General features: G+C 41.8%; 12 protein-coding genes across 18 annotated transcripts in view; 3 read left to right on the top strand and 9 right to left on the bottom strand.

The window, feature by feature from the left end:
* Positions 1-1,245, bottom strand: part of ap4b1 (adaptor related protein complex 4 subunit beta 1) — an 11,438-nt gene extending 10,193 nt beyond the window's left edge. The window contains exons 1-2 of one of the 3 annotated variants that reach the window (XM_084068826.1): positions 1,154-1,245; positions 1-93 (exon numbers count right to left, since the gene is read on the bottom strand). The exon at positions 1-93 is cut by the window's left edge and continues 35 nt beyond it. In XM_084068826.1, the coding sequence (XP_083924952.1) occupies positions 1-78 (78 nt within the window). In that variant the 5' untranslated portion in view covers positions 79-93; positions 1,154-1,245. Of the gene's footprint in view, positions 94-1,138 lie in introns of all 3 variants that reach the window. The other 2 variants (XM_084068827.1, XM_084068828.1) reach the window with 2 other exon arrangements.
* Positions 1,246-1,820: 575 nt separating this feature from the next.
* On the bottom strand, positions 1,821-9,019 carry sephs3 (selenophosphate synthetase 3). The gene is made up of 8 exons (XM_084068871.1): positions 8,606-9,019; positions 6,893-6,996; positions 5,655-5,762; positions 4,947-5,101; positions 4,293-4,383; positions 4,021-4,120; positions 3,331-3,543; positions 1,821-3,177 (listed from the first exon to the last, which is right to left on the bottom strand). Exons 1-8 carry the CDS (start codon positions 8,874-8,876, stop codon positions 2,927-2,929), a joined length of 1,293 nt encoding a protein of 430 aa, XP_083924997.1. The 5' UTR covers positions 8,877-9,019; the 3' UTR covers positions 1,821-2,926.
* A 1,244-nt stretch (positions 9,020-10,263) lies between these two features.
* On the bottom strand, positions 10,264-28,712 carry ikbkg (inhibitor of nuclear factor kappa B kinase regulatory subunit gamma). 3 transcript variants are annotated; one of them, XM_084068838.1, is made up of 17 exons: positions 28,385-28,712; positions 27,674-27,814; positions 27,274-27,524; positions 27,093-27,167; positions 26,872-26,973; positions 26,560-26,652; positions 25,650-25,742; positions 24,784-24,969; positions 24,201-24,262; positions 20,995-21,097; positions 19,454-19,569; positions 17,086-17,238; positions 16,792-16,864; positions 15,398-15,532; positions 14,114-14,250; positions 12,809-12,888; positions 10,264-11,576 (listed from the first exon to the last, which is right to left on the bottom strand). In XM_084068838.1, exons 2-17 carry the CDS (start codon positions 27,810-27,812, stop codon positions 11,416-11,418), a joined length of 1,959 nt encoding a protein of 652 aa, XP_083924964.1. In that variant the 5' UTR covers positions 27,813-27,814; positions 28,385-28,712; the 3' UTR covers positions 10,264-11,415. The 3 variants fall into 3 exon arrangements, with proteins under 3 accessions (XP_083924964.1, XP_083924965.1, XP_083924966.1); XM_084068839.1 differs by lacking the exons at positions 25,650-25,742; positions 26,560-26,652; XM_084068840.1 differs by lacking the exons at positions 25,650-25,742; positions 26,560-26,652; positions 26,872-26,973.
* A 576-nt stretch (positions 28,713-29,288) lies between these two features.
* On the top strand, positions 29,289-32,834 carry tmed4 (transmembrane p24 trafficking protein 4). The gene is made up of 5 exons (XM_084068903.1): positions 29,289-29,500; positions 30,279-30,379; positions 30,477-30,602; positions 30,806-30,952; positions 31,469-32,834. The coding sequence occupies exons 1-5, from the start codon at positions 29,362-29,364 to the stop codon at positions 31,616-31,618; spliced, it is 663 nt and encodes a 220-aa protein (XP_083925029.1). The 5' UTR covers positions 29,289-29,361; the 3' UTR covers positions 31,619-32,834.
* plpbp (pyridoxal phosphate binding protein) lies at positions 31,866-37,624 on the bottom strand. Its single transcript, XM_084068891.1, has 8 exons — positions 37,499-37,624; positions 35,996-36,103; positions 35,818-35,853; positions 35,655-35,730; positions 35,321-35,461; positions 35,025-35,167; positions 34,792-34,890; positions 31,866-34,658 (listed from the first exon to the last, which is right to left on the bottom strand). The coding sequence occupies exons 1-8, from the start codon at positions 37,586-37,588 to the stop codon at positions 34,491-34,493; spliced, it is 861 nt and encodes a 286-aa protein (XP_083925017.1). The 5' UTR covers positions 37,589-37,624; the 3' UTR covers positions 31,866-34,490.
* Positions 37,625-37,993: 369 nt separating this feature from the next.
* snrpg (small nuclear ribonucleoprotein polypeptide G) lies at positions 37,994-40,894 on the bottom strand. The gene is made up of 4 exons (XM_084068927.1): positions 40,758-40,894; positions 40,556-40,578; positions 39,783-39,907; positions 37,994-38,255 (listed from the first exon to the last, which is right to left on the bottom strand). Exons 1-4 carry the CDS (start codon positions 40,787-40,789, stop codon positions 38,205-38,207), a joined length of 231 nt encoding a protein of 76 aa, XP_083925053.1. The 5' UTR covers positions 40,790-40,894; the 3' UTR covers positions 37,994-38,204.
* A 261-nt stretch (positions 40,895-41,155) lies between these two features.
* Positions 41,156-45,448, bottom strand: LOC311053358 (uncharacterized protein). Its single transcript, XM_084068846.1, has 2 exons — positions 45,318-45,448; positions 41,156-44,877 (listed from the first exon to the last, which is right to left on the bottom strand). Exon 2 carries the CDS (start codon positions 44,852-44,854, stop codon positions 43,160-43,162), a length of 1,695 nt encoding a protein of 564 aa, XP_083924972.1. The 5' UTR covers positions 44,855-44,877; positions 45,318-45,448; the 3' UTR covers positions 41,156-43,159.
* A 2,471-nt stretch (positions 45,449-47,919) lies between these two features.
* On the bottom strand, positions 47,920-53,889 carry hsd17b10 (hydroxysteroid (17-beta) dehydrogenase 10). Its single transcript, XM_084068897.1, has 6 exons — positions 53,763-53,889; positions 53,083-53,247; positions 52,155-52,319; positions 51,909-52,037; positions 50,445-50,553; positions 47,920-48,471 (listed from the first exon to the last, which is right to left on the bottom strand). Exons 1-6 carry the CDS (start codon positions 53,790-53,792, stop codon positions 48,281-48,283), a joined length of 789 nt encoding a protein of 262 aa, XP_083925023.1. The 5' UTR covers positions 53,793-53,889; the 3' UTR covers positions 47,920-48,280.
* A 7,410-nt stretch (positions 53,890-61,299) lies between these two features.
* On the bottom strand, positions 61,300-83,900 carry fam120c (family with sequence similarity 120 member C). Its single transcript, XM_084068823.1, has 17 exons — positions 82,338-83,900; positions 78,877-79,123; positions 78,596-78,678; positions 77,149-77,277; positions 76,456-76,558; positions 75,061-75,134; positions 74,009-74,283; positions 72,176-72,338; positions 71,956-72,039; positions 70,191-70,362; positions 69,292-69,541; positions 68,535-68,649; positions 68,054-68,263; positions 65,791-66,025; positions 64,649-64,784; positions 63,635-63,698; positions 61,300-63,490 (listed from the first exon to the last, which is right to left on the bottom strand). Exons 1-17 carry the CDS (start codon positions 82,854-82,856, stop codon positions 63,233-63,235), a joined length of 3,117 nt encoding a protein of 1,038 aa, XP_083924949.1. The 5' UTR covers positions 82,857-83,900; the 3' UTR covers positions 61,300-63,232.
* A 3,315-nt stretch (positions 83,901-87,215) lies between these two features.
* LOC311053388 (isocitrate dehydrogenase [NAD] subunit gamma, mitochondrial-like) lies at positions 87,216-93,423 on the top strand. The gene is made up of 9 exons (XM_084068890.1): positions 87,216-87,316; positions 87,437-87,552; positions 88,257-88,317; positions 89,058-89,190; positions 89,473-89,606; positions 90,972-91,074; positions 91,464-91,610; positions 92,282-92,437; positions 92,869-93,423. Exons 2-9 carry the CDS (start codon positions 87,519-87,521, stop codon positions 92,968-92,970), a joined length of 870 nt encoding a protein of 289 aa, XP_083925016.1. The 5' UTR covers positions 87,216-87,316; positions 87,437-87,518; the 3' UTR covers positions 92,971-93,423.
* A 3,643-nt stretch (positions 93,424-97,066) lies between these two features.
* On the top strand, positions 97,067-112,814 carry LOC311053373 (vasopressin V2 receptor-like). Of its 3 annotated transcripts, none has more exons than XM_084068868.1 (7): positions 97,067-97,391; positions 101,351-101,640; positions 101,943-102,188; positions 102,411-102,557; positions 105,917-106,163; positions 107,599-107,823; positions 108,136-112,814. In XM_084068868.1, the coding sequence occupies exons 2-7, from the start codon at positions 101,356-101,358 to the stop codon at positions 108,318-108,320; spliced, it is 1,335 nt and encodes a 444-aa protein (XP_083924994.1). In that variant the 5' UTR covers positions 97,067-97,391; positions 101,351-101,355; the 3' UTR covers positions 108,321-112,814. The 3 variants fall into 3 exon arrangements, with proteins under 3 accessions (XP_083924994.1, XP_083924993.1, XP_083924995.1); XM_084068867.1 differs by having other exon boundaries at positions 97,067-97,409; XM_084068869.1 differs by lacking the exon at positions 97,067-97,391 and adding an exon at positions 97,978-98,066.
* Positions 108,938-139,161, bottom strand: LOC311053363 (monocarboxylate transporter 1-like). The gene is made up of 5 exons (XM_084068854.1): positions 139,028-139,161; positions 122,230-122,528; positions 114,650-114,793; positions 113,719-114,513; positions 108,938-113,111 (listed from the first exon to the last, which is right to left on the bottom strand). The coding sequence occupies exons 2-5, from the start codon at positions 122,444-122,446 to the stop codon at positions 112,834-112,836; spliced, it is 1,434 nt and encodes a 477-aa protein (XP_083924980.1). The 5' UTR covers positions 122,447-122,528; positions 139,028-139,161; the 3' UTR covers positions 108,938-112,833.
* Between the last annotated feature and the right edge of the window lie 2,638 nt (positions 139,162-141,799).

Genomic DNA, 141,799 nt, shown 5'->3' with positions numbered 1-141,799 from the left:
AGGGTCAGACTGGACATTGGGGTTGGACAGGGCTCTCTTAAGCTCCTTGACCGTCTCCTCGCTTCCCAGGTAAGGCATGTTGGCTTTAGTGCTCTGACAGACAGACAGCAGGCGCGCGCGCGCGCACACACACACACACACACACACACACACACACACACACACACACACACACACACACACACACACACACACACACACACACACACACACACACACACACACAATTACAAATATCACAATTTGTGATATGAATACTCAGTGTGAATATAACTACAGACTGACTATAGTCAGACTATAGACTATATAGTCCTTTTTGGTACAAAACCAAATGGATGAAATTGATAATTTAAAGGCAGGGTAAGTGATTTGCTTTGGTTAAGATAAGTGTTAAATAGCTCTATATTCTTATAGTACTCATTGCTATAGAGTGTTTGTTCAGTAACAGGAGTCTCCATGTCTCTCCAGCTCTTCATTAAACAGAAAATGCATTTTAGTTTCAGTTTCATTTCCAATTTTATCCAATCAGGACAGAGAAATCAGTCAGGATACAGATTAAACAAGTGAAATTGGAAGTGATGACACTAAGAAATGAGCTGACAAAATTGGAACTGGAACACTATAAAAATGAAGCTGATAAATGGGTACTTTCTCCTGATTGGCTGAGATTTTGTCACCTACCAGAAAATGTATTTTCTGTTTATTAAAGAGCTGGAGAGACAGGGAGAATCCTGTTACTGAACAACCACTCTATAGCAATGATTACTATCAAAATATAGTGCTTTAACCTTTTAACAAAAAACGTTTTTGTTTTAACCATAAAATATCACTTACCCTACCTTTATACTGGGGATTGTACTGTATTGTCTTACTGGTATGAACACAGCAACAGCATAACATTCATAATCATCCTACATTTGACTTATAAATCATGTTTTACAAAATGAGCCTCTGCTCGACAAAAGGGTAGACATTATTTACAGATATATTAGTTTTTTCAATAAGATTAGCAAACAAATAATTAGAGGAAACTTTCACTCTTCCTTTAAAGACAGTATGTGGCAGCAGGTCAAGATAACAATGCAATGTTGTCTAAATAAACACATTCATTTCTAATATATTTTGTATATATACATACTTTTTTTTTTTTTACCGTTAAATCCACTGGGATGATTCTATTTAAGGCATTTTGGAGATATTCGTTTGTTTACTATCCAGTCGCCGCACACACTTCCGTAATTCTTCTTCTGCAACTGATGAATTCATCTGGATCAACAGATAGAGCCATCTACTGGCCAGAAAGAGTATAAACACTTAGACTGCAAACATTTGAAAATTGTGGGAGGCAGCAGTCTGGCAGAGAGACTACTTAAACCCATAAACTGTATAATCGGAGTCCCTCAGGGCTCAATACTAGTATCTTCTGTTTTCTGTTATTGTGGGGAAGGCTTTCGGCTATTTTCTACAAAAGCTTTCCCCACAATACAGATGCTGGGGTTTAAGTGGTTAAATACATATTACTATTATTTACCTTTATTTATCCAAGGCAGACCTGAGACCATTGAGAGCAAGCTCTTTTTCAAGGACGCCCTGCATGTGATTCATAGTGGTGTAGGTTACATCAAGCCTGATGTTGATATCTAACTTGCCCAAGCTGGCCCTCTCATTGACTGCGTATAAGCCATAAAAAAAAAATATATATATTTCATTAATTTTGTTGTAATTATATTTTGGTAAGTATTTCCCTATAGGAGTTGACAAACCTGTACTTGAGTAACCCAATGATCTCTTCCCATCCTCTAAAATAAACAGCAGAGAGAGACAGTTGATGATGGATTTATTGATTGCAAAAGCAGGAATCTACAACACGTACAGCTTCTGACTGTCAGCGCACAAGGCCGACCACCACATTTTAACGCAAACATCCACTCCACCTACCCCCATTGGATGGGGTTTAAAAGGTAAAGCATCATAAACGGTGGAGGACGGGACTTGGTCCTGGACAGCCAGATAGCTGAAAGAGACAGCATTTTGGCACCACCTGTTGACCCAGAGAAAGCTGCTCAACTCTTTCTCTGTGGCTATTGGGTGGAACCAGGTGCCATTATTAATGGATTTTCTTTTCTCCAACAAATACATTCACCAATATCACAATATCATCAACCCCTTAAAAAATGTCCCTTATCACCCCCACAGCCATAACCCCCTGTATCACAACAACAAACACACATTCTTACACGGTAAAATCCTCAATGAATGAATCCAATTAGATTTTACTGTGTACAGTCACACATTTGTCTTTCACTGAATTTGGTCAAGTACCTTTAGGGATGTATCTTCTTTACAAATTAAATACTAGCTTTTTTAAAAATGTATTTCCAGGGAATACATTTAATCTATCTATAAATTCAAGGAATCTCTGTATGTACTTGGCAGGTGTACTGCTGAGGACCCAAAGGAGTGCAGTGTCAAGTGTGAAGTCGATCAGCAGAGCGGTTCTCATAAAACGCTGCCATACAGAGAGCCAAGCAATCAGACCATTCTAAACGAGCATGCGCTCCGGATGGGCACTGCACTAGTGTGAGAGAACAATCAAAGTTGTCTGTGTGTAGAGAGATTAAAAACAGTACAACTGTGAGAACAGAGAAAATTCTTCCATTCTAGTCACAGAAAACAGTGAGGGGTGGGCACAGATGGGATCTAGGGTCTGGTTCTTGTACGCCAAACCAAAGATGGAGGAGCATGTAGATGGGTCTGCTCCATTCCCCCTAACACCAGGAGAAGATCATTGTGGTTTTGGTCTATTCGATCTCAACCCTTGGGGTGAACAGGTGGGTGAGATGGACATCAAGAGCAACATGCACGCACGATTTGCGCACACATACACACAAACGCACACACCAGTGTGTCAGAGGGGTGGCAGTATCTATGACAGGTTGGGAATGGGGGCGGGGCTAGTGGTGCTGTTGTCCTGACTGGCTGCTTGGCTTCCTCGTGGAGGGACCTCGATGATGCGGGGCTTGTCTATGATGCGAGCACGGCGGTCGCCTTTCTCCACGATCCCGATGATCCACGCTCCACCCACTGAGCCCTGACCGCCAAACCCTGAGCCCTGGCTTTTCATCTCAGAACAAAACTTGGCTGCCTGCTCTCTGGGCAGACACACCAAAAGACCACCTGCAGAGGAGGAAATAGAGGAGATCAAAACACTCACACACAGACACCATGAAAACAGATTAATCGTTCAATAAGTCCATTTGGTTTGAGGGCGTAAGGAAAAAAAACGGTAACACTAGTCCACCAATCTATTGTTTGTCTCTTTCTTCATACCAGATGTCTCAGCCGATGTCCCCTGAACCAGGTTGAACAGGTTTCCGCAGGCTCTGCTGATAGCAGCCATCTTGGCGATGATGGGTAGGTTGTGGATAACAAAGGCCACCTCATTCTGCTGCTGCGCTGCCAAGTTGTTGGCATGGCCTAACAACCCAAAGCCTGTCACATCTGTCGCCGCATGAGCCTGGAATCTGTGCATAAGGCCCGCCGCTGCAAACACAAAAATGCATTAGAAAATTGTGGGTTCAAACTTTTTTGGTTGTGGCTCCTGAACCGTTACTGGTACCCAATTTCTACAAGTTCATTGGCTAACTGCCCACCCAGATCCTTACAGTGAACTGAACCCCACCAAACCCAACCTAATGCCAAAACAAAACAAAACAAATGTTCAACCTTATAGCTAAACTTAATCATCTATAACATGCTGTAAACCATTTTTTTATTTGGCTCTGGCTGATCAAGCAATGCAATGTAGGATGGTAATATTGCAGTTTCAGGAGCTGCAACATTTGAATGCGGTAGGTAGAGCTTTGAGATAAAAAAGGACAAAAACAACAAAATCTTCCAACATCTTTGCACCAAAATCCATGACTGGGAATCTCAGCATTTTCAAATTATTCTCATCTCTGGGAAGTGGTATAAGACACCACTGTCTTCATAAACACTTTTCATCCATGATGAATTTACCTGTGCGATTTAGTGTTGCCATGGAGAACATGGCCTCCTGGTAGGCTTCTTTAACGTCGTCCTTGGTGACTACCAGCTTTATCTTGTTCCACCTTTCCGTCTGGGAATGACAGCAATGAAAGACAATGAAAATACAGTTTATTAGAGATACAGAGAAAGGTTATAGTGTGTGAGGAGCAGATGGCGCAATCTTTAATGTAGCAATTAAATGCTAAAACTCATAAAACTCTAGTTGAGATGTTTGTGTGAGCAAATTGTGATTATTGACTGACCTGATCCAGCCACTGATGAGCATTGACAGCCACCTGTGTCCCCAGAGGTTTGGTCAGAACCAAGACGTCACCTGGTACTGCTCCGGTTGGCCTACAAACACAAATACACATTTTATAGGAGCTTCCATGGAAACTTTTTTATTTTAAATGCTTCAGTTGATGTTGCACTACCGTTTTATACTCTTTACAGTACTATTTGCATTATTTTACTAACTTGTGGCTGCACTTTAACACTTATTAATGGAATTGTTATTAATTCCTAGATTACTTTAATTACACGTTGATATCGGGTCGTTACACTGTAACAACCGATACGCAAGTTGTGAGTATCGGAATCAGGTATCAGACCATCTCTAGTAACGACACAACCCAAATCTCTACCAAAGTGTCCTTGCGCTTGAATTAATAAAAAGCCTTTTGCACACCTACAAAAGGCGACAGGTGCCTAGGAGAAGACCAGGCGAGGGCCTTGGCGTAATGAAAGAAACACTGCTGTACACTGTCATCAAATGCAAGAAAAACTAGATTAAATAGTTTTTCTTGCATTTGATGACAGTGTGTGGGAGTTTTTTCTTTCATTACTTTTCTAATTTAAAAAAATATTCAAAGATGAAATGAAAGATTTGTCCTGTCCTACACACTGTCTAAACTTACATAATGAACTCGTTCGGCTGGCAGACAACTGAGGCCACGCCTCCAACAATGATCCATGGATTGACCACTGTCTGGCCGCCTGTCACTGAAGTCCCACCCTCCTCCGCAGCATCACGGAACCCTCGCATCATCAACGGCATCACATGCTCGCGCTCCTGGTTCACACATGCAGCAGAAATGGGTTAAAACAAGGAATGATTGATCCACCAATGGAAATGAAATCTACATGTTAGATGTTACCAATTGTAAAAAAAAGAAATCTGTGAATGAACTACTTTAGAAATCCCCACAGTCTTAACAGACACCTCTATTTGCATTATTAGTTCAAAAGTGTCAGGATAACTATACTGTATATGGTCACCACCCAACCACTAACACATCGTCGCTCTCATGCAGAAACATTATATATTTTTTAATGTTTTTTAATAAATGAATGCCCTCTTTTATACTTGGTCCTATGACAGTATCGAAAATGTATGTCACAATCTGCTATTTTTGAAACAATTTCAAACATTTAGAAAATCTTTCAAAATATTTGCTTTAAAGTCGTTACGTCCGTCACTGGGTTCTTAAAATATTTAACCAATCAAAAGTATTAACAAGAGCTTGTGACTAAATGCTAACTACAGACCATTGGAACACAGGTTCGGATTTGGACATAGAAGATTTCAACCAGACGGCGACGACATACATGACGAATCCAAATACCTTTTCATTCATCTTCTGACTGACACTGAGCAGCATCAGCATGTTGTCACAATCTGTGATGCCCATGGCGTAGAGATCACTGAGGACGTTCGCACACGCAATCCTACCCTGAGAGACAAAGACAGAGGTACAAAATAGAGAAAAGCAAGGAAACGACCGGGAGGGGAAGGGGAGAAAGAGAAATGAATGTATGAATCCACATGGTTTTAATTGCTCCCTTGTGTACAGGTACAAGTTACGACATGTAACTGCTTGATTAATGTGTCACACTAAATTGCAGGAGTGCCTCCTTTTATGCTGCTTTTGTACTATTTTGTGCTATTTGCAAACCAAGCGTAATTGGACAGGTGCAGCAACTAGCCTCCATCTTTTGCGCCCTGCGTTCAGCAAAGTTGTTGAAGTTGTATTGAATGGCTAATAAATGTTCTAGTTACAACGTCTACTCTACAACATGCTCAGCATACACAAATTCCTGAGTATTACAATTTAGAAATTACCCGTACAATGGATCCGTAAGGGTTAGTTTTTACACTGGACAATTATGGGACCATTAGGTATATTATTGATCCCTTATGGATCAATTTTTACACTCTGGGTTCAATTAACACATCCGTCTTTACTGTCGGTTGAACTAATCCAAAAATAAATTCAGTTACAGTATTAGCCCATCTGCCTTGATAAGTGTTCAAATAATAATCTGATCAGTTTGATTGAAACTGATATATTGGGAATAGTAAGACTGACTGGTAGAAAAATCCAGATGCCAGATCTGAAATAGAAGCCATCTCCTCCTGATACAACTCTTGAGGAGTCTTGCATTACTTAGACATCTATAAAAGCTTATAGAGAAAGTTATAATGTCAAAATTACGCAAATTAATTGCGTCATTGTGTAAACAAGTGTGGACATCGAGAATCATGGCTTAGTTATTTCCCAAGACCGGTTGGTGGCTTAACTTCCTGGATTTTATTGCCTTGTGATAATGATCACTGAGGACAAATGAGGTGAAACTTTGCACAACAACCCACTGAGAAACATTAAGGAAGTGAAATGAACATACTGTCTATCTTTCACATTAGCACACTTAAAAACAGAACAGAATATATTACAATGAAACAAACAGATGCAATTACATAATTTGATAATTTGGAGATTAAATGAAGCATTCAATTGATGTCTCAGTTTAATGTGGGGCTAAAGCATTGTATGTAAGTAAGCCTGAACACCATAGTACTTACCATCATGTAGGGATCCTCCACTAGAGGGTAGAAGAAGTCTGTGGTTTGGACCAGTGAGAGCCCACCATGCCTTAGGGGTATCACACAGGAGTCCATTCCTATACCTGATGACAACATTTACAAGTATACCAAACATTTACAGTTTGACAATGATCGGTCCATATCCGATATACACCAACTCTTTGTTCATTACCCATGTTAATAATATAGGCCTACTTTCCACAATTCAACTGCCTGCATTGCACCAAAACACTAAATGCATTGACATAAAGCAAACAGAAATAACTCTTCATTCATTATATACATGTATATACTGTATGTTTTCTATAAGTTTCACTATATGAAAAGGGGATTAATACGGGGCCACGGTGCATGGTTCCCTTCTTTTTTTAAATGAAAGATTCAGGGTAAGTAGAGACACAGGTTTTACAGTACACATTTGGCTAAAGGATCAAAAGACACAGATCCTGCTTAGTCATCCGTCCCATGACTTTTGACACTTCAGTAAACTTTGTTACTCATTAACCGGACAAGTATGGCTCACATGATGAAACTTGCCGTATTGTACAGCTGTAAACAAACGGGAGTAACAATCAATTTCAGACAATCAATGTCTTTTGAGATTTTATTCACCCACAACAACACTTTGCTTGAGTATTTCCAACTGTCAATACTTTTACTCCACTACATCCCAGAGGCAAATATTGTAGTTTTTACTCCACTACAATTATTTAGTTACTAGTTACTTTGTAGATTTTGATTATCATTACAAAACATACATTAACCACTTCAGCCCTATACATGAAAATGAAATGAAAACTTGAAATGGGACGTTCTGCATAATGAGTACTTTCTATTGTTGGTACTTTAAATACATTTTCATACAAATACTTTTACCCAAGTAAATTTTGATCCAGCATTTGAATTGTAACAGAGTATTTCTATATTGCATTATTGATACTTTTACTTAAGTAAAACATGTGAGTACTTTTTCCACCATTGCTGGGAACAACTTAGTGACCACCAGATGATGTAAACCTTCATCATGGTGCTCCAGTGATGTAAGGAGTAAGGATAGCATGTGTGGCTACAGCAGCTGGCTAACAGGCAGGCAGTCTCATGAAAACATGACATAATTATGTTTCAAACAGTGATAGAGGAAGTACTCTCATGTGTTACTTAAGAAAAAGTATCAATACTGCAATGTAGATATACTCTGTTACAAGTAGAAGTCCCGTATTCATAATGTACTTCAGTAAAAGTACAAACATATTGGTATCAAAATGTTTCCATTTCACGTTCAAGTTCAAAATGTATACAAATCTTTTGAAAACAGCATAACTACAAGCTCACAATTCAAATAACCAAAATATATATAGACCTTAAGTGGTTAATGTATGTTTATTGTTTAGTAATACAAATCTACATAAAAAGTAACCAGTAACTTAAGTTTTAAAATAATTGCAGTGGAGTAAAAGTACAATATTTTCCTCAGAGATGTAGTGGAGTAGAAGTAACGGTATTGAAAATTGGAAATACTCCACTAAAGTAAAAAAATAAATAAAAAAAACTCAAAATTGTACTTCAGTAGCGTACTTGAGTAAATGTACCTAGTTACTTTCCACCACTGGTTTCAAAGCTAGCGATGCTAATCTCAGATAGCCTTCCATCTGACAACATGCGGCTCGTTCCAATATTCGCTCCCCCTTTTACCTAGTCGAGGACCGGCGGGCAGCTGTTGACCGAACTCTGAGGCTTGGTCTCCGGCCTTCCCTCCTCCATCGGGCTCCAGTCCCTCCAGGAGCTTGAGCAGAGCCTCCTGAGGGACCTTGCAGCCTCATCCTTTCAGGTCGGAGAAGCCTGTGAGCCGGAATCCGCGCTCCAGGCCGTGGTCCTCCGGCTTGAACGGCTTGTATCCAGGGGGAAGGAGGTTGTCGGTCCCCGCAGCCTCGGCCGGTGGGGTTGGGGGCGTTGAGCCCGACATGTTAGAGAGAATAGAAGTCCCTGAAGGAAGGTGGCCAACGCGACCGGTCAGGATGAGGAGGAGGATGCGAGATGAAAAGCGGAGCCTCGGATGAATGGAGTGGCAGTTGGTTTGACGCGCTTACACTCACTGCTGGCAGGAAGACAGACACACGGTGTTGCCAGATTTCGTGAGAGAAATAAGCAACCAGGTCTAGGGAAACAAGTCCAAAAGAAGCCATAGGCCAGTGATTCTCAACCATTTTAATCTCAAGGACCCCCAGTTTGACATGCATTAGGCTACGGACCCCCATTTATTGGCATTTATATCTCTGGGACCCCAATTCACATTGTAAAATCAATGTTAATTTAACTATTTCTCAGAGTTACAGACCCATAAGGGTCCATTTGGTTCCTGTCCATCATTTAGCTGGGGACCCCCTGGAACCCCCTCAAGTACCCCTGGGGGTCCCCGGACCCCACTTTGAGAACCAATGCCATAGGCTATTTGAAAATAGCCGATCTATAAGCTCACAGCGACGTGTTGTGAGCTAGTTGTAGATCTACTATTTTTTTTATTTATTATTATCTTGAAATAAGATGTGGAATATTTTGGATATTTTTTAAACATTCTAACAACAGAAATCTGGTACGGGGCTCCCTGGCACACAACATTTTCAGATGGTGGTTACACTGGTTAGCCAGGAACAAATACATATTATTTTGGGGGTCCATGACATGAAAATATTTGAGAACCACTGGTTTAAATAATAATTTAAAAACAATTGTGAACCAATCCCTTACAAAAAACGACACTTTAGAAACAAAGAAGCATCAAAAAACGCAACCCGCCACTACCAATATTTACAAGCAACTTCACAGAAAAAGCTTATAAGCGGACATGGCAACACTGAAGACGAACATTGACCACTTGTAAAGCCTGGATTATATACTTTGTAGTACGAAGTTGCCGCGCACCACACAGCAGATCTACAAGCTCAAAGTACTCGGCGGGTGTGGCGGGTTGTGAGCTTGCAGATTTGCCATTTGTGGTGCGCGGCACCGTCACACGACGGAGCATCTGACGACATCTGTCCGTCCCAAAGCGGGCAGGTGGAGTGGTCTACTGTCGTTGTCACACTCGTCCCTTTAAATCAGCTCAAATACAGTTACTTGCAAACATATCACACATTGTCCTCGCTACATTTTATTTTGATTACATTTTGATGGTACGATGAGGCATTACATTAAGTAATGGGGGAACTATGCCTACGATAACTACAGGCTCCCCTACGTCGTCCCGAATGGTCTCTTCCCTGTGATAGTAGGCTACTCGCTTCCTTTAGAGCGCCCCCTAGCGCCTTGATCCATGCCATTGAAGACATTAAAGCACAACGATGCATCATCTGTTGGCTTCATATTGATATTTATTTAATAAATCTCGAATAATACAACAATTTTAAACAATATTCTCTGCACGAAATAATCTATAATTACAGACAATATTCACACAAACAGATGGAAACTGAATGTGCTATTAAACATTCTGGAAAACAGGTGTCAAAGATAGACAGAATATGGGTTTGTGTGGGAAAAGGTCTTTCAGGAATCAGGGATTAAAGCAGTGGTGTTGCCAGGGTGTACACAGGCACAGAACACATAACTCCTACTTTTTCTCTACTTCTATAGAGTATACCCATCTCTAAAGGCCATTGAAATAACACACACTACTGAGGTAATGTAAATGGCAATGATTACAACCAGCAGTATTTTTTCCATATACTTTTTTTCACGAAGCCTCCTAAGATTATTCACATTTTCTTTTGCATTTATCAATCCCTAACCCTGTTGCAGGCAATAGTGCACCCCTGAATGGACTAGAAAATAATCATGTAATCAACTTCAGCATAATATTGTCATATTATGAATAGTGGGGTCACAGTATACCCACCTACTCTCCAGTATATTACCCCCCCCCCCCCCACACACACACACACACACACACACACACACACACACACACACACATCAACTGCCACTACATAACTGGAGAGGAGAGAGCCAAGAGAAGGTGATCAGGCAAGTGGTTGACCGATGTACGTACACCAATAGTGAAGACACATTCACAGCAGCTTATAGTCTGCCATCTCAGAGGCAAGGACAGGGAGGGGCATGGAAACAAATAAATGTGGGCAAAGAGAAGAGAGGGTGATGGGTGTGGGGAAGGCAAGAAAAGAGGAGCGATGATAGGAAGGCTACCGACCGAAAGGGAAGGAGAACACAAGGAAAAAGTAGCAGAGGATGAAGAATATACTGTATGGAGCAGTTCTATGATAACATTGCCATATGGATTGACTATTGATTAATTGATTGACTTTATTTTGCGTGTTGTAGGCGCCTCAGTTTTCTATCCGATTGCCATTGTATTGATTCCATCCTTTTGGGAGCTGTTATGTAAGGAAGAGATAACGTCTGTTTGTGCCATGAGCTTTGTGGTCACACATTGGACAATGAACGTGTATTTATATGTGTGTAAACATGGGTTGCACCATGCTTGTGTGCTACTGTATGCAGTCCATGACATGTATCTGAAGTGTGTCCATATCTGGAGCCTGGTATTGGCACTTGGGACAGCGATAGTCGGGCAGCTCCTCAGCCCCAGCCCCGCCTGGGGGAAGACCCTGACTGCGAAACGAAGAGGGAGGGGGCGCTGTGTTGAAAGCTGCTCCAGAGAACACATAGGTTGAAGGTAAAGTGGGGAGAGACAGAAAAATACAGAGAGATCTGATTAAGACATAAAACTTAAGTATGCCCATAAAACGTTGGTTTAAGAAGATCAGAAAAGGACAAGGGTCCATCGATTATAGAAAATAATCATTGATTGATAATTTCTTGTAATCGAGGGACCCTTTTCATAGTTCTTTGTGTGTCGTAGCAGGGTAATGACAGCTGCTGATAATTAAATTAATAATAAGCATTTAGGTCACTGTCCTAGTGAGAGCACAGACAATCACGTGTCTCCTCCGATACACGTGACGTCAAAGCAGTTTCTTTTCACCTTTCAACCGTGAGAAATTTTACCGGGAGGATGTAACGCATGTGGATGTGTGTGCTATTTCTCCTAGTTCTACACCCCACTTAACAGGTGCCCTCCCCTGATGAACCAACATAAGATGACTTGCTGATCACAAGTCATCTGAATCCAAACAAACATATTGCTAATTATTTGTTCCCAGTAGTCAAAAATATAACATATAATAATAATGCAATAATTCATAATATAGAACAGACAAGCATTTGCATTTTGGCAAAGTTGTAAGTAGCACATATTATTATAAAAGGATACAAACGGATGATTTGATTAAAACAATTGCGTCAGCTTTTTAACTCATTGAGTGCCACAATCCGTCAAATCCGTCACGTGGCCTGACGCCCAGAGCGCCACGATCCGTCAAATCCGTCATAAAAAAAAATTCAAAATAAAAAAAAAATTTCAAAATAAAAGTTTTTTTTTTTTTTTTTTTTTTTTTGGGAAAAACATGTTCAGAACCCAAGATATGATGATTTGAAGATTTGCTGCTCCATCCACTCCTTGTTTAACCTATAACTTAAAAAGGCTGTATCTCGCTTCCTAAGCACTTTTTTTTTACAATGAATTTTGGCTGTGGCACTCAGAACCAAAATTCCATTAACATGAATAAATAAGTTTGGCACTGAATGAGTTAAATACATTTGATTTTATGTCAACTGATTATCCATTTAATGGTTTAACCCCTAATCATGGGAACCAGTCAAATATTAAATATTCAACAAACATGAATTTCGGTTAAAAAGCCAGGCATTTCCATTTGTGTACAACGAATGAAGGGGTCTGTGCTAGTTGTTTTCTGTGTGCATGTAATATACAACATACTGTGGGTATTTCTTTGTGTATATTTGCGTTTAGTGGTGTACCTTGTGGTGGAGCAATGTGCGGCGGCCGTGGGGCTCTGAAGTCCTCCAGGTGTCTCTGCTGCATCTCCTCCATACGCGCACTGACACACACACACACACACACACACACACACACACACACACACACAAAATCAACTTTGTGGAAGAAACATTAATGTTGGCAGGCAATGATGTTCCATCTAACCCATTAAGACCGGGAAAGTATCTGTGTCATTTTAGATTTCTTTGGCTATTAAAAAATAGCAGATATACAAGCTTGTAGATCTGCTATTTTTGAAAAATCGTGAACATATTTGCAAATCTTTGAATATATATACATTTTAAGCGAACACTTGTAACTCAAATCTTTGCTTCTGGGGGTTCCTTGAACAAACTATTTTGAGATGGGGGTCTGTGGCCAATACATATAATTTTGGGATCCTTGACATGAAAAAGTTTGAGAACCACTTATATAGAAACATACGTTTTTCAGAAAAAGTATACCGCATCTTACAACAGTGATGAATGCCCCCCCAAAATTGCCTATTTTCAACACGCAACACCGGCAAGCAATGAAGTAGCAATGAAGTATAAATCAGGCTAAAGTGTGTACATGAGAGAAAGGGGTTTGCAAAAAAATAATGTTTACAGGACAATAAAGATTCTGGATTTGATGTGCCATTCCTGACAATGTGAACACAGCCCTGCTCATGATGATGGTGAAACAAAAACAATAAATTTGCCCTGGATGCTGGCCTACAATCTGACTTGCAACTGATACATACAGGCAGAGATTTGGCCCTCGAGGTCAACAGCAGCAGGAAAAGGTAAACAATGGAGTGAGATGTAGAATTCTAATACTTTCTATTCGTGTCATGACATCAGTAGTCATGATGATTTTAGACATCATTATCTAATCTTCATTGTAGTGTAATACTCCATAGCATGTGAAAGATGCTTTTTTATAACACCAGTTTGGTATCTTACACTTTTTTTTCGCTAGGAGACTGCAGAGACAGGAAACTGAGGGCAGAGCGAGGGGACACATGACGGAATACAAATTCAAATTAGGGTCCTCGCGACAGTAAAGAGCATACGGTCAGTGCACTAATTGGCCGAGCCACCAGGCACCCTGTGAAAAACTGCCAAGATTTGTTTACATGCCATGTAATAATCCACGTGACAAGTAAACAGATTCTGATTTCTACAATCAGCAAAGTAGTCCTTTTAACATACTGACTGACACATGTGCATCCTTCTACACTTAAAATCACAAGTTGAGCTGAATTATCTTTAGCGTGAATGATGCATGTAGGCGGCACTTACCGAGACGTTCCTTCTTGTTTGAGCCTTTCATTCTCAGCCAGGGCCTGGCTCAGCTGATCCTGCAGCTCCTCCTTCCGCTGGTGAAGCTTCTCCCTTGCTTCACGCTCCGCTAAGAAATCTGCCTTGTAGATCTCAGCCTGAGTACGTACACACACACACACACACACACACACACACACACACACACACACACACACACACACACACACACACACACACACACACACACACACACACACACACACACACACACACACACACACACACACACACACACACACAGTATTACTATACTTGTGAGGACATTAACATGTTAAGGCCATTTTTACATTTTCTTTTGTAATTAATTTAACTCTAACCCTAAAGCCGAAAATAGCCAATCTACAAGCTAGTAAGATGGCTATTTGCATGACACCAGCACGCAACTAAGTATACATCAGGCATAACTCTAACCCTAAACCAAACCTCAAAATGCCTAATCTTAATCCTAACCCCAACTAGCTCCAATCGGAACCTCTCCCTCCGCTGTATAGCGCCGAGATGAGGTTCCACTGCGTAGGGTGCCGGCAGAGTGCGACACCGGTGAACAGTGGCCAATATTGTTGATTCTTACCTTTTTCCGCACATCGTATCCAAAAAGTAAGGGTAATCCCCCCTGCTCTCAGATGTTTAAAACTTTAGAGGTCAAGAACATTTTACCGACGGGTTGAAACAAGCGTTTAAATCGCTTTTTAGTCAGCCTGTGGCCAGTCAACCCCCGTCCGCATGCGCATTACTGGTCCCGTTAAGGTTGCATTGGGGAAATATGGCACAGGCTGACTAAAAAAGCCACTTAAACTCTTGTTTCAACGAGTCACTTAAAATTTCTTTATCACTTATTTTCAAACATCTGAGCAGGGGGGGGACTAAGTTTACTTTTTGGATACGATGTGCGGAAAAAGGTAAAAACAATATTGACCACCGTTCGCCGGTGTCGCACTCTGCCGGCAGCCTACGAAGCCGGACCTCATCTCGGAGCCATGATAGCGAAGGGAGAGGTTCCAAACAGGGCTAAACCCCAACCTGAATCTATTCCCAATTGTAAACCTAACTCTAAAAATCTTTAACTATAAATGTATATATAAATAATATAATATCCATTTCACTTGTAAAGACCAGGAAAACGGTCCTCACAATGTCCATTTCTCAAATTCTACTACACTTGCTGGAACATTTGACCCTCACCTTACTTCTGGTTCCTACACAACCTGAAAATGTCCAAAATGTGTGCATGTAGCTGTGTACCTGTGCAGTGAGTACAGGCACGGTCTCCAGGGAGCCTCTCTGCTGCTCCACTTCCTCCTTCAGTTTATCAATCAGATCCTGTTTCAGAGCCAGCGCTCTCTCTGCCTCCTCTAGTCTGCTGCACAGGTCTCCCCCCTGAATCACACACAAATAGGGGTGAAACAGTTAATCAAACTATTAAATGTAACCGATTATAAAAAAAAGTAATCGGCGCTCGAGTGGCGCAGTGGTAAAAGTCACTGCCCACCACCACGGAGGTTGTGGGTTCGAATCCACCGTGGTGCATCCGGCTTTGTCGAGCGTCTACACGAACACAATTGGCCGGTGTTTGGGGGAGGGAAGCCGGGCGGGGAGGGTGATATTGGTCATTGCACGTACTCCTATGGACTGGGGCGGCACCTGTCAGCGGGGAGTGTTGGGCGGGAGGAGTAGGACGAAGGCTCTACGACGTCCTGGTGGGGGCTCCTCACTGGCAGGTGAGTCAGTAGGATACGACAGCAGTGACTACACAGAAATGTGTGTGGGGAGGAATCAATTGGCATAACGACTAAATTGGGGAGAAAAAGGAGTAAAAATAATTGGCTACTCTAAAAAGTAATCGATAAACAATTTCGATATATCGACAGAATCGATTTGGGGGGAAGAAAATTCAATGTCACCTTTTCCCTTTCAACATTTTGTAAATATTACAAAAATAGCAGATCAACAAGCTCACGACGCGTCTCATTGGGATGCTTATAGATCGGCAATTTCTGCAATTTTTTAGATATTTAATCAGATTAATCAATTTAGTCAATTATAAATCAATGTATTTAAAAAATGTCATGTCGATTCATTGATATATACAACATTTTAATTTACATTTTTTAAATGTGCTTCTTGATTATTCAATTAATTGAATAATTCAATTAATTGAATAATCAACCGTATCTGCAGTGGTTGGAGGTCGTCTCCCTGGTAGGACACGTACTGGTTGACGAGGTCAATAAAGTTATTTGCACCGGATTTGACACTTGATGTGCTGCCATTTTTATTGTACTTTGGACATCACTGCGATTACTGTACCCATCTCATTCAGATGAGTGAGACAACGGACATAAAACGTTCAGACTGTAGCTTTAGAAAATGAATTCTAACAAAATAGGAGGCTAATTTGCAAATGGGTCATGCACTTGCCCCCAGAAAAACAATTATAGGAGTCAAATGTCTGCAATGCATGTATATATGCAGCAATGTGCATGTCATGCATGTCTGTGTAAATTGTGAATGCACAGATGAGAACACATACACACGCAAACGAAAGGAAAAAAGGCAGAACAATATCAAATCAGTAGTCCAATTAGGACAGGAATCTTTTTTAGAAAAATGGTAGAAAGGTAGAATTTTTGTTTTACCTCATTCTTTAGTTTAGAGTCATAGTCCCTAAACAAACACGTGTAGGCATGCTGCAACTGTGTCAGCTTTTTCCTGGAAGAGAGAAAAGAAATAGGCACAAGACTTAGCAAAATAGTATACATACTTAATGGGACATGTTTCTATGCAGGTAGGTACAATGCAGAGTTTGGGCATTGGAAATTGGAGAAGGTTATAGAGATGCCAAATTATATTTCTTCTGGAATTTGGATATGTGTTCTACAGCTATTCTGTGAAATAGGACACTGTGTGTTTGTGTGTCTCAGTGAGCTCACCGCTCCTCTGTGACGACATGCCGTTCTGTTTTGAGTGCAGTCTCTAAGCTCTGAGTCTGCAGAAGCAGTTTGTCCACAGCCACGTTATGCTGCTTTCGCTGCTGTTCCAGCTCCCGTTCTGCTATCTGCAGGGCCTCCATCTTACTACACAGCCTGCATACAAAAATATATATATATTTATATTAGGGATGTCCGATATTATCGGCCTCCCGATATTATCGGCCGATATTAGCATAAAAATTGATATCGGGAAAATATCGGTATCGGTTTTTGAAAAAAAAAAAAAATTTTTTTTTTTTTTTTTTTTTTTTTGCTTTATAAATAAGTTACAGGAGTTCTTACTGTATATGGTGTGTGTGATATGAAATTTGAGCTTACCCTAATCACAATAATCCCCGCATATATCGGTATCGGTTGATATCGGTATCGGTAATTAAGAGTTGGACAATATCGGTATATCGGTTATCGGTAAAAAAGCCAATATCGGACAACCCTAATTTATATATCAAATAGATATGTAGTGACATATGCACAGGCAAATATAGGGTGTGTTCGGAAATACACTCTGAGAGCACTGGAGTGCTCTCTGGCCGTTGGGTAATTCAGAGCGGTAGGTGCGTTGCCATTGGAAGATTCAGAATCCTGTGCTCTCAGAGCACTTAGTACGCTAACTGACTACTCTGACTTAAAAAAGCTGGGTTATCCCGAGCATCTGACCAATGGAGGAGAAAGTTTGGTGCTCTAGAGTCTAGACAGTATTCAACATGCATCTACAGGCAATAAAACAGGTAATAATTGAATTAATTTTAAAAGATTGTAACAATCGGCCTTTACCTTGAAAGGATAACTATTAATTAAAAAGGAAAAGCAACAGGATCGGCAGGTTTTGAACTGAAATTACTTTATATAAATAAGCCACAAATTAAACAATTGACAACTCTTTCAGGGGTGGCCATAGCCGAGTGGTTAGTGAGCCCGCCTAGGGAGCCAGAGGCCCTGTTGCCCCAGGTACGATTCCAGGCCAGGCCAGCAAATGTGTCGATGAAATGAAATTTGTCCCTGAGCAAGACTCCTAACCCCTAATTGCTCACAGGCCATCATTGGAAACGAGACCGCAAGGACTTTCATTAAAGGACCTGTTAAAGGAATTATCCTTATCCTTCCCTAATAAACGAAAAAACAAACAAACAGATCAACGAAACAATATTCCTTTCACAAACTCCTTCCCACCCAAATCACAGCTCCCCCCTAAACAATAAACAAAGGCAAAACAAAAGTTACTTAGTCAGAGCGCTGCACGGACGGTCGGTTACCCGCTTTACAAACAATAACAAACCCATGTTATAGTCCGCACGGTTTCTTCACCCCGCGGTCTCGAGAATGTCTATTATCCAAAAACGAAAATGTAAACGGCCTTCCGCATGGGCGATCCAAATAATAACTTAAGTTTGGGGTACCCCGTAAATTGTAATCCAACAGAACAGAAAGCTTGATTTTATCTCACCGCGGCGGCTCCGTCAGAATCCTTCCGCTCCTCTGCGTTTCATTCATACAACCAGCACTCGATTCCCCACGGCGTCGCAACGACTCTGTCCGTTGTCCGCAGGGCTAGTCCGTTCTTAATTCTTGGCTGCAGCTTACACCCGAGTCTAAACTTTTTATAACTTAAACACAGTAACGCTGGCGCCTAGGAGATCTCCTCTCTCTTCCTCCTGTCGCTTCTGATGCACAGGTTGTTTGCTTGATTCCCTCCCCCCTGAACCGCACCCTCTATTAGTAACGTCGGGTGGCACAAATCATTCTATCACCCCCTAACCAGACCCATTACCCCTCACGTGAATAGGAAATGTTCATATTGCTCATTGTGTCCAACATGTTACATATCACACATATGTAATAACATGCATAAGTAGTTCAGATGTTACATATCACTCGGGTATACCCATTGATTAAGCAGATAAACATAATAAATATAATGTGCATTTGTCACAAGATGAAGATGGCAATATTAGTTAATGAGTATCTCCTCGGAACGTTCATAAGTGAACTGATATCAGAGCATTCTATGATGCCAAAACCAGAGCGCTCTGAAATAGGAGCAGATTCTCAGAGCGTATTTCCAAATGCACCCATAGACATCCACAGACAGCAAAACACTTCATACACAACATCCAAAAGTGATTAAAATACCCATAGAGCTGTATGGCGTAGACCTGCACACTGTCAAATACAGAGTGTTCATTCAAATCCGAGAGTGTACGGTTACATTTGTACACTTTCAGCGTTACAAATGGATAAATTAACAATGAGAAATTTACTGTACCCAGAGCCGTCCTTCAATAGACCTGCAGAGTTACTTGATACTCACTTTTCCTCCATTATTTTGCGTTCATGCTCACTCTTCTCCAGGCAACTCTGTCTCTCTTTCAGCTCTCCTAATAAAGATGTTGCTTGGGCTTTCAGAGCCTCACAGTCCTTGGCCAGCTGCAGTACATAAAGGGTGAAGAGTTAAATCACACACAGCTAACCACGACTGTATCCCGGATTCCCTTCTATTTGCATGTTTCTTTTATGCCATGGATGTTTTTCAAAGGATTTTCAAAAGGTGATTCAAATTGCCTCGTGTTGCTGATTAGGAACTAGTATCCTGCCCAACAGAATGTCATGCATTCTAAAAAGTCTAAATATACATTTTAAAGCTTAGGTTAGCAGAGGCACATTTCACAGCCATAAAATATGATTGTAGTGATTTGAAAAAAAGAAGAAAAAATATAGCATTGCAGTTGCTGTTTACATCTGTATCTAAACAGACTCATATACAGTATGTAGTGAATGAAGACTTTGAAAGTTTTGTGAGGTACCAGTGACCACTTACTTCTAATCAGTTCATCCTTCAGTCCAAGTGGACGTTTGTGCTAAATTAAATGAAATTCTCTCAAGGTATCGCGTTCACAAGGTTGGAACAGACATGAGGTAACAGTGAACTTGACCTTTGACCACCTACTACCTAACCCTAACCTACTAATCAGTTCATCCCTGAGTCCAAGTGGACGTTTGTGCCAAGTATTCCTGAAGATATCGCGTTCACAATGTTGGGACTGATGGACGGATGGACAACTCAGAAACATAATGCCATGGCTGTTGCCAGCAGAGGCATGGAAATAACTCCAATATTGCCTAACAACTGCAAAAAATATATAATTATATAAAAACAGCTTTGATATGTACATTACAAATCATATCACAAGAAACACCATTTAGCACAACCATGCAGTAGGTTCATTGTTTTTATACCCAATACCCTGGAAAATCAGTTTTGGGCTGTGAGGAAAAACGAAGAAAGAATTGCAATGTTGTCCAAATTACAATATAGATGGTGGAGCATCTGTGATAGAGTTGTTTATGTTTTGATGATATTTTCTTTAGTTCCTTTTTATTAAACTATTAATGTAAGTCAGGTTCACCTCTCAAACGCATGTCATTCAGGGACATTAAAAATGTGTTTACACTAGACTGTGACATATTGACCATGTATTTAAATCATGGAGACATTATAATCTAGCTATTTTGTCACTGTCTGACCCTGCCTTAATACACTGACTGAACGCCCTGTCCTTCTTATTTGTATTATTGAGAACTTTCAGATTAGTAAACTTATTTTGATCAAGGCACTCTGACCTAGCGGATTGCCTGTGGAACCATAGGTCCCAGGCACATGAACATGTCAACGTGTGTTTTCCTCTGAACGGACCACCTACACTGTGGGAGGACAGAAGCGACGACACTAGTTTCATCTCTTCATTTGGGTTCCGTATATTTTATATTTATATTAACATACAGATTTAAAATAACGTTTCATACCGAATATTAAAATAAGTCCTGGACTGTAGCTTTAAGTCATATACATGCCTGGGCACAGTCTTTGTCCTTCTGTTTAAGTAGAGCCTCAGTTCGGTCCCGCTGAGCTGAGCTTTTCTGGAGGTAATCCAGCTTCTCCTCCAGCTCCCGATACCTACATACACACACACGTCAGCAACGTAAACTGCATTTCAAACAATACAAATGAAACCAAGATCTGATCAGTGTTAAGTTACTATGTGTGTACTTAGTGAACACATTGTTGGGTTGTGTGTGTTCTCTGCTGCCGCGCATTTAGCGGCGTTATAAAACAGGGACGCAATGAGCTGTTTAGAATCAGTGCCGTTTAGTGGTGTGCATGTACTGTATGTTCTATACCAGACAGTGCAGGCACTGTTAAGTTTCTGTTTAATGATGATTGGTCTCCTTTTGTGGGGAGATACAGAAATACCTAACAGAGAAACCCTGTTCAGATTGGCTTGACCTAGAGTTAAGATGACAGAGTATTCCAAATTTCAATTACCCTCAACTGTAGAATTCTAGGGCAAAATAACATGGATAATAGTCAGTGAACTTTTATCAATTAATTCACCTTCATATTCAACTCAGGCAAAGCGTAAATAGTTAGAAAATGTCAAACCATGCACAGGGGGGAAACTAGTCACAGTAGGCAAGCTTTCAGCCGGACCCTGGGGATGTATTGTCCTTTAAGATGCATGTATTGGGGTACTTTGTTGGAGAAATTGTGGATGATCTCCTGCACGGTCAGCTGATGAGTGTAATTTAAGGACTTTAGTAGGTCTGAAATGTGAAACTAATTCGCTTTACATATGTTACAAACCACAAATATATTGCCTTCCCATTTCTTAACTGTAGAACAAAGAAAAATGCCATAACCTAGAGCACGGGTGTCAAATCGCAGCCCGCAGGCAAGATTTTCAAAAAAGGAAATACAGCCCCTAATGTCTACACTTCTCCCCCAACACCACACTGACTGTCCTGGGCCATCAATGGCTGCAGAGAGGCTCTGTCTTTATCCCAGCTGTGAGATCAAAATATGCTGCTTGAGGGTTGTTAACACCTTGTTAAGGACGCAACTTGCGCCTTGCAGTCTATTCAACAACTCTTTGCAGGCACGTGTTGCTCACACAGGAATAACACGGACATGGACAGGCAAGGATTTTTACTGCTCAAACATTAGATTAAATTCCTTTACTGAGCTACGCTGCTGTTTTTTTTTTACAAATAAGAGCATGGTAAAAAGTTGTGTAATCCACTCATTTGTTCAGATCATTTCTAGGGTTACAAAACTTAATTCACAATGTAATCGCTCTCCTCTCCCCGTCTCTCACACCCACACACACACACAGAGAGCATCTGTGTGTGTGTGTGTAGACTGTAGAGCATCCGAGTCAGTAAATGACATAATCGCTGTAATAACGGACCCCAAACGCAGTTCTGTCATGTTCACCTCTAGACTGTGGAACCATTGGCGCACATGTCTGTATGTCAGAAACTGAACAATGTGGGCTATTTGCAGTATTTTTATTTATTTTATTTTCTGTTTTTATTGTGTGGAGTTGTATTATTGTGATATGGATCTTCCTAGGTCTCAAATAATAAAGATTGAATTGAACACAGCATTGCTTGGAATGGGGGGGCTGGCTATGAAAATGACACATACCTGCAGTATACAAAATGCACTCACAGGTGACACATTAGACATATAAATGATATTATCTTAACTTCTAAAAAAACAGTCCCTAATATTCAGGTGTCTGGAAACGGCAAACAAAAACAAGACCGAGATGAAATTTATTTTCCCATGTAAATATTCCATTCTGGCTATTTTTGAAAAATAATTAAAAAGGTTTAATTTTAACAACCACCTTTGTTTTTATTTAAGCATTAGTCGTATTATTGCGATTCACTGATATTTTCTGAATATTCCATTATTGTTCATCACTAATTATTGGAAGCAGGTCTGCATACAAAAAAAGGTTGTTTAGCCAAACAAAACCAAGTGACAGCTGTCTACATAAACGTGAGCGAGCCAGCGCGCATGCCGTCCGCAACTGGTTGCGGTCCACATCAAGTCACCTTTCGTCCAATGCGGTCATTAACCCGAAATGAGTTTGACACCCCTGACCTAGAGTTATCGCTTAGGTCTCGATGAATTGAATTGAATACACAGGACCCTTATGGGAACAAGCCCTGGGCTTATTTGGGTTATCCTTTTAGCATTCTTTTGTATAAATCTGTGCCACCGTGCCTTTGTTTTGCAAACTGTATTCAATTAAAAAAAATGACTGTACTATATTGGCACCAAATCTAATGGTCTCAAAATGTCTTGTTCCAGGTGAGCGGATGGCTTCAAAAATAAATAGCAAAACATAATTGTGGATTTATGGAGAAGGAATGGTGGACTAATTAAATATTACACAGACATCACTGGGGAAACATCACTAAATTGGTCCAAATAAACATGTCTCTGTTTTGTAAGTTATAAAACCATGGCAGCATTTCGTCCCGTTAGACTAATTGATAGGCCATTTGATTAGAATGAACTTTCCCAGTGAAATATGAAATGCCTGCACATCACTGTGGGATAATGGAGAAGCATATGTGTACACATTTTGTGTTTAATTACAGCCATCGAAAAGCATTTTGCAGCAGGGAAAAGTGATGTCGCACATACTCTAGGTGTTTCACCTATGGGGAGTTAGTCCCCATTAAATATTATAGTCTGACCCCCCAGGGTCCGGAAAAACTTTTAACAAACACAAAACATATTTTAAAAGAAAAGTAAAAATTAGACACAGCCAAGAAGCAACAGAGCTAGAAGCACAAAATGGCACAACATTAGAGAGAAAGCAGGCAGATACACTTAAGACAGAGAGAGACAGGCAGCAACAGAGAGCCACGGGCTCACCTGCCCTGCGTGGCCTGGAGCTGTTCTGTGAGTTTAGCCAGGTTAGAGCTGGGAGGAGGAAAGAGGAAGACAGAAGGAGGGAGAAACATCTCAAATTTACTACGTGAAAAGAAACACATAAACAACAAGAAAAAAAGCATGCTGTTGTACTTAGTTGACAGAGAGGAAAAAGTCTGTAGATATCCACATAATTGAGATTTAAAAAGCAGTACTGTTTGCCGTGGCTGCTGAAGTAGTGAAAGAGGAGAAAGGAGATTAGTGCAGTTAGTATGACACAAACAGTTGGCAGCATTCAGCATTTGGAGTACGGTAAATCATGTCATACCTGTCGGAAGAGTGCTGCGCCTCTGAACGATGTTGTACTGCCTCTTCTTTAACACTGCATGCCTAATAAACAGATTTATATAAAAGAAACCCTATGATCACAGACTGTCAGCTGGTCTTGCAGCATTAAAATAATGTTATAATTCTGTTTAATCCCTTAACTAGTCTAGAGCCAGACGGATATATCGGTCTAGCCGATATATCAGCCATTATTTGACTTTTTGATTACATCAGTTATGCAGCTGATGTGTCCTGATTTATATATTATAAGTATAATTATTAGTCTACCGGTAGTTGAAAATGTTGTTAATATAAACGTTTTTCAAATTGAAAATTCTTTGGCCAAAACATCGGTTATCAGGGGGCTAGGAGTCTCCAAAATTGGGATTGGCATCGGACTCAGAAATCTGGCACCAGTCGGGATCTACACTTCATTAACAGAAAAACAAATCTGAATAATCTTTTTACATACAAGCTCACTAGACAATTACAGATAGTTCTTTGAACACTGCAGGGTGGATAGAAACAGTGACGCTTGTATGATGGCCACATCTGTTAGGACATGTTTAAAATGAGAGGGCTACCTGCGCCTGGGCCAGTTTGGCTCTGAGCTGGTCAATGTTACGACGCATTAAGTCTTTGTCTCGCTCTCCTTCCTCCCTTTCTTTCTCCAGTTCCTCATTCTTCCTCTTCAGCTCCCTCATCCCCTCTTCCATTTTTTCTTTGTGGCTCTTCAGCAACTGCAGGAATTCGTTTCCTCCCTCCGTGGGCTATGGGGAAGGGAGCATAAAATAAATATTCAATGCACTGAGGCAGCCATATGGCATTACATCTTTGTCACAATTCTCAAGTGTTGAAAGCCTAAAACGTTGTTTTTAATTGCCATGAGCATTAATTTCTCCCATTAGCGCGTAATGGCATACAGCCAAAGGTGTTGATATGAAGGGTTGGACTCCCTGTGAAGTTACCCCTGTAACTTCAAAGGGATGTGAGGAATCACTCAGCTTAATCATTACATTTTGCCGGAGAAAGGCTCCGGCCAAAATGTATCTGTCCCAAACAATAAAAGAACCTAAAAAGGACTCAAGTGAGTGCTGATGATCTTTTCGTATTGACACCCGACCTGGAGGACAAACAACAAAAAACAGTGAAGAGGGTGCCAGTAGTATTTTAGAGAGAGTGGTGAGGACACAAACCAAAGTGAAGAAAAGTGAAAGCTGGGACATCAACTGAAATTAACAGGTATGCTGTGTGGACAACAGCATCTAAAATGCGAGGAAAATCACCAGGGGGCAAGGCTCTGACTATTAACCCTTTAAGACCGGGAACGCATCCGGGTCGTTTTTAAGATTTCTTTTGCTATAAAAAAATAGTGCTTTTTAGCTCAAATCTAAAGATGACACAGTTCCAGGTCTTAATGGGTTAATTGGTATTGAGGAGGAGGCCTCACCTGGCTGGTTTTCCTGTCCCACCCCTCTCCCCAGAGCTCTGTGAGTGAGGTGGGGGGAGTGGGGAGGGGACTACTCAAGTAGCTATCATCATCCTAGACACACAAACATGCAAGTTACATAACACACAAACAAACTCAAAGTAGCTGGGACATCAACTGAAATTAACAGGTATGCTGTGTGGACAACAGTGTCTAAAATGCGAGGAAAATCATCAGGGGGCAAGGCTCTGACTATTGACCCTTTAAGACCGGGAACGCATCCGGGTCGTTTTTAAGATTTCTTTTGCTATTCAAAAATAGCAGATATACAAGCTCATAGCGCGGCAACAAGTGCCGCGCTATGAACTTGTAGATCTGCTATTTTCGAAAAAAAATGAAAAATTGTGAAAATCTTTGAATACATATATTTTTTTAAGCGTTAGGATTTAGAAGGAAAAAAAGTTAATCGACCTCAGGTCTTAATGGGTTAAGAGGTAGGATGGTGATTGGTGTTAACCCATTAAGACCTGAAGCCGATTCTACATGTCTCCTAAATCCCAACAATTTTCTGAAAAACATATGTTTCTACGTATATCAGTGGTTCTCAATCTTTTTCATGTCAAGGACCCCCAAAATTATATGTATTTGGCCACGGATCCCCATCAAAATATGTTGTTCCAGGGACCCCCCAGAAGCAAAGATTTGAGTTAAAAATGTTCGCTTCAAAATATATATATATATTCAACGATTTGCACACATTTTCACGATTTTTCAAAAATAAACAAGCTCGTAGCGAGTGCCGCGCTATGACTTTGTATATCTGCTATTTTTGAATAGCCCAAAGTGTAAAATAATGCTTTTTAGCTCAAATCTAAAGATGACACAGTCCCAGGTCTTAATGGGTTAATTGGTATTGAGGAGGAGGCCTCACCTGGCTGGTTTTCCTGTCCCACCCCTCTCCCCAGAGCTCTGTGAGTGAGGTGGGGGGAGTGGGGAGGGGACTACTCAAGTAGCTATCATCATCCTAGACACACAAACATGCAAGTTACATAACACACAAACATGCAGGTTACATAACACACAAACAAACTCAAAGTAGCTGGGACATCAACTGAAATTAACAGGTATGCTGTGTGGACAACAGTGTCTAAAATGCGAGGAAAAATCATCAGGGGGCAAGGCTCTGACTACTAAGAGGTAGGATGGTGATTGGTGTTAATTGGTATTGAGGAGGAGGCCTCACCTGGCTGGTTTTCCAGTCCCTCCCCTCTCCCCAGGCCTCTGTGAGTGAGGTGGGGGGAGTGGGGAGGGTACTACTCAAGGAGCTATGCATGCTCGCATCATCCTAGACACACAAACATGCCAGTTACATAACACACAAATAAACTCAAAGTACTCAAATATGCTTGAGTGCGGCATGATGGGAGCAAAGACCTTAAAAGATGGACAGGACACTTGTCTTACCAGGCTTCGTGGTGGCAGGGTCTGAGTGTGTTGATCCATCTCCTCTGCTCGCTTCTTCTCCCGCGGATCTAGAGTCTGCAAGAAACAATAACAAAACTCAAAATCACAGTGTATCAGGTGAAGGAAGTGGGATGAGAAGAGAAGTGGTAATGATTGTGAACTGATATGAGGTCAGTGTAACCTGTGGTGCAGGGCCATTCCTTGCCAGGCGCGCCTGTTGCTCTTCAGTCTGACTGGAGCTGTGGCTTGAGGAGCTGGGCCCATTCACCAGCCCCTGGAGGGAGTGGTTCTCCTGGGCAAGCCTCTCCACCAGCGCCCTGGCCTCCTGGAAGCGACAGCTGAGAAACTCCCTTTCTTCTCTTGTCCTACGCTGCCATCCCTCCATCTCTTCACAACGCTGACGCAGTGCAAGGTTGCTGCACCGCAGAGCCTCTGGGGTGGAGCAGGAGGTAGGTAATGAGAAAGTCAGTAAAAATCATTAGATAAGACAGGTAGATGAGAAAGAGACATCATTTCAGAGTTTACACACAAATAATTCATATTAATAGCTACTTCTGACCAACGTGAATATTATGCGTTACCTCTAAGTTGCTGGTTATCGTCCAGTAATCTAGTTACCACTTCATTGGCAGCCAGCTCTGGTGGTACCCTAAGGGCCCCTCCACCCTCCTCTCCAGCCATGTCAAATTGCATGGGGCCATCTGGTTGGGGCTGCACCATTCCTATAAAACACACACAGATCACCATTATTGGTCTCTGACATCAGTGTTATTACTAGTGCCCATTTATAGGCCCAACACCAACAATCCACGTTACTTTCACTTTCAGTTTAGATACACAATGCATGCCATCTTTAACTTTCTCTTTGAGGAAAGGTACTGGACTTCTTGCAAACCGGTCTTATTAAAGAGGTTATTTGAGCTGCCTGCTGACAACAGCATGAATCCAAAGGAGCTGCTTATCAGTGGAAGGAAAAAAAAACATGACGTCATCCTCTCCAGATACCATGAGGCTCAGCACTCAGCTCAGCCCAGGAACAGTCTTCTTCACACAAAGGCCTGTTCTCAGTCTCCACTACACAGCACAAACCGTGCTCCCACATCTTAAAAAACGTCCGTTTAATCCTGATGGTAGGACGGATGATGTCGTAATGTCAGCAGCTGTCATAATAAAATCTGACGTCGCTGGAACTGTTAACGTTAATCATATCGACGTAATACATTATAAATAAATAATCAACTGTCAACCAAAAAACCCTAGGCTATACAGGCTATGTACAAACAGCCCCTTACCCCTTTCTGCTTCTTTCAAACAACCAGGTAGAGTAGCAGTCAGTCCCCCACAGTCCACTTTAGCTTAGCTACGTAGCCAGCTAACGTCACCTAGCTGCTTAGCTAGCCAGTTAGCACCCGATATGCTGCTATTTGAGACGCACGGCGAGTGTCACGAACAGCGGTCCAAGTGAACGAAATGTAGGTTATCTCCGGCGGGTATTTCACTCATCATGTCAAAGAGACATTCCTCCGTGTGTGTGTGCTAGCCTTTGGAAACAAACAACCCTGTTTCAGTTTGTTGTGAGCTCAGGAATTCCCCTTCCTTCCTTCTTCCGCACAGTGGGGAGATGACGTCACTAACGCAGCCCTTCCTCCGCTGATGTGAGTTGTGAGCAGTGTTGCCATGTCGGCTTATTATAAGTGACTTTGGGCTTCTTTTTCTGTAAAGTTGATAGTAAAAATTGGTAGGTGCAGTTTTTTGGGCTTGTTTCTAAAGTGCAGTTGCTTATTTAGGCTTGCTTCCAATTTGTTTTTTATTATTCAAACCAGTGGTTCTCAAATATTTTCATGAAAATGTTTTGTGCCAGGGAGCATTTGTGTTGTTAGAATATCTAAAACATTCTTCCAAATATGCCACATTTTATTGCAAGAGTTTTTGAAAATAGCGCGTCGCATAGGTTTAAAAGTGCTCATGTGGCTTCTTTAGGGCTTGTTTTCCTAGACCTGGTTGCTTATTTCTTTCACGAAACCTGGCAACACTAGTTGTGAGTTGACGATTGGGATCAGTTCCCGTTGCAGTTTACAGTTCCGGTTTAGAGAGCATACGGAAACGGGCCTGTGTGCATACATGAATTTGTATGCTGAAATGAGCGGATATAGTAGGTGCGCTGTAGACCGGATATGAGCACTGAGCAGTAAATAGAACCCAGGCTTTCCACCGGGTCTGGTGGTGACGCGAGGTTAGAGCGGACCAGAGAAGAACACCAGGCTACAAGATGATGATGATGTTCTCTGCGGGGTTGATCTCCTTAATGTTCGCTTGGATATGTCCAAGTCACGCGCTCTATTTCCACATAGGAGAGACGGAGAAGAAATGCTTCATTGAGGAGATTCCAGATGAGACCATGGTCATTGGTAAGCTACGTGTTGTTTTACAATGGGGAAGCCAAGCTAGCTTCCCGAGGCTAAAGCCCTGATTTATAGTTCGTTGCGTGCCCGGTGTTGGTGTGTCGAAAGTAGTCGATCTCCAAGAGCATAACGGATTGCCGGTGCGACGCGTTTTGAGCTTGGAGATCTGCTATTTTTTTGGTGTCTTTTAAGAATGAGTAAGCCTAGCTAGCTACCAGAGGATAACAGCCAAGCAGAAAGTCAGACAGGGCCTACGTAGTGGAACCGGTGTGTGAACCGCCCACACATCCTGCTCAGTAATAAGGGGACAGGTGCAACGACTTTTGTTCCATAATGCTTAGTTCAACGGTTTTCAATGTTTTACTTAGAGAGAGAGATGAAGCAGGGACCCCCACTATAGAATTGTGTTGCAGAATTTTTTTTAAATCGTAAGATGTCATAGATGTGGTTAATGTTTAAAAAAAAGTTCTTATCACATAAAGATTTGGCGGCCCCCCCTGTAGTAACTCCATAGGGGTCCCGGACCCCCCGTTGAAGACCCCTGGCTTAGTTGAAGAGGCTTAACAAATTGTTGCTCAAGCCGGGTAATATTTTTGTAATTCCACAAGACTTTGCGTAGTTTCTATGTTAAATTTGCTATTGAGCTCTTCCTGACATAAAAAAAAGAAATATTTTCCCATATGATCTCCTTATTGTTTCCTTATGGCCTTGCTTTGGATCATTATTAGCTCATATAATGTCATGCATTTGTGTGGCTCCATGAACTTCCATCTGTGTCTGATAGGGAAGTACAGAACCCAGCTGTGGGACAAGCAGACAGGTTCCTTCCTCCCAGCCACCCCTGGTCTTGGGATGCATGTCGAGATTAAGGATCCAGATGCCAAGGTGAGAAGAATAAGATTAACAACAATAACGACAATAACACACACACATTTTAGATTTAAAAAAATAATAATGGCTCCCTCTCTTTTTCCCTTTACAGATCATTCTTTCTCGTCAGTACGGATCAGATGGGCGGTTCACCTTTACCTCCCACACCCCTGGAGAACATCAGATTTGTCTGCACTCAAACTCCACCAAGATGGCTCTGTTTGCAGGAGGAAAGTTGGTATGAGTGACATTTCTACCCCAAACTTGACAGGAATATGTAACTGCAATGTTATTGGCTTGGAGACTTGTTGCATGTCATTTCCCCTCTATCTGAACTCACTATCTTATCACTCTGTCCTATCAGAAATTATGCACTAATGCAAGAAATGTTTTTGTTTGTATGACAAATAAGCTACATAAAAGGTACATGTTTTGTTGCAGAGAGTGCATCTAGATATTCAGGTTGGAGAACATACCAACAACTACCCTGAGATTGCGGCAAAAGACAAACTGACTGAGCTACAGCTGAGAGTGCGGCAGCTGCTGGACCAAGTTGAACAGATCCAGAAGGAGCAAAACTATCAGCGGGTGAGTGGCTGAAAGACATAGAAGTATGTGTGGTAGTTCATTTTCAATGTCTTGTATACAGTATATGTTGCTCTGCAGCTATCTAAATTATTCGTAAACTTCAAACCTATGTGTGTGTATGTATGTATGTGTATGTATATATATATATATATATATATATATATATATATATATATATATATTTTTTTTTTTTTTTTTAATTATTATTTTTTTTTTCATTTAACCTTTATCTAACGAGTACAAATCACATGGAGACTAATGTATCTCAATGTGAGGCAGTATTGGAGGAGCTGCTGTTACTGTGTTGCCAATTTCTAGAGCCAGACTTATATATTGGTATCAACAATTATGAAGCCAAGATCCTGTTACATAACCACTTTCAACCTGGCCTATATGTATGTATATTGTATATGTGGGGGGATCGGCATTGGACCCAAAACTCTGGCATCAGTTGGCCTCTAGCAGTTTCACCACTTTATTGTGAACATGATGTGTTTGTGTCCTCCTGACCTGTAGTATCGAGAGGAGCGTTTCCGTATGACGAGCGAGAGCACCAACCAGCGTGTGCTGTGGTGGTCCATCGCCCAGACGCTCATCCTCATTGTCACCGGAATCTGGCAGATGAAACACCTTAAGAGCTTCTTTGAGGCCAAGAAGTTGGTGTAATTTCCTTTTTCGAGTGACAACGGCATCAGGGTTAGTAGCAGTAACAGGGACACACATGGAAAGACTTTGTCAAATGAAATGGAGACACCCACCACGGAACAGAGAACACAGGATGAGAGCTGTGGTGGTGTGGCCAGCCATAATGGGAACGCAGCTAAAACCCCCAACAGGAGTAAATTGAATGAGACATTTATCAATTGTGTGTGAATTTCTTCTTCTTTTTTTTTCAAGATGCAACTTTTTTAGATGATATTTCGTCAATAGAAACAACACAGCAACACATTCCAATTTGCCGTTGTTGTTTTCTTTCTTTTTTGGGTGACTCAGAAACAGAAATGTTCCAATTCCATAATGTGAGAAAAAGCAGTATGTTACTTTTGAATTGTGATTTCCATTCCGTGGTCATGCAGGGATACATATGACTTATTTGAATTATTGTATTAATGGTGAACACTGTTCAGGCTACTGTGGATACTAAATTATTTGGAGGGTGGGGTGGTTTCTGGGAATGGGCCAAACACGTAAACTGCTTTTTATGTAGTTCATATGGTGGTTGTGTTGGGATTTTCAGTTGAAAATAAGTAATTTTCTGTAAGTTGTCACATGTGATTCCCATACTGGCCTTATTCCTTAGATATCAGTTATCTTGCCTGCTGTACTATATACTTCATAGCCAGAATCTCAATTGCTGTGTGCATTACCTGTAGATACATTATGTTTGTGTTATTAGTCTAATGACAGGGCTATTTGTTGTAAATAATGAGTAAAGATTGGCATACCTGTTCATTTTATAACAGCTTTTACAACCACAATAAATGGTACACAAGTCTTTAGCCATTAGCTTTTAAGGATATAAGTTTGGTGTTTCAGCAGTGTCCGAGAACTATTATTTATTGAAGAGGCATGGTTTGTTTCATTGCAGAGCTCATGCCAAATGTACTGTTCTGTTGCCATTAGATCATACAGTATTTTACCCAAGCTGGAGTATCTTGATCATATTGTGATCAGACTAGAGGTAATAGATTACTTTCTCGAAATGTCAACACATAATTTGAAGGCAATGCAAAGGTCAAACTGGTTTCTTACCTTAGGTCATTGTTTTACGCGAGACTACAGTATATGAATCTAAAGCGTTATAACTGACGTTTTACTTTCTACAATGGTTTGGAATGGATGTATTATCTACATGAGCTTAAATAAAACATTGGTCAATCTGGGTTTCGCTTGATCTCAACATATTACAAATTTCTCCTGAATATGAAAACAAGACAGTGAATGGCAGCTATTTTCAATTAGTTTATTGCTTGGCATCAATCATTGGCAGAATTCCAGTTAATGCTAATATGCCTTGTAAAAACAGCGACTATGGAACTGCAAGTGTGACGCTTCCCATTGAAATGCATTTTTATTTTAGTGAAAGCACATTTCAATGAAACGGAAAACCACACCAATTTGTGACATCTGTAACGTCCACATTTTCTGAATTGCCCAGAACTGCAGTGTAAAAATGTACTGTAAAGTATTATGAAACAATGTCTCTGCATAGGTGTACTCTAAATTCCCCTCAGCTTCTTCATCAGTGTTCCAACACATTGCTCAGACCATAAACATTAACTAAAAACACTGATTTCTTCTGAATGCCTTTCGTTAATATCAAGAATAGAAATGTGACCACACACACACACACACACCATACAAAACCATTTCATTGACTCACAATACAATGTGTCATCATAAAGGGAGAAATACATTTTATTCAATCAAGTTTTTTTGTCCCCTCAGAATATTTCCCTGTGTGAAATCTCCGGGACCACGGCACACAATCGAGCACATTTCAGCAGTCACATCTTGGCTTGTAAATGAAGAGTTAGGTACAAAATATCACATCAGTAAACAATCAAATTAATTCACTTCCTTACAGTTATTAGTTCAAGACACTAGGGTTTCAGAAGTTCCAGTTCTGGCATGAAATTAATACGTGAACTGTATTGACTGATGTTTTTATACTGTACATGAGAATAGTGTTGTAGTCAAGATCCCTGCTGTTGACACGTTTAGTATATAAAGATAGGTCCTCTGATGATGATAGAACACTGCAGGTTTAATCATATTGTATCTACACACAGCAAAGTCCTGAGTTTTAATTCAACTCCTGAGTCTAAAAATCGACTCTTACAGACCCATTTTTATTCTGTTAAATTAATACCCAGATTTTGCTGTGCTGATACTTTTAAAAAGATTTTAAAAAACAGAACAAGTACAGTGCACAAAAAAACAATCATCCACCAAATATATTTCGAGGATTATTTTAACCCATTAAAACCGGGAAGGAATTTGACTTTTTTATATATATATATATATATATATATATATATAAATTATATATATAAATTATATATATAAATTATATCAAAAATCAAGTCAAAAGTAGCAGATATACAAGCTCATAGCGCGTCACTTTGTGCAATGCTATGAGCTTGTAGATCTGCTATGTTTGAAAAATCGTTAAAGTTTGGGCAAATCTTTGAATATTATATATTTTTTAAGCGAACATTTTCAACTCAAATCTTTTTTGTTTCTGGGGGTCCCTGGAACAAAATGTTTTAGAGATGGGGGTCCGCAGCCAAATACATATAATTTTGGGGGTACTTGACCTGAAAAAAGTTTGAGCAGCACTGATATAGCAACACGTTTTTCAGAAAACTGTTAGGATTTAGAAGACATTTTTAGAGTTGGCCTCAGGTCTAAATGGTTTAAAATGGAATGTGCAACTTTGTCATCCTAACCCCACTTTACTTTGCGTAAACTCTCCTTCTCCAATTTCTCTGTGCAGTGTGTGCATGTGGAGTTTTTTCTTATAAGAAAATGTTTTTCAGTGATCAGACACAGTGAGGAGCTCCATTTTCTTAGCCGTCTCCTCTGAAACGACCTTTGACTTTTTCTCTGGGCTTGGGGTGGGTGTGTTCGCTGCACTATTGGGATAATCTCTGTTGCCAAAAATAACACTCCCCACTCGTACGCTGGTAGCACCCACCTCGATCTATAAGAGAAAGGCCAGAGCACAATTTAAGTAAAGAAAAGCATGCAAGCGTGTAAACAAATAAGGTGTGTGTTTTACAACTTTGACCTTAGTCAATCTCACTAATAGAGAGGGCAGAATAACTGGTACTTACCGCATGCTCAAAATCATTAGACATCCCCATACTGAGTTCTACCTCCTCTACAGGAAGCTTTAGAGTGTCGCAAACCTCCTGTCTCCTACTCAGAAGCATCTATACAGGATGAATATTTACACATTCATTAGAGATAAATACAATTATTATTACGCTGCATAATACAACAATACATCTGCAGTTATAATATTTTGTTTTCATTGGGAGTCCTTTCAGAAAAAAAAGCCCAATACCTGAAAGTCTGGATTAGGGCCTTCGCTTATGTCATAGCCATAGCGGCCGATGGTCATTAGCCCAGCCAAGTGTAGGCCAGTACACTTCGACAGTATGTGTTTGACTGTGTTCGTCGTTTCATTCGGCGGAAGGCCATGCTTACCTGGAACACACATAAATTCACGTATAATTACTGTATGTGTGTGCCGAGTCCCCCCCCCCCACCCACCCACCCCAAAAAGCATTATTTACATCTACTTTATATCTGAGACAGAGATAGACACTTGTGTGACTATGATAAAATGAAAAGACTAACTCTGTTCTCCACTGGTGTTGATCTGCACCATGATATTTAAACTCTGTGTGTTTGCCGCTCTGATTCTCTGCCAGGAGCTGTTGACCTTGTCAGCTAGCTTCGCTGAGTCCACCGTCTCCACCATGAAAAGGTTTGGCACACCTGATGCAGGAGACCATAAAGGATTACTTTTTTTTTTTTTTTCACATGCCGTTTACATTTCTGACAAATAAAGTATTCAATCAATCAAAAACTGTACATCTAGAAACATTCATGTTTGCAAACACACATCTTAAGAGAACAGGTCTGATTACCCTGGAATCAGATGGAGATGAGCAAACGTGTCGACACTCACCGAGTAGTTTGTTGACATTATTCTTCTGTAAATGTCCGATAAAATGCCACTTAATATCTGGGCAAGATTGTAGAATCTGTATTGGGAAGAAATTCATTATCTTAAAGGCTGTCTATAATACATGTATTTTTTAAGCCTTTCTGGGTTTAACACTTCAACCAACCTCAGGGTTTGATGCTTTGTCCACAAGTTCATTTACCTAGTGTGAGGAAACAGGGAACTAGTCAGTCTCTATAGTAGTACCCTTGTTTTATTAGGCAAATCAAACATTATGTCAGGCTTGTTTCTGTATTGCATATCACACAGTAGGAAAGGCTAAATGGTTTTTTTCTCCCACTGACATAGTTTTCACCAAAGTTACGCTGTCCTTGTCTGTAGGCCTCTATAACCATCTCTGGGGGTTTAGTCTTGCTGACTGCTACCAGGCGGGGCGGCAAGGCTGGTAACGCCTGGCAAGAGGGAGGGAGAACAAATGATTTAATGTTAAAACATATTCAGTGAAGGATAAGGTCAGTAGTTGTGTCAAAAGGTCATGCAAAGCCATATCACTGAATGGTTATGTGTCTAGCACAATTCTCAAAGTTCCCTGAGTGGGTTTCTAATCAAGCCTTACAGGTCTGTAACTCTTGAGTGTACAGTTCCATTTGTACACTCTTTTTTTTTGGACGGGGCCCCTTGAAATTAAAATGTTTGAGAACCACTATAGAAGAATATTATGCAGATTGCTTTATTAATGGTCAACACCGTCAGCTGTAAGCCACGTTGCCGTAAACGAGGGCATTAAAGAAAGATACTCTGCATTTCATTGACAGTGACAGATAGAGCAACCATGTTTATTTCTATAACTTTCATAACTGCTCGTTGGTTAGCTCCAACGGAACCTCTCCCTCCGCTGTATAGCTCCGAGATGAGGTTCCTCGTTTCTCGGTGCCGTTTTAGCAGGACATTGTCGCACATTTTCCACTTTACATGTTTCTTACCCCTTTCTGCACATCGTATCCAAAAAGTAAAGGTTTTCTGCCATGCTCTCAGATGTTTTAAGTTCTAGCGCACAATAAAAGCTATCCAACGAGTTGAAAAAAGTATTTAATTCGCCTCTGTCCTCATCCGGTGACATGTTTTTCAGACATTGCGCAAGAGTTGCGCCCGGTGAGATAACATTACTGATTCCCCTACTGGTCAAATGTTAAATTGCATCTAATGCAAAATATTATGGAACCAGCTGAGGACAGAGGCGAATTAAATACTTTTTTCAACTCGTTGGATAGCTTTTATTGTGCGCTAGAACTTAAAACATCTGAGAGCATGGCAGAAAACCTTTACTTTTTGGATACGATGTGCAGAAAGGGGTAAGAAACATGTAACGTGGAAAATGTGCGACAATGTCCTGCTAAAACGGCACCGAGAAACGAGGAACCTCATCTCGGAGCTATACAGCGGAGGGAGAGGTTCCGTAGGGGCTACTCGTTGGTGTGCATTATGTACATCGTGCACTGCAAACTGACATTTTTCTTTAAGAGCAGTGTTGAGTCAGAGGTGGGAGGTTGTGAAAAAAAGCGTGACCAAGACAAACAAGCGTGCAGAATAGTGGCGGTTGATGATGGGCCTGAAATGTCAGTGCTGTGCATGCATTTTTTGAGCTTTCATAACTAATTCACTGCACACGCATGTTCTACTGGCCAAGCATGCTAGCACCAGCCTTGTAGTCCATCCAAAGGTTGAGATGTTTGGAAACCTTACATAACGAGACGTGCTTCTCTTGACACGACTCCACAAAACCTCCCATTCTCATGTTTGTAAACAGCAACACGGCCTCTTAAAGAAGTCCAGCGGGCAACTTTTACCTTGGGTCGACGTGCCGCCGCCTGGTTCACCCTGTCCACCACGGACTGCAACGCTTTTCCAACCTCATCCGACATTGTTACTTTCCACATACCGTCAAACGAGCACGACTCTGCGTAAGCAATGGACGTAACGCCAATGACGTCAGTGCTATGTCAGAATAAAAGCTCCCTCTAGTCTAGTCCAGAGCCTTCTGCACTGGTCTAGTCGTGTTAAAAGTCAGATGGCGCCCTCTAAAGGGCTTGCGCTTCTTTTACACCGGCGCACTCTCAATATTCAGTTTAAACATTTCAATGCCTACACATCTACAAATAAGTTATGAACTCAAATTATGCACGAATGCACTTAAATAATCTTTTTAAAACTAGCTTAATTGTTTGTGTTAACCCTGCCATTATGTTTTAAAGCTGATTATTGCCTTTCCATTCATCTTAAACATGCCAGTGTCAGACAGCCCCCTGAATGCAATATAAGAGGTCAAAATATGGACAACATGATACAGAAAAACAAGTCAGTTTATTCACAAGATTTCACAAAATGTGTCAACATTTCCAAACAAAACATGTCCGCCTCATTAAAATCACATACAGGCCCATGACTCAAAGAAAAGACTTCATCCATCACGTTCAAACAAAATAAGCAACAAAAATGAAAATAGCTGATGGTAAAAAGTTGTCAAATTGTGGTGTTCTCCGGTAGCATCATCTCTCATACTCTCTCCAAGGCCTCCAACATGATGATACTATTTCCTCTGATGACCTGCAGAAAACCAGATCAGATGATCAATTACAGCCAACAATATATTTAAAACACACTCACACTACTAAACTAAATACAATTCTACCACTACATTCAAATGTATGCTACTCAATTGTAAATGGGGGTGGGGGAACACTCAGATTACCTGCAGAAAACTAGATCAGATGATCAATTACAGCCAACAATATATTTAAAACACTCTCACACTACTAAACTAAATACAATTCTACCACTACATTCAAATTGCATTCAAATGTGTGCTACTCAATTGTAAATGGGGGTGGGGGAAAACTCATGACAAATGCTTATCCTACTCAAAACAAATGTAAAATACAAATACTAAACCAGCTTGTAAAACATGCATTAACCATTGGTTATTTATTAAAGGTTATGTCTGTTGTGTTTTAAGTATGTTTATATGGCATTCTTGTAGGATAATGTATAGTGGGGATATAGTAATTACATAAGTGTCTTTACTATCTACTAAGGAATCAGTGGCAATAGACCATGGAGTCATGTCTCATGCATGTACTTTAAATCGACACATCTCACTCTGTATATGCAACAGTACCACTTTGTGTTCACTGTTCATTACTTCCATGTTGGATTTCCAGGCAGCTAAGCTATGAGTAGCCCTAGAATGGCTGCGATAGGACTACTTTTCATGCATTACATATATAAATCCCACCCATGCCCTCCTGTGTCGGGGAGTCATTGTGGCAGCATTAAAAGTTGTAGCGCTGCGTGTGTACTCACTCAATAATTAATTGCTGTGACTTGGAGTCAGCTATTGTCATCCATTTTAATATCCATTTGAAATTATGGCAGAAAACATTTACTAAAATATCTCCATTTTCTCACAAGCTTCACACAGACCACACTCTCCACTTCCTCAAAACTGATGGCTTGGGTCATCCTCTTTGTCAAGTCTTTGTTTCTTAAAAATCCACGGCTGTCATGTTATGAGAAAAGTTCTGTCAATAAACTCTGTGCTGTCGTGATTCTTCTGTGTTCGAGTTTGGAAGCACTCATTGTAAATCACTCAATGACCCGTTTCGAAATTGCACATTGTGCAGGATGTGGAGTGAATTACGAGTGCTTCCAAACTCAAACACATAGAAATCATTACTGCACAGTTTGACAGAAAGTTTCAAACAAAGTATCAACAGAGACAAAAGGGAAAATCCAAGCCGTCCGTACAGGTGCAATATTAGTGAGTTTATCGTCCTTTAATCAGATAGGACTTTTCTGTTTCATGAATGGGCTGTCCATGGAGGGTATTGCAGAGGCAGATAGCATCTAAATTACTTGTCCATGTAATGCATGAAAATAAGTTAATATCACAGGGCTGGGGTTATGAGTAACCAACGTGATTATTATTATTTGATATAATCAGCACTGTATACCCACATAATCCTGGGATGAAACGCACAAAATCAATCCTAAAATCTGGAATACGAGTGTGAATTTAAGACAAACTAGACATGGCATTGTTGACAACAGTGGATAAGGCTAAGAGGTACGGACCACCATGCCAATGGTGTTCTGGTTTCCGCCTGGTCCCATCTCCAGACAGTCATCCATCACCAGGTTCATAAAGGGGTCAAACCCTCGTAGAATGCCCTGCACATGCCTGCCTCCATTCAGCTTCACTAAGGGTTAGAAAAGACAAAACAATCTGTGGTTGCTCGGTTCTAACCGATTTATATTTTGTAAGCATTGGTTTTGAGAGTTTGCAAAACAAATGCATGCTTCATTCCCCAAACAGCAACCACAAAAAGACTAGGTTATGAAATAGTCAATCTTTTTTTTTTAAACTCCATGATCATTTAAGCTTCACTGGGTTAAATGTTTGACTTGGCCAACTCAAAACATACAGGCATGGTAATGACATCAAACCTGGATCCGTTTTTCCATTATTGGATAACAGAATTGTTTTTAAATAAACCATTCAATGGACAGGTCCATCTTGTGGTTTTCGCGCTTACTTTCAATGGGGTGACGTCACGTTCTCTTTCTACATTGTACCGTAACATAATTACTACAATTGTATGTCAATTCTAATGCCAAGATAACACATTTAATGACATCCCACATTTTTATTCACATAATACGCCCCATTAAATTTTCAAACTGGTCCACCCGTATTGCCTAACTAAAACACCAGCATAATGGTTACAGATCTATTCAACTCCATCCAACATAGAAAACACAAAATAGTAAAAGCTGTCGAGCGTTTTGATTCAACAGCAGCCAGAAATGCAGCTCAACATAACTTTCATTGAAATATCTGTACTTACGCGAAAGCTTCTTGTCCATGAATCTGAAACAAAAAACAAGAGTTGCAGAATGTAGTTTTATTCACGTCTTAAGATCCATGTCTTCCTCGTAAGCTAGCTAGCTAATGTTAATGTTGGTTAAATCACAAAAGCCACACAACAGGCTACGCATGGGGAAAACAAACAAATTAACTAAATGTATATAACATGGTACATAACTTACTTTTTCAGCTCTGGTGGGTGTGCTTTGCTCATTTTGACTTAATCTATGATTTTAACAAACGAAGAATCGTATTGTATTCGTTCCTCAAAAGCGCGTAAAGCATGCGTCGTAGTACCGGAACCGGAAGAGGCCAAGCAAACCTAATGTTACTTTACACTACTTTGTAGTGATGTCCGTGCACCGTGTGTGCACAGCGTCACCTTCTGGCCAGGAGGAGAAAGAAATATTCGCCATTTACAACAGAAAAAGTTGTGACCTGTATGACTTTAAATTATACATTATGAATAACCGCTTTGTTAAAGTAAGTTGGCAATACAGAAGACAATCGCCTTTAATACAAAAATCAGAAATTAAGCATTATGGCTGTAGTTGTAAAGACAATAAAAAAAGAACACAAACACCTTACGAGATATTTTTTTTAATGAGGCACTCTAAAAAGAACTAATTTACAAAAGAGCTTTTCAAAAGTGAAAGCTTCAAAAAATATTTTTTTCACAGGGTCATTTTTAACACAGTAGCAGATAATTAATGATGAGCAATCATGCCAATCCTTTGAACTGAAAAAGATCTAAACATGATCGAAATCATCACATTAAATTAGGCTATGGAACAGCAATAATGGTGTGGGGCTCTTTTATGTACATCTCAGTCAAGCACATAGCAAGAGGCTGTGCATACTGTATGACTACTACGTCCATGTGATCCTGGGTCATTCACCATAGCACAACTATCAAGTATGATCACTCATCACAGACATACTGGAGGGTTGCCATTACTGCATCTATTTGCATAGCTAGAAAACATTTCCCAATCACACATAAATCAAAGGCCAACGAAAAAGTATCTTTACCCGATCTCATCCATGACAGCAGTTTGTTAAATGTTAAAACATATATTGATATAATGTTAGAATCTTATTAAGGTGTGGAAAACATGTCAATTTGTGAATTCTAGACCAAAGTTGCAAATGCACTAGACTAAGATGCCGATCTAAGATAGTAATAATTACAAAACTCTGGAAAATCTACCGTAACTGTATCATGGATGGAGGCATACATAATTACCCCAAAAATGAACCCTTAACACTTTTCCCTGGAGAGAAAGGGAGGGGAGGTATGTGTCAAGGTAATTGTTAAATTCCATTGGCTCCCCCAAAATGTTTTAAAAGCATTGTGGCCCTTAAAAGTTGCAAGTTGGTACTGTACATTAACCACTTAAATCCTATATACTTAGTTGACCTCAGACTTAGCCCTAGTCCTCCAGGGCTCTATACTTGAACCACCCCTCTTTTTTTCCTTTTTCAATTAAATATAAAATTGTAAATAGTTTCCGTCTTAAGTACACCAAATCTCATTGCCGAAAATAGCCCATCTACAAGCTCACACGTGCAATGTGGCTTATAGATCTGCTATTTTCGCCGATTGTTCACGCAGAATAGAGGCTAAGGGTTCATGTGGTTTGGAATGATGAGACACAAGGGGTAAAATCCCCCCCAAATTAAGCTCTAATTTATATTCTTTGTAGGTCAACATATCCTGCTTTTTTTTACAGTGATATGAGGGGAGAAAAACGTTTGATGATTGAACTAGCTTGCTGACCAATGAGTAACCACTTTCAACCTGGCGTTCTTACTTTGGGCATGTCATTATATGCACAGTTTTTTCCAAGATTGCAGATCTACATAAGTATATGAGGCTCAAGTAGTTAAATAACATGTTTTTAGGCGGCACCCCAAGTAATCACCAGACTGTATTTGCCATGTATATACTATTACTTATTGAAGTACCTTTGTTTGCCATTTTATGTAATGTGTTCCTACATTCAACCAGCAGTGAAGCTAAAACTATAAGAGGCCAGTGGCCATTAGGGCAGCAACTATCGATTATCTTCTTAGTAATTATTCCATTGATTATTTTTCAAATTTGTATAAATGATTTCATCGATTGGTCCAATTCTATTTTATACTTTGTCAAACAACAGTATCACGCATGAATAGCAAAAATAGCTGATCTACAAGTTCGGCTATTTTAGCTAATTTTGAAAATCCATAAAAAATGTCAAATCAATTTTTTTAATCAATGAAACCAATTAGTTGCACCCTCAGTAAGGCAAAATATGTTATGCTGATGAAGTTATATGGGAAGAGACAAATAATCCCATACACACCAGGAGTACAGAACTGTCTTTGAAGACTGCAAAGAGGGCAAATAATGCGCTTCTCTTCCCGTTTCACCATTTTTGCTAAATTCATTGTTCACTTTTTCAAAATAAAGTCAGGGTCTATAATCCTGGTGCTGGATTATTTACAGACTACAGAGTTGATGATTCTTGCCTCAACCGGCAGGAGGAGGCGCACAGCAGTGCAGAGGATTATTTACATATTGCTGTTAAATGTGGTGATCTTAGTTTTTGTTGCCATGGTAGGCTTCAGTGATGCTGTCTTCCTCCACCTTTAGTCGGAGATGGTCCTGGCAGTGTTCTAGGAAAGTGTCCAACGCTGTGAAAGCCTGCTGACAGGGCAAACAATGGTACAGCCTCCGTTTCCTAGATCCAGGCCCTTTGGAGAAGGCCATTTCCTGGGTACACACACTGCACTGCCTCCTCCTAACTGAGGACTGGTGGAGCTCCACGTGGTCCTTCAGTTCAGACTGGCAAGAGAATACCTCAGCACAGGATGGACATGGGAACTCCCCATCCGCCTCCTCTTCAACTTCAGGCACTTTCCTGGGTCTCCCTGAATGATTGAACTGCTCTTCTAGCCTGGCTCCTTTCATGCCAGGACTCCCTGAGCTAGCCTCAACAGTGTTGCTACTTCTTAGGCCATTTTGGATTTTTTTTGGTTTCTTTTCTGGCAGCTTTGAGTCTTTGGTGGCATTCTGTCCCCGGGTGATGCCGACGGCTGAGGTGCCGTGCTTTTTGGAATGTGTCATGAATGACAGATGATGGAGGAAGACCCTTCCACAGACCTGACATGGGTAGGTCTCCCCCTTTCTACATTTGGGGATGACATTCTTCTCCCTGCTGTGTTGCTCTTTCCTGTGCAAGTACAGCTTGGCGGTGTTCTTAAACACCATGTCACATGAACGACAGCTCAGTAGTTTCCGATGTGATTTGATTTTAGGCGACCTACCAGCCGGCCTATCACGCAGCCTGCCAACCGGTCTACCAGGCGGACTGCCAACCAGCCTATCAGGCGAACTGACAACCGTCCTTTTAGACGGAATGCCTACCAGCCTACCAGGCGGCCTACCGCGCCGCTTTCTTATCACCTCTACGTTACACCCTCGCTTGGCTTCCTGTGGCCCTCGTTTGGCTTCCTGTGCCGCTCGAGCCGCAAAAAACTCATCCGGATGGTTGTACCGCTCATGGACGCCACGTCCAGCCCTTGTGCGGCATGGCTTGGAACAGATTTGACAAGGATAGGCTCCCTTGGTGCTGGGCCCCGGGGCATCTGAGGAGTCAGAGGGGGGCGACCCTGGCTCAGACAACGATGGGGGAGAGTCAGCTGGAGGTCTGCTAACATCTAATACAGGGGATGACGGTTCACTACAACCAGCCTGCTGATGGTACAGCAGTGCCTGCTTCTGACTGAAGCCTCTCCCACACGGGGCGCAGGCATAGGGGCTGCTGTCATGGAGGTGTGGCTGGCGGTGAGGTGACTTATCCTGGTGACTGTCGGTTTCTGAGGTCCCAGCCATACAGGCAGGGCAGGGAACACCAAGTCGGGGTTGTCCTAGACACAGCTTACAGGCAAAGGATTCGTGTGGACATTTGTGCAGTTGTAAGGAAGACAGAAGTGAGAACTCTTTCCCACAGGATAGGCATTGGTGAGGTTTGGGTAAAGCATGTTCTATCTCTTGGTGGAGCAAGAGTTCTCTCATGTCAGGGAATCCCTTGTCACACTCTGGACAAACACATGAGGGGACAGGGGGTGACTGCGGTCTATGCGTTTCACTCTGGTTCAGCGTGTTCTGTCGATGGGGTTCAGCCCGTACCAGTTTGGCCAGTTTGGACAAGGTGTCTGCTCTGTCTGGTCTAGAACGACTGAACGACTCCGGTGTGCCTGCAGTGCTCCAACTGCAAGGGACTCCATCCATCCTCTTTCACCAGGCTTCCCCACCTGTTTAAGTTGAAATAATTCATTACATTTCACATCCTATATCGTCATGTCCATGCTATGCTTGTATTGTCATAATACAATTAAACAACATTTATACCTGCAACGTAATCAATGTAAAAGCTAACACTGCGAACATGTTCAGTTACACTAAATAAGGAAGCAGGAATGTAGAAATAAGCTAACCTACTTGTTAGCTAGCTCCTCCATCTTGTTAACGAATATTTGACTTCATATGTAGCTAAATTCGATATCTGGAACAGAACCTAACATTGCCATAAGATAGGTAAATAACTAGCCACTATACCTGATTCGATAACACAACCTCCCAGCGCTAACGCTACGCAACGATCACCGAGGCTGGGGTTCACGGTTGCTAATAGCTGGTAGCTACGACTTAAGACTTTAAAGTGCACTCAATTCATATTGCTAAATCGACTTACCTTATCAATCCAACAATGCGACACGTCAGATGTACTGCTTGCGGACTAAAATGTTTAACTTGCGAGGTAAGCCATCACAACCCCCACCAGCATGGCTGCGAAAGTGGAACCAAAGTTTGTGTACTCCGTCAATCTCATCCATGGTTATAGACAACACATGAGAAAACCTAGACATCCGCTGGAAAACTTCAAAATAAAATCCATGGTGTGAGACGGCACTTAAGGGGGTACTTCACTTCAAAACACTTCTGAGGTCATTCTAACGTCTACTCGGCGGGATTCTGTGTGTACCCTAGCTCTGGGACCAGTTGCACCACCTCACACTAAGTTCAAACTTGGCCTAGTTATAGCTTACATGGCTTTTTTAACAGCCATTTAAGCTATAACTAGGCTAAGTTATCCTAGTTATAGCTTACATGGCTTTTTTAAAAGCCATTTAAGCTATAACTAGGCTAAGTTTGAACTTAGTGTGAGGTGGTGTAACTGGCCCCCTGGTACCCCAGACAGTTTAAAGGGGAAATCCACCCATTTTCAATATTTAACTATGTCATTAATATAGCATAAAGGAGTTGTGTGGAAATAAGAAAAAAGTTCCCCCCTTTCTGTGTTGCCTTGAACTGGAGGATTGATTGTGGGTTTAACATTGCAAATTACAACATGATGAGTCATCACGTTGTAATTTGCAATGTTAAACTCACAATTTAATAGTTAAATATTGAAAATGGGTGGATTTCCCCTTTAAGTTGCTCGATAATATCAGTGGTGGAAGAAGTACGGGTTTTACTGCAATGTAGAAATACTCTGTTACAATTATTTTCAAAATGTACTTGAGTAAAAGTACAAACGTATTGGTATCAAAATGTACTTAAAGTCCCAAAAGTAGAAAGTACTCATTGTGCAGAATTTCATTTCACGTTTTCAAATGTACATTTGGAAAATAGCAGATCTACAAGCTCACAATGCTCATCTCATCATTGTGAGCTTGTAGATCGGCTATTTTCAATAGCCGATCTAGTGGTTAATGTATGTCTTGTAATACTAATCTAAATCTACAAAATAACTAGTAACTAAAGTTTTCAAATAATTGTAGTGGCGTAACAGTACAATATTTGACTTTGAGATGTAGTGGAGTAGGAGCAAAAGTACAGAAATGTAATAATACTCCAGTAAAGTAAAAAATACCTCAAACCTTTGTACAGTACTTTTAAATGTACTTGGTTACTTAACACCACTGGATAATATTTTATATTTATATTCATATTTTATTCACGCCCCTGCTTCTTGGCGACTGATATTGTCCTTCTAATACCTGAGGGTCCGTGTTTTTTTTTCCATCTTTTTAAATTAATCTCTTAAACAAATTACAAAATAAAATAAATGTAAACAGTAAGTGACAATCCCTCACGCATTAGAAGGACAATTACAGTCAGCGAAAGCAGAGACGTGTGTTTTCAGTGAATCTAACATGGTTAAAATGGATGGGATTCAAATGAATATCAAATATCTAAATATTAAATCAAGCAACTTAAAAACTGTCTGGGGTGCACAAAAGTACAAACAGATGTTAAAATGACCCCATTAAGTGAATTACACCTTTACATTTGGGAAGTTGGAAAATGTAAGATATAGTGAAAATAAAAATGTATCTATGAAAAATGCAACGATTAAAGTTCACAAATTCCAGCATAATACTCAACACATTAGTCTATGAGAAAGTGAGGATGAATTCAGTGGTGGACAGTCTCGAACCTGCTACTACACTTTGGTTATTTGACAGTTTCTATCCTGTTTTTGTCCTTGCTCTTCCTCTATATTCCTGAAAAAGATAATTTCACCCACTTTATTTTCACCTGTAAACCTGTGACGTAAACAGACTTAAACCATTTAATAACATACAGTACAGCATAAAAATCCCAGCCGGTCCAAGTGCAGGGCAAGACCTTAAATCTCCTTGTTTTTTGCACCTCATTTCTAATACCAGTACGTTACTATCTGTGCACTCCTTTCTTATTTATATTATACTTGAATTGCAGATATGTACCAGTTATATCTTAATGGATACACGTGGAATGATTGCATCAACCATGGTTCTTCAGTAGTTTTTTAATTTGTATTTATTATTTCAATGGGACCGCAAAGACATCAAGACAAGGCACATAAGAACTGGGTTTCAGTTCGGAGACTGTTTTGTGTTTGAGGCTGTAAATTCAAATTTCCCCAACAGTCCACATTTTATTCCGAGCTCCTAAATTGCCTGGTTATTTTCAATAAACAAGCTGAACTCTACTTCGGCGCAAGGACACTCCTAACTGTGACACAATAAGTGAGTTAACAAATTTACAGAATGCTAAAGGCATTCTGCACACACTTTCCTGTGAAGTGGACAATTACTGACCAGTGATCAAGTAAATATATTCATAGATGCGTATTTGATAAGTTGTACAAATATAGTAACGCTGAATTCACACCAGCAGTAGACTTTCGCTGCCACGTGAATGCGAGGAGGACAAGTGACCACCAGCAAAAGTGTAGAGGTTTAGAAAAATTCCACTTTAACACTTCGAGAGAGGCAAGCCAATCAGAAGCACGTAGGAAAAAGAAAATTAAGTTGAGAATCCAACTCATCTGTAGTTTATTATCAGCATTAGTTTACAAAACAACCACCTTGGAGTGCCTGAAGAACTGCAATGCTCTGACTACTGCACATGCTAATAAACTCATGTTCTCACATGTACGCACATACACACAGCAATTATGATTCATTACAGTTTATAGTACGTTAGTTTTCTGCTTTTTCAACCCAGTAGCATACATCCATTCAAATGTACATCTTTGTATGAGACACACACACACACACACACACACACACACACTTTTCCTTATTAATTAAGGGCAGTGGCTAAAGATGAACTTGGGGTCAAACCAACCCAACTTTCCATAAGGCCACACACAAAAACACACACTCAGGGTTGCATGCGGATCGCGCCATCTAGTCTGATAACCTCTCCATTGATCATGGGATTCTCTGCCAATGATGTCACCATGTGGGCAAACTCCGCAGGGTCTCCTAGGCGTGAAGGGAAGGGCACTTGGCGAGCCAGGAATGAACGAACCTTTTCTGGAAGGCCAGCCAGAAGAGGTGTGGAGAACAGACCTGAAGTAAGAGTAACAGAGACATATTGAATATAGAATTGAATTTGCATAGCACATTCTAATGTGTAAAATGGGACACTCAGGACAATTTTAGGCTTTCTTCATGCCTTTGGTGTGAAAACCTAATATATATTTGTCCTTAACTAAGAAAACAGAGAGTGTACATTATGCAATGATCTGTTCACTTTTTTTTTTTAAGAAAAGGGAAAAAAAGGCTGTGGCACAATTTAGACAAAAACTAAACAAGGACATTGGTCTCCCTAGCTGTGTGCTTGGAAGAACTAGTAAAGACTGGCATCAAACTCCCAGAGGCTCAGCCCAGAAGCCATAGAATGTCCAAAACATCTTACCCAAAGTCCCCTCCACCCAGTGGTGTGTTCTGCCACAAAAAAAGCATACACTGTCTGCTAACCATCCAAATTAGCGTATCTGAAACGCAGGAGCAGCTAGGGGTAGCAAGAATGCAAGGTGATAATGTAGCGTCCGAGGTGAAAGCTTATGTGTGGCTATTGAGGTGATAATGACCGCTGGCCATGAGAGTTTCGAAGTAGTTCACATGGAAACTTAACAATAGATATGACACACTTAATTAGTATTCAAACTGCAAGTACATCACGAGTGCAACAACAACACACAGCTTTAGGGGGCCAACACATCTATGGCTAAAAGCAGCTCCGAAGCGGTTGAGTTGCAGGGTGATTAACATCAGAAACGGTAGAAAATCCTAAAGCCATTGTAATTGTACCCAGTCTTACTGCATGCTCTCATGTGTGTGGATGTATGTATTATAGGCCTACTATTATTATAGTTTATTTCTTTCTGTGACCACACGCACATATACGCATGCATGTGCGCATGCTGTGCATGTGGGAGGGAATAATTATGGTATACCCTCTGAAAAAAACTACACTACACCACTGCCTCCACTCATTTCCAGAAACCACCACAACCAACACCCCCCAGAGTCTATGGCACCATGAGTACAGATGGCACTGCAAAAAAACACAACTGATATTTTCAGGGACCCTGCTGCAGTACATTTCTCTGCTGTAACCTTAGACCCAGGACAAAATACCGCTGGCTCCCCATCACCACCAAGAGATCCAATTTCAGTGCCTATAACCATTCCCATTCTTGTTGTGATTAGCAAAAGTCTAAACACGGTGCCTTTAACTGGTACTGCAACTCTTTCTAACCATCTATTCCCTGTCAGCCTTTATCGGTTTTAGACACAGCTGGTATAAACCTAGCTTTGTTCAATGTTAGATTTCTAGCAAACAAGTCATTTTTAATTGATGAATTTATACTGTAAAAAATAACTGGATTGGAGGTCCACCATTGTACAATACAAAGTTACCTATAATAGTTACCTAAAATAACACTGTACACACCACGGGATGGCTCATTTTTCTATAATCATCTAAAGAAATAAACAGCAATTCTAATATACTGTTCTCCACCATTGATAGTTTGCTAAACCCTGCAACTGCCTCAGACCTTTTTAGCCAAGACGTTTCCCCTAAATTTTAAGATTTTTTTTTTAAAAATAATTGTCATCATCATAATAAATTAACTATATATATATATTTTAATAATTAAATTATAACCATCACAGCTGGAATTGCTACAACTGCTGGTGACCTCTGCAGGCAACCTTGTGAAAGGCAGGAAACAATGAGAACTTTTAAGATTCACCAATTCATATCTCAAACTCAGAACTATGTAGGATTGTAGCTATGAGTGGATTTTTCAATGACTTCTAAGCCATTTTGCTTTTTTAAATCATTAAGATAGTCTTCAACAGTATTTCAAGCAAGGTCAGATATTCTTAATACATCCTTTGAAATAGCAGTTTAGGGCTGAGTTATGTTCCATGGCAGCCAGGTTATCAGCATCAGTCCTTCCTTCAGCTAGAGCCTGTTAAATAAATTATGGTGCCAATTGGAAAATGAACTGTAGGCCATTGATACCTACCGGGTGCTATGGTGACCACTCTGATGCCCATGGGTGCTAGATCTCTTGCGATGGGTAGGGTCATCCCAACAATTCCACCCTTGGAGGCCGAATACGCTGCCTGACCCACCTAAAAGTGCAAATGGTGCATGTTATCCATCTATAATATATACACACACACAAGATGAAAGAAATTGAATATTGTGGAAAACGTATTTTTTTCCGTAATATAATAAAAAGTGAAGCATTCATATATTCTAGAATCTAGATTAATTGCACATAAAGTGAAATATTTCAAACAGTTTTTTGTTTTAATCTAGATGATTACAGTGTACAGCTCATGAAAATAAAAAATAATAATAAATATTCATTTTAACACTAATTAATGCCCCTTTTCAGATGAAAGTAAATTTTGCATTTCATTTGGAAATCAAAGTCCCAGAGTCTGGAGGAAGAGTGGAGCGGCACAGAATCCAAGATACTTGAAGTCTAGGGTGAAGTTTCCTTAGTCAGTGAGGTTTTGGGGTGCCATGTCATCTGCTGGTGTTGGTCCACTGTGGTGATCAAATCCAGAGTCAATGTAGCCATTCACCATGAGATTTTAGAGAACTTCATGCTTCCGTCTGCTGACAAGCTTTATGGAAATGCTGATTTTCTTTTCCAGCAGGACTTGGTACCACTCCACAGTGCTAAAACTACTAATATAACCATGGTATTACTGTGCTTGATTGGCCAGCCAACTCTCCTGACCTGAGCTAGCCTGGCTCCAGACGACTCCAACTCACTGAGTGGACTGCCTTAGTCAGATAATCAAGCAAAATTTAACTTATGTGCAATTCCTCTTTTTCCATTGAAACAAAATTAGGGATATTTTTATCCAATGGACCACGACCACACGACCACACACACAGGCAATATTGTTCCAATCTTGTATTGTCCAATTTTGGCCTCATTTCTGTTTTCTTAGCTGACAGGAAGTGGCACCCGAGGTGGTCTTCTGCTGTTGTAGCCCATCTTCCTCAAGGTTCAACCAGTTGTGCTTCACTTTTTTCCATACCGTTCTCTGTGAACACTAGAGATGGTTGTGCATGAAAATCCAGTAGATCAACAGTTTCTGAAATACTGAGACCAACCTGTTTGGCACCAACAACCATTGTCGTTTTATCCAATTGACTATATTCACACGGTGGCCATTTTGGTCTTTTATCATACTCGGGGAGAGTGAAACCCATGTAGATACAGTACAATTCTATGGCTATGACAGCAGAGCAAAATGACCTGCTATGTGAATATGGTCAATGCTGTAATGATATTCATGATAGAATAACCAGACTGAGATTCCATTCTGTTGTTGACTAAACAGAGTCCCTATCTTTTGAAAATGACAACCCAGTACAATATAGCACAATAGGAGAAACCAAACAAATATAATCAAAGTGAATGTACCTATACCGCAATTATGAATACACAGGTTTAACAGTGTACCTGTCCATCAAATGCTGCAACACTTGCAGTGTTGATGATGCAGCCTCTGTGTCCGTCCGCATCTGGCTCGTTCTTTCCCATCGCCCCAACTGCAAGGCGAATCACATTAAAGGTCCCTCCAATGTTCACCTGCAAGCGCCACACACACACACACACACACACACACACACACACACACCTTTAACCTGGTCCAAATACACTGATGCAGGAAAAAACAGGGATTTTATATGCGTCTGTCCGTCTTACAGTGATGACACGTTGAAAGTCCTCCAGGCTATGAGGGAGGTCCTTCTTAAAGTTGAAAGTCTTGACAGCCACGGCGATGCCGGCACAGTTAACTGCCAAGTCCAGCTTTCCAAACTTCTCCCTAGCCAGAGCAACAGCTGAAGCCACATCTGCTTCTGAAGTCACCTAGGCAGCAATAAGATCACCAAAGACAAGTCGGTATTACAAAATTGCCTGGAAGCAGCTCAAGTCAACTACAGTACATGGTCCATGCTCAACTCTAACCCCATGTAAATTATGTTCATGTGAAAGGCTGTGTGATTCATGTGAGGGAAGATGCTTTCCCAAGAGAAAGAAATGGGAGCATTGTCTGAAGTAAAAATGATGGAAGATTATGACAGGATAAAGATTACAATTTAGGCATTTAGCAGATGCTCTTATCCAGAGTGACTTACAAGTGCGAAATCAGACAAGAAGGGATACAAGGATAGGAAGGAGTGCTGGGGGGTGAGGTGGAGTCTGAAAAGTTGTGTTTTCAGACTGCGGCAGAAGATGGAGAATGAGTCATTCGTTCATTCCACAGCTAAGGAGCCAGGCGATAGAAGAGTATATAGGACGTGTGGAGCGTTGGTCAGGGTGCTTTAAGTTTGAACAGACTTCCTCTGTTGGCTGATCTAAGTGAGCGGGAGGGGTGTGGGATTGGACCATGTCCTGAAGGTATACGTGGTGCATGGCACCATGCCCTTGGTTGCCTTGTAGCCTATTCTCAACAGGGTGCGGGCAGGGCAGCACACAGTACAAAAAATATACAGTTTTTTTATACATGATATATACACACACACACACACACACACACACATATATATATATATACACACACACACACACACGCACACAAACACACAATACAATTGTGGTATATACAAATAAATAATAATAATCAACTCACATCTGCAGGTGCAAAGGCACAGCGGTCTCCAAGGCTGGCTGCTAGGGCTTGTCCATCAGAAGAGGGGAGGTCAAGGATCACAGCAGATGCCCCATGCTGCACTAGTCGTTCTACAGTGGCCCGTCCCAGTCCAGATGCCCCCCCTGTCACCAGTCCCACCATACCCTGCTTACACAGAAGGTTAGACAGGTCAGGGCATACACGCACATGGATGCTCTGCATCCAGGCATTAGGAGGAGACACTGGTAAGGTAAGAGAAAACAAAAGTGGATCATCGAAGAAGAGCAGATTATTACACGACCAATGGTTGTATGCAACATTTAGACAACACACAGATAGATCATATAAATTGCATTGCATGAGCTGTCAAATCTGCAGGATACTGAAATGTTGAAAATGCACTCTTCAGAACTCAATGTTTGAAACGGTATCATGTTGTGAATCCCAACATCAACGTCACAGCTAGGTTAGCCAGCCTAACACCATCAACTGAGGGCGCTAAATTCGTTACCGTCTAGGCTAAATCGTTACACACTGACTGGGACTTCTAAGTGTCACTGCTAGGAAACAAACCGCAGCCACCATGTGACAGCTGTTCACAGACGCACAATGCGACCAAGAAAGCGGGATTGATGCAATTAAATTAAAGTTCTTTCACAAGTTTCTTTTCATTTTCTCACCTTGATACTTCTAAGGTTCGCCATGTTCATTCACGTAGTCAGTCAGCCGGACGTTACGTCTGGTGTCATCCGGATGGAGAGTTTGCAACCACGCCCACGAGATTTTTCTCGTCCAATAGCGGAGCGCTAAGGGAACGCCCCGCCTGCTCATTGGCTGCGATGCGGAACAATCATTAGGGATGTTGTTCAATCACAGCGGCCGTCTACTGACCAAGGTCAGTTTAGGCAACCAACTGATGCTTCAAAATTTGCTTTGAATTATTTAATAAATGAACCACTTACAATGTTGATAGAGTAAGATACAAGCCTCTTTTCAATTCAACAATGCCATATGGATCTTGCCGAGCAGATGTTAAAACCTAATCAGGAACTATGTTTCCTTATTATTGGGCCCATGCAATGAATGCATGAAATCTGAAACAAAACAAAAAACATATGGAATTGAACACTTCCACTTATTAGCTGAATACTTGAAGACAGAGCTAAATAACGATATCCAGACAAGTACATGCTTAGATAAACAGGTGAGAGGTCAGGCTGTCCTTGAAATGTGAAAAACACAGAACAAATAAAGAACGTATCCAGTTCTTGGAGACATTTATTATATAAATAATGAGCATATAAACAAGATACAAGCATTATCAGACACCAAACTGTATTCGAACAGCTAAACATGGATTATTTTGCATTGCAAAAGGATCTCCGTTGAAGATCTACACCTTCCACTTCCTACCACCCCACCATCTATTGGAAAACATTGCAATTGTTGGGGGGGGGGGGGGGGGGGGCAATGGAAACAAGCCCCCCCCCAGGCTTTTTGGGATTCCAATCCATTTAGGATAGCTTTGTTACTGTACCTCAGTACTGTTTTCAAACGTGTTAAAAAGTATTCAATCAATTAATACACAATTACAATTTAGGCATTTAGGCAAACGCTCTTTATCCAGTGTGACTTTCAGTAAACAAGGTTAACAGTAACACATCAAATGCATAGATCAGTAATCTAGGATCGTGGGTAAACCAAAAACCTAGCATCAGTCTAAGCAGTATAATATAGAAAGTTATCTGTGCATATAAACTATACAAACTATAGGGTGCCAGGTCAATAAAGGTACCTGGAATTTATCTAAACATAATAGATATTATATAAACACCGTATTGATCTCAGAATATCTAACCACAAAGGGACAGCATTATGCATGTTACAATAATAAATCCATCATGTATGAAAACCGATGTTATGCTGCCACATTGTGGAAGGCAGTAAGTTGTATAGTTGTATCTCCAGAACAGGGGTTGCAATATCCCACACCCCACAACAACACAACTTACTACCTCACCACAACACAGCTACAAGTACAGAGGTATCTTTATTTCACAGAAAATCTACGACACAAAAATGCAGTCTGTAGTCTCTTTGAAGGGTGTTGATGTAACAATATATACATATCCAAGAGCACAGAATCTTTATAACAAGGCATTGAGCATAACAAAAATGGAAAACATACATTAGGCACCCGACATGATTTTCAAGCAATTTTGGTCACCATCATCCCTTGGCAGTTGAACACACCAGGATGATTGACCAGTTGTCTTGGTAACACAGGTGATGGTCTGGTTGCCGTGAGAAAGACAGTAGGCTGTATAGTTATCTCCCAGATCTGGTGTGATCCTAAAACTATACAAACTACTACCTCACCCCACAGCCCCCTCCTCTGGTGTCCATGTCACAAATGAGAAGACAATTTTAAAATCGTTTTTGCACAATTGAACATTGACATTGTATGCCTTTGCGGAACTCAGGTCTCCCTCATTGTTATCTAAAGGGCTCTTGTAGTACAATATATATATATATATTCCACCATCTCTCCTACTAACCCTCTTTAGTCCCCTAAAACCAACCACCCACTCAAGGGTATCTATGACTCCTTCAAGGTTTGTTGGAGACTAGACTCCAGTCTGTAGCCGAATGACTGCATGATACGAGAGATAAAAACACACTGGCAGAGAAATAAATGGTAAAGAGAATATTAAATGACAAGGAACATGATGGAGCAATGAGTGTACGATAGAGTAGATATTAAAAGAAAGGACAGGTGGCAGAGCATTTTTTTCATAAAGACAAGTGAGCTCCTAGAATTATGTTCCATCTTCTCGCGGAGGTACATGTTGTTGATTGATGAGTCTGCCAGCTGTAAACCTGGAAGAAAGGGGAAAAAACGTGAATGCGTGTATATTCAATATGGGTATATAGGCGAGTTACACGACAGACATACATCATCAAGTAATCAACCAAGCATCAAATCATAAATCATTGCTGCAGCAGGCTTGTAAAATCAAAGGAGTCAAGCTACGTTAGCTCAGGTATCGACACAGCCTTGCAAGTTAGCTAGCTGCATGTATGATTTACTTGAACGAGTTTTTTTCACCCGTTTTTTTTTGCTCTAGCAGATCTTCTCAATCTATAAGAATTGGCAGAATTTGTGATTTTGTAGTCTCGGCATATCAAATAATTTAGAAAAGCTAGCACTGCAGCACCTGGCTGTCTAGCCAGACAGTTAACTGGTCATCAGGCGAGCTAACGAGTTAGCAAGCCAGTGTTAGCTGACAGCTAGCTGGAATTGGCGGTTCTCGACCCCGCACTCCATACACTAATAACTACCACCCCGCTAGCAGACCTACTGTTCCACACACGTACCCGGGTTGATTAGAATCACCTGCTAGCTGCAGGATGTCTCAAGTCCCCTTGGATGCCGAGGAAAGCAGCATGTTTCCCTGTAGCCTTCCACCACCCCAGGTGGCTCCCAGATCAGCCTCGCCATCTTTCCTGTTGGAGCGGGTGGTGGGTGGCAGCCACTAGTGTTGCCAGGTTTTGTGAGACAAATAAGCAACCAGGTCTAGGAAAACAAGCCCAAAAGAAGCAATTTAGGATATGAGCCCTTACGTTAAACCTATGCGTCGGCTATTTGAAAATAACCGATTTGCAAGCTCACAACGCGTCACGATTAGACGCGTTGAGCTTGTAGAGCTGCCATTTTCAAAAACTCTTGCAATAAAATGTAGAACATTTCGACCCCCCCCCCCCCACCCCCAAACATTCTAAACAACATAAATGCTCCCGGGCACAAAAGATTTTCATGAAAATATTTAAGAACCACAGGTTTAAATAATTTAAAAAAATTCGAAGCAAGCCTAATTAGGCAAGTCCACTTAAGAAACAAGCCCAAAAAACCGCAACCACCAATATTTAACTGCGACAAGCAACTTTACAGAAAAAGCCCAGTCGCTTATAATAAATCGACATGGCAACACTGGCTACTGCAGAAAGTATCTCGAGATTAACGGATCTGTGAAGCGCGCCTAGAACGAGACTTGACTTTCATCTGATTTCTGTCTGTGTAGCCCAAGCAAAAACAGGTTATATTTGACTGTCACGCAATGCCCACAGAAGTTGTACATAATCATACCGAGAACCCAGAATGATTTAAATACACACTTGTTTCTTTTTTATTTTTCAAGTATGGTATGTGTGTGTGTGTGTGTGACTTTGCTAAGTAATAAAGGGTGACCGTGAATGATGTCTCACACAAACCCCCCTTATCCTTACATTTTACACTCAAAATCAGACAAGAAATCGTCAAACAAAACCGACACAACTTTTCTTTTTTTTACTAAAAGAATAAATTTTATTTCAGCACTGTAAGTCATTTCCCAACCGGTACAAACATGACTGCCATCTTTGTCTCTTTCTGAGCCATTCCTCCCCTCCCTCTGTGAGATCAGACCACCAACAGCCAGACGAGTAAAAAAAGCTTCCTTTTCTTGTCTTTCCACAAACAGTCTGGTGCTTCCATAATGCTAACAATGATGACAAATTATACCAACCATAATCATAACAGCAATAATGATGATGATAATAATTATATAATAATATGGATCTTTTTTTCTTTTTTTTTAACCCTTCACGCTGCACAGGTAGTTTTGGGTGGCCCTTGATATTGAAGTACATGCAGTACACCTGTTTGAAGGTTCGATGGACCAATATTATATTGAATAGCTCAACAATGATCAACTTTAGAGCCCTGTGGTGGGTACAGCCAGGCAGGGGGTGGGATTGGGATTTAGACTGGAACTTTGGGGGGGCTGTTGAGAGGGGGGTGGCGTGGCAGTGTAGAGAGAGACAGACAGTATAAGGGAGCCCTGTTCAAAACGGGACACATCTTTTTAAGAACGTAGCAGATAGAGAACAGAACAGTTACAACACAGATCTGACAATTCCATTCCATAGTCTGTATGACAAACAATATCTTTTTTTTCTCTTAAGTATACTTCTTAAGTACAACATAATACATTTCTATTCTGGAACATTTGGTTCTGTAACATCGTAGAGCTCTTCTGAAAACGCTCTTTAGGCTGGACAGGGAGGCAGTGTGTTTTGAACCACTGGACACAACACTATACTTTCATCAGTATCATCAAAGTGTGAATTTGCCCCAAGACACTTCACTTAAGATCAGCTTTACCATCCACTCCGTTTAGACATACACTTAGCAGTAGAGGATAGATTCCTATGGGTGATGAGACGCAGCTCAAAACAAAAAAGCACTCGTGCAGTTGAGTGTTAGAATTGACTGGCAAAATCTCAGTGGTGAATCATGTTCCTTGCCTCAGATGGCTTTCAGTACACTACTCATGGGCTCATAATTTCTTGCTTGGAGTGAACCTTTAAATATAAAGACTGAAAGGAGGTAAACTAGACTCAAATCCGTCCGTTGGGGAAAATTCAGCCCACATCATTTTCAACTTCACCAGGCAATACTCCCACATAGTGATAGATGAACAGAGAATTGCTGCACTGTCCATCTTGGAGTTAAAAGTAAATATGGGGGGAAAAACAACAATCACACTTGTATTGGAATGCAAAACAAGGGACCAAAACATCCCATGATAGGAAGCATGTTTGAGTGTTATTCCTTCCTGTGTGTTCGTTCTAGCATCAGATTCAAGTGCAGTGTTTCACACAACGTGAAAAATCGTTCAAAGAGGATCTTGTCAAGACAGCGTGAGCAATCGATAGGAAAGGTGGATCCACCACTAATCCCTTACTGACCTACGACACCCAACCATGTGACCAAACCAGACCACTCGCTCGCTCACGCACTCTGTCCACAAACACACTTCCTCCTCTTCCCTGTCTGTCTTCGTCTCTACGACCACCACAGTGTAAATATACATATACGGTAACCTCACATACTTGTCAGATATATCACACGTGCTGTAATGTCATAATATATATAATCATACTCATCAGAAAAACTTGTTACTTGGGGCAGACCATCAAGTGTTGGGAGGAGCAATAGAAGGGCATTATAGGGATATAAGGGATGCTATGTGTACTTTGGTTCTCAGGTGTTTCAGATGAGACGTTTAGCTGCTTTGTGCAAGGGCGCAGAGTTCAGCTTCCATCGCTAATGAATGGACCAAGTTATAAGGGATATATGAGAAATCGAAACGTAGTGCAGACGATTTTTTTCTTTAAACGGGCAACACTTACTTGCGTACATAATGGTGAAAATGGTCTAAAGATGCCATATAAAATACAGGTAAGGAAAATCGCAATCATTACAGTTCAAATCTCTAGGTTGGCTAAGCGTATTTCAGTACTAACTGAAGCAATGGTAGAAGGATTAGATTAGAAGATGTAATAACATTTAAAAATAGTAAGAAAACACATTTGCACAATTGAATAAAACAGTTTTGATTTTTTTCAATTTTTTTTCTCCAGACTCTGGCTAGATACATACAGAAACTGATTATCAACGTTAATATAACCTTTACTGTTAGTTGGGTTGATTAAGGGGCGGGGCAGCCCAAAGACAGAGAGAAACGGCCGATAGAAATGGTCTTAGGGCTAAAGGACAGGCAAAGAGAGGGGATGACGAGAATGAAACTGAAACTTGAAAGACGGGGTATCAAGGGGAGGGTTATCTGTGTGTATATCTGAGTATTTGAGTGCAATAGCCTTTTAATGTGCAAACTGATTCTGTGATCATGGACTAGACTGTCCAGTCTGTGTGTGTTCAAATGTGTGTGTGTTTCTCTGTGTTGGCATGTATTCTATAAGGGACAGGGAGTAATGAATAAAGGAGGGCAGAGAGAAGAGCCGAAGGAACAGTGGGGTAGGAGAGAGGGAAGGTGAGAGGGGGAAGAAAAGAGTGTCATAGAGCAGGAGGTTAGGATAACAAGCATAAAAATCACTGATCAAATATCTAAAATAACTAAAACAGACAAGGACAAAATAGGGTCACTACATCATGTATTGTGTTGACTTCTTTTCCGTACTATCTAGTGAGTAACTCAGGGTATAACATCTATGTATTGGTGTGTGTGTATGTATGTATTGGTTTCAATGTGTCTGTGATGTTGTTTCTTTGTGTGTGATGCTAAAATTAGTTTATCTGTCCATGCAATCTTTAAATGTGGGTCAGTAGAATGTGTTACCATATGATCTCTGATGAACTGACAACCACTCCACTGGGAACTGAAACTGCACAAATCACTTCAGCACAAAAGCAGAGAGAATGCTGCTGGTAACAAATGCAACTGAATACATGTCTGACTATCTGTAGTTTGTGTGCATGTCACATGTCGGTGCGAGTGGATGTGTGCATTGTGTATGCATGTTTTTATAATTCTGTTATCTGGCGAGCGAATCAAAAGAGGGCATCGTAAACCAGACTGCGCTCTGGCTCGCCGCAGAAAAGCCTTTTTTTTCTAACAATGTACTGTTGCGATATACTAATGTCAAAAGTTGAAAGCAGTTAAGTATATGACTCCTAGTAAAATCTAGACTTAGCGTTTTCGGCCAGTGGTTACTATATTCTCTAGCCTAGTCTTGGTGTTCGCATGTTACGGTCCTGTGTAGAATATGACGCCGTTACCTACTCTTACCCTAAAAACACCTACGGCGCTCTGCATCTTAAGTTTAACTCCTACCAATAACGGCTAAGAATTTCCGAACCTTCCGATTCCATTTGGTGTTGGTATAAGAGACAGTGGCGAGGCTCCCGGCCCGATGACGGGCGGGAGCCCTAACTTGTTGCCGGTCAACTGGCGGCGTTTCACTCTGTAAACGGTTGATTTCGTTAAACGGAGGGGATGTCTGACACGACTACATTAACACTTATATATAGTCAGGGTTTTGTTTTGTTTTTCCTTTCCTTCAAAACATCATTTTATAAGAGCTTTTTTTCCATGTTGATTTTGTGGCACGATATAGAGTATATGTTATCAACATAGTTAAGAAAATAAGGTGCTTCTTGTTGACTTGCCTTTCTTTTTTTATGAGTTCATTTCGACCTCTCTCTGATAATAAAAGTTTCTAGAAAAAGAGAATGTATATGGCCAGCAGCTCTCAGGCAGTATCTGGTCATCTACCGCTTTGAAATTTATAATTGTGCTACAAACAATTGATAATAAGCAATTATCTTTACTTTTCCTTAGCCAGATAAAACCTAAATATTTGTTTTTGTGGGAGGGGGGGGGGGACATCTCATTGACAACAAAATAAGCGCTCTAAACAAAACAATCTTATAAAGTCTCAGAATTGAGAGCCGAACACTTGAGGCCACCGCATGGCCTCTCTTTTCCCCATCATGTGACCCGTGTTCCAGCTCACAAACCTCAACCTATGGCTGAGGGGGTGTGAGGGCAGGGGAAGTGCTTCCTGTTGGTCTAAAGTGACACACCAGAGCTCTCATGGGCAGAAGCTCCTAGGTGCTGGGCTACAACCGTGACAACGGTCAGTCGATCACCACCAAAGGTGGGAATAGGGGGTTCTTGAAGGTGTCAACCTACCAAGCCCCTTTCTTATCATTGGCCAGCTCACAGGGCTGGCCTGATTAAAATATGCTTTGGGAATTAACTTGATCGAAACCTCAAATGATTCCCAATAATCCTCTACACAGAGAATAGGGAGTCATTTAAAATCCATTGCAAAGTGTTAGTAGATTCTTGTTTGATTTCATGAGGCCAATCTTAGGGGAGAAGCTGCATACTAGCAGTTACCCATACCATTCATTTCCATCTTTTGAGTGGGCAGAATGATTCTTTATTTTTGGCCTCAACTCCAGAAGGTGCAACTCGAGTTTCTTATTTATTTTACCTGGTAGAGAACTGTCCAGTGTGGTTTTATGCTTTTAAAACAAAGTGCTTCTTCGTCTGAAACCACTCTGTTCACATTCTGACGTCTCTCAAATACATCTTCTCTACCATAAAACGTAGTTCTATAAGTCATAATGATTTACTCAGGCGCAGGGGACACCCCCTCACAGACTGTCAATATGTCTGCATTGGGGGTTTGTTCTAATCCATTACATAATAAAATACAACAATAAGTGCTCTTTGTTGGGATATACAATCAAAGCTTTTGGATATAGGGGCAAGGGACTGGGAGGATAATAGTAATGCACTTTCTTTTAGGGGTGGGGGGGCAAGACCTTGCATACTTTAGGGCTTAAGGTGCGTAAATCCATGGGGGTCTCTTTAGTACAGCTAAGCACTAGGCTATGCTACGTAGGTCAAGGTAAATTAGCACGCTAAAACCATGGTGGTGCAGAAGTGCTCCAGTGACAGATAGCCAATCAATAGGGCGAGGGGCTGTTGCTGCTAGGGGGCATGCTAGCGCTTTAGTGGTGTGGCAAAAACTTGTGGGGAAAACTGCAGATTTTTTGGGGGTGGGGGGGATAGGACGCTGCACAGGTAAATTATAAAAAGAACAAAACAAAAACAGCACAAGTAGTTTGTTCCTTTGAAAACAGGCTTTTCCCAATGTCCAAATCTTCCTCTGCCACACATCCAGAGTCAAACTCTGATGATCCCTCTGAACTCATGTAAGACACACGACTTACATGAGATGGCAATGGCAACAAACTACATTAGCACCTAGCAACCAATCCATGGCGACTGAGCCTAGACGCTCTAACCATGGAAACCACATCCAATCTGTCACCGTAACCGCAAGCTTAGAACGTCTGTGCGTGCAGAGATTCAAACTGTGGGGACACTAAAAACACAGAAAATAGAAAAATCTAACCGTGCGGACCTCTGCTGAGGAGGGGAATTGAGGACTATTGTGGGGGCAGGGGGGGAGCTTTAAGTTACTCTGTGTGAGGGAGGCAATTGTGATTTTGAGAGGGGGGGGGCGGCGCTTACAGACTCATGGAGAAAACTTCTCTTCAATAAAAGAATGTAAAACCACATGAGAAACTAAAAAGGGAGTAACGGCTAACTGCACTGGCCTATCACACCGAAGAAGAGGAGATGGGGGAGGGCGTTTAAGCAAAGCCCTCCCCTCTTCACTTCCTGGTCCGCATGATGGGCGGGCAGCTAGCGGGCAATAGAGCTACAAAACAGGGAAAGGCAGTCGAACACAGATCACTCTCAGAGCAGTGCATCCTGGGAGGATGCAGTCACTCCTCCTTCTGTAGGGCTCCGTCTGACGGGCAGTCGTCAAGGCAACAGGGGGCCTCCACTTCCACCCCCTCTGATTGGTTGTCTCTGCTGGCTAAGGCACACGGGATTGGCTGGGCCAGGGGGGCCAGTTCCAGAGGCTGGCCGATGGCGGAGGCTGCTGAGCTGCCGTTCAGCTGTTGAGTCGCAACCTCTGTGGTAGAGGTCACCTCCTCTGAGGGCTTTGGGGGACTGCTGGATGGGGGGGATGACGATGACTGGAGAGGGGAGGTGATGATGAAATGGATCAAGGAAGTGAAGGGAAGAGAAGACGGAAGTCTTAGCTAAAGACAAGTTAAAACAATGAGGCGAAATAATCCACATTTGAAAGTTAGCTATGAGCCATTTCTCTGTTGTCATACCTGTGTTCGGTTGACGGTAGGCTTCTTCCCTCCCCTCATTTTTGATGGAATCTCCTTACCCCTTCTGTATTGCAATGAAGACAGAAGCAAATGATAACTTGCTCGATGTTTGATACAATAACCTTTACTACAAAACACTCAGAACATCACATGTCTCAGGATCATAGAACAGTACGTAAGTGTGTTAATGTAGAAACTTTATATTATATGAGTTTCAATGACTGGAGAGATGTTTTGGGGTTAAACACTTGCAGCCCATAACCAATATGTTAATACAGTACATGCAACTGTTTGATCTGTTGCAGGGTTGAACCAATTGACGATGACATTGTGTATTCATTGTGGTAATCTACAAGTAACTTCTCAAATGTGTTTAACATTCTTAAATTCTTTGAAATCTTTCTGAATGAAAAATGTCTCTCAAGATATTCTTTGGGCTTGTTCTGCCTTTGATAGACCACAGTGAAGAGAGAGAGAGAAACAGAGAGAGAGTAGGGGAGTGACATGGAGCAAAGGTCCACCAGGCTCAGAAATTGAACCTGGGACTTGCTGTCAGGTATTAGAGCCTTTAGTATGTGGTACGCGCCGTAACCACTCGGCTATCAGTGCCACAGAAATCAAATATAATTGATAGATAGTTTGAAAATAAGAGTTTGACTAAGTGTCAACTGCAGCAAAGAAGGCTGAATATATACATTCAGCCTACATAAATTACTACATAAGTTACTCCGCATAGAAATGTCACAGATGCTGTTAGATGTGAGGATTACACAACTGAGAATAGAAGGTTGCACACATATTTCATGCAGCTTAACTCTTTGACTGCCAATGACAAGATTTCTTGTCATATTTTGCTAAGGCTCAGACTGCCAATGACAGTGGTTTCACGTTAGATGGCACTGTTTGCTAACCTATGAGTCACCATTTGACTCCCAATGAAGCAAAGAAGCATGATTGTTTTTAGAGGAAGAAGCAACTTTCTCTAAAAACATAAGTGAAAATAATCATATTTACCCTTTCCCTGCTCCCACTGAGACCACCTGCATGTTGAAACCCCCTCGTCCACGGATTGGTTTATTCCCAGCCCACTGGCCCACAACCATGCCGGCTATCTCCAGTTTCCCTCCCTGAGGGGGGATGGACTGAATGCCTTAAGAGGAGACAAATACAAAAGTTGGAGAATCAATTATGATGAAAGACAAAACGTTATGCCCGATTTATACTTGGCTGCGCATGGGTGTCGCACACCAAAAATAGCAAATTGTAGATCGTCTATTTCCGGTGCAACTAAGGGCAGGTACACACTGTAGGACTTTTAAAGTGGTCGGGGGTCGTCTGATCTTTAAGCATTTCCCACTAGGAGGAGTTTATTTCTTGAAATCGGCTGTCATATATCGTTGTGGTTTTCACCCTATAGATTGATCCGCGATTGATGTCCGCTTATTATAAGCGACTTTGGGATTGTTTTTCTGTTGCTTGAAAGTGTAGTTGCTTATTTGGCCTTGTTTCCTAATGTTGTTTGAACCAGTTGTTCTCAAACATTTTCATGGCGTGACCTGGCAGATCGGCTATTTTCAAAAAAGTGCTCATGTTGCCTGTCGCTTTTGTTGGGCTTGTTTTCATAGATGTGGTTGCTTATCTGGCAACAACAACAAAAATAGGCACGGGTTCCCGAGTGACAGACACGCCACACACACACACACACCACGCTCTCTCATTCAGTTTTATAATTTTTAACTTAAAACAGGACTGGACGGTAATATTGCGGGGGAGGGTCTGTTTGTTGCTGTTTGGTCAGGTCCATTGATCCTCTCCTAGCCACGGTGACTGCTGTAATGTGCTCTCATTGGCTGTGGCGCTGATCTGCTCACAGACTTATCTCAGACCCTTTCACATTGTATAATTTTCAGTCTGGGACACAGCTGAATATCTAACAAGGTAGATATTTGAAAACGGTCGGAAAGCCATCGCAGAGCGATGATCGCCGATCTGCGTCAGATCGGGAGGTTTTGTCGGCGAGCGCCAAAAAAAGTCGCGGACAGCATAATCGGACCAAATATCCTGCAGTGTGTACCTGCCTTAAGTATAACTCAGGGTTCAGGTCTGAGTGTGTAAGAGCAGAAATAGGGAAAAATGAATGATGGTAGTGTGCTTACCTGGGAAGGCTCTGGGCCTGTGTTGGGCAGGATGATGAGGATGGTGATGGTGAGGGGGCATGTTGCCCATGGGGCGGGGCGGGTAAAGGTGATGCATGGGGTAGAATGGGGGCACCATGGTGGGGGGCAGGAAGGCTGGAGGAGGGAGAGGAGGGGGTGGAGGAGGAGGGCGGGACAGGTTGATGCCTTCGAGGATCGCCTGGCGCATCTTTTCCACCCTGGACACCAACTCCTCCTGCAGCAGAGAGAGAGAGAGACACATTTGTCCACACACGTTCTCTCTAAATCAAGTATGCAGGGATGGGGCAGGTACACGAGTAACCGTGTACACAAAAATACATTACAAAATTACATTTAGGGCTAATTAGGGATGCACAATATCCGATAACCGATTAATTGCATTGTCAAATTGACCGATACCGAAATTGAAATACATGTCTAAAGTAGGGTTTAACTTACACTTAATTGATTATTCATTCTTATTACCTGATGTATTAGGCCTACTGATGAACACTACACTCAGTGCCTGCTTTCACTACTGAAGGAGATGAGCACATATTGGTTAACTAATCAAATATAATAAAGATGTTACATTTATTTATACTTCATTTTGCTTTTATTTGTTCTATTGGTAGACCCTTGTGAACGCTTCCCCGGGGAAAAAACAGATTGAACTGCTGACTTCAATCACTACAAACATGATTATAAAATGAAATATTGACTAAATAATCAGAATTATTTAGACATTGGTTCAATAAAACTCTTATAAATTATATAAATATTGTATATAATAGTTCCTAGCAGTGATAAATGCCCATTCTGTTTTTCAAAGCATTTTGTGGTAGTTTTCAGACAGCACGTTGTTTTAATATGGGACACTAACTTTTCTACCACAGCGCGGTGTTGATGTGCACCACTAGTAGTGAAAATTGAACCACCTAGAGTCGCAGGGCAACATTAATGTTTATCCTGTTGAATTTATCCAACTTACGTACCGAATATCTTGCTGGCCACCACAAAATCTATAAATAATATTAACTTAAAAACAAAACATTAAGGGGGAAACAGATTTATATTCTAATAAATGTAATGTTTTGATCTGAAACCGTGGTTGATGAAGAGACTCCACGAGGCAGTGGAAAATAGGCTTGTGCCAATTAATAACATTTCCGAACCGGTCTGATTTTCTGGTTAAAACCGGACTGAACCAGTAAACTCGACTCACCTTTGTCCTAATAAATGCAATGATATACTTTTTTCAAGGTTGGCTATTTTCGGTGAAGAGATTTGGTGTACAGGGAAAAAGGGCCTAGGACAGAACCATGGGGGACCACGATCAATAAAGTATATATACACCAGACCAGACAAACCTGAAAATCGACTGTAGTTGAAAATATTTTCAGAATTGCCTTAATTTGGTGCGTTCCAGTACTGACGTCAGTTACATTACAACAAGCCTTGGACACAGTAACTGTATCATATTATGATACAGTTGCTGTGTACAAGGCTTGTGGTGCGCACTGCAATGTTCGTTTGTATAATTTGACAACACACTACGGTTAACTGCGGATAACCGAACAATCCAAGCATAGTGCCTTTCCAATGGAGCTGCACGGTACGACAACTGGGAAGCTCCTAGGCATGAAATGCGTCCCTTAAATATGGTCTAATGATAAAACTACAGCAAGAAGTAGTATATTCCAGAAGACATACTTGTGCATAGCATTAAGAACACTAAGAAGTGCATGTGCATGTGTACAGGGTTGGAACTATGCCTGCGCACAAGTTATTGACAAAGCTAACAGGCTTTTTTTTTTACAGTGTGGCTGAGGGCCAAGCGGCCTAGATTAGGATTTGTATATAAGCACTCAATGCATGTCTATAACCTCAAAAGTAGACCAATCACAGCTTACATATGCCACTATGTGCATGCCTCTGGCCAAGAAAGCCTGAATGCCTGGTGGAGTCAAAGTCATGAAAAGCATGGCATTTGAATCATAGTTAGATCGCCATTTCCATTTGGCGAAATGAGGCTTAGACTGTCACCACACTAGCAGCCAGCCTGTATAGTGCAGTTTTTCTACGCTGTGCAGGGGAGCCATAATTATTAGAGTCAGTCTTTTTTCTTCAAATCTCTCAAGTCAATCAAGTTCAACACGCCTTAATTTTCAACACATTTCCAACAGAGAGGACCAGCTGCGTGGTTACAGAATTTCAAGTGCATCATGCATTCACCACACACAAAACACTCCCTGGTTCATACCTGCCCCTCACACATGTCCAGCAGGGCAGCCCTGTCACGTGCAGCCCGAGCCAGTTTGCTCTGGAACAGTTTGCCATCAAAGAAGCCCCAGGGGCAGCAGTGTTCCCACGGCAACGGCTGGCCACACACGTCGTTGACAAACAGCGCAGTGTCGACACCGGCCATGAACAGAGAAGCCAACTGTACACCGCGGGCATCCACCTTTTCCACCTGGACACATATACACACAAACACACTTTGTTATACAGCAATGAGTTACAGTAACTCACACACATTAAACGGTTATATCTGTATTACAGTCATTATACAACACACGTTCGAGGAGGGTATTCCTGCATTATAGACAGCATATGGTGCCAAATTACAGTACTGTTTACTGCACAGGGTCCATTTGGTTATATTTGCACAGTCTTTGGAGTTAAATTAACACTGAGGATTTTACTGGGTAGAGGGTAATATGTCAAAGGTCTGTCTGGCTTACCTTGAGTTCCTGTAATTGGTCGGGTTCATACAGCTGGTTGGAGACGGCCTGGGCCAGGAAGGCATCCAGTTCATGTCTCTGGAGGATCCTACCACCAGGCCACTGCATCATATACCTGGTAGGGAAGAAGACACACAGGGAACATGTCAAGTGATATAAAAATAGGAACATTTCGCCATGGTTTTATTAAGATGTTGCTTACTATTACAATCATTAAAAAAGTAGAGCCAAAATATCTGGAAAAGTATTTTACACTTGTGGGTGAGCGCCATCAACATTGATTGAACTTATTTCCTATTAGTTTTAAAACCTGATGGGGGGGGGGGGGGATTTCTGTAGGTACAGTGCAGCAACTTGAATGTTGACCAAACAATTGAAACGGAGTGTTTCTAAGAATATTTTTGTTAATATAATATAATATTTGAAATGTTAATTTAGCGATTTGTGCTGCTAATTGTATTTGTTTTGCATGTTGTTTACTGTATGTTTTTATGGTTTTCTTATTTGTTATATGTTGGCCTTTTCAAGTGTTTAAAGAGGACCACAATGGAAATAAGCCCTTAAGGGCTTTCTTGTGTATTTATCCTTGGTGATATGGTGCGTTTGGAAATGCCATTGTGCCCTTTTATCACCAAATAAAGAAAATCAATCAATCACACTGAAAACGTTTTATGCTGTCAGTGTCAACCTCCATAAATAGCTCTTTACAAAAACAAAACAAGAGCAAGAATCAGCAGTGGGTGAAATGAGTACCTACCTGAGCACACAGCACATGAGCAGCAGGTGTTGAGGCACCTGTGCTGGGTTGAGCAGGGCAGGGCAGTCGGAACGCAGGCAAGCCAGGAAGGCCCTGGTCCTCCTGGAACGGTCTTCGCTGGCACGTCCCAACCATAGGCGCCGCAGGTTGGGGCAGGTCCACTCCCGGAAGCACAGGGCCGGAACCAGCTCTGGGGTCAGTGCTGACTTGGCTTTGCCACTGCTCCACTCTTTCACAATCACTGGAGGAACTGTGATGTAGAAGAGTTGGGAAAAGAGGGTTGTCATCAAGCGGAGCAACAATACCATTCGCGCGTATTGCGCTGTATGGCACAACGTTCACAGCTCAGAGACAATGAGTTATTCTACTAGGTAAAAAGTACTGTATGTAGAACTGACTGACAGCATTAAGCTTTTTGAAAGAAATGCTGCAATCACTTATGAGGAAGAGGTGAGAGAACGCTCAGGACAGTACTTCCCTTGTCTGATGAAAGAAAGCTAATTCGGCTCCAGTGCAAGAGGCATAAAGTAGAACTGTAGGCTGTAGCTACTGTATACATGCAAATTCCCCCCAGGGATTGCCTGAGTGCTGAATATGACAAACAATACAGTGTGTTGTCTGTGTTCAGAGGATACGCTATGTAAGGAATAACTCAAACAATGACAGTTCATTTGCACTTGCATCACCCATGAGTGTAAATCTGTTCAACTAGGCGAAAGCATGTAGCCAAGGATATGAAACGACAACTTCTCTCATGCAGCCGATTTAGGCATAATCAAGCTGATATCTTAATTTGGCTTTCTTCACACTTCCCAGTAGGAAAACCCTGATATAGAAAACTTGATATATATTCTGTTTGCCCTCCTTGCTCCTAGGCCCAACCCCGACCAAGACCCTACCTTCCAGGGGTCCCCTCTTACGCATGGCGAGTCTCTCCATACGGCGGTGTGTCTCTGCCAGGCTGAAGAGTACACCGTAGGCATACTGTCTGCCAGCTCGGAACAGCAGGGAGGCAGGGGGCAGCTCAGAGTTACACTCATCCTCTATACACACTGGCATCTTCATCTCCCCCTGGTAGGAGAGAAGATGAGAGAGGTGGGGAAGGGGAGAGGAGAGAGGAGGGGAACGGGACAGGAGAGAGAGCGGAGTGACAGATGGTAAAAGATGAACAGGAGGCAACACTTAACCAAGCTGAAGAGCAATAGAGCAGCCAAGACATCTTTTCTCTTTCCCCGCTTCTAGAAAATCTGAGAGCGGATTCTGAAGCTTAAACCAATAAAAGGGAGGATCATGGATGAAGTGAGACTTGGTGTAAGACTTGTCACAGACACATGTCAAAGACCTCCAAAAATGGAAACAAAGGCTTGTTTTTGTTTTTTTTATCCCACGATTTTGCAACCCTTTTCACCCAGTGCCAATTGTCTAAGTGATCCTGGGCGCTGCACTCCCCCTGCCAGCCTAGGGAGCCCAGAGGCAAGCTCATACCTCCTTCAATGCATGAGAGCAAACTAGCCTTCTTATAACCTGACAGGGGGGTTCCCCGGTAGGACGTAGCGCGCGGAAGGAACACGTTATTCCAACCAGTTCCTTTCACCTTCATCAGGCACCCCGGCTATTAGGGGCGGAAATTGCTAGGTACCTGACGATTCGATTCCGAGGGCTACGATTCGATTATATTCCGATTATTGTAATTCGCGATGCATTGCGATTAATTTACTTCCATTATCTTTTATTGATAATAAAAAAATAATGGAAGAGTGTCACTGTCAACTGGAAGGTTATATTTGCCAACATCAACAATTGCAGAAAACCAACAAGAAAGTCCTTTTTTTAATAATACTGACATATAACAAAGACATATAACAATATCCTGATAACCAACCAAACTCTGGCTGCTGCTCTATGCAATTAGCAATATGATGAAGAAATAATAAAAATAATACGTTGCTTCATCTAATTATTTCAATCAAAAGTTTGTCATAGTTTTAACTTTTAACATGCTGTACACTCAGAAGTTATTTGAAAACCAACAAGTCAATCCCTCCCGGTTATGGGATCTAAAAACATGCAGTGTGTTATGCAGTGACAATGTTCAAACAACATTGCAGACATTCCTACAACGCAAACTTCAAACACGATACCGTAGTTAAGGCATGTCATGCCTATAATAATAACAGACTGCAGAGCAGACTAGCCCTTGCCTGTGTATTGTAAAAGCGTTTTTTGGGAAAGACACAGTATGACTATTGCCAATTGACCCCGTCCCTCTTAGCGCCCATTGGTTGCTGTTGCTTGGTTGGACAAAAATCCTCTTTCTCCAGCCACTACCATTGAAAAGTTTTTCAGTTGGCTCGTATTGATATTTGATCTATTCAATTCTTATTTCAAACCTGGCCTCAGTAAAAAGGAACATCTTGGGTGCATGCACAGCATAAACAACCAGAAGGAGGCGGAACAAGGCAGAAGGAGCCTGCTGGTTGGTCAGCCAGGGCACAATCAGAAGGCTGACAATGTGTCAATTAAAAAGATATCCAACAATAAGTTGGTGGGCTTGTCGCTCATCTGGTGTCTGTCTGTGAAAGCTGTCAAGTGGGGAAAGGGACGCGAGGTGCTTAACATGAGTTTCTATAAATGTTTGTTGTAAAATAGTGACTGGCTATGTACCTTGGTCAGTATGTGGTAAATCTGGGGATACATCAGTCCTCTTCTGTGTCTGTGTTCAGCCACACGAAGCACCTCGGCGCTCACCTGGGGGAAAAAAAGTCAAGGCCGAAGGGAAGGCTCGCGTTACAAAACAGAACAATGTTGCTGCCATATAAAAAGGCACTCATTTTTCTCTCTGCTTCATATACACGCACACACAACCACTCTTTCTCACACAGACCTGAGGCAGAGGGGGTGTGGTTATGTCCATGTGACTCCGTGTCGCCATAGACAGCAGCGACGGAATGTTTGACCCGCTCCCGTTGCCGTGGGAACCGTCTCCGGAGGCCGAGCCCCCCCTACCAGTGGGATCCTCCCACCTCGAGGACTTGTCCGTCAAATGACTGAGGACAGGAGAGAGAGAGCGCTTTGAACGACATAATTTCCTACATAAAACTTATGTAAGGTGTGGGAGGCATGAGGATCTTAGTGTAGACCTTTATTTGTATTTATTTATAGAGCTACGATATTTGATGCACGGAGGTGTTTTCACTTTTCAACTGCATATTACCAAGCACTCTGGGTGTTCTAAAATTTGTGATGATATTAAGAGATTCCAGAGAAAACGACACCACCTTCATCATCTCAAAAGGCGTGTGTATATTAATCCATTTTCAATTGTACTGTAATTTGTAATTGTACCGTTTGACCCCAGGAAGAACAAATGTCAGGATCACCATTCCTATATTCCATGGGGTTTCAACTGGTGGTCTGTGAAGGTATCGCATGTGGTCCCTGCCCATGCATTCAGTAATATAGTAAAGTAACCCCCCCGAGGTACATTATCATGATCAATGGTCATTTGAGGAGGCTTGTGCTTCAATTCCAAAAACTACTGTACCACAGAAAAGGATCAGCTTATTGACATTGACACGTCCACAGACTCTGTCAAGAGGCAGATGTTTGAAACACTGCCCCTTGTTAAAGTAAAAGCAATGCAGTTTGTTATGTTTTGCAACTACATTTGTGTTTTCTCCACACTTGGATACCTGAAGAATAAGCACAGGGCTAGGTGTTAGCCAGAAAAGGATATGAGACTGTGTCCCTGTCCTCCACTAATAGCCATGGACAGACTCTGTGCAACTCAAGAAAAACTCAAAGCTTAGCCCATATCCCCAGTGCCACCTGACAACATTGGTCCCCAGGTTGATTTTTGGTCAGGATGGTGGTCCCTGGTTCACAATCAGTCGAAACCCCTTCTATATTCTGTATTAAAATATACCTGACCTTCCGGTTACAGTGCTTTTATTTGACTCATACCATGTTCCTTCAATTTAGAAAAAATAAAATATATATATTTTTAATGTGGGGGCAGCTGGCCTATAAAATGTCCCTACTTCTGCAATGCTACAGAAGCAAGACAGGTCTCGCTACACAAAACACTAACATAAATACAATTCTAAACCTTTTTCCCTACCTTTTTCCCTACTTCTGCAATGCTAGCAAGGTTTTGCTACACAAGATGGCAGCATAAATTTAAAAAAACTATTTAAAAACGTGCAAAAACCCACATCAATGATAAATCACAAATGGAACTGAAAAATATAGATCCTTTCGCATGAACATATTTTAAACCCTGCAAAAACCCACATCAACGAATAATCGCAAATGGTGGAACCAAAATGATAGATCTTTCCATGATTCAACCAACCATCACCCAACAAAAGTGGTTCCCGAACTTTTCTGGATCAGGGCTGACTTGAAAATCTTGAAAGTGTTCGCAGCCCAACCAACTGCATTTTCAGAGCACATTTATTTTAATGATCAATCGATTGAATTCCGGCTTGGATCGATGGAACTTACGTAGAATACTATGTTCGGATTTGAACAATGAAAACACTTTTAAGACACTAATATCTTTTATTATTTTGATTAATATTAAATTCCCATTACAATCTTAAGTGTTGTACCAATTATTTGGTGGCCCACTTGCAATACCCTTGCGGCCCACAGGTTGAGAATCACTGCCCTAAAAAGTGTGTTATTCCCACATCTTTCTTTTGCGTTTCCTTACTTTGCGTTGCTGTCATTGGGTTCATCACCGTCGGAGGATGAGGAAGGGGAAGGGGATGGACCGGACTGAGCACTGGCGTGGTGATTCGGTAATCTACTTCCCCCCTGTGAGGAATCATATGGAGCCGACCAGTCAGAAAAGCCCATTTTCCCCGTCAGCGAATCGTTGCAGTCCTGCATGGGTGGTGGCGGGTTCTGGAACAGAGGGTTGGAGCCAGGTCCGTACGGAGTATTTTGATAAGGTGGCTTTAACCCTGGAACCTGGGGAGGAGGAAACTAAACGGGACAGAGGAGAGGCAGAGGAGTAAGGCAGGGATGTAGGGGGAAGAGGAGTGGAAAAGGAAGGAAGAAGACAAAGAAAAATGGCAGAGGAAAGTTACGAAAAGGAGCAGAGGAGGTGGGTGGGAGAAAAATGTGTGAAAGGGGAAAAAGATGTCTGTCTCAGGGATAGGAACTAGAGTCTGCGAGTTATATTTAACTGCATGCCGTGTCGCACATCAAAAATAGCATATCTACAAGCTCAAAATGTGTCACAGCACGCAACTAAGTATAAATCACCCTTAAGGGTGACCCATTTTATACCAGATCTTTTGGAAGCACGAGTCTAGTCAAGGTAAATAGGAGGATTTAGGTGGGAAATGACTGTGCCCTGTTGCCTAAGGCATTTCCCCTCTAAATAAACCCAAGCCCCAGAAGGATTTACAGAGGGAGATCACAAACGTAATTCCATCCCGTACATGTAGACTCATGAGAGCACTCATCATGAGCAGAGAACAATAAAAAGCAAAACACAGGTGGGTTGTGATTAGCATGGTGTAGGACAGGCCATGGAATCTACCCGATTCTTTCCAGGCTGCATGGAAATGAATGTGCCCTGTTGCCTAAGCCATTTCCCCCTTAAATAAACACAAGCCCCGGGAGGATTTTCAGAGGGAGATCACAAACGTAATTCCATCCCGTACATGTAGACTCATGGGAGCAGAGAGCAATAAAAAGCAAAACAACACAGGTGGGTTGTGATTAGCATGGTGGAGGAAAGGCCAAGGAATCTACCTGATTCTTTCCAGGCTGCATCGGTCCCATGTGACCAGGTGGTCCCCCGAATGGATTCGGTCCAAACCCAGGTACTAAAAGACAAGGCAATGTAAAGTAGGTTATTCAGAACTGTCTCACAAGACCTCAACTGATTTGGTTCCTCCCCAAACAAAGTTAAAGTGTTTGTATTTACCAGTGTTGGAATTGGTATTTTTTTAGTTGTGTTACTGTAACACAACTACTTTTTGCAGTGACTAGTAATGTAACTAGTTACTTTTTCCAATTCTGTAACGGTGTTACAGTTACTGACATTTGAATGGCCACATAACTCCTTATTTTATGTGAAAATAGCTGACGACTTCAGAGGATTAAAGGTTTATTATGAATTTATGATCCGACTTCTATCTTCACAATAGCTCCTTCCATAACTTCCCCCTCCGCTCACTACACGGCTGCAGCCTCGGAAAAGCAGGACTACTTGCTTGGTGTTGTGTTAAGAGGGGAGTAACGACTCAATCAATTCTTACCTTTTTCTGTATCGTATCAAAAAAGGAAAGGTAGTCCGGGTATGCTACATATGTCGTTCGTTGCTAATCAATGGGTTGAAACAAACTAGTAACTATAACACGTTACTTTTTTAAAGTAACTTTCCCAACACTGGTATTTACACATTAAGACATAAAAGTGCAAGCTTCCAATTTTAATGGTTGCAATGTTTCCAAAACATTTCGCTGGTTGTATCTAGTAAACATTGCAATCTCTGTGTCAGTCTTCAACCTCACACTCTCACTACGATCTTACCACCTTTTGAATGCTGCTCCTATGTTTACTCTTTTGCAGTGAGCTCTATCCAAAGCTTTAGACAGGCATCATATGTCTGCTGTTGGTGAAACTCTTACTCATCTGTGTCAGGGGATAAATGCCACGGTCACTGTTGACTGGTTCATGGTGTTAATCGGCAAAGTGCTTTGAATTGGTTTTTTAAAACTACTTTGTTTTGAAAACACACCATTCACAAAGAAAAAAAAACTAGATTTTCCGGTTGTTTTTTTCTTGTTTAGCCCTGTTAGTCGGGCTGTGTTCACTTATGGTCTGGATTGCCATGAGATTTGTTGTGTACCCTCATGCTCCCCAGAGAATGGTCCCTACTGACCCTATGGACGTGCCCATATTAGGCTGAAGATTCCAATTCTTCACATTTACTCCCATAAAAGATACCTCAAAGACCACTGGCTGGAATGTCATTAAACTTTAGAAGCAAATTCCTGCTCACCAGAAGAACCCTACAGCTACTGTCAATTTAAGCATTCGAGTGATGCTTTTATCCAGAGTAGGTTAAAGCAATTGCAACTATAGAATAAGCGTTGATTCCTTACAAGCCGACACTGCAGTAAAAAGGGTTTTGCTACTCACAAATGAAGGAGGAGGGCCCCATGCTGAGTGGGCGTGGTTTGGAGGCAGCTGAGAAATATTCCACAGCTTTCTTAAAACGCTCCACCTTGTCCTCCATGCGAGACTGCAATGGGAACACAGCAACGCGCCAACAAATGTAATGCCGCGTGAGCATGGCGATGTTTGGGTGTGACATACATGTATTTGGGTTTTGAATGTGTGGGTCATTTGCATGTGATTAACAACAGGGGTTGACAATAACGGTTGACCGAGTGCCCGTGGCAAGTAAATAAAATATTCGGGCAAGTGGAGTTTGCTTTCAGGTTGCCCGACGAGAAAGTGCGTTTGAATGGGGAAGCAACCATCTTTATTAAATATTATTGGTTATTCATGAAGAACGAATAATGTTACCTTTTTACGAGTAGAAGTTGTGCTCATTCAGATTTACACAGTGACTGTCTCCACTGGGAAGTTATCGATTGGATTTAACATTAACTTGATTTACTTTTCGGGCAAGTGGGCATGACCTTTGGGCAAGCAGAACTTGACCTCTACTTGCCTCTGAGACCTTAGTGTCAACCCCTGTAACAATAATAATCCTATAACTACTTCTTCATAACATAACTACAACATGAACCACAACCAACATAAACCACAATCAACTAAATAAAACTAGGGAGAGCAAGATTAATAAATTAGCGGGCACACATCTACCTGTGACTGTTTGAACACATCTCTGGCGATGGCGTCGAGGTTTCCCAGATCTTTGATGGAGGAGACGTATTCTGACACTGCCTTGATTACCACCTCACAGGGTGGGAGTACCAGCTGGTGGGCACGCACCTGGGACATGGGAGATACAGTGGGTCTGACATTGGGGCCTCATACATTAATGTCCTATTTATGAGCTTGTTACTAGATAATAACTACACTGGATCGATTGGAACACAGGTTCTTTTACATTTCCTGAAAAGAAATGGTCAAGTTCCCACCTGACAGCAACGATATTAAGCTGAACAAGCAAGTAAATATAAAATACACACAAACTGAACATTTTATTTAACCACTTAAGCCCTATTCAAATGTAAAAAAAAAAATAGCAGATCAACAAGTTCACAGCACATTGATGCTACCTGTTCCATTTGTGAAAACTTTTCCGCATATAATGACTTTTTGCTTTTTTTTACCCCTTTTTCTCCCCAATTTAGTCGTTCTGCAAATTGATTCCTCCCCACACACATTTCTGTGTTGTCACTGTTGTCCTACTGTCAACTGCCAGTGAGGAGCCCCCACCGGGAGGACATAGAATCTTCGTCCTACTCCTTCCGCCCAACACTCCCTCCGGTGCCAACCGAGGCCATAGGAGTACATGCAGTGACAATTATCACCTTCCCCGCCCGACTTCCCTCCCGAACATGGGCCACTGGGTAACATCTCCAAAAATTCGCAGGTCGGCACCAAAAGAACCCCACCACTCATAAGATGCAATGGAAAAGTGGTCACTGCACTCACATGTGAAAATGCATTCCATCAAACTTTCAGATGCAGTTTTCCTCCCAGTGTGAAGGAAGAATGACTGTGATCTCTCGATCTAGAAATATATAATCCTTGAATTGCTATTATTGTTTACACAACAGAAACCAAAGCAGTTGTCCCCCAAACCTCCACCTCCAGTCGTCGTGATTAGAACGAAGGGAGTGCACCCTTTGATCACGGCAGCAGGGGGTGCTTGCTTGCACACTGCTGCAGTCCCTCAGACTAATTTATGCTCTGTCGCACGAAGGTGCCACACACAGAGAACGGCCAAGAATAGCAGACCTCCAAGCTCACAACGGTCGCTTCCGCGATACGTTGTGAGCTTGTATGTCAGCTATTCTTGGCGTGCAACACCATTGCGCGACGAAGTATGTATTTCTCGCTAGGGAGCGCCTCACCAGCCAACATACAAGAGGAGGTTGAATGAACAGAAACCAGCTCTCCCCAAAAATATATTACATGAAACCAGCACCTGCGTGTGCAGTCTCAATGTTTGTAAACAATTGGTCTATTGGAAGTATTGTCGCTATGTAATATGCTTCATCATTTTTTACATTATTTCCCTCAAGTCTGTAAACACCCCCTAGGGTGCACAGGGATTCTGGCATTAGGCCAGGAGGCATACCTTGAGAGAAGCTAGTGGATGTTCTGGTCCCAGCAGACTCCAGTGGAAGGCGGCCAGGTCCTCATCAGGCAGAATATGGTTCCCTGGAAGAGAGACCATTTTTCATTTGCCATGTAAACAAAGGTGCAGTTATGAATGAAGAGTTAGAAAATGTGTTTACCAGATTGTGCACTTGTACAGTATGTGTGTACTGGAGTCAAGGGGAACCCACTATGAAATGTGTAATCGTTTTTGTGTGTGCCAACTTAGTTAAGATTGCCATGGTGTGTGTTGCTACTTACCCAGCAGAGCAGCAAAGCAGGGCAGGTGCTGTGTCTTGAGCCCGAGCTGCCTGGCAGCCTCAGACAGCAGATACTGGTGTGTGGTCAGGTTCTTGCCATTCCAGCTCAGTTTGAGCGCGTGCGATGAGTAGTAGGCGGGTACGTTGCAGAGAGCAAACTCTGAGTCCTGAGCGATCAGGCCGGCAAAGCCAAAGTCCCTGTATAGAGACAGCACCTCCTGGTGGTGGTCCTCCAGAGTCTGAACAACCTGAAGACACAGGAAGGGAGGGACGTTAAGGTCTCTTCTGCTGCTCCCACCTCTTTGAGGTGTTTTGAAATCTCCACTTTTACTCTTTGAAAGGACAGGGGAAGCTCGACACTCAGGCTCTCTAAAATAAAAGAATAAGTGTCAAATTGACTGCATAAAAAACAAAAAACGAATGATCTCAGAATATAGCACTTCTCCTTCCCAAGTCAGTGCTTCTCCTTCCTAAGTCTGAAAGTGTCCTTTATGTTTAAAACCCTGTTTGTCAAATATTGTTTGTGGCTTGTTGTATAATTTCAATTATTCACTGCTGACGTGGAGTGGCTGTTTCAGTAGATGGCGGCAAACTTGGACAGAAAAAAAAGAATAGACCACAGGCTACAGTACATCTATCCCTAAACTAAAGCTCTTCACACTAACAGGCCACTAGAAGGTTTTCAGGTGTTAATTTATCCATTTGTAACTGATTGTACACAATTTTATGTAACTAAATAGGCCGGTTACATTTGTACACAAGAGTTATTTAGGATTTTACAATGTAATGCTCACAGGGCCCCCATTTGGAATTTCTGCATGCGGTGTCGCACAACAATTATAAAACTAAGTATGAATCTGGCTTGAGAAGGAAGTGGCCCATGAAAAAACTATCAAACCCACTGTCTAGTTTCAAATATACAGTGGAGGGCAGTAAATAGTGAAATCCCAATTCCCTAAAAACATTATAATGCAAATGTTTCTCTGGAGCCGACTCTTGTGATTCAACAACTTTCCCAATTAAATCATCAAAATATGCTGAAAGCTCTTACAATGGCATGAAACATACAATACTTACTATGCCTAACATTTAGTTAAGGTAGGGTAAGTGATTTACTTTTAAAATAAGTGTTAAATAGCTCTATATTCTGTAGTGCAATAGTACTCATTGCTATAGAGTGTTTGTTTAGTAAAAGGAGTCTCCCATGCCTAGTCTCCAGCTCTTTACTAAACAGAAAATGCATTTTCAGTGCTCTCTCCTGATTGGCTTAAATGTACTATATTCTGTTTATTAAAGAGCTGGAGAGACCCCTGTGACCGAACAAACGCTCTGTAGCAATGATTACTATCAGAATATAATACTTAAACCTTTATAACAAAAACAAAACAATACCCAAAAATATCACTTACCCTACTTTTAAGAAACAAATGTATTTTGTGAACATCCTTTTTAGTAAAAAATAAATAAAAAGGACTCGGATTCAGACTAGCGTTGGCACTCAGACACCCTGGACATCCTACTAACATGGCACTCACACCCAGCAGATTATCACATTGAGAAACAAATTCCATTCATAAAAACAATTACCTATCAACCTGATATCCAAGCATTCACATGGTTGAAAGTTCAATTGGTATTGTGATAGAATCAAACTGTACTTGAAGCCGTTTTAGTCAAAATAAAAAAACACTCATTTTTCTGTCATCAAACCATACTGCTAGACCTGTGGCCTAGACTAGATAGTGAGATGTGCCAAATCTCTGTCTTTTTCAAGATAGATTGAAGTGCAAAAATGTAGAGTTGTGTGAATGTGGCCATTGGAACTAAATCCTTCCTCAGAAGGAACACTAGTTGCAGCTGTGACTCGTGAGGATATTCACAATCCAAATAATGGAAATTCACCATATCAAAATCATCTTGAGTGTTTATCATGAAATTAGATTAAAATTTGATAGCATCTATCCCCACTCTCGAAAAACTACCATGGAGTTCAGGTAAGGCATGTTGTTGGTGGCATTCTTGATGAATAATGATAGACAAGTCTATCTGAGAAACCTACAGTAGTGTAGCAGAGGTTTACATGCAGTATGACTGTCACAGATTGAGCTCAGTTGAGCTAGGTTCAACTGAAATGTTTCAATCAATGCCAAGTCAACACAAAAAACTAATATTACATTTAGTTAATTGACTTAATAATCTGCTCATAGTCTAGATTTGACCTCCAAGGAAATATAATTTGGACTGAGTGCAAAAGCACATTACTTTGTCTTCTTTTACTCTCATGCAAAGCTCTGCGGGACATTTTGAAACATTTATTTGGTGTGGCTTGCCAATAAAGTTTTGAGAAACCATTGGCAAAATAATATATCATTAGAGGTGTTCATAGGAAGGGAACAGCACCCTACAAAACTAAGAAAGCTAACCTTTCCAAAGGTTGAAGGACTTACGGGTGGTGTAAGGAATAGTTTGGCATTTAAGAAAGGTGTAGCTGAGACAGAGGTGAGATATGTGACTCGACAGGAATGTGACTACGGCATTTCTATGAAGGCGAGTAAGACATGGTCCATGTGCACATGGGAGCTCAGCAGGTAGTATGGAGCCCAGGAGCACTTTGTAACAGGATCTGGGTGGGACTTTGGTTGTCTTGTTGTATACTATGAACAGATATCCCCTTACAGTAGTAGGAGGATGTTATATTGTAGCATGCAATGGATGGATAGAAACACTCTAGGCATCCGATAGAAAAATGTCTAGTGGTCAATTCATCAAACTATCTAAAATTGCATAATATCATCAATAGTCCATCACAAGACACTTGACTATGAGTAATGCACATTGCACACAGAAAACAGTTAACAAATGCACCATTACCATGCACAAGCGATCTATTATTAGTCTGACAGCTCAGTGCTTGTGTGACAATATGAAAAGGTTCACCGAGTTCATGTTATGTAATATATAGGCCAGACCATGCTGTACAATGCACATATTTCTCATCCTCTCATGGCTACTGACTTGGTAAGCCAGTAGCCGCTGTTACTCCTGAAAATGCAATGGAGCCAGTCATGCCACAATCTCTCATCCAAAGAAATCCATGTCACATGTGAAAGGAGTGAAGACTGAGCACCGAGAAAAGCAACACAAATGCACACATCTATGACCATCGGATCAGTGTGGACAGCTAAAACACATCTGTGCATAGCTGACTAAAATCACTAGATACAGTGACTGCGTGTAATATTGTGACTGATTGGGGCCGCGTAGCAACGGGAAAAAACGCGTTGCACTTAAAGACACACAGTCACAAACTCCTATGAGGCAAAACACACACAAAGCACTCATTGATGATGTAGACTGGTGAGTGGACGTGCAACATTAAACGATGAGCATGAAAGCCGTGTCGAATAATTATCATTTGATAACCTCGCAAGTAAGTAACCCCCTTACTACAGGATCACTCACCCTCACTCGGAAGCGGAACATGGCTAGCCGGACGCAGTGGCTGAGGCAAGCCGGGGGCAGGAACCATGCCCGTGGAGGCGGGGTGGCCTTGCTGCCGACGTGGTTGACTATGAGCTGTGCTGTCTGCCGCTGGCCCTGAGCTCGCCGCGCCCACTCGGGCCAGCGCTCCTTCCCCAGGGTGCCGTTGAACACCACGACGAGCTCCAGGCCACCCTGGTACAGGCAGGCCTGCGACAGGGCGGCCAGGTAGCCCAGCATGGCGTTCCACTCGCCCCCGCACACCCAGTCCGTCTGGTAGCCGCCGTATAGGCGCTGCAGGCCGGAGTCCGCGTCGATGAGGATCCGGGCGGGCGGAGGCGGGGGAGGCATGGGCCCGGGGTGATGTGGGTGGTGGTGGTGAGGGTGATGGTGATGAGGGGGCTGGCGACCCGCGGTGCGGGCGAGCTTCAGGAGGTCCACGGGGACCGCGGCCCCAGGACACCGCTTCTCTAGGTACTCTTGGAAACCCTGAACTCCCATGACGGTGTTATTGAGCCGGTGTGTCTGGCCGGGAGCGGGCTCTGGATACGTTCTGTACGCCGTGGTTGTAGAGTGATGTGGTCAGAGACAGGAGCTAGCTATGCACTATTGGCAAGCTAACTTGTCTCTGAAATAATGACTTACTGTGGGACTATATAAGCCTGTTAAAACTTATTTGCTGTCTAGACACGCACACGGATCAATCATGCGCTGCCTTTAGAAATACTATTACTTTTTTGAAGATGTAACGTTTAGACCCCCGGATTCCTAACGTTGATCTTTCAGATTTGGTCGTGAGTGGAGAATCTACTGTCCATCCCTGGAGATTTTTGGTGAAGTGCCAGCAAGGCCAGTCTGGCCTGCTACAGCTAGAAAAAGTTGACCAAATTGCCCACCCCCATAACTTGGCTGTTAGTGAACTGGTTTCCCAAATCAAATCATGAAATGCAGCTGACAACCTGTAACTATGACGCAGGCAGCTTAATGGCTGTTATTAACCAATGCTTGAAAAATAATAATCCTACTTGAGTGATGCACATGAGATGCAATACTGCGCATTAGAGAGCAACCTATAAACTGGCTGGCTAGCTAGCGGACATGATAGTAAATCCAGCACCTTTAGTAAGCTCGCTATTTTACGTGACGGTTTGATGATCCGACGTAAATATTGCACGATCTAGCCAAGTGTCAGTAAGTACACTGTGGCAGGTTGTCAGCTTGCATGTGCTGTAATGTCAAATAAAGCTAAAGTGTCGAGCTGTGTGGCTAACAGTGGCTAGCTGGTGTTAGCTGCTGGCAGGGTCCCCGGCGTGATTGACGCGTCAACTCGCCAAGACAAGTCCGGGGTCCGACACGACGCGGAATGAAATGGATGTTTGAGGAAAGAAAAGGAAAAGTAACTAAAATAATAAAACAAAAACAAAAGCCCGATGGTTGCCTCCCTCGCTTTCTTCCACGCTCACGACTTCATGTTGCGGAGGGGAGCGTACTTCCAGGCGACATCGGCCATCTTGCGACTTCCTCGCGGACCAACAGAGTGGGAGGAAGGCAGAGGGAGTGGAGGGAGGAGACGACGGCCCGGCTGGGAAATGTAGTTCTGAGACTCCGCTGTCCTCTCCCAGGGAGATCCTCCCGAGAAACTGAAAAGACTCTAACTACCAGCAATGGGTGATAAACGGTTTGGATGGGGGGGAGGGGGGTGCTGGAGAGTTGCTTTGGTCCAGCACAAATAAGTGATTTTACAGCATAAATATCGCACATTTGTATATTGTACAGAAGATAAACTGATAAAAAAAAGTATTTGATCTTGTACCCTGACTGACATGGGGACTATGATCATTAACTTATGGCTTTTCTTCTCGTATGGTATGTGACATAACTCTCTACCATCTCAGCAAACCTTTTGCATTGACATACTGAATGCAAGCCGATAAACCGAACTAGAGGTACGGATTTCTTTGCAATGACACATTTTCAATGGTGTAACAGGTAGAGAGAACCGTATGTCTCGGTCATGTTGAGTTCTGTATGTAATGTCGCCTCCCGGTGGTGGCTTTCAGCACGACAGGTACACGGTGATCCCTGGAGGGAAAAGTGCAAAAACAGAAATTAGGCCAAGCTGCTGCTGCTGAGTGCACTGTCACTGTCAGCGCGTCGCCATGGCGACACGAATCTGTGGGAAGAAGCGAGTCGAGCAATCTTACATTATCTCCACATTGAAAAAATGTCCAATAGCAAAGATATCAACTCTATCTCCATCTCTCTCTCTCTCTCTCTCTCTCTCTCTCTCTCTCTCTCTCTCTCTCTCTCTCTCTCTGTCTCTGTCTCTGTCTCTGTCTCTGTCTCTGTCTCTGTCTCTCTCTCTGTCTCTGTCTCTGTCTATTTCTCTGTATCTACACCAGGGGTCTTCAACAGGGGGTCCGGGGCCCCTAGGGGGTCCTCAGAGTTACTACAGGGGGTCCGCCAAATCTTTGTGTGATATGATTATTTTTTTTACATTAACCACTTGAACCCTAGCATCCCTTTTCTGAGGAGAACTTAAGCCAAAAATAGCATATCTACAAGCATATCTCACAAGCGAGGCGTTGTGAGCTTGTAGATCGGCTATTTTTGGCAAATAAGTATAGGTGTAGAGGGAAAAAAGAGCAGACCAAGTAAAAAAAAAAGTTGAAACACAATTTTATACAATATAGAGGGGGTCCCTGCTTCATCTCTCTCTCAGCTAGGGGGTCCTTGGGCTGAACACGTTGAAGACCCCTGCTCTACACAGTAAAATCCTCAGTGTTAATTAGAGTTGCAATCCAGATCCATATAATCTAATGAATGCAACGTTATTTTTAACCAATCTGTATGGGAGAATATCTGTTATATTCATATTGGCCTATAACCAGCAGTGGTTGGAGGTGTCAGTCCCTGCTCGCCTGCTCTTCCACTAATACACATCCAGTCAGTGGTGGAAAAAGTACTCACATTTCTTACTTATGTAAAAGTATCAATACTGTAATATAGAAATACTCTGTTACAAGTAAAAGTCCGGAATTCAAAATATACTTGAGTAAAAGTACAAAAGCATCAAAATACTTAAAGTACCAAAAGTAGAAAGTACTCACAATGTCCCTTTTCACAAGTTTTCAAATGTATACAAATCTTTTGAAAATAGCAGATCTACAAGCTCACAATGCTTGGCATCGCAACACATTGTGAGCTTGTAGATCGGCTATTTTCAAATGGCCGAAATGGATATAGGGCTGAAGTGGTTAATGTATGTTTTGTAATAATAATCAAAATCTACAAAGTAACTAGTAACTAATGTTGTCAAATAATTGTAGTAGAGTAAAAGTACAATATTTGCCTCTGAAATGTAAGTAATGGAGTAAAAGTAAAAGTATACAAAAATTGAAATACTCCAGTAAAGTGAAAGTACTTCAAAATTGTACTTGAGTACATGTACTTCGTTACTTTCCAGTTCCACCACTGCCAGTGCTAGACAGGAGCATATTGCATACATAATTCACATCCAACATGGAACGCGCAGCGCGTGCCCGTACGCGGTCGCGGCATCATCCTCTGTTAAGAGCGAGTTTAAAGATGACGGGCAGGTCTGTGTTGTCTCTGTCCAGAGTCCTGAAAGCAGCGACGACCCACTCCTCCAGGGCAGTAAGACTCTTTAGGTTATCAGCAGCTTGATAAACACGCAGGGTTTTGTCTATTTTAACTAGTATTTTCTAGTTCTGTTGGTTTGTCAAGTTAATTGCGGCTAAATGGATTAGTTGGCTAACTTAGTTAGCCAAGCTAGCATCAAGCCTGTGGTAATGTCGCTGTCCTTTCAGGACCACAAACAAGGTCGATTTTGCTGTGGAGTTGATCTTCTTAAAGACTTTGACATCTTTTGCCACTACTAAACCGAACGTAATGTCGATGCAAAAATATGGTTATATATATTTTGTCCATGCAGAATCTAGATCCATTTAAATTAGGGCTTTAACGAACACTTTTTTTTATATTTTACCCACAGGTGGTTGGTGCAACTTCGTGTTGTCCCAGAAAAAAGTCCACCTACACCGTGAGTGATCCAAGACAAAATAGAAATACCAAAGAAAGACACAAATACTGATAATAAATAAGACAGTTCCCAGATAGCTACAAGCATAAATACCCTTTCTTTGTTAGCTGTGTCTCAGAACACTGAAGGACACAGTAGGTACTAGGTAGCTATGATTATAGAAATCTTGTATTGAAGGATCTGTCTTGAGACATTATGCTTGTAACAGCCTACGTTTTTTAATAAAGATGTTGAGCTCAAGAGCACATTTTTTTCCTTTTTTATCACGTACAGTACATCACTCACTTTGTCAAGTGACCATCCCACCCTGCCAAACCTACTGTTTTATCCCTCTTAGAACTAGGTAAACAAATAAAATAAAAAGCTGAACATTCATGTTTAATTAATGTACTGGCGTGTGTGTGCTGCATGTATCTAAGAGCAGTGAGTGGATGGAGTTTCTAGCAGTTGTGAGTGTGACACTTAGCATCTCTTTACACCACTAAACCTTCCCTATTCTCTCTCCTATCCTTGTCCACCCACATCCAGACCATAGTGAGTATCACCACTTATAGACATACAGAGACTATTATCTCTATAATATAGCAGGGCATGTGTTAATACAAAGTTATTTTACATGAGTTAAAATCAATTATTCTATGTTTGTCAAAATCTATGAATAGCTGATAGATTTCTTAGGTTAATAGTAGTCATCAAAATAGTACGATAGATAGATAGATGTGATATTACATGTGTGTGCATATGTTTGTGGCAATGTGTTGTTACATGCACATACCTGAGTGTGTGCCTATATTTTGCAGCCTCCACCTGCAAAGTATGGAGGCAGACACACTGTCACTCTAATTCCTGGGGATGGAATTGGGCCTGAACTGGCCAACACTGTTCGTGAGCTGTTCAGGTCAGAAAACACACAGTATGCCAATGTATAGCATATGTCGCTCAGTCACTCGGTCGTTCATTTGGTGGCTCACTTCCTCACTATACCAGCTATGTATTGTATCAATGTATACATTCTCAGGTTCTGTTGTGTCCCGGTGGATTTTGAGGTGGCGAATGTGGACTCCACTCTGGCCTCAGAAGATGACATCAACAACGCTATTATGGCTATCAGACGCAATAGAGTAGCCCTCAAAGGTATGTCTCTGTATGTGTAAGAAAGAGCGACTGAGAGAGACAACAGATTGAAAATCTATGGAACATTAAGATTTAATCATATATGCCAATTTCTGCCCGGTTGCCATGCAGCTCAGTTTGTGATACAGTCGCCCTGCAAAGACTCCGCACTCAGTGTCTTCATATAGAAAAGGTCATCATTAAAAAATATATTTAAAAAAAGATAATGGAGACCACTTGTATCTTTCTGCATGTGCCTCAAAGGGAAACTATGACACTTTTGATGTGCATTTCAGTTAATTGTTGATGATTATCATAATATATTGAAACGACAATAATTATAATGAAACGCATACTGACAGTGATAAGTGCAGATTTATTTAATTTTATTCTATTGGCTGTTCTGTTTTATGGGAACAGTAGTCCTATACCAAATATATAGATGATAATGATGTTAATAATAATAATAATAATAATAATAATAATAATAATGATGATGATCATAATAATAATAATAATATAATTGCTACTACAATGTCTGAGAACAAAATCAGAACAAAATAATGTTATTATTCTTTACTCATACACAAGATGTCAACATTAAAGAAACCTTAAACCTTGATAACTGTGATAGTATCCCTTTAAGAATTAATATGTTTTAGTTCTGGTCTCTCTATCTGTAGTTACACTATCTTCCTTTTTGTTCCTGTTTGTCTTTTTTCCAGGTAATATTGAGACCAACCACAACCTGCCTGCCTCCTACATGTCGAGGAACAACCTACTGCGGTGAGTCTCTAAACTTTCACCTTTGACCCTTGCTCCTTTCATTCCTGAATCCTGACCCTTCACTGGAACCTTCTCAGCCAGAGGTCCTGCATTACCATCAGAGCAAAACTATATTATAACTATCCACCTACAATACGTACCTTTACCACAGTAGACTTTGAACAAATTCTAGGTATTGTAAGGCTTCTTTACACAAGCATCCACTTGTTCTCTTTCTCTCTCCCTGGTGTACTCTACCCTTCTCTGTTACTTTTGATCGGTTCTTTTTGTCTTTCTACCCCACTCTCCCCATTTCTTTTTTGTCTGTTACTTTCTCACTGAAGGCTTTATCTTTCCTTCACTTCCTCCCTCCTCTCTCTTATCTCCTTCCTTTCCCTTTCCCTTTCCCCCTGTCCCTAGGCTTGTCACGATCATGAAAGTTTGCTTGACGATTCAAATAATTGCGATTAACAATTTAATTGTGATATTGACATTGAACAATGTAGCACAACAATACATTACTGTTATAGCCTTTTAGGCTTTGTAAACAAAGATCGCACAGGGTAGATATGACTTAAATAGCGTAAACAAAGAAATTACTGACAATGACTGGTACAGTACCAATAAAACATTTTTTTGTATCACATCGTGCACACGTTGTGAGCTTGTAGATCTGCTATTTCCACAATTATTATTATTTTTGTAGGAAATGTATGAACATTTCAACATGGAAACAATCATGACGTTTCTCCACTCCACAGCACCACTCTGGACCTGTATGCCAACGTGATGCACTGCCAGTCTCTCCCAGGTGTGAGAAGTCGCCACAAGAACATTGACATCATCATCATCAGAGAGAACACAGAGGGCGAGTACAGCAGCCTGGAGCATGAGGTGTGTGTGTGTGTGTGTGTGTGTGTGTGTGTGTGTGTGTGTGTGTGTGTGTGTGTGTGTGTGTGTGTGTGTGTTGACATACATAAGTCAAAGCTGTGCCGGTTTTAAGCCCTGTTGTCTTAATTTGTTTTTATTATCAAGGGGCTGTTTTAAGGTTATGTTGTCTGTGATTGGAAACCCCTGATTAGCTTGCTCTGCTTGCTCAACTAAAAACTCCCAACTCTCTTCCCACGCCCTCTGCCCCCTTTCTATCCCTCTCTGTCCGTCTGTTCCTTTCTCCAGAGTGTACCTGGTGTTGTGGAGTGTCTGAAGATTATCACCAGGGTCAAATCTCTGCGTATCGCTGAATACGCCTTCAGAATGGCACGGGAGAAAGGTCGCCGCAGAGTCACAGCCGTCCACAAAGCCAACATCATGTAAGTGTCTGTGAGGGAGAGAGATAATGTATTTAATTCTTAATTAATAGACAGCACAGACAATACAATATGTCCTTTGAGCTTCATGAAGTTTTCACCATAATAAACTTTTACACAAATTGAGCCTCATTCACGAAACATGCTTACAATCATATTTGATCTTAAAACACTCATGCGAAAAACTTGCATGGCGACACTTAGAATGTCTTATGCTTTATGCAAAATCACTTACAGTAGTGCCAGTCCTTAAACAAGATGTTTCCTAGCACTTGTCAAAACAAATAAAAGAAAAGAAAAAATATGTCTGTTCAACGATCTATTGCTTGTTTTTGAAGTAAAGATGCATTAGTGGGCTTGTAGACATGAGGCAAATTCAAACCATTTTGACATTTTTCAAACCATGTCTCTCAGTGCATTTGCCATTTCTGATAGTATGACCACAATCTGGCAAAGTATTTAATATCATGTTGCACGACAGCAGATACCACCTTATGAAACGTATTGATCACAGGAACACCTTACAAATAGCCTACTGTATAATTCGTAGTCTTACCATGATGCCTACTGTATAATTCGTAGTCTTACCATGATGAAGATGCAATATGATGAGCAATAAAGCTCTGATACAAAAATCATATCAGATAACGTTCCAGTATCCTCAATTCCAGCATTTAATTTTTTACCTCAGCAATGGTGAGCTACCGTATCTTCATCGTATCGCATCTTGCCATGCTTTATTATAATTTGGTCCTCTGATGTCACAATTTTCTTCTTCTCATTTACAAATGTGACCAATACTTTATTAACTCTCACAAAAGATCAGCTGATAATCTATCGTGCCTGGGACACGCTTGCCAAATACACCAGATGTACAAGCTGACAAGACATCACAATGTTAAACTTTGTCAGCTTATACAGTAGATCTCTACTATTTTACAAGTCTCACCGTCGTACTATGAAGTAGTTTACTCTTCCTGTTGCACTCTACCCTTCGGTGCAAGCCTTTGATGGTATGAAACGGGCCGTGGAACAATGCAAATGATTCACACATGAACGAGCATTTGATGTACGTATGTATCAGGTGGGATTCATCATCGGTGCATGCACACAAATCATGGCTGTGCACACGTTTCGCTACACCAAAATATAGCAGAAATTTAAGAAGAGCTTTGTGAATGAGGCCTAATGTACAGTAAGTCTCTGCCACTCTTTATCATTATAACGTGTGTGTGTGTGTGTGTGTGTGTGTGTGTGTGTGTGTGTGTGTGTGTGTGTGTGTGTGTGTGTGTGTGTGTGTGTGTGTGTGTGTGTGTGTGTGTGTGTGTGCGTGCGTGCGTGCGTGCGTGCGTGTGTTTGCCTGAGTAGGAAGCTGGCTGATGGCCTCTTTCTGGAGTGCTGTAAGGAGGTTGCAAGTGGTTACCCTGACATTGCATTTGACCACATGATTGTGGATAACACCACCATGCAGGTACAGTATGTGTGGCAGTCCACACACACTGCTTAATGCCAAGGTTCATTTCATGTTGTGATAATTCCATGATTGCACCGTTTTATAGTTTTATATCTCTCGTTTCTTTAAAAGATATCTTGACTATGTTCTCCAAACTACTGCTAAGCTTTCATGCTCGCATCCAGAAGGAACTGTTCATACCACAGAACAGAAATTGTCAATTTTGAGCTCCTGATCTATAACTTGAATGCACAAACAAGAAATACAAATATTTTGGCCTGGACCCCTGGCGTAGCAGTCCATAAAGGCATAAAAGCCCCAAAACAAATCTTTGGAGAAAAAAAAGAAAAGAAAAAAAAAATATATATATATATATATATATATATATGTGCATGTGTGCCTGTTAGTTGGTTTCCAAGCCCCAGCAGTTTGATGTGATGGTGATGCCCAACCTGTACGGGAATGTGGTGAGCAATGTGTGTGCTGGTCTAGTGGGCGGACCGGGCCTGGTACCTGGAGCCAACTATGGAGAGGACTATGCTGTGTTTGAAACGGTGAGGGAGAATTCATTAGCATTTTCAGTAATCCTCCGAGTCTGGGTTTAGTCCAGATTGCCTAGAATAGTCTAGCCATAAAAATTGTAAACCCCCCTCATACAGTGTCATACATCTTTCCATAGAAGAACATCACCATGCCAAGTCATTTTGCATTTATTTGTATAGTCCTTCACTGTTACAGTCTCAAAGGGCTGTACAGGCTCACATTTACGGGGAACAAAACGAGAATGTCCCAAGTAAAAAAAAACAAGGAAGGCTCACAAAAGAGGGAACCCTCCTCCTGGGCAGGCAGGCATGCAATAGGTGCCAAATGGGCATTATGCAAATCCTAAACAAATGTATGCTGCATTTCTACCACAGGGGTTTCTCGATACTTCCTCTTAGGGGTGCAGCAGAAGCATAGCGACATTGTACACAGTATGACTTTAAAGTAGCTTGAATCGCTACTGCATGCATTTCGTCCTCCTGGTGAAACTCTTTGTCAGGTGAAAAGAAACGGCTTTGATGTCACACATATCAAAGGAGACATGTAGCAGTGACAAGAGACTAGAATACACAGGGAAACGTGAATTATATAGTGACCAAATTGGGCCCACACATGTTTCTCTCTTGTCGAGTGGTGTTGTTTTTCAACCTCTACTCATGTTGTGAACTGCTGCTGTGCACAGGGCACCAGAAACACCGGGAAGAGTATCGCTAACCGCAACTCTGCTAACCCCACGGCCATGCTGCTGGCCTCATGCCTGCTACTGGACCACCTCAAGCTGCACGGATACGCAAGCATGATCCGCAGAGCTATCATCTCTACCGTCACTGAGACACAGGTATCTTATTTTTTTGTCCAATGTCTATCTGTCTGTAGCATGATTTATACTGCTAATTGGGGTGTGAGCTTGTAAATCAGTTATTTTTGGCATGCAACACCATCATACAAATGGAGCATAAATTAGGCATGTCTGTCTGACCAAATACACTATATCCGTCTGGCCTGTACGTACAGTATGGCTGATAAGTATGATGTGAACATTACATCACATGCAGTATGCGTGTATTCTATTTTTACTACAAAATGTACAGCAATATTATTGCTGTAAACTAAAAGCTCCAGTACATGGTAAAAGATGGATTAACAGCATCAAGGAGCAGAGTACTGTGTGTGATGAAATATGTCACAGGGGCTGCAGAGAATGCATTTTGGGATGATTTATCAAATGGAGTGCTGTCCTGTGTGTCGTCCTTACTACTTTGTCCCCAGCTACACACCGCTGACCTGGGAGGACAAGGCTCCACATCTGACGTGGTCAAGTTCATCATGAGCACCATCCAGAGCACTGGACCCCTAACACAGAGCATCTAGAACGCACACACACAGCGAGTGTATTAAAGGTATATTACAGTACCTCATTACTACCTAACATATGCAATTAAATGATTAACATAATGTTATACTAAGAGCAGACATTTTGATGGCAATACTGCAACATATTAATGCAACAGTTCGATAGTTCTTGAAATAGCTACTGAAAACAATTACATAGAAATGCAAATTAATAATGTTGAGAGGTCCACCTTATGTTGATTATATCCCTCAATGCCCCAAGTAGTGAGAAATATTCATTTTCTGAATGTGTGTTGAATTACTTTATTAATTCCCAAAGAAGCGAATGCGCCTCTTCTTATGCACCTGTTTCTGTTTTCCCTTTTATTCTTTCATCCATTAATTCTGTGTGTATTTCTGTATAATAAACAACCAATATTTATTCATGGTTTTCTTTCAGGTGTATTGAAATGTAAATGATTTGTTTAAAGTTATTTGAACCACATAACCGTTATAATATTGAATGTAACACAGCCCTCCAGCTCTTGAATGTTTTGGATCTAACACCCTATGGTTCACAGGGCCCAAGACCACTGGTCCTTGCACTGAATAAAAACTCTTTATTACCTCTATTTTTGTCATCACTTGTTCACGTGTTCCTGCTCACATTAACATTGCAATAGCCTAGGGAGACCACCAGGAGGCCACAGTGGCCTCTGTAATAGGGGCAAGTGTCCTGGCAGAAGGACACTTGCCTGAGGGGTCCGGGGCTGCACCCTGTCCTTCAGGGGCTATCTGACAGAAAGGGGGTCTTTCTGACAGAAAGGGGGGGTTCTGATAGAAAGGCTCTCTGTTTTTAGGCATAGTTTTTTTTGTGAGGTTATAAGGTATAAGGTTAAAGGTTAGGTTTAGGCATAGTTGCAAAAGCGCAAGGAAGAAGTTGAACCTACACATGGAAGAACAAGGAAGAACTTGGCCACACCCATGTTTTTCTGGCAGAGAGCCTTGAGGGGAGCATTCTCCCCTGTGCAGTGTCCTGTGTTTCTTTGACCTTTAAATACATTTTCCAGTATAGCTTCCTGTTTTCAGGGGTCTGAATCTCAAAAGACTAGAGCAAGTAAGCAGAAGGTGTACTAAGTAGGGTTCTTTTGCCTTTACCCCGTCTTTCCCAACAATACTGATTGGGTGTTTAGATAAGATAGTTCATATATGAATAATGAATTGAATGATGCTCTGGACTTCAGAAACATGTTATTGAAATTAGCTGTGTAGCAAAGCTTTGCTGTAACAGATTTTGATCGGTTTTGGATCCAAAATCAGAGCGAGACAGAAGGATCTTTGAACAGGGTTTTAATTAATTACAGTTTCAGATTAGTCACTTCTTAAAAGAATGTATTCAAAAAATAGTGAATGACAGATGAATTCTCAGTCAAAGTCAGAGATAACATTTCAATCACAATGATGAAAAATACAGCTCTTAACAAGTCCTAAAAAAGAATAAACCCTGGTGACCAAATCCAAATTGGCAGGCACAACACAGAACACACGAGAGACTGGCGCAGAGGCACACAGGACACAATCTGGCAGGGAGCACACAGAAAAACATTAGCTAATTAAAGATTAACAGAAATCTTGAAAGATGTTTTTTTTCTCTCTGCCCTTATTATGTAATGCTGATGTGGGCACTGCTGTAAAGGCTTTTTTTCTTTTTGATCTTATCTTTTTTGAATTATTATTATAGTCATTGTATGTTGTTGTAGCACAGTACTTTGGAGGACGTCACAAAATTGCGTGTCGCTCCTTGTACCTGTAGTGACAAATAAAACTTCATTCTTGAGATTAGCAGAATGGAATCACATCGGTCTGCTCATAGCTGAATTGGAATGAGCTAATGATTGGACGTGAAGACGCTAGAATGAATAGATTAGGCAGGGCAAAGAATAAACTGAATAAGAAACACAAAAACAAACAAATTGCAATCATTCACCCCCAACACAGAGACCCACACACACTCTGACACACTCAGACCCAATTCCTGATAGACATTTGGAATGCGGATATGGATATTTCCATCACTTTTCTTATCACATCCATATGTGACAGGATACTGTGAGAAAAGAACTTGGAATTGTGAGATATAAAGTCTCAATTGTGAGAACCCGATACCCATATGCTTATGGCATCTGAGCCTTGGCATTGGCAATGTTTTGGCTGTGAAGCTTGAACTTTATGACACCCTGCTGTGTGTGTGTGTGTGTGTGTGTGTGTGTGTGTGTGTGTGTGTGTGTGTGTGTGTGTGTGTGTGTGTGTGTGTGTGTGTGTGTGTGTGTGTGTGTGTGTGTGTGTGTGTGTGTGTGTGTGTGTGTGTGTGTGTGCGTGCGTGCTCGTGCGCGTGTGTGTGTGTGAGTGTGGGGTCACTGCGGGGGTCACTCCCAGGGCCCCTTGATAATTAGAGGTTTTTCCTAACGAGAGTGTGATCGAGGGGAAGTGAACAGATTACTGCATTCTCAGATGTAGAGAGGTTGGGGGGGGGGGGGGGGGGGGGGGTTAGGCCAGAGCGAGGGGACAGGGCAAGGGTTGTGGAAGAAGTACCCCGATTTTTTACTTAAGCAAAAGTAGCAATACCATATAAAAACACTTTACTACAATTAACTGAATTAAAAATTGGTATTGTCATCAAAATATACTTACAGTACCAAATAAAAAAATTAAAACAAAAATGTATAATCTTTCGAAAATAGCCAATTTGCAAGCTCACAATGCGTCTCATTGTGAGCTTAGCCAAAGTATAAAATATGTCTTGTCTATTCTTTTGTATTAATTATCAAAATCTCCAAAGTAACTGAAGCTGTCAAATAAATGTAGTGGACTAAAAAGCACATTTGCCTCTGAGATGTAGTGGAGTAGAAGTGTAAAGTATAAAATAATTGAAATACTCAAGTAAAGTAAAACGCAAAATTGTACTTATAGCTGCAGTATGCAGCTTTCCAGGTTCTACCAGTGATTTGAACCTTGGTCTCCTGCACAAATGCTGAAACTTTTACCACTGACTGAGCCTGCTTGCTCAGGGGAGAAATACAATTTTGACCTTCAGGTCAATGGTCTTGTCAAACCATACACAGGATCTAAATATTTCAATTGAAAATCAGGGAGACCAAATACAACCACCCCGATTGTATAAGTTATTTTGTTAACTAACATACTCTACCATACAGATTGTACAAAATAACATTGTAATCACTAAAAAAGTTACATAATACAGCTTTACAGTACAGAACTTGAGAAATGTACTTAGTTACTTTCCACCACTGAGGGTGAGATGGACGAAGGAGTCACAAGAAAGGAGGGCACACACTGGGGGATGTCGTGGAGACGAACGGAATATCACTTGCTCTGGTTTCTGTATCCCCACAGATCCATCACCACTATCTGTCAGGACAGATGATGCTCTATTTCTCACCTTCCGCTGTCCTCCCCTCTCCATCACTCTGAGCTCCATGCATTGCAAAATCACGCATATTGCCTTATTTAATGTAATTATTGAATTACTGTGTGTGTGTGTGTGTGTGTGTGTGTGTGTGTGTGTGTGTGTGTGTGTGTGTGTGTGTGTGTGTGTGTGTGTGTGTGTGTGTGTGTGTGTGTGTGTGTGTGTGTGTGTGTGTGAGAGAGAGAGAGAGAGAGAGAGAGAGAGAGAGAGAGAGAGAGAGAGAGAGAGAGAGGTCTTTGATCATTCTGGGAGGCTTAATAGCACAAATCTCATTTGGTATATTGGGGTTTAGCCAGTGTGAGTGTGTGTGTGTGTGTGTGTGTGTGTGTGTGTGTGTGTGTGTGTGTGTGTGTGTGTGTGTGTGTGTGTGTGTGTGTGTGTGTGTGTGTGTGTCTCTCACGAGAGAGAGAGTGCGTGTGTGTGTGCAAGCATGCGTGCGTGTTTAGATGCTGCCTGACCTGAAAGTGACCATGGATCAAAGAAGCTACTACCTGGACACCTAAACAATCAGCAGGACATTACATTTATACATCGATGCAGTCTCAGCATCACATGCTTTGATCAACACCCTCCCCCTGCCTCACCCCTTTCCTCTCTCTCTCTCTCTCTCTCTCTCTCTCTCTCTCTCTCTCTCTCTCTCTCTCTCGCTCCCTATCCCTCTCTCTCTCTATCAGTCTCTCTATCTCTCTCACCAAAGTCATCAATTAAACAGAGCAAAGTGGAGGGAAAGATGAGACAGTGACAGAAAAAGGTGGACCAGCAGCACCAAGACTCAGAGAGGGAGAAAGAAAAAGAAGAGATAGTGTTAGAAGCGTGAGTTGGCACATTTGCCCGAGTGTCATAAGCAAAAGCAATGTGCGCACACATACAAAGTAGATTCCCACACACAGCATGGATCTGAGCAACGCACATAACAGCAGGTCTCATTGTGGTTCCCACAGATGCTTCATGGGACCCTGAAGAGAAGGACAGAGTGAGTACCTTAAGTAAAGTGAGTTGTATTTACACTTCTATTCTGATCTTTGTGCCTCAGCTCTTTTCAGTGGCATGGAATTAATTCTCCATTCAGGAGGACTTTGTGTATAGATTTGATGTTATAGTGTATGTAGTGATCATGTGCTGGAGGATCTATGTGGACTGCATGCAGGTTCTCATTGCTTAGCTGAATGATGCTAAATGAAGGTGACCTATTTAGGTCCAGAACAGTGCCAGCATTGAAGGTGTAAGTAGTAAGTACTGTATTCTTTGATGCCAAAAGTTTAGCCAGGGAGGCTTCTCTCTTACAGTGAGGATTTAGTCCAGTAGCCTGTGGAGAGTAATATAGTGCTTGGTGTATGGACTGCTAATCAGAGGGTGTCAACTGTCAACAAACATGAACCCAGATTGTTGACTTCAACTGAAAACCATACAGTAGCACTCTCATTGCACTCTGACCTGTCTGGAGAATCAAAGACTGTCAAGTCCAGTTAATTAAAAAGCCCAGTTGTTCGGGGTGGGGGGGGATTCTGAAATCGGATTACATCACGTAATCCATCCTTGGTTTTGATCTGGACCAAACCTTCATGTGTTGGTTAAAAATAGCTTGGGGACATCTTTGATTTGGAAAAAAATCTGGATTATCCTGATCCCAGAAGAAGGGTGGATTCGGGTGGATTTCAGGAACAAAATGTAATCATGTGGTATGCACATTTATTTATATTTTTGCAAAAATAAGTTTAACCCTGGAAATGTAAATATGAAAAACAGTACTTTGTGGCAATTTGGCATTCTCACAAACAATACATATGAAATCAGTGTTTTAGCAACAAAATGGAGTGGAAGAAGTCCACCCTGGTAAACTCACTCAAGCTCTGTATAAACAAATGCAAGAATATTTGTATCATCAATTGATTGATTGATTGATTAAATAGTTTATTAACAGTTTCCAAAAAGTACAGAGGTACAGCTATACAATAATGCTAAAAGGATAACACAAAAAACCCTGAGGGAAATATACATTGTATTTCATTGTTACCAGTAGAGAGGCTTCTAGAACGTTGGAAGTGTACAGTAGCTGGTTTGAATGCTAGACATCTACGATGTACAGTTATACTGTATGCGAATATTATACCAAGTACATTCAATACAGTATGTACAACTAGCAACTTCCTCCACTCATGATGTCATGATTCTACATATAATATTTTTTTGTAGGGATGCACTGATATGGAAATTCTTAGCCAATACCGATGTTTAAAATAACAATTTAGGATTTAGCCGATAGCCAGGGAAACAATAATACATCTTCATTATAAGAAATAACTGTTCAGAATCTACAGCTTGGTAGGCTGCAGATAACTAACACACCAACATAGCCAGCGTAAAATTGATGCTTATCAACAACAGGTTAATGTCAGCTTTATTATTGACCGATAGTGGCAAATATCGGCAGATACCGATATGTGGCCGATATGTTGGTGCATCCCTAATTTATGTCAAAAGCAGCTGATAATGTTGTCTATATATAATATGCTATATAGTTGTTGAAAAGTGACATAGTTCTGGTTTAAATTATGCCCAAGGCCTATACATTTTATGTTCAATACGCCGAAGAGGTGGAACCATAGGCTCAAAAGGACACTATTGCAGAAACCCATGCACTGCTGGAGGGTGGAGAAGTGCAAATCAAACGAAAAAAGACATTTGAGTTTAAATCACTCAGAATGTCAATGGGGTCTGGTTAGAAGAGGACCAGAGGAAATTAAATATACAGTACATGGAACTATTGCCTTCAGGCAAATCGAGCAAAGGACTGTACTGAAGCAAAAAACACCTAAACATGAGATGTGATTACACAGATGTGGTCATTCTGATCCAGACTAAACATTTTTGAACAACTGGGCCTGGGCACTGGAATATAGCTTCATGGGACATATTACTGTATTGTTCTAAGAGAGTATGACTGTGTGCAGGCGAGGGTTAAACAGGGTTAAAAACAAAAATAACAGGTATCACATTTGCCCTTAGGTGGGGGCAACAGTGATATCACTTACTTACCTTATAGGTAAGTACGCGATAAAGAATATTTCCAGAATCAATAAAATAGTCTCTGTAGCAGTGATATTCAAAGCGTATCGAATGGCACTGCCCAAAAATGCAGCATCATATTCTTTGCTCAGTCATTTGAAACACAATCGTTTCCTGTAAAATGGCATGCCAGTATAGTTTAGACAAAAAAGGTCACATAATCTCATTCTGTCTGTTAAATTGGGGTTGAAAAATAACTTACAAATTGTTACAAATCAAGGAACTATTGATGAGATTGTGAAGGCCATAAATAGACAACACTGGGGATCATGCCAGAACTATTTTGCTCCTTTTGTTTATCAGAGCACCACGTCTTCCATCCATACTGATTGTACCAATGCCAATTAAAAATTCTTCTCACTGCTGCCTTTTTCAGCCAGGGTCAGTTACTAAATTAATGTTTATGGAACAGTTGTTTCAGTCAGTTGGGAGACTGTTTATAATGAGCATCTACAGGCCAGCTGGGATGCAAAGGGTTCACTTCTGATGGCTCTATGTTTACTCTCTTTGTTTAAGCGCATGGTCCACTGTGCTGGGGTTAATGGTCGGCTCCACAAGGGTCAGGTTTGTTTCGACTACGAACGTGGTGCATTTATTCCCTCATCACCTCTTTCTCTCATATATCCACCCCCCCCCACACACACACACACACACAAATGCAGACATGTGCACGCACCGCGCACGCATGCCGAAGTGAGCCCATTGATGCCAGAACAATGAAATCTAGATAGCATGTTTATGGAACTTTAGCAGTTCAACACTAACATAATCACGCGCACGCGAAAGCACAGACATGCATGCACGCTCGAGCACACACACACACACACACACACACACACACACACACACACACACAGGACAAGAAGCACACCAGAGTGGGCCTGTGGTGTGTGACCATTTAACCAGTATTAATCTGTGCACTAATGGGCTCGTCCTAGTAAGCTCATGCCTGTTAGACTAATTTCTGGTAATTAATGTCACACGCAAACGCACATTGCTGTCCAAAAACACAGAAGTCTGTTTCAAATTCTAGAGAAACAAAATAGAGCTCATATGTACAAGTCAAGTGTCAAGTGTGCTCTATGGCAGTGGTTCTCAAACGTTTTATTTTCAAGGACCCCCAGTTTATGTATTAGGCCACGGACCCCCATAACTCTGAGAGTGTGCAAATGGAACCAAATGGACCCATCAGTGTCCATTTGGTTCCATTTGTACACTCTCTGAATTACAGATCATTGAACCATTTAGACCTAGGGGCGATTCTAAAAAAAGAATCTTCTAAATCCTGACTTGAGTTTTCTGAAAAACTTTCAAAACATAAAAAAAAGAATGATTTAGCTATATACTGTATATAATAAGTAGTTTCAGAATTAAAACAAACATTACAAAGAAAGGGGCAGAGAAAGAGACGGTGTATGGGTGTGAGGTTGTAAGTGTAAAGGTGTAAGGGAGCAGATTGTTGTAGAACAAATTAATATGAATTTGGCTCCATCTGAAAATATTTTGTGCCAGGGAGTCCCATACAAGAATTGTGTTGTTAGAATGTTCCAAAAATGTTAAAAATATTTCAAGATATTTAGAAAATAGCAAATCTACAAGCTCACAACACGTCACATTGAAACACAATGTGAGCTTGTAGATCGGCTGATTTCAAATAGCCGATGTATATACTGTAGGTTTAAAGTGGTTAAACTGATTTTGATGCTACAGTATATTAACTCATTTTGCTGGGGACCGCCTGGAACCCCCTCAAGGACCCCTGGGGGTCCCCGGATCCCACTTTGAGAACCACTGATGTAAAGTAATTCCAGTAACTTTCCTCTCACCCGTCCCCCCACCCCCATCCCCGTTTCGGATGTCTTTCAGGCCTGATGTCGGTTTCCCCAGTGATGGACTCTGCCCTGTCCAACAATAATGGCAGTGTTTCAACTGCAACGTCTGCGATGACCTCGGTGGCTTTGAATGCCACCGTGTGGCAGCGGGACGATGTGCTGGCCGCAGCTGAGGTGATGGTGCTGGCCGTGGTCCTGGTTTTGGCACTGCTGGGGAACGGGCTCGTGCTGGTGGTCCTGCTGAGGAGGAGGAAGCAACACTCCCCGCTCCACCAGTTCATGCTCAACCTCTGTCTGGCAGACCTGGTGGTGGCACTGTTCCAGGTAGCATATGCACGGAATGAATGAATGAATCAATCAATGAATGAATGAATGGTATGTATGTAGTAGGCTATGTGTGTGTGTGTGTGTGTGTGTGTGTGTGTGTGTGTGTGTGTGTGTGTGTGTGTGTGTGTGTGTGTGTGTGTGTGTGTGTGTGTGTGTGTGTGTGTACGTACAGTATGTACGTATGTATACAGGACGGACAGACGTGTAAAGAACCACAAATGCACATGGCACATAACCTACTTACACATATCTATATCTTTCTATGTGTCTGTCTATGTGTCTGTCTGTCTGTCCATCAGGTGTTGCCTCAGCTGGTGTGGGATGCAAGAGGCCGCTTCCCAGGCCCTGACTTACTGTGTCGACTGGTCAAATACCTCCAGGTGCTCGGAATGTTTGCCTCCTCCTACATGATTGTCGCCATGACAATTGACCGCCACTACGCGATCTGCTGCCCCCTGCGGGCATACCAAAGCGGAGCCACTCAGCGCTGGAACTACTTCATACTGTTCGCATGGGGACTATCACTTCTACTCAGCTTGCCACAGGTAAATACCACTCAGGACTTTACTGTGAGAGACAGAGAGAGAGTGTCCGAGCAAATGAAAATCAAATATCTAAATATTGAATCAAGCAACTTAAAAACTGTCTGTGGTGCATACAAAAGTCTGAGCAGATGTTAAATAGCCCCAGAAGTGTTTTAAAGTGAAATACCCCTTTAATTCATCCCCTTCACTATTTCACTCACTCCAATTTCTCCTCCCCTTCAGCTTTTCATCTTCTCTCGTTCAGAGGTGGCCCCGGGTGTGTATGAATGCTGGGGAAACTTTGCTGCATCCTGGGGCCTCAAGGCATACGTTACCTGGATGACCTTGGCTGTCTTCATCCTCCCCGTCCTCATCATCACCATCTGCCAAGTAAGGAGGAGAACAGTGAAATAAAATGAAAGAGAAGAGAGGACATAAGTGACTGTGTTTCCTTTTCTTACTCAAATGATGATGCATTGCCTCAGTTAGTCCTCAATATTGCAAATATTTTTTTCCACTTGCTTTAAGTGGACTGCACTTAATTATCTTAATATTTTCTTTATCGCTGACTGTCTTTGGCGCAATGTCATGATGTTGTATGTAGCAGTAGCCCTGCCTTAAGACTTAAGCTCAATATTTCCTTTGACCATGGGGGGATAATGTATGGCTGAGCGGTATATGTTTGCGTTTCCAGTAACTTTGCATCATCAGGCTTTCCATGGCTTTACAGTCTACTCCAAAGCCTGGTTACTAATATCTGTATCCTGTAGATTGCTGCAATGTTATTGTTCCCCCACATAAATGCTGAATCGAGTAGTGTAGGCTTGTCAGTCACTATGAGTTACAATAAAACAGACACCAAACAAAGTATTCCAAGGAGTACATGAAGCATCTTGCAGGGTTCATTAGATTTCACAGGTTAATGGGTAGGCCTTAAAAGGATCCCTCGCTAATAAGCCAAATATGCCTTAATACATTATAACTGCCCTCTATAACTAAAATAAAACATTTAAAACACCTTAAATTTATTTTAGAAACAGTTAATCGATAGGGGCAATGCCTGTCGCAAGTCGATGATGTCATTTGCCCATGTGTGGTCTAGCCCTATGGAATTTATGGAATGCATGTGAAAATAAAATAAACCTAAGGTTAATATGAGCATCAAATCAATATTTTAAAAATGTTTTTTTTTTATACGTGCATTCTATAAATTCCATAGGGCTAGACCACACATGGGCAAATTACATCGTCAACTTGCGAAGGGCATTGCCCTTGCCCCGCCCCCTATTGAGTGAAAGAACATTTATGGTTTCTAAAATAAGACAGACACAGGGCGGATCGAATGCAAGGGGTTTTATTAACCGAAAACAGAGGAGCAGGAATAATACACAGGAATACGAGGGGACTAGGAAAACGTCACAAACTAGGAACAAGGCTAAGAATAAACAGTGACTTACTTTTACGAACGAACAAAGGACTGAATAAACAGGGGAGTATATATAGACACACGTAACTGGACACAGGTGAAACTAACTGACAATCAACGCAGGGATAGGCTAGGACCTAGGACACAGGTGCAAGACAGAGTTAATCAGAGGACTGGCGAGACAAGACAGGAAACAGCAAACAACAGCAGACAGGAAACAATACTACAAAATAAGATACACATCAGGGAAAAAGGCAACAGAGTAACAATACAGATATACAAATAGAACCTGCAGTATGCAGAACATGCAGTAAGCACTAAAGGTCTAACCGGCCCAAAGTGTCCATGACCATATAAGGCCTTCAAGGTCTAAATAATAACGTTGGCCTAACCGGCCTAAAGTGTCCATGACCATAAAAGGGCATCAAGGTCTAAATAATAAAGTCAAAGTCCACGGCCCGAGGAGCGGACCTTGACAGTTTTAAATTAAAATGTTTAGTTAAAGAGGACAATTATAATGTATTTGGCTTATTTGGCTTATAAGCCAGGGATCCTTTTAACACTATGATGCCCCTGATTTCTGAGGGGAATTATTTTGGGAGCATAAACATATCCCCTTATTGTACAATGGTGTTGCTTGTTGAAAAGGCCTGACAGCCCCGTCACAGGGCTGTCATGTTATCATTTCATGATACTGACATAATCATGTCAGACCATGATACTGACATGATACTGATCATGATACTGATACTGGTCAGTATTATGTCAGTATCATGGTCAGTGTCATGTCAGTATCATGGTCAGTATCATGTCCGTATCATGGTCAGTATCATATCAGTATCATGTCAGTATCATGGTCAGTATCATGGTCAGTATCTTCTTCTTCTTCTTCTGTGTATCGTCGTCATATGTCCAGCTCAGTGTCGCAAGGCCACGCTCTTGTCTCTGGTCCCACTTGGAAGAGGCCAGCCTCTGAAGGAGGTCTGTAGGTCGGTGATTATGTGGTCGGCAGTCTACTCAGGCTCGCCACACTCGCATACTGTGCTGTCTGCCAGGCCCCACTCCTTCATGGGCTTGAAGCGACCAACCCCAGTACGGAGTTCAGCAGGGTCAGGCGAGGTAGATGTTCTCCTTCGACTCCATCTCCCGGGTGTTGGATGTGATGATGCAGACGTGTCCAGCAGACGCACTTGTAGACAGGTCCTCAGGGATGGAACCAAGCATCTCTTGTGCTGTCCTGTTGTAGGGGTGGCAGGACTTGAGTCTGCTTGGGGGCACTGCCTTAGTTGTTGTTCGTGCAGGATATGCCAGTCATGTTCTAGTGCGAGGGTAGCGGCCTCTCGTCGGAGACCAGCAGGGGCAATTCCCGCTAGGACTGGCAGGTAGGACACGGGGGTGGGCTTCAGGCAGCCAGTTATGATCCGAAGGGCATTGTTGATGACGGGATCAACCTTCTTCACATGTGGGCTTCTACTCCAGACAGGGGCGCAGTATTCGGCAGCAGAGAACACCAGGGCTTTCGTGGAGATTCGTAGTGTCCTGCGGAGGCACCCCAGGTTGTGCCAGTGAGACGGCGGTTAAGCGAGACACTTGATACACTAGACACTTTGGCTCTCACTTCTTCAAGGTGTTGTTTGGTAACATCATAACGATGATAGGGTCTGTGACAGGGCCATGACAGCCCTGCCATTCAGTGCTGTGAGAGGAACCTGATGTGACAGGGCCTTCATCCATATACAATTCTATTTATAATCCTGAAATGTATTTCCTCTCCCTTGAAAGTGGGCTAATAATTACATAATAATCACATAATCCTCTCCGCAGATTTTACGTAAGCAGCTCTTGTGGAAAACTGTTTTGTTACTCTCCAGCACTCAGAGCCACTCAGAGCCAATCACATAATAACAGTCTAGTTAAAATTTGATATTTGGAAATCAATGAGATGTTTTCAAAATTATAAAAGCAACACAATACACAATAAGAATAAAGCTTACATTTTAATTGGATGGGGGCGGTAAGGGACCTGGATATTGGATAGGGGGCACTGGCCCAAAAAAGGTTGAGAAACGCTGATCTAAACCAAAAATTGCAAAACAAGTTGATCCCAGTCTAGTTTCCCAGGCAGGGTTTCCGTTGGGGGAGGTCAAAGAAGGGTGAATGTATCAGAGTAGCTTTGGCTGATGACCAGAAGCCTAATATCTCTCTTGGCTAAAGGGGGATTTGATTAGATTATATATTGTAGCTGTGAATCTGTGCTTAAAATTCACTTACAAGTTGGAAGGAAACATTCTAGCTGCTTTCCCTCCTCCCCTGTCTCTTCCAGGTGCGAATCTTCAAGGAGATCCACAACAGTCTGCACCTAAAGTCAGATCGCCTTCTCTCTGCTCCCTCGTCGTGTAGACGGAGAAGCCAACGAGGAGGCGGGGCCAGCCGAGGGAGATCTACCCTACTCCTGCATGCTCCATACACCACAGTTGGTAACCATTGGGATGCTGCCGGACTTAAACCAGGATCAACCTGTCAGCACCTCCCCATGGGTCCACTGAGACCCAATAGCATCACTTCACAAGGTGATGGTCATGCCTACACTACAGTCTACTCTGGTGATCTTTCCCGTGAATAGTGCTTTACTGTATGTTCTATTCTATTCTATTCTATTCTATTTCATGCTGATTGCTTCCTGGCAGGTGATAAGAAAAAAAAATATATACGTACATATGATATTCCATCCTGATTGGCTAAAATTGGCTTCCAAAGTTTGCAGGAGTGGTCCTTTTTGAACAAAACATTTTTCCAATTGGCCTCATGGTGGTGCTATAACAGGCAGATTCATGTTTTGGCCTACAACTCTTGAACTGTAGGTCATACAATGAAAAATAAAATGCCATTGCTTCCTGGTTCTTCCCTGTCTTCTATGGTGCTTCCTATGGTGCTTCCCTGTTTTCTATGGTGCTTCCCTGTGTTCTACGGTTCTTCCTATGGTGCTTCCCTGTCTTCTATGGTGCTTCCTATGGTGCTTCCCTGTCATTTATGGTGCTTCTAACGGTGCTTCCCTGTCTTCTATGGTGCTTCCCTGTCATATATGGATGGTGCTTCCCTGTCTTCTGTGGTGCTTCCTTTTTTCAGATCCCATTCCAAGTGGCTATGACTGCCTTCAAAAGTTTGCGGGCCCTGGGTAGGCAACCTGCCCTGGCGTAGACCTGTGCTCCGAGGAGCACACTTTTCTAGTTCTATTATAAGTCATGTTCCTTTGTTGTGTTTTCGCTTTCTATCACCTGCATTTTATATAATTTATGAAAGGCTATATCCAAATTGTATACAGTATATACAAGACTCAAAGGCCTTTGATGTAATGTAGTGCAGCAAAAAAATATTCCAAGAATTTACAGCACACAGTTCTCTTGTGTGAAAAGTTACATTGCAATTATACAGCACAAGAGACTGTTAAAGATGTATCATCTCTTCTGCCTCAGAACAAGAAAGTAACAAAGACTCACTAGTAGTCTTCACAGCTGCTCCTACGTCTACATTGTAAATTCCTCAGTGTTCATTTCGGGTACATGTATACACTCTCAGAGTTACAAATGGGTAAATTCACTCTGAAGGTTTGTTTGTTCTGACTGCCAATTCAGCTGGCTTATTGTTGGTATCAGCCGAAAACGCAGGAGTCTATCCCTGTTTCAATGTGCTAGACCCCAGGGAGATGGATTGCTGAGGTGGAGTGCAACACCTACAGTACAATCAGCTCCCAGTACTTACCGCACAACTTGCTGCACCTAAGCTGTGCTACTACTCATACACTGAGTTGGCGATGCCTAGGACCAAACCCATGGCCTTGTGGTCCAAAAACGAGTACTCTACCAACTGAGCTACCAGGACACAAACGTAAAAGAAAGTTGAAGGTTTCATTTGTCCAGCTGACGATTTAACTAAATGTTTGGAAAAAAGCATTGCTCTATCTCCCTAAAGCACTCTTGTTTCTGAGCATGTGTCTCTTTCTCTCAGGGGAGCTACAGCCTGGCACTCATGAGAATCCAAGGCCGTCTGTTGTCTGCTCGTCAGTCACAGCCATAACCCCGGGACCCCCAGTCCGCGGTACAGGGGTGTCTGCTGCCATGTCTAAGACAGTCAGGATGACCCTGGTTATAGTGCTGGTCTACTCTTTCTGCTGGGCCCCCTTCTTTAGCGTCCAGCTGTGGGCTGCCTGGGACCCCAACCCACCACAGAATGGTATGTATTGACAGATTAGAAACATAGATAGGCCAATATGTGCGCGCACACACACACACACACACACACACACACACACACACACACACACACACACACACACACACACACACACACACACACACACACACACACACACACACACGCACACACACACACACACACACACACACCAACAACAACAAGCTTCTACCGAACACATGTATGTCTACACACAAAACAAACACACTAACAAGCCTTTGAGTTTATGAACACATTCTGGGAGACAAAATAAAATGTCTATAAAATGAGTGTGAGTGTTTGTGTGTCTAGGTGCTGTATTCACCCTGCTGATGCTGCTGGCCAGTCTGAACTCGTGCACCAATCCCTGGATCTATTCAGCCTTCTCCAGCAGTGTCTCTCCTGAGCTACGGTTGCTACTGTGCTGCCGTGCTCACTCACAGCGCCGAGGGTCCAATACAGATGACTCTACTACCACACACACCTCCAACTACTAATACACAAACATACTGCACATACACAGCTGCGTACACAGCATATGATGCAATCACATGTCTGAGTCCACTCATCAAGTCATGTGAAACATGCACGCACAGCCAACACATACAGTAGTGCTGAAATATAAATTCTTATTCTTTTTGAATAGTCAAACTGTACTTTTGTGAAGTTCCCTCTCTGCTGTTAACCGTTTAGAATGTGTAAAACTGTATGATGCACTTTTTGACGCAGGAACAGTGTGGGGCTCAAGAAAGGTCTAACTGGTAGAGACGGGTCACAACTGCGATTCTACGCAGTAAAGCCAGATTTATAGCTTTCTTTTACTTAGTTGTAACACCAGTGTTGCACACGAGAAATACTCGTACAAGCTCACAATGTGTTGCATCGCGAATAGTTGTGAGTATGTAGATCGCCTTTTTGTGAGTGCATGACACTGGTGTGCAACCAAGTATAAGACAAGCCTCATGAGTTAAGCAATGGTGTTTCTGCAGAACGTTTTTAGACTGTAAATAAACACTGAATGTAAATGTCTGAATGCTAATTTAGAATTGTCATTCATTTCTTTTTTTATTACTGTAGGCTACATACTGTATGAAGAATCACAAATAGGACTTCCTTTTTAAAAATAGTTTATTCATTCCCTCACCAGTCATACTAACAAGACATCACATGTATGGTACACATACAGTACTTATAACATACAAATATCACAGCGGTAAAAATCACGTTATTTTACAGAAACTCAATTCTACATTGTTTAATTTGTTGCTTTACACAAAGGTGGTGTGGCAAAGTACCATTCTCAGACACCCGCACACACCATAAAGCACAACGTGTCTCTATTAAACAGGTTTGTTCCAGTCCTTCAAAATGTCACCTTGTCCCTTCGGGCTTTCCCTCCCTGCTCCCATCCCTGACAAAAAGAGCTGAAAGGATGTTATGAAAAGGAAGTATATGTCGGATTAAGGACACCACAAAGATTCAATCAATTATTTGACTTCTCTGTTGGCAGACTCAATCTGCCGCCACTACAAGTATAGACATTTATTAATCCCACAGGGGAAATTAAGATTCAGCTTCACCCAGCTGATGGCTGCTCATGATGCACATTCATGGGGAGCTGGTAGGGGTTAAGTGTCTTGCTCAGGGACACTGATAGACAAGTATACTGGGCGGATTGGGACCGCCTGAATACCAGACAGTCTCTCTACTCACTAAGCTACAGCCACCCTCACCCTCCCACTAGAGAGCCATCGTATTGGAGGAGCATAGGGGGTTAGAAACTTGTGAGAGAGCCACAGCCTTTGAATTTGGATACGGTGGGACAGGTAAATTCACAACCCCTTTTTCTTGAAAATGTGCAGTTGTCCATTGTCATTTATGATGGAGCATGAATGTATGTCATGGTACCAGACTGCAGGCTGAAGCTTATGCCAGATTTATACTTGGTTGTGCATTTTGTGTCAAGCACAGAAAATAGCAGATCTACAAGCAATACAATTCTTTTTTTTTATATAATCCAAACAAAAAACATACTGCATGATTAACTTGGCCGAAAGTTATTTGTTAATATTACATTCAGTCGAGGCAATATTTCCCTAGTTATTCTAATAACAGGCATACAGTACAAATTTATACGATTTAGGGTAGACCTATCTACATCTCATTCCAATACGAAAAGTTTATTTTGTTTTGGAATAGGAGGTTTGTATAAAATTGTATGCGAGTTTCAAGCTGCCCTATAGTAAGGGGGATTGAAAGCGATACCTGAAATGTCACTGTCACTTGTCTCTGGGACTGAGGAAATGTTCTATTGGCTTGAGTAACATTGCAAAAAGGGAATGCGACTTGGAACCTGACAAAGATTGTACTGTAGTGTATACTGTTACATCATGGGGTTCTCAACACCGGCACTTTCAGCCGAAAACACAGCTACTCTTCCATTCTAGCGATTAGTTTAGGTATTTAGCAGACATACTTGTTAATGGTGATTCACATGATGCCCTAATTGATTGCAAAACTCATTAAGCAGGCTAGAATTTAACATGTCCCCAGAACTGGAGTCAAGAATCGCTGCATTACAAACAAGGGAGATTTGGACACAAAAATACTGTCTAGCAAAATGCAGGATCAAAACCTAAAAATCATCAACCATTAACTGAACATGTTAATGTTTGGTTACATAGAAAATTAACATTTAGAATGGTCTGCGTATGCATTTGAAAAGGGTCTTTTTCAGAACACAGCTTGAATAACAGAGCGCAACAGAGTCTAGCAAGAGTAACAGGGTACAAAAGTCTTCAGAGAACGTTGCTTCTGAATCCCAACAAATAACTTTTATATGGTGAAAATTAAGGGAGCTTAGTGGTTGTTAAATTATTATGACACTTTAACGCTTTGGCTGGTCAAATAGTACATCATAAATGTTAATCAAGAAAATATAATCAGAATGAAACATCAAAGTTTAAAAATCATGCTCCAACCACTGACTTGGCAATTGCAAACTATTTATCTCCATCTTCTCAACAAAGAAACCAAAGATAAACCATGAAACACATGTGAAATATGAAACACTTGTGAACCATGAAACACTTTTGTGGGTGAAAGAGTGCACAATGTTTTTTTGTGTTCTATATTCTGCAAAGAAATACTGCCCTCTGCTGCTGGTTGCTGGAACAACAAGGCATAATTTCTGATAGGGGCTTCAGCAATTAATGTTGGTCATAAGAAGGATTCCTAAATCCAATGCTGAAAATCAGCCAAGAAAAACGTACGGTCAGACAGAAATGAAATGACAAAAGGAGGTACATTAAAAAGTGTCTGCTGACACATGCAGACACACACCACACACAAACACACACTCACACACACACGCTCACTCTCACACACACATATGTTTTCATACGTATCATTCAATCACAGCAAAAAATATATATAATCTAAAAAGTTAGTTTTAGTCTAATTGACACAGTGAGATGAAATAGATTTAAAAAATCATAACAGGTTTTGCAAATACAAAAGCGTGTAATGTGTTGTTCATAAAAACAAAAGAAAAAGAAATACACGAGTGCTCTGACAGAATTTAAAATCAGTCAGTGACATTTCTTTTCCTATTTTGGCACCACAGCAGGGCAGGTTATATCACACGTGTTAAGCCCATTCTTTAGTCTATCTACTGAAAAAAATTAAACAAATCTCATACCTATTGTGTCTCTCAAGCAAGTGTGTATGTGTGTGTGTCTGTCTGTGTGTGAATGAAATCTAATACTGAGAGTCGTTGTGTTGCTGATCAGTTATTTTCATTAAGGTGCATCATTTATATCAATACATAGAAGATGTGCTTTCCGAGTTGTTCTAGTTGTAGTGTCCATAATACACGATCACTCACAAACACACAGAGCAGACACAGTATGTACAAATGCACAATTCAAAAAACAAAACTTTTAAACTACAGATATATGTTTAAGCTTGTAATAGCAGGCTGTCAAACCATCAAATGAAAGTATCTCTGAATGCCTATCTATTTTCAGTTTCATATATCCATAAAACAAAATGTTCAGATTTAAATTGTTAGAAACAGCAGATTAATTGATCGACACAACTGTGTGACTACACGCTAAATGTATTACTGATACTGGCGTACACAGTCTCTGGAAAGGGCACATAACACAGGTCGTTGTTGAATAGATTTTTCTCCAAGCTTGCTCTCTATTTGTTGTGCTACTCCATTTGTTTTCTTAGGCAATTGTCAAAATCACTTTCCAGATTTTCCACACCTGCTTAGGGAATGCTATCTTCTTCTACTCTCTCAATTCAACAATAAAAAAAATCCAACTCCAAGCACCAGTAATCACTAGATGTGAACATGTGAACAGGATGCAAACAGATACATCTAATAATGGGGCATTCTCTTGAATTAATGTGTTAACATTGTGTCCAGCCCTTGCAGAGTGAAACAACTGTAGCATATGAGTATGTCTCGTTATACTTTAAGGAGTGTGGTGGTGGACTTGACAAATGTAATGTGTGTTCTCCCTGTGCCTCCCTTGGACCTGTGCAGAGTTGAGGCAGAGCTGAAATGCAATCTGATTCGACAGTGAGAATGTGTCTCTGGCTCTGAACCAGCATGGCATCTCAAGACCCTGAGAGTAATGTCCTCAGTGATGTAATCCCCCAACTACTGTCAGTGGAGTCAGTGTATCTGTCTATATACGTGCGTGTGTGTGTGTTCTTGCAGAGGATTAGATTTTTACCGTAGGCACACCAATACTGTCAGAGGCTACAATACTGAAACTCAGCTCCGCCGAGCATCACAACGCTAGGTGTTATAGTTAGCTGCAACAATGTCACCTCGGTAAAGTGCATGTGGTGGTGGTGGTGGTGGGGGTGACTTCACTGGTGGCTTTTGCAGGGTCTGTGTGTGTGTGTGTGTGTGTGTGTGTGTGTGTGTGTGTGTGTGTGTGTGTGTGTGTGTGTGTGTGTGTGTGTGTGTGTGTGTGTGTATACATTCCTCTACACAGTGTCCTCGTCCATCTTTGCCACTTCGTCTAATATGACGGCCGACGTCTCCTCCTCGCCCTTTGAGGGCGAGGAAGGGGCCAGCATGGCCGCCTGCTCCTCTTTGTTGGGCCCCTCCCTCTCCTTGTTGGCCTCCTCCGCTTTCCTCTCCCGGTCCAGCAGGCGGTAGTTGGTACCCATTCCAATGAAGAGGATGATGCTGGCCAGGACGAGGATAGCACCACAGGTTTGGTAGGTATAGTCGTAGTGGCCGTAGTAGTTGTAGAAAGTACCTGTTGGGTGAAAATAGAGAGAGAGAGAGAGAGAGAGAGAGAGAGAGAGAGAGAGAGAGAGAGAGAGAGAGAGAGAGAGAGAGAGAGCGAGAGAGAGAGAGCGAGAGTGAGAGAGGCTTCAGGTTTTACATTCAGACATTTAAAACATGGCTTGTAATTCCTTGCTATTGATGCCAAAATGTATTATTTATAATAATGTATGTAAACTGTCTATAATGAAATATAGCAGGGAGCAATTCAATGTTCAGCAAACAGTGAATAAAGCATGCATATCTAAAGTTAAAAAGACCAGGTGCTGGGAAGAGATAAATATTAAAGGAAAAAATAGTCTGTACATTGGATCCAGCTCCAAAGTTGTTTATTACCACTAAGGTGACGTTTCGAGCCTAGTAGCTCTTCCTCAGACAAAAATATTTTTGTCTGAGGAAGATATATCATTATGACGTATGACTTTGGGCGTTTGGGCACGTTTTCAGCCTAATCAGAGCACATTTGACTTCCATTATAAAATGATAGACGGCCAGACTCCTGCAGAGCCACGACGTAAAGAAACATAAACAAATAAATTAAAGAAAACCGTCCCTCTGCCTTATTGTGACCTCCTTACCTGTCATCGGTGGGCCCAGCAGCACCGGCGCACACTCCACGATGGTGACCAGGCCCACGGCCGAGGAGAACCTCGGGGCCCCCACCAGGTCCATCAGCGTCTCGAACAGCACGGAGCTCAGCCAGCCGAATGCGAAGCCAAAGAAGATGGCGTAGATCACGAAGCCGGTGTAGTCAGACGTCACCGGCACACACAGGTGGCACACTCCGTTGTAGAGGACGGAGGCGGCGAAGAAGTACTGGATCCTGGGACGTACCCACTTGGTGTTGGCAAGCAGGCCCATGGAGGGCCTCGCAAACATGTCCACGAAGGCCAGCACTGACAGCAGGAAAGCCGCCTTGTTCTTCTCAATGCCCTTGCTCTTGGCGTAGTTGGAGAGAAAGACGAGAGGCGCAAAGAGGCCAAAGAACATGAAGACGTTGCCGAAGAGGTAGAGCAGGAAGCCGCGGTGTTTGAACAGCGTCAGGTCGATGAAGCTGTTGACGGTCTGCATGCACGTCTTCTTGGGCTCCGGCTCGCCCAATGCCGAGCTGGCACTCTTGGCTGGCAGGGGTTTGGGCCCGATGGGCCGCATGAGGGAGCCGGCCACGCAGCAGTTGAGAAGGAGCCCTCCGAGGATGAGAAAGCTGCCTCGCCAGCCAAAGTGGTCGAACAGCCAGGAGTTGAGAGGCGACAGTGTAGACAGGAACACGGGGCTGCCAGCCATGGCTATGCCGTTGGCAATGGGCCGGCGCTCAAAGAAGTACTTGCCGATCATGGTGAGGGCCGGGTTCAAGTTGAATGCCAGGCCCAAACCTGGAGGAGATGGAAAAAATAACAGATGGGGGGATTGTATGAGAATCTGACGCATGCTACATTTATTTACATGTTCATTATTTAGAACTACTTCTATGTGGTACATTGAAGCTGGAGTGAATAAAAGTCTACTGACCTCCCACCACTCCAATGAAGAAGTAGAGCTGCGCCAGGGAGTTGCAGAAGGAAGCAGCGATCAGCCCCGATCCCGCCAGACAGCCACCCACGAGGATTATTGGTCGACTGCCGAATTTATTCACAAGTATACTGCTGATTGGACCTGGAGAGAAGACAGAGAGGGAGTTTGAGTGATGTTTGATGAGGAATATGATTACATACCATGGTTCTATGAGTCATGCGAACATTATTGTTTTCTGCCATATGTATTATTAAGATGCAAATCAACAAGGACTGAAGGTGGGTTACACAGCCAGAGTGCATTTATTACTGAGCAACTAAACCATTATACGGCAGGATTGTAACAAAGACAGCAAGTAAATCATACAAGGAAAATGGCAATGGACAAATTGCAACAATTCCCATTGTTCACCTGCAGGTGGAGGTAGAGGGTAAAATATTAAAAACTAAAAAGGAAAGAGAGGGAAGGTCAATGCAATACAATGAGAGAAGGGAGCAAGAAAGGGCAGAGGGAAAAAGGTGAAGAAAAGATGCCTCTGAATGGGTCTCAGGGAGTCAATGCATCGTATCGTGACTCATTGTGAGCTCATCGTATCGTGACTCATTGTGAGCTTGTAGATCAGCTATTTTTGTTCTTACTCCTAGGTTGTAAAAACATGTATTAATTGTCTGTGAGTCTGTAAAAGCTCTATAGTGTTCTGTGCCAGTGGCTTTTGGCATTGCACAATGACCTTGTTCACCCCTCGGGCTGCCTCTGACTTCAGACAGACAGTCAAGGTGGGGCGTCCAAGTTGTTTTCTTTTTTCTGGACCTGTTAATAAGCTTGATTGTCTGGGGGAGGTAACTGTTTAGCAATCTACTGCCAGTGGCTCTGTGGCTACGAAGCCACTTACCATCTGGTAGCATCTGAAAAAGTCTGTGGTTGGTGTGGCTATCAGCATGCCCATTGTAGTGCATCAACGCACTATATGACAGAACAAGTGTCCCATGGTGCTGTTAATATGGTTATAATCAGAAGCCTGATGGTGTACAGTACAAACGTACTGCTGTGTTTTGTTTAGTTTTCCTTTGAGGTTCATCGGTCAATACACTATTGATTTTGCACAAAGAATAGGATAATTCCAAGTAGAAGCCATGTCAGCATAATACCTTCCCAGATGTACTGTAGTCCTAGGCCCTATATGAATGAGAAAGTGAGTGAGATTCTAACTGAGACCTGTGTGTGTGTGTGTGTGTGTGTGTGTGTGTGTGTGTGTGTGTGTGTGTGTGTGTGTGTGTGTGTGTGTGTGTTAACTTGCAGCAGCAGAGCGGTCAGAAGAATGGAAAAGGACTCACACACACGCACATACTCTACTGTACACACACAAGCGGTAAAGGGCAGGTAGACAGAAACCAGAAATACACACATTCTCCAGTGTTGAGCATGTACTGTGTAAGCTGCTGTGAAGCATCTGACTGAGATACATTGTATGAAAGGCGCTGTACAAATACAGATTTTAAGCTACTATATGAATGATCTCCAAATATAGCCAGATTCTAACGCCCCCATTCAAGCCAGCCAAGTCTCATTGCCATTCCTCCAGAGTACTGCCAGTTGGGATCCATTTTCCCAATGTAGGCTTAAATCCCTTCACACAGCCCTTGGAGGTCTGCCCTTGAAATTTGTATACCAACCAGGCAACCACATTAGCAGAGGGGGCACGCGCACATGTGTGTGGCTGCATGCATGCACAAAATACCTACAGTACCTCTTGGACAAGGGTAGAGGCAACCTAGTTAATGTATTAAAAGAATTATTATAATAACAATGCACTTTAGTTGTATAGCACCTTTCATACAAAAATGCAGCTCAGATGGCTTTACATTAAAGCGAATAAAAAGTGTGCAGCACAAAGGTGACATGGCTGATTGCCATGTTTGGTTTGATGGGTTGTCGCAGGCAGCACAAAGTTTCCACACCAAGTGCCACACCATGAATAGAAAGGACTCGGAGCCATGTACATATGTGGCTTTGATGTTAGCTGGCATGTCAAACACACGCGCAACATTCATGACACCCTAACACATGTACCCCAGCACATTTAGACCTGAGGATGATTCTAAAAACACCTTCTTAAGTACTATGTTTTCTGAAAAACTTTTGTCACTGTTATATATACACAATATATTTCTCAGTTTATGTAGCAGTAGGAAAAGCTTGAGCTTAAACCTTTGGCGTTTACTTGACAGAATAATCAATACAAATGAAAGACAGACATTCAGATTTTAATAAGGGCAAATGAAACACATTTCTACATACATTTTCATCTGCTACAGAGGCTGAGAAATACATAAAGAAATATAGCAAGTAACATCTAAAATGTCGTAGACGTGTTCCCGGCATTAAGGTATAAACACGTATGGGTTACAACAGGTCTAAATGGGTTAACTCTGAGAGTGTAAACATTGATTGATGCAGGCCCATTTTCAAACGCTCTGAGTTAAATTAACACTGCAATCACATAGAGACTTACACAACTCCTCTATGGCAGTGGAATTCCTGGTGAGAGAGCTGTTGCCAAGTGGACAAAAAAGGGAACTCACAGTGAGTCTGCATCCACTCACTACACACCCAAACCCACACACACACATACACACACACACACGGAAACAGCAAAGCGCACACAAGCGTGTCCTTAGTGACGCACAAACACGCGTACAGGGACACAAATCATTTGTGACAGTCTTTATTGTGGTCTGGCAAGAGACAAAGGGGGCAGTGATCGGTGTTCTCTGAGATATTACATAAACAATTAGTTCTCCCCTCTCCCCATCTTTCTCTCTCTCGCTCTCTGTGTGTGTGTGTGTGTGTGTGTGTGTGTGTGTGTGTGTGTGTGTGTGTGTGTGTGTGTGTGTGTGTGTGTGTGTGTGTGTGCCAGGAGAGCGGTGGCGAGAGGAGAGAGCAGCACATGGCTCTGTCGGCGTCAGCAACAAAGGATCATGAACCGGAATTACATTTTGCAGCTGTGACATGTGTCCCCAAATTGTGCATGCAGTGATGCTCATGTGTGTTGTAAATGAATTGGTGACAGATTCTACATGAGAGGCCTTGTAATCTTGTATTCTACGGTCAGATACACAATGTTCTTCCATATTATTATATAATAAAATCATATGAAGAGGAATAAAAATAGACCAAGAACAGGTGCTGAGTCAGAGTAGAATAAAACAAATATGATAAGAGCATTGATATATTCTCCCTTTGTGTCGCTCTCTCCAACAACTGACAGGGTTATCCCTGGCAAAGATGAGGCATATTCCTCCAGCAGGTCAATTACTTGCAGAAACAAAATATCCCTCCACCTTGATTGAAAAGTTATTCATGGTCACCGGCACGCTATTATTTTAAAATGTTGTTATTAGAATTTCTTTGATCAGGTAATCAGTTCACCAAACTAAAATATAACAAATGCACCTGGGGATGCCAACCCTGCCTGTAAGAAGATCTCTTGTTCTCTTGATTGCCACCTTGGCCTTTGAGCTTTTTTGTTCCCAGAAGATAATCATCTCTTTGGGGCAGCCTACTGATTATTCGACCCAAAAGTTAATCATTTAGTTGGGGCAGCGTACTGATCCTTCTCTCTAAATGTCATGAAAATCTACACATCTGATCTACATTTTATGTTGCTAAAAAACCAACAAACAAACACAAACAGGCAGGACCGATTACAATACCCTGCAACTCATTGCATGAATTAATGTGTGCATAAATCTAATAAAAGGCTACTTGCATAGGCTGTGCTTGCTTGACTAATTAAAAACCTCAAGGAAAAATAGAATCCCTACCCTCAGGATGTGACAGTTTACCATAAATATACTTGTTAGTTGAATTGCATCCTTCCCATGTTCAGCATTGTCTTTTAGACTCTATTCTTAAATGGTGGGCTTCTAAGGACTTTTCAACTGGCACAAGAGACAATATAGCCTTTAAATACAGTATAAATCATAGGGGCAAAACCAAATCTAATAACAAAATATAAAGATCACTTTGTGTGCTACAGTTCATTTTGTTAACCATTGTGTCGAAAGACATTTTGCGCTACAACCAGTTTAGCAATTAGGGGTTATTTCAGGTTTGACTCAAATCTAATCTAAAAAACTACCACTATTCTGGATGCTTTATGATTAGCAGTGGCCTTGTACTAATAAAGACACGAAAGACTACGATAATTTCAGTCCCTCCCACGGACTGAGCCTTATCATAACTTGCACACACCTTGGCTTACACTGAGAGATCAGGAGACATTGCGTGGTAAGTGTCTGAGTGACAGCAAAGTCACCCTGGGACAGCGCATAAGAGAAATCATGCTCAGTGAGACCCTGGCTGGCTAAGCAGGGTTCTGTCCATTGGCTAAATGCACTGGACCGTAAACTGAGTGGCTGAGGGGAAATCTCTGTCTCACTCGGAATCACTCCCAGTACAAGAGCATTAACACATAACCACAGCCACGGTCACACACTCTCCACACTCAGGGCTTGTGCAGATCGCATGCTGAAGGAGAAGAAGACCAAAGTTCAACGGACGTAGACCTGCCACTCCGGTCTGTGAATACCTGATTCTCTCAGTCCGCTTTATTTGAATGGCTGGAAAGGACCATTCAATTTGTTTTAGTTAACCAAAAAAAGTCTCATTGGCATTATTAATACTAGACAGGTGCCTGTAGGGCACGGCCTACTCGGGAACGATGAAAAGTCGGGAACGATGCAAGCTGGGAATGCATGCCCCACCCAGTTATGCAATACCTGTTATACCCAGTGTCATTGTACCCGTTGTAACCGTCTGTCTGTCCCTTTTATGCCCATATATAGAGATATCTGTACTTATCCGTCTGCCTGTGTCCCTTTTATGCCCATATGTGGCATATACTAAGGTCATCAGTATATGTTCATTATATACCCATGCTGTATATGGGCATATCGATCGGATCTACAGATCTGGACAACCGAATCTCCATATATGCCTATATATGGGCATATCGGTCGAATCAGCGGTTCTGGACAACCACCTATCTGACCGACTTCATGCTAAAAGTGTTTGCTGAAGGAAAAATAAAGGCCTATGATTTAAATATGGCAGGGTGTCACTTTAAGACTCAAGGTAAATGCCAGGTTTCAAAAACGGTGGTCAAATATAATACCGTCTATCTCTCTCTCTATGTGCCTTTTTTCCCTGTTTCCACTGATGTCGCCACTCTGCAGCTTATTATGGTTGTCTACTGCCCCAGTATGAAATCCCATCACATTTTGGTGACCTATGCAAACGTCTTTATGCTGTGTGTTCTGGCCAGTCTCCTCTTTGGTTAGTCAGCTTCCTCTGTCCTCCTCTGAGTTTTAGTGATGAATGAGTGAGCATGTGCTCGTTCGTGCGTACGTGCAGCACCTCATGTCTGACCAATAAGCTAGACGGCATGCCCACATAGTGACATCATCAACTGGCGACACACAAAAGCGCCTTGTGCCCTTGCAGAGGAGAATGGCAGAGGGGCCACGGGTATGCACAATGGCATGTTGCATCCAAGTAAGAGTATTGTGTTACATCCACTCCACGTGAGGAACATGAACAGACTGTGGACTGTGTTATTCAAACAACTGACATCTGACTGTGGCGTCAATGACTGCTATTCTGCTCCACCTCCTCCACCTAATCATGGCAGTTCCCATTCCATGCAAGCATATCATACTGAATAGGACAGAGTACAGGCAATGAAAACAGGCAGCATGCTCTGCTTTGAAGAGGTCGAATGAAGGGGATAAGGATGTGCTGCTACACAGTAAAATCCGGAGAGTTAAACTTGCTTGTAGATCTGCTATTTTCAATTTGCGACACTGGCAACGCAACTAAGTACTGTATAAATCAGGCTTTAATTTAACTCTGAGACTGTAAAGACTGACCCAAGTGAGTCCATACTAAATTGCAGAGAGACGTTAGATAAATGCGTTGGTGAGAACAAACCAAATATAACAATCCACTTTACTTACCACAGTTATGGAGAGATACAAAACCGAGGGAGGAGGAGGCCATTCTAAATTGATATATGGACAAAGCAATGTCCACTCCCTCCCACACCTAACCCTGGTTCAAAGAGTGGATAAAAGACTTCCTGTATGCGTGTGTGTGTGTGTGTGTGTGTGTGTGTGTGTGTGTGTGCGTGCGTGCGTGCGTGCGTGCGTGCGTGCGTGCGTGCGTGCGTGCGTGCGTGCGTGCGTGCGTGCGTGCGTTTCTCATCCACATAGCATCCCTCTGTCTGTTGCCCTGACGTTTACAAAATCTTGAATGAGAACAGGCAACTGCTGCCTGGTAGTGAATTAAGTCTGAAACTAAGTCACTGTCTCCCTTTCTTACATCCCACCTTGTTAGACTCAAAAGAGTGATAAAATATAGTTTTATTTGGATAATTATGGTTGTGTCTAGCTGTAAGAATGCGGTGAGCAAAAGGGCAGAGAAGAAGAAGAGCAGGAGGAAGGGAGGAAATCAGTAAGAGTAAGAAAAATGCTTATTTTTGTTTTCGTTCTGCGTCAGCAGAGAGGAACAAGATAAGATAAAACCTTGTGAGAAATGCAAAGAACCACAAAAAAGAGCCTGGAGACAGAGACACACACAAATATAAACCTAACACACACATTTTCCTAACTCCCACCGTATGCCTTGTCCAACACCCTCCACCGCCCCATCTTTCTCCCTTCCCCTCCCCCGTCAGTGGAATGAGAGCGGCTATTTACCTTACACATGCACACTCAAAAAGACCTCCAAGCCTCTCACACATTATTCCTAAACCTGCAAGACTCAGCTAGCGTGTCTCCATGCATGTACGTATGGGTGCGTGTGTGTGTGTGTGTGTGTGTGTGTGTGTGTGTGTGTGCGTGCGTGCGTGGGGGGGGGGGGGTTTATCACACACACACACACGCCCGTGTTTAGCGAGAACAGTCGGGCACAGACCTGCGCGCAAAATAAAGCATGTGTGCAGACTCTTTTTTGTTGGGTTCGAAGCATGTGGTATTTTTTAACCAGGAAGTTACCCCCTGCACAGTAGAAAATGTGAAATACTGGGATAAGTTGCCCCTCTCCCTCTTATTTCAGGGGCATTTTGAGATGTCAGGGGACATGCACTATTTGCTCTTTTTGTGGCAAGCATTTATGGAACCGATTCCACAGAAATGAGAATTGTGGGAGTTATTCACAAACATCGCATTCCTGTTATGTCAATGATAGCTTTTTCTATGCAAAGATTAAAAAACATTAAGTTACCCCATGAAGCATGGTGAAATACTAACCTGAGCTGGAAATGTTTAACAATTTCAGCAGAAAATAAAGGGAGACAACTGTATGATGTTTTTAAAGGCAGCATTAAGACCTACAGTACCTTAAGTTTCAGGCCTAATTTTTAATCTGATTGTGTGTGTGTGTGTGTGTGTGTGTGTGTGTGTGTGTGTGTGTGTGTGTGTGTGTGTGTGTGTGTGTGTGTGCGTGTGCGTGTGCGTGTGTGCGTGTGTGTGACCCCAAACCCCCTAATGTATATCATCTCTCTAAGCTGCGCTCACCTCCGGCGTACATGACAGCGAGCATGATGGAGGAGATCCAGGACACCTGGCTGGGCGTGGCATCAAAGATGACCTCAATGTCCTTGAAGAAGACCGTGATGGATTTGGGGAAGGCATAGGAGAAGCCGATGGAGATGAAGGCCCCGGCCACTACCGCCCAGCCCCAGCCGCCCTCGGGAATGGTGTACCCCTGCGGCCCGCCCAGCGCTGGAGGCATGTTGTCTGGTCAAAAAGAGATGGCGGAGGGAGGAATAACACAGACGCGCTGAGAGGGAGACTGAGAGACTCAGGACTTGCACCTGTGGAGAGAAGGAAATGGGTGAGACGGTCAGGGATTGGGGATGGTGTTTACTTGTGTGTACCTGCAGTTGAAAGATATCTGACTTTGATCTGACTTATTCTAATGTTTCCCTTCATCTGGATACAAAGGTGTTAACTAGATGAATGTATTGTAAATTGAAGAGGAGAGGAGAGGAGAGGAGAGGAGGGGAGAGGAGAGGAGAGGAGAGGAGAGGAGAGGAGAGGAGAAGTGAGGCTAGTTTAACTTAACAATTTTCCAGTTCAGTTGCCAAGTGTTGCCACGGCAAGAGAGGAGGATCTCTGCCCCGAAGGAATCTGTGCCAGGCCATATGCCAGCGGACTAGTAGCAGACTAACCTTGCGTCACCAGTCTTTCCACCTCGGAGGAAAGCCTGGTATTCGTTATTAATGGCCCGTGTGATCCGGTCTAGGCCAAAAAAAAAAAAGAAGCAATTTCTCTTTCCGGAATTTTCCGTTACGGTTTGGCGGAGCCGCTTTTTTTTGGTTCCCCCTGTTGTTTCCCCAATCCCTATTTAAATGGAATAGAATTTCCCCGTGGGATAATAAAGGTAGACAGACGCTAAATAGTCTCCGCAAAGTACACTCACATTTATATTTAAAAAATAAGCTAAACTACGCCGCATCAAGGATTTTATTAGGTAGGCCCACGGACGGACCTACTGAATTTTGGGGTGAAGTCTTTCCGGATTTGCTGTTCCGGCCGCCTGATGACGTGGATGACGCACCTGGTGACGTAGGGTTACTTCCACTCCCGACCGGATCATAGACCCGAAAAGGTATGCTTCCCAGGCTAGTAGCAGACAGGCTGAATACGCAAAAGTCTCATTCACTTTATGGTCCTATGCTAAGATGATGATGACCTGAACAGAGTGAACAAAAACAGGCCTTAAAGCAGCTTTGGTGTGAATGGCAGGCCTCGCCTGATCCTTATTTTGAAATTCAATGTACAATTATTACAGTATTGACCATGCATATTCACACAGCAGCCATTTTTCTCTGACTTTTTATTCAGTGGTGGAAAACCCTCCCTCCAAATATGAAGTATACACAGTACCACTCAAATATAGGCCAAACATCACTGCTATTTATGGTCTGCCCTGAGATCAACTCAGCTACTGTTTGGGCCATTTGCCTTAGATGGTCTCTAGTGGTCACAGTCACAAAAGCACATGGACTTTCTCACTTCAACTTCAACCATATCACTTTACTTTACTTTCCAATCATATTTTCAACTGTGTTTTTTATTTGCTCACTTTGATAGCCCATGTATTTAATAATTATAAAGCATACCAAATTGGAATTCCTAAGTTATAAATTAATTGCAATGTAAATATAGTAACCTAATTATAATGCCATACAGTACTTTGATGTCCACAACACAATGTAAGCACTGGTAAAATAAACAGCGTGCCTCTGTAGAAACATTATGAGAAGAAAAGATGAAGGGAGAATAAATGGGATATCACCGAATAAAGCTGCAATCCGAATAATGAATAATTAATTAATGTTATTTCAACCAATCGGTATGGTACAGTATGTTAATACCATATGCCTAGTACAGTACAACTGGAGTGGAGGTGGTACTCTTCCATTGAGAAATGTAGACCCAGCAGTGTTGGGTAGAATACCGTCTGGTTGACAGGTAGCCCTGCGTGAAGTTCATAAGCCCAATATCTCAGTTGGCCAAGGGCGGATTCTCTCTTGAACGCACGGTTGATATTTGTTTTCCCAATGCAGGGAGACCCGCGTTTGAATCCCGGGTGTTACAGTTGAAATGAACTCTTTCCCTCGGGAGAGGACATCGAATTTACGGATTGCAGCTTTAAGAACGTCAGCGCGACAACGCTCAATGTGCCGTGCCAATGAGCGAATCATTTCCATGCTACATACTGTAGGCACCTATTTCCTTCACACAGATAACCTACTGTAAGCTCACAAGGCACATAGCCAATGTACAGAGATATGGATGTTAGACTAGGGGGGAAAGGTCAGACCAATACAATGATTTGCACTTGCATTTGCAAATGCTCCCAAATATATATTTAAGGTCGTACAGATTAAACTTTGGGAGGATATGCAAAAAAAACACCTTTGCAATTTAGAGCCCTGCTTGTAGTGGCTAATGAGCAGCCAGATCAGCATCTCCCCTACATGGCACTTAAGTCTGTTGACTGCACTGTAAACAACTGTGTCCTACTAATCATTACTCTGTTAGCTGGTAACTGGTTAACTCAGCCCTGACATTACAAGACCTCCTGACATCCCAGTCTTATAATTGACATGACATGTATAGCTGCATGGGCTCCAGTTCTGACTCCTCTACTACTTTGCTGTCACTCTTCACCATAAAAGACAGTTATAACACTCATTTACAATTTAGGCATGTATCAGTGTTATTCAGTTTAAGTAACTTTTACAGAGTGCAGGCTCGGAGTGAGCAGCATGAATCCTAGTCAACCAATTAGCGAGTTTTTACCTCATGAGAGATATTCACATACAGTAGGCTACACCACAAAGTCATTAACACACATTTATGAGTTAATGCTGCTGTGTCAGCGTTCACAGACTTCACACAGACGTACTAGAGAACTGTCAGACACAGGATCTCTTATGTCTTGCCTAAATGTTGACTGTGTGAGTAATATGTGTCAATGGATGTGTGCGTCAGGGTCTGAAAATAACTTTTGACCTCACCAGCCAAATATAAGGCAAACGTCTTATCAACCAAAAATAAAATGTGCATACACAGTCTTTTTGTGTTGCATAATCATATACTGTACATTTAATCTGCATAATACATTATGGTGGTAAATGAAAACTAACACTAAATAAATGATCGGTGGCCTGCGGGCCAGAATTGGCCTGTCAGCGATAATAATTTACAATATCTGACAATCCCACATGTAGACAATAACGTCCAAACAGTAAATCTACTCCCACCTCAAGAATACTTTTTATATTTATTTTTATCCGCGGTAAGAGTGAATGACACACAGGTGTTTCACATGCCTTAAACAATACACTCTTTCTCTCTGTATCTAAGAAGAGACCTTGAGCATGACTGTTTCATTCCTGAAAAAAAACGTGTTTATTTATTAACTTCTGTAGCTAATTTGTTAAAGAACACATTTATACAGACCGCCTTATATTATTATAAATAAGGCGATCAGTTTAGAAAAGGATTGGTCCGAGGCCAAACTTATTTACTGAGTCACCAATAAAGAATTTGTGAGGATGTTTTATTAACTACATCTCAAGGTTTACTGGACATCACTGTTATAGCACATGCCAGCATGGTGAGAGTACAGAACTGACAGATTAGTGTAGATCTAGTGTGCCACCACAACGTCCTTCGTTCATGTGTGCTGTATGAGCCACCAAGATTGATATCTTGTCACAAATGTTACTCACTCTGAGCTATCAATGCTGATATTTTGTTGCAACGGAAGTCACTGGTGTTGGGTGGCTTTCGAAAATTTAGACCCTGAGGAGGGGGGGGGGGGACATGGAGATTTTACTGTCTCACAACAGCTTTATTTCATAAGTAACTTGCTCATCTGTTTGGATCCACTTCAAGAACGTTAGAGGGAGCGAGAGAGAGAGAGAGAGAGAGAGAGAGAAAGAGAGAGAGAGAGAGAGAGAGAGAGAGAGAGAGAGAGAGAGAGAGAGAGAGAGAGAGAGAGAGAGAGAGAGAGAAAGAGAGAGACACACACACAGACAGACAGACAGACAGACAGACAGACAGACAGACAGACAGACAGACAGTGTACTGTATGTGTGTGTGTGTGTGTGTGTGTGTGTGTGTGTGTGTGTGTGTGTGTGTGTGTGTGTGTGTGTGTGTGTGTGTGTGTGTGTGTGTGTGTGTGCGCGTGTGTGCGTGTGTGCGTGCGCGCGTGCGTGCGTGCACAAGTGCGTGCGTGCACAAGTGCGTGTGTGCGTGCGTATGTGGGAGAGAGAGAGAGAGAGACCCTGCATATCTCTGATGGTCGTATCTAAATAAAGTCTAAAAAATACAAATACTCACGAAAGTAAAGTATACCATAATGTTTCACTTAACCGTACTCAAGTAAATGTACTTCATTACTGTGTCCACCACCGCCTAAGCAGATAAAATATACCGCATGTTATCAAACACCAACACATGTTTGTGCACATACACATATAGCTCTCCAAAGGACTGATAGACAGCAACATTAGAGATTAATGCAACTGTACACATTTATGTGAAAGGGTCCATTTGTCATCTATTCTAAATTCCTCTCAGCTCAGAAGACATGAAGATTCAGCAAAGACTACCCAATCACCTCAACATATCTTACCTTTTCTGAAAAAACTGTAGGTAGGCCTACTGTAGGTACCAGTGAGCCTTTTCCCTAGAAAGAGTGTATTTTTGATTTGTATAGCAGTCCAAAGTTTTTAAAGGAGGAGTATGGGGTTTAGGTGCAGGTGAAAACATTCAGGCGGTCATTAGACTAAGCGTCAACTTCCACATAATCTTGTTTTTCAAGTCACATGACTTTATTTTTAGGCGGGTACGCATGCTACTAAAATCATTCCCAAGGAGAGCTAATGGGCCTAAGGCAAACAAACAACAGTCTTGTAAACAGTTTTTAAAATAAATTGTAGAAAAAATTGACCCAACAGTGTGCAGGCAGCCATCGACAGGATCTTTTGTTAACCACTATTCAAGCCACGCTGTTAAAAGATTTTTAAAAAATAGCCGATCTACAAGTTCACAACACATCACGTCACAATGCGCTGTGAGCTTGTATTTTTTATTTCTTTATTATCATGATTATTTTTGTAAATGTCCTTGACTATAATAACATGCTCAAAATAAGGATGCCAGGGTGAGATCGGTTAAAGGGATATTTCACTTTCAAAAAAACTTTTGGTCATTTTATCATCTACTTGGGTCTTTGTGAACCCCCAGACAGTTTTTAAGTTGCTTGATTAATTATTTAGATATTTGATATTCATTTTATCAGACACGCCCCCTTCCTATACAAACCCATTGTAACTTCAAACTCCATTTTAACCTTGTTAGATTCATCAAAAACACCCGTCCTTGGTTCTGGTGACTCACCTTGCCCTCCTAATACGTGAGGGGGCCGTGTTTTTCCGATTACTTTTTTCATTTATTTTATTTAATTTTTTTTCATTTTCCCAAAAAAATATTAAAAATAAATGAAAAAAGTAATTGAAAAAACACGGCCCCCTCACACATTAGGAGGGCAGGATGAGTCACCAGAACCAAGGACGAGTGTTTTTGATGAATCTAACATGGTTAAACTGAAGTTTGAAGTTATAATGGGTTGGTATAGGAGGGGGGCGTGTCTGATAAAATTGATATTAAATATCTAAATAATTATTCAAGCAACTTAAAAACTGTCTGGGGGGTTCACAAAGACCTGAGTAGATGATAAAATGACCAAAAGTTTTTTTGAAAGTGAAATATCCCTTTAATAACAATGTAGGACGTTTAATTCAAACGTCCTACATTGTATTCAGATCAACGCCCAAACCTGTGCTGTGGCAGACCATAAATCATGTTCTATCCAATGACAATATTTTCTTTTTTTTAGACAACAGTGGAAAAAGCCAAAAGCTAACAACATGGAACTTTTCAACCTCCTCTAATATTTTTAACCACTCTTCCAACAGGAAATGATGCATCACCTCCTGGGGTCGACTGAAGCGGCCATGCACGATTCAGGGCGGTGGCTCACATGCCATGTTGTTTTAAGAATAATATGAGGACATATTTTTGCTGCTTATTGTGTTGAAAAATCTAACAACGCCTAGACTAAAAGTATATATATTACTCTGTTTTATAGAGCCAACCTCTTCACTCAAACTTAAATTGTGTTGCCAAGAGACCCCAAGCACCTTCTCAATGGTACATGACATGTACCAACAAAAAGCGAACATCTGAATCACTCAATGTGGGGTGAAAGGTTGCACACAACACAACAACAACAACTCTACAGGCACTTTCACTTCCTACTTTGTCCACCACAGCATGGTGGTGGTGACACATTAGCTACTGTACAGTATAACAGGCATCAGCGAATCGCCTGGTAACAAGTTCAGCGAATTGCCGTGGTAATTTGATTATTTGCACGAGGGACACAGCTAGGACTCTGAGCCACGGAGGAATCTTATTCTTATACATCTTATTTTCTTTAGACAGAAAGAATGAATAAACTATAAATCTAATCTAATAATTCATGGCAGCCAAATCCTGCAGTGGGGCCATATTCACACAGTTTTGCTACTTCATGGCGGGGTGGCAATGAGGTACAAGAAGATTATAAAAGTATTGGAGGCCCAAATGGTGAGCAAAGAAGAGATAAGAATGTGATCTGGACCAGGCTAATGAGTTAACTTGGCTTGGGTGGACAAAAACAAAGACATAGTGTGTCAATACACAATATTTGTGACATCATGTACAGTATCATACATGATGTCACAAAGTGTGTGTACTGTGACACAGTAGCGAATTTAAGTAGCAAATTTAAGACTTTGTTCGTTTTTTTTTTGTCTTTTTAAGTCCTTTATAAGGCCTTATTTGGACATAAATGTCTGAGAGATAGCTGAGTGAACACAAGTTACGAATCTTCCTAAAGGCATTCAAAATAGTCTGTTGACTGTTGAGACCAGAGTCCTGCTGTTACTCACTCAACACGGGTAATGTCACATTCTAAAACTATATAAGTTATATTTTATGAAGACAACTAATGTTAATAGGCACACTTTTAAGCCGCCTCAAACACTATAGGCCACTAATCCCAGTCCACACCAACTTACAACCAGTTTCAGCGGTTTGAATTGACCCGTTGCAGGTCGACACGGTTTGTTGCAACGAGTTTTGTTGCGATTAATTGGTGTGGACTGGGCTTTCGGCCTGTAACTTCTTAGAAAGCTTTTCATAGGTCCCAATAAGTCATCCAGGGTGCAAACTGTGAGGCTGGCCACTCCTGAACCTCACAAACCCTTGTTTGAATGCTCTCACATAACCTCATACACGGCCATACGGTATCTCCGATTGCACATCAATGCCCTGGTTCAAATGTGGCTCTGAATCTGATCTGCAGTCCAGCAACGCAGAGACATAATAAACAACCTTTCTATTTATCTCAACTGACCACACACAAAGCTACAGTCGCTGTGATGTAAAACATCGCTCACTGACTGAAAAATAAGCTACAAAGTGCTATCGATCATTGAAAACTGTCTTTCCTGTAACAAGAAGGAATGTGTTGACTGTGAGTTCCGTAGCCAGTTCCCTTCCTGTTTCCTTAAATCTAACTGAATCCAAAAATTCTGGTTGGGATGCCTGGGTTGCAGCATCTGAACAAAAATAATGTGATAATTTAATTATTTGAAATAGGCCTATCTTTAGCTAGGCTTGTTACATCGACTGCAGCATGTGGCTGCAAAAAAGGGGTAGAGGCCATTCGATGGAGGCAAAGCAATATTTTTGTTTTGTTTAGTTTTTTCAGATCACGTAGTCACAGATGCATTAAAATTGTGTTTACTTCCTGAGGTGGCACATCAGGAAACATTACAATCAACAAAACCATAAATAATTCCTTTCAGTCGAGAATCAACTATAATTATAATGTTAAAATTAGTGATACACTGATATGTAATTTTGGAGCGGATTGCCGATGCTTGTAATGGCCGATACAATACTATAATTTCACTTTTTTACATTTTGGAACAATCAAGTATAATCCACAGTTTACAGTATGGGTAATGAGGGTAAGAGAGGCTCAACTGATAAAGATCTACCAGTTTATTAATATTTTCCATAACCAAATCATACTGATTTTAATCTTGTGCAACAGGCAGCTATAACAACACAGAAACCCCATGGCTGGAAAGAACCCAAAATGGAACAGGGGGGCAAAATTATACAGTAACTACATGCTTTGCTTGATAGGTAAAATAGATCAAAATGAAGGACTGGGTCTATGACAGGAATGTTAATGATTCATAGATGACTGGTTAATTACAGTTAATAATTAAATCAATAAAAAATATGAACCTGTAGTGGGCAGACACATAATAGTACAGGGGTAACAGAGTAACACATGAGTAACACATACCTTAATTGTTAGCGTTCATGTATACTGTAGGTTATCTCCCCTTTAAGATAGTGATCTCACTATGGTGATGACATGTTTTGGATGTACCTGTGTTGTTCTTTCACCCTGGATAAAGGCTATGGTTTTGCTAAGCAGTATGCAGCTTATTTCTTATCAATAACACTGTTGTAGTTTGCATATTTTGTTACCGCAAACACTACTTTGGTGACCCTGGCACTCTCGGATGATTCCAGAGCAGCATGTCAGCCTCACTGAAATTACTATGAAATTACTAAAATTATTATTTTTGGAGCGATTGCCTCTTGCTGTGTGGTTTGCCCTCAGTTCACATTGAGGAATATTAGCGTGGCTGGCACCATAGTAACTACGTGGTCACTTCACTCTTGTGCAACCCCCCCCCCCCCACTCCCCCGGGCCAAAAGGCACTACATTGTACCTATGGGCTGGACGATGTAAGTAAGTATATGTTATGTACATGCAGTCAGACCAAAACACGCGTAGCCTACAGTGCACACTATTAGCTCATCGTAATTGTTTACATAACCTGTCAGACCACCCGTAATAATGCGCCATATTATCGGATGAAATTCCATTATTGAAAAAATAATTATGCCATTTTCCCAATTATCTGCGAAAATTATATGGGCAGCTTCTTTTATCTAGAGCTTTTTCAATTATACACAATCTAATACACAACTATAAACAATCTAATACACAACTCAAAGGACACTAACTCCTCTGTGTTTCTCTCTATCAAGCTTTATATTTAGATCATGTGTCTGCTTACAGTCCACCAGCTAATTTAGCCACTTAAGCCCTATTTTATACTTTTTCATATAATGGTGGCATGCGGTGAAAATAGTCAATCTACAAGCTTGTAGAGCTGCAATCTTTTATTTTGATTTGATTTAAAGTTTGGGGGGGAGAAAAGCGAACACACACACACACACACACACACACACACACACACACACACACACACACACACACACACACACACACACACACACACACACACACACACACACACACACACACACACACACACACACACACACTTGTTGATTTGACCTTAGTGTATGTGTGTATGCAGTGTGCATACACGATTATGTGCACTTGAAGGCGTGTCAGGTGAATTCCTCTGGGATCAAGAAAGCCTCAACTGACCTTTTGTTACTGCCTGGGTTTAGTTCAAGGAAACAGTCCTGAGAGCATTATACTACAATCTAAAGCCATTCAGCCTCTTCTTTGATACTGGCTGAGAAGTTGAAGTAATGTCAAAGTTCTTTTGTTTTTTTCCGGAGTCAGTCGGACCATGGCCATGGGGGTCACCAAAATCAGTAGAATTAATCCTGCAGTTAGATTATGAGACGTCTTGTGGTCAATGTTCACATTTGGCACTACTAGACCAAAGGCCATGGGGGACTCAATAGCAATCCACCACCGATTACATTTCTTGTGTGCAAGTAGAAATGTTTGTAAGGGTGGTGCTAGAGAAACGTCTATGGGTCACCACCAAAATCAGTATGGACCATCTTCTGGGGGACATGATGGTCAGATTCCAAGCCAATTCAGACAGTAGTTTTCAAGATCATCATGATTCAGAATAAAATGTCAGAGAATGGACAGGCTGACTGACCAAAAGCCCACCACTAGCAAGGCAAAACATTACCACCCGGAATTTAAAACGGCTATTAAAGCTTTTTCAAGAACTTGTTACAATATTCAAGCTGGGCTAAATAAAATAGTGGTAAGCTTGAGGTTTAATTGCGGGAGAAAAAAAAGAAGGTAAATTTAGGACAGCCAACTATCAGGCACCAATATTTCTCCTGTTTTGATTCATTAAGATACAGAAATGCAAAAGGCTTTGTGGAAAAGTCATCCTGCTGAAATTCAGAATGCACCTCAACTCACAAGGTGTATAAGCTATATTTAGATACAAACAAATAGACCTAACATAAGACCCATTTTCTCTTGTTCCAAATGAACTGATCTCATATAATCACCTCTGCTAGACTATAGTAAATTAACTGACGCCAGTCTTACAATCTTGCATATATAATCAGCACAATTAATACAGTGGTACTACATATGGCCAGTATCACTGATCCAGGAACAGTTACTGACAGATGACTAACCCAGAAATGCCTGCAACTTGAACTTGGGACCACTAGGTCTTCCAAGAAAAGGGTGAAGGGCTGGTGGGGACATGCCGGCCCTCTAGGGTTACTCATTAGGGGGTCTGCCTTAGGCTACCAGTGATTTCACACACACACACACACACACACACACACACACACACACACATGCGCGCACACGCGCACGCGCACGCGCACACGCGCACGCGCACGCGCACACGCACACACACACACACACACACACACACACACACACACACACACACACACACACACACACACACACACACACACACACACACACATGGCTCCAGGTCAGGAGAGCCAAATAATCTGAATGACTGAACACACATCTGAAAATCCCTCAGTTACACTAAAGGTCTTTGAGGGTGTCACTATGTCAAAGCCTTCCAAGCTTTTTTTTTGACACACATCACACAGTGGTCACACCACTTGGAAATGAGGTCAGAAAGAAACATGATCGTCACTGAGTCGGATGTCATTCATAATGGAAGGCGGAATCACTAGAGTCAGACCGATGTACGATATTGGTTTAGCCGATATATTGGCCATTATTTTACCTTTCTTTTTTACTACATTCTTATGGACAATTATGATGCTGCCGATTTGTCCCTTTTTTCCCTTCAACTTGGCGTCCCTATTTTGGGCATACGATTATAGGAAGGTTTTCAAAAACATTTTTAAATCAGTCAAAATAGCCGATCTACATCGACGCGTCGTGTTGTGAGCTTGTAGATCGGCTATTTGGACTATTTTAAAGAAATGTTTGCAGTATTTTAATGTTAGGCATAAGGGAGAAGGCGCTGCGGAAGATACTGTAGGGCCATTGGACTAAAAAAATCAGGATCAGCATCGGACCCAAAAATCTGGCATTGGTTTGGCTCTAGTCATGTCCTGGTGTATAAAGCCTCCGTCCTCTGCACTGGGTCCTGGAGGGATCCCTGAGGCTGTAAACCAGCCAGTGAAGCAGGACAACTCCTCAAGGAATTATCAATGAGGCCATTCAGCTCCACCACAACAAGTGCTCCCTTCAAAAGCACTGCAACTACCTGAAATATCTACCCAGCAGCAAATTATGTGTTTTGTAACGTTAGGGAAACGTTAATTTGCTCAAGGGTTCGTGTTAGGCTCAGGTACATGGCCTCACTGACCTACATCGACACAAGGGTCAAACTCCACTCTAGGGTCACTGCACGCTCAGAGTTAAATTAACACGGCATTGGATTTGCTCGATTTCCTCATTTCCCCAAGGACAGGGCATGGAAATACAAGATACTGAAACCATTCATAGAGATTAAAGAACTCTTGAGGTGAGGGGAAGGGTTAAGGTGGGTGACATTTAGTCCTCATTAAAGCATGAGACAGGACAAATAACTAAGTGAATATGAGACATATGGATATGCCACCTGAATGGTTGGCATATAGGCTAGCAGGGCAGCTGGGTCAGCAGACGTTGTCAAGGTTTTACCAGCCAGTGTCTGGTTAGGTAAAACAGACAAAAGATCTGCCACAGGCTAAATTTATCTACCATTAATTATCCACCCAGCATAGTGGCTGGGAAAAGACACATTGTATTTATTGAATTACAGCGTCAGTGGCTGAGTGGAGAACTACAAAAGGCCAATGATGTCTTATACAGTCCTATTATAAACACATTATAAAGCTGTACTTCGCAGGTTCTGCCTGTGTATTTAATACACTTACGTAAATACACTCGACAGCTAGCTTACCACAAATGACCATCCAATTCCCCCACGCATAAGATAATGCTAACAGTCCCCTGAACTTAAATACATATCCTTATCTCATACATGTACTGTACCCATGCATTGGTAAGTTCACAGCAAGTGCATTCTGCACATAACTGCACTGATATACATACATGTCTGCTTGCATAATGCATACAAACTAAAACACACACAGACACACCAACACACAGACAGACACAGGCACGCACGCACGCACGCACGCACGCACTTACACACACACACACACACACACACACACACACACACACACACACACACACACACACACACACACACACACACACGCACACACATATATATATATTTATATATATATGGTATATGGCAGCATGTGACTCAGGAGGTACAGAGGCCGTCTGGGAATGGGAAGGTTCCCAGTTTGATGCCCCCTCCAGGCTTAGTGTTGAAGTGTCCTTCATTACGACTGTTCCCCAACCACTCTCAGGGTACTGTACTAATAGCGCCCACTACTTCTAATAGTTAGGATGATGAGTAAATGCAGAGGATGAATCCCAGGTTATGAGAAAATGTACTTGGCAAATACAACAACTAAAGGGGACACGTTGTTTTTTACTCTACAAGATATAATCTGAGAGTTCTTACCCATTCTTTGAGTCAATGCCATGTGTTCACTAAAGTTTTGTGAACACAATGGCAACACAATTAATTCACCATTTAATGGTGAATTAGTTGAAGTTACTGTTAAACTTTGTACAGCCAACTGAGACCACGGCCCCAAAAAATGTTTTTCCTAATCCTTGATTTGACTGATAAATACTCACCAGAAGCTGGCAGCCTACAGTATAGCGCTCTAAGAGACTGGTACCTCAAAGCTGTACCTCTCACACCACATCTGGTTCTACTTGTGGACTCCCCTCTAAATCACTTCCACTCATCCCTTTTTTCTCCCTTTCTTTCTCCCACACATACTGTAAATGCACTCTCCACACTAACATGTTTCTACACATTCACTCACTGTATCTATTCCTACACTCACAAACGTATCTATCAGTTATGCTCTTAGCTGCCGTCCATGCTCTACCTTCCTAAATAATACCTAACACTTTGTTCTCTGATCATCCTCACATAATCGCACATACGATTCACATAAACCCCGGCATCTCTAAATTGGTCTAAGTTTCAAAAAGTATCAATATTTAAACATAAAACATTTATTTTTATTTTTCAAAAATAGCAAAAATAGCTTATCTCCAAGCTCACAATGAGCACAATCCGACACATTGGGAAATGTGTTTTTTTTAAATATATATTTGGAGTATAATAAAGTACAGGGCTTAAGTGGCTAAAGAAAATTAGAGTGTCGCGTGGTTCTGCAAATAGGCCTATGCACAACAAGAATCAGATGCTCTTTGGGAAGGGTTAGATCATAAGCAGAAAATAAGTTTAAGTTCCATTCCTTTGCAGAATAACAATATGCAGCATTATGCTTCATCAGAACTTAAGAAATATCCAAGGCACACTGTTCTATTGAAAATCGTATAAGTCTATATTTACGTATGGCTTGGCAAAGTTAAAAAGCTTCGTGTTCAGCTCAAACAAGCCTTCATCAACTACACAGATTATGACAGTGAACACATGGTGTCATTTTATAGCGACATCAAGTCAGTCAGCAATCAATCTCAATAGACGGATTTCCGCGCGACGTCATCACAGAGCAGAATGCGCAATCTGCGCATGCTCGGGGGAAACGAATTGTTGCGCCGTTCACTCTGTTGTTATGTTCGGGAGTTAGATAGCCATAAATCTGCTATTATAGGCATAATAGGCATAATGCTGCTATTATATACAAACAGATCCAACTTCCGACAAATCATTTTTATTGAGTAAACAAGGTATTACAAACTGCATAATTTAATCTACTTTCATTAAACCCGGTGAAGATCATTTATTTTATGAATGGACATTTGACCAGAGCTGCTGCGGGTAATGGCGCCCACTATAGGCTTCCCCCTCCTCTGCGCGGTCATATCCTCTCATGTTTACTAACAGGAAACCTGTCTATAGATCAATGTGGCATTAAAACAGGGATGTACACACACACTATTATACACACAGGCTGTATCATTACAAAGTACAGATCAAAAAATACATATTATGAAAAACAAATTAAGAAACAGTTAGGTACTCAATAAAATAAATGAGCACAGGGACATACTTGTCCCATTCTAAACTGGGCAGTGTTTCCCCTATATGCATTCAGCAGCATTGCCGAAATATGACCACCGCTGCTAAATGTTTCTTAACAATGGAAGACAGTTCCATCTCATGTCTTTATAAACTAAAATTTGCGCCACCAGTACAGACACTTCATATCCAGTTACACACTTATTGAGGAGTATAGTATAGAGGGCTCTATCCAGACCCATTGAAAGAGAGTTACAACACTCTTGATCTCACAGTTTTGTCTGGAGGTGCTCCACAGGACCACCGTCACTCTGCGACACCTGTCAATCTCAAAGACACCTAACTTCTTATTTTGAGCGCAATTTATATATATATATATATATATATATATATATATATATATATATATATATACACACACACACACACACACACACACACACACACACACACACACACACACACACACACACACAGTATGTAAATATTCTCTACAAATATTGCTACAACTTCATCCTCGGGGAAACACTGCTGGGACAACAAGTATTTAGGTATGTTATGTTAGATAATGTTGTGACCTTTCATAAGACTTCACCTGCACTGCCTACAGTATGTATGTTAAGGGGATGGACATTTTTATACTCAATAACAATTTTACAATACAGTTCCTGCCTGTTCAGTTGGGTAAGTGTGCATGCCAGAACATTGGCTCACTAAGAGGCCTGATAATATGGCAACTATCAATTTCTATAGAAGTCTAATATCACATTAACCCTTGCATCCCTGTTTTGTCAAAAAACAATCTTAAATAGCAGATCTATAAGCTGACAACACGTTGTGAAGCACCATGGTGTGACAGTGAGTTTGTAGAAATGTATTGTGGTTAATAGCTTAGTTGCTTCTGATCCAGACTGAAGACATGAGTTTCACTGACAAACTAAAAAAGACATTGAAAACAAGATCAGGCAACCTAATAGCAAGCTAATGATTTAATTGGACATTGCAACAGGAAACTTGGTGTGTATCAACCACTCACTGCTCTCCCAGAAATAAATATAGGTCTATACCTCCCCTAGAATGGGCTCAATTAAGAAATTAACCACACCTGTTGGTTACCAGAGTGTTATAACGTTTACAAGGTAGGTGGGCACTAGGGACATCTGGGCACCTCAATGTAAAATTGGCTATTTTGTCCAAAATGTAATCTTCTTTTTTTTTTGGAAGAAATTGCCAATTTAACACTGACGTGCCCACTCTTCCTTGGTGCCCACCTATCCTGCTACCGTTATAACTGTATGTACTGTATAGTGTCGTTAACACAGTGTTATAATAACTAACTAACAGGCAGAGCCTATAATACTGTATTATCAGGGCGTTATAATGACTATAACAGGCAGGACAGAAGGGGCGTCTATTGGGAGATCGCCGTGTGACAACTTATTCTTGCATCTGATGATCACCAAATTCAATATTGCACCTAGCAGCCTATTGTCTACTCTAGGATCAGCTTGTTAAAGTTTCCATCTCTCCCCTGTGTTGTCTGTTACATCAACTTACATGTTGTTCTTATGGCTTTGCGCCACTTCTATTAAGGTTAACCCAGAAAGTCACGCACCAGACTGCCGGGTCAGATTACAAGTGGCGGGGCTGGTAACCGGAAGACTCGCCCCAAAACACGCTCGTCCCAATTCTTTCCACGGACCAGCGGTTCTTGTATTCTTGTATTTGTTTTTAGGATAAGGTTAGAAATAAGTTTATGGTTATATGCATAGTTTTACTGGGGTTAAGTTTAGGAATACAGTTAGGTTTTGGCACTGTTTTACTGAGGTTACGATTAGGCATAAGATAAGGTTAGGTTTTTAGGCAAAGTTTACTGAGGTTACGTTTAGGAATACCAGGTGAATACCGCCAGATTTGCCCCGGAGCGACTGTGTTTTGGGGCGAGCGTTTTGGTATTCGTGGGGCTGCTGTTCATTTTACTGAACGATATTACAGCATATGCAGCGATAACAGCGGCATAGCAATGCCACAGAATCGTGAATGGAACAATGTCGGAAAAATAAACACATTTTTGTTCTTTTCATGTGATGAAACAATACAACGGAGAAAGCTCAGCGGTCAACGTGAAAATAACGGCAAACCCACCACTAGGTCACAGAGAGCTAGCGGGATAGAGCTAATTACGCTGCTAACGGTGATGTGAGGAGCGTTTCTTCCTCATTGGCTCTTTACTAAAAAAAACATCACCATGATGTACACAGTTCTCTATAAATTCCATATTGGCTACTCACCACTTAAATTCGGCTGCTTGTGTCCAGCAGGGACTCAGAGGACGTGTGCGACACTGCGTGCGTGTGTCCTTGCACTGTACTGTGTACAATGGTAAAACGTGTTCAGTAGAGGGTACCAGTCCACCAGACCGGGCTCCAGTCTGGTGACATCTGAGGCAGCAACGGCGCATGCGTACGAGTGCCCTCCTCCCACTTGTGATAGTGTGAGAGGTGTGAAGGAATCTGATGAGGAAATTATGCAGCAGGCCTACGTAGAGTGCTGCTATGTGCTTAATATGCTGTTTAACTCTGGGGGGTAACCAAAATTTACTTTAGGGCCAGCCTAAATCAGTGATGGAAGAAATGGGTGTCAGAAAAATCCAGATTATTTAGGATTTGGCTGCAGTGCTGGATGGATGGATGGTTGATGGATGGTAGCCTGGCATGGCCAGAGTAGTAATATCACTTTTTTTTTGGCACTGGCAGATTCATCTGGTTTCCAGGCTAGATGGATGGATGGATGGATGGATGGTGAGAGTAATCACATCTACCACACTGCACTGGGAAAAGTTCAGCTTTTAACACTGTACACCAAGAGTCATCCAAATGTCCTGATTGGTTTTACTCCTGCACAAAGCACTCTGGTGTAAGTACAACTACAACCATTAGACCACCTAACCACCTTCTTCTGTCATGGCTTTCCAACTGACAGGGACAGGGAGAGAGGATATTCATTGGATGGGTCAAAGACAATAACTGGAGCACAGATCTCCATCTAGCCAATCGGAATGGAATATGAAACATCTGCCTGATATCATTATCACATGACTCCAGAGATAATGTGTATCAATTTGTGTGAGTTTTGGACAAAGTCTGTAGTAGTAGCAGCGAGAAGTGTGTTTTGCAAAAACTAATCTTGTCAGAGTGAAATGGGCTTGCATCATGATCTAGCCTCGTTCCCAGCAGAGTGTCTATAGGGCGGGACTTCCGTCGTATGTAGCCTACTTCCCCTGTAGACTGTCTTTTTCAACCAATCACAAAATGTGTTTCATGCACGGAGAATCTGTAAAGCCTCAACATTCCAGCGTAATCATGATCGAAGGAATCCAGGGAAATTATGGAATCCAGGGAAAGTTTTGACTGAACAGCCTACAGTTTAACAGTTATGGGCCAAAACGCAAAAGTGCATGTTAAGGTAGCACCAGCGTAGGCAGCGGTAAGCGTTGGAAAGCGTCTGTGGACGAAAATATGTTGTCGAATGGGCAGAACGATTCAGATGCAGGGGGGTTTATTACTTAAACAGGGACTATAAAGACAACAGGTAACTGACAGAACACAGTGACAACATTAATGAACCAACACAGACTGGAAACAGAGGGGCATATAAATAGACAGGGACTAGTAGCTAGGCACAGGTGAGAACAAAGGACAATTAACACACGATTGGCTGTAACAGAACAAGACACAGGTGAACTACAATTGCAAAGACATACTCGCCCGGTTCCTCCTGACGATAGCCAAACGAGACCCAGCATATGGAAGCAGCTGTCTCAGCAAAGGCTGGCTCAGGTAACACGGGGTCAACAGAGGCAGGCTCGGAGCAGAGAGGCTGGAGGCCTACAAACCCAAGGGGTGCAGGCTGATGGGTAGGCTGACCATCGACAGGCTGGAGAGCAGGTTGGTGAACAGGCAAATGGCTAGCAGGCACGAAGAGAAGTACTTCACCAAAGCCATCTGCCGGGCTGTCCGCTGGGTCCACTTGGTTGGTTCATTCTGTCACGGTGCGGGGCAGAGAAGTGTAACTAACTAGGTACAGGTGAGAACAAAGGACAATTAACACACGGCTGTATTGGCTGTAACAGAACAAGACACAGGTGAACTACCTACTGGTGAGACAAGACAGGAAGCAACAACTAGGGCAGACAGGAAACACCATGACAACACTACAAAATAAGGTACACAGAGAACAGGGAACAAAACAACAGAAAGAGTGGCCAAAAGGGTCCAAAAGGGTCCAAAAGGGTCCAATACCATAAAAGGTCAGACAAGGGCTAAATAAAAAAGTCACAGTCCACGGTCCAGCGGACCGTGACATCATGAAGTATAGAGCAGGCAGCCAAAGCGTATCAACCAGCTGATCAGTCAGTCTATCAAAGTAATACAAACCAGGAGGTATGACCTAATAATAATATTTACACTGCCTGACGCAGTAACATCAACTGTTTCTCTCCCTCTCTGTCTGTCTGTTCATCTATCTCTCTCTTTATCTCCCTCTCCCTCTTCTTTCTGTCACTCCCTACTTCTCTGCCTACCTCTCTGCCTGTCTGCCTGTCTGCCTGTCTGTCTGTCTGTCTGTCTGTCTGTCTGTCTGTCTCTCTCTCTCTCTCTGTTTCCGTGTCCCCTCTAGTGTTTCAAACGCTGTCCAAAAAACGTCCCATAACCATTTTCTTCATCGAACATGGCCAGCATAGCATTCTGACTAAACACACTATGTCATACATGTGTTTAGTAATATACTTTTGCGTTCTATCGTTAAATAAAACCACATTTGCCAGTCTGTGAAGTGTGAACCTGTCCGCATAAATGCTAAATAAGTGCTGCTTCTGCAAAACTGAGCTAGCCCTTTGTTTGGCTGGCCAAGTGAGGAACAGCGCCACAGATTTACCAAAGAGATATATACAGAGGCCGAACACAGCATCGCATCTGTAGTGACTACCATCGACATTGCATGTTTAGATTCCATATGCTGCCTAGTTGTTAGATGGACATGGGAAGCCATTGGCGAGCCCTCAT

The sequence above is a fragment of the Gymnoscopelus microlampas genome (genome assembly GCF_963454915.1).
Source record: "Gymnoscopelus microlampas genome assembly, chromosome: 10".
NCBI classification, from domain to species: Eukaryota; Metazoa; Chordata; class Actinopteri; order Myctophiformes; family Myctophidae; genus Gymnoscopelus; species Gymnoscopelus microlampas.
Note: the sequence above shows the minus strand (reverse complement) of the source record. Positions and strands in the feature narration are given on the sequence as shown.

What these genes read in the sequence shown, in the direction of transcription:
- ikbkg (XM_084068838.1), bottom strand. Translation starts at nt 27,812, where the DNA reads ATGGTGCAGCCCCAACCAGATGGCCCCATGCAATTTGACATGGCTGGA. An exon ending in GGGACTGGAAAACCAGCCAG is followed by an intron (nt 26,653 to 26,871) that starts GTGAGGCCTCCT and finishes TTGTGTGTCTAG; the next exon opens with GATGATGATAGCTACTTGAG. An exon ending in TGCCTGTACTCACTGCACAG is followed by an intron (nt 14,251 to 15,397) that starts GTACACAGCTAC and finishes GTACGTACTCAG; the next exon opens with GCTGAGATCTACAAGGCAGA.
- LOC311053373 (XM_084068868.1), top strand. Translation starts at nt 101,356, where the DNA reads ATGTCGGTTTCCCCAGTGATGGACTCTGCCCTGTCCAACAATAATGGC. An exon ending in TGGTGGTGGCACTGTTCCAG is followed by an intron (nt 101,641 to 101,942) that starts GTAGCATATGCA and finishes TCTGTCCATCAG; the next exon opens with GTGTTGCCTCAGCTGGTGTG. An exon ending in CCCCAACCCACCACAGAATG is followed by an intron (nt 107,824 to 108,135) that starts GTATGTATTGAC and finishes TTGTGTGTCTAG; the next exon opens with GTGCTGTATTCACCCTGCTG.
- snrpg (XM_084068927.1), bottom strand. Translation starts at nt 40,789, where the DNA reads ATGAGCAAAGCACACCCACCAGAGCTGAAAAA. An exon ending in CACCCACCAGAGCTGAAAAA is followed by an intron (nt 40,579 to 40,757) that starts GTAAGTTATGTA and finishes TTTTTGTTTCAG; the next exon opens with ATTCATGGACAAGAAGCTTT. An exon ending in CATGGACAAGAAGCTTTCGC is followed by an intron (nt 39,908 to 40,555) that starts GTAAGTACAGAT and finishes TCTAACCCTTAG; the next exon opens with TGAAGCTGAATGGAGGCAGG.
- hsd17b10 (XM_084068897.1), bottom strand. Translation starts at nt 53,792, where the DNA reads ATGAACATGGCGAACCTTAGAAGTATCAAG. An exon ending in GTGCCTTTGCACCTGCAGAT is followed by an intron (nt 52,320 to 53,082) that starts GTGAGTTGATTA and finishes ATTGCTGCCTAG; the next exon opens with GTGACTTCAGAAGCAGATGT. An exon ending in ACTTTCAACGTGTCATCACT is followed by an intron (nt 52,038 to 52,154) that starts GTAAGACGGACA and finishes TGGCGCTTGCAG; the next exon opens with GTGAACATTGGAGGGACCTT.
- plpbp (XM_084068891.1), bottom strand. Translation starts at nt 37,588, where the DNA reads ATGTGGAAAGTAACAATGTCGGATGAGGTTGGAAAAGCGTTGCAGTCC. An exon ending in TAATGTCAACAAACTACTCG is followed by an intron (nt 35,462 to 35,654) that starts GTGAGTGTCGAC and finishes CTCCTGCATCAG; the next exon opens with GTGTGCCAAACCTTTTCATG. An exon ending in CAACACCAGTGGAGAACAGA is followed by an intron (nt 35,168 to 35,320) that starts GTTAGTCTTTTC and finishes TGTGTGTTCCAG; the next exon opens with GTAAGCATGGCCTTCCGCCG.
- LOC311053358 (XM_084068846.1), bottom strand. Translation starts at nt 44,854, where the DNA reads ATGGATGGAGTCCCTTGCAGTTGGAGCACTGCAGGCACACCGGAGTCG.
- tmed4 (XM_084068903.1), top strand. Translation starts at nt 29,362, where the DNA reads ATGATGATGATGTTCTCTGCGGGGTTGATCTCCTTAATGTTCGCTTGG. An exon ending in TTAAGGATCCAGATGCCAAG is followed by an intron (nt 30,380 to 30,476) that starts GTGAGAAGAATA and finishes TTCCCTTTACAG; the next exon opens with ATCATTCTTTCTCGTCAGTA. An exon ending in TGTTTGCAGGAGGAAAGTTG is followed by an intron (nt 30,603 to 30,805) that starts GTATGAGTGACA and finishes GTTTTGTTGCAG; the next exon opens with AGAGTGCATCTAGATATTCA.
- LOC311053388 (XM_084068890.1), top strand. Translation starts at nt 87,519, where the DNA reads ATGGCTATCAGACGCAATAGAGTAGCCCTCAAAG. An exon ending in GTCCACAAAGCCAACATCAT is followed by an intron (nt 89,607 to 90,971) that starts GTAAGTGTCTGT and finishes TTGCCTGAGTAG; the next exon opens with GAAGCTGGCTGATGGCCTCT. An exon ending in CTACCGTCACTGAGACACAG is followed by an intron (nt 92,438 to 92,868) that starts GTATCTTATTTT and finishes CTTTGTCCCCAG; the next exon opens with CTACACACCGCTGACCTGGG.
- LOC311053363 (XM_084068854.1), bottom strand. Translation starts at nt 122,446, where the DNA reads ATGCCTCCAGCGCTGGGCGGGCCGCAGGGGTACACCATTCCCGAGGGC. An exon ending in CGCTGTCATGTACGCCGGAG is followed by an intron (nt 114,794 to 122,229) that starts GTGAGCGCAGCT and finishes TCTTCTCTCCAG; the next exon opens with GTCCAATCAGCAGTATACTT. An exon ending in CTTCATTGGAGTGGTGGGAG is followed by an intron (nt 114,514 to 114,649) that starts GTCAGTAGACTT and finishes CATCTCCTCCAG; the next exon opens with GTTTGGGCCTGGCATTCAAC.
- fam120c (XM_084068823.1), bottom strand. Translation starts at nt 82,856, where the DNA reads ATGGGAGTTCAGGGTTTCCAAGAGTACCTAGAGAAGCGGTGTCCTGGG. An exon ending in CTGCTTTGCTGCTCTGCTGG is followed by an intron (nt 78,679 to 78,876) that starts GTAAGTAGCAAC and finishes TCTCTCTTCCAG; the next exon opens with GGAACCATATTCTGCCTGAT. An exon ending in CCCAATGACAGCAACGCAAA is followed by an intron (nt 72,339 to 74,008) that starts GTAAGGAAACGC and finishes TCCTGTCCTCAG; the next exon opens with TCATTTGACGGACAAGTCCT.